Source organism: Natator depressus, chromosome 24 (assembly GCF_965152275.1).
Source record: "Natator depressus isolate rNatDep1 chromosome 24, rNatDep2.hap1, whole genome shotgun sequence".
Classification (NCBI taxonomy): domain Eukaryota; kingdom Metazoa; phylum Chordata; order Testudines; family Cheloniidae; genus Natator; species Natator depressus.
Window position 1 is genome coordinate 6,101,673 of NC_134257.1, and position 139,720 is coordinate 6,241,392.

The following is a 139,720-nucleotide window of genomic DNA, read 5'->3' on the forward strand; positions in this document are numbered from 1 at the left end:
CTGATTTATTTTATAATTACGTGGTAAAAAAAATGAGGAAGTCGGCAATTTTTCAGTACTATTGAGCTGTGACACTTTTGTGTTTTTATGTCTGATTTTGTAAGCAAGTCATTTTTAAGTAAGGTGGAACTTGGGAGTGTGCAAGACAAATCAGACTCCTGAAAGGGGTACAGTCGTCTGGAAAGGCTGAGAGTCATTGCTCCAGGGAACGGGGGATGCATGTTATGGTGAAGTAGTGCATTGGGGAAGCTTGTCCTGATGTTGCCTTGACTGTCCTTGATCTGTGGATGGTGGGGAGACCTCCGTATCTGAGCTGCTATTTTAGGGATTCTCCCTCTGGTGGAGGGAGGGGATGTGAATTTAGTGTCGGGTGCCCCTTGCCCCACCAACGATTTTATTGCAATTTTTGTTTTAAGTTGATGCTTTTTCTCAAAGCCCCACCTCCTGGAATCATGTGACCAGGGGACAATCTCCGCTTTCGTTTAAAAACAAACAAAAAAAATCACACTCTAAAAAGTAAGTTTCTAGCACACATGGCTACAGAAAGAAACTTGAAAATGTGACCTCCCCTCCTCCCCCCGGCTCAAAAAGGCAAGTAAAAAGAATGCCCACATTTATAATTTTAGAAAACCCCTCTCCTGATGTGTAAGGCAGATTGAATTAGTGCAGCATCTTAGCAATTATTTTTTAAGGCAATTTCATGATTTGTTGGCGGCCTAGCTCCTGATTTGTAATCAGGTGTGGATGGCAATACTGGAAAAGTGCCTGGAGATCGGCCAAGCAGGCTGGAGCTATGTGTTTTTTGTGATGCAGATGGTTGGAGAATATAAATAAGGTGGGGGTAGGAAGTTAGTGTCTCCCACTACTATCCCCCCCAGACCCTACCCCATAGAGCCCCAGGTGCTACCCCACTGGGGAGGGAGTATCAATTTCAAGCCAGGAGGGTGGGAAGAGTGACCCAAGTCCCAGGGCTAGGAGTGTGCGTGGAAACCTAGGGCCCAGTCTCAGGAGTGAAGGGGGATCCTGAGCCCCTGAAGGGGGGATGGGGTGCAGGATGCAACACGGGGGGTAGGGTTACCACCTGGCTGGTATTTGACCAGCCTGGCTGGGTTTTTTTATGGAGTTGTCAGTTGCCAGAAAAATAATTTAATCTGCCCGTTTCTTTAAGTGCGTCTAAAGATCTGCATTATCACAAAACAGTGGGATAATTATCCACTGTTAAAAGGTGGGGTGTCCAGCTAAAGACACTGCCCTTTTCCCACTTCCCCAGTTAAGCGACAGCCGATCACAACTCGTGAAAATACAGCAGCTGTCTGCCCGTCTCCGCACACTCGTGTGAGAGTCATGTGTGTGTGAGGAGAGGGGGATGCTATCAATCTTAGCAAAATGTGTTATCTTATTAGCTACTATAAGTGATGTTGGGGGGCGGGTGCAAGGGGGTGTGGTGGGCTTGCCGGGGGGGGGGGCCGAGGGAGTTAACATTTCAAAGGTGGTAACCCCAGTGGGGGTCGGTGGGAGGAGTGGAGTGGGGGAGAAGGAAGGACATTAGTCTCATGGGGCAGGGAGGAGAATCCCAAGGCCCAGCTGAGGAGCAGGGAGTTGGCTGGTTGCTCTGAGAAAGCAGCTGGCTGCAACTGGAGGTGGGGGGAACCTGCCGCCTGCCCTCCTCAAGAGGGCGACCACAGAGAGACTAGGCAGTATTGACCTTCTCAAGATGGCGGCCATCAGCACACTGGGGCGAGGGCACGTGACTCTATCAAGATGGTGGCCGCCAGCAGAGGAAAAACCGCTTGCCCTTCCCAAGATGGCGGCGCCCGCGCGATTCACCGAGGATTGGAGAGGCACTTCCGCCCCGCTTCCCGGCGTGCAGCGCGGTCCCGGCCCGGCCGCCTTCCCGTCGCCTCCTCAGCAGCAGCCGCGGCGCAGCCAGGCGCACAGGGGGCAAGATGGCGGACGTGCTGGATCTTCACGAGGCGGGGGGCGAGGACTTCGCCATGGACGAGGATGGGGACGGTAAGGGGGGCCTGGGCCGAGCCCCGCCCCACGGCCCCCTCCCCGCTGGGCCTTGTCCGGTTCCGGAGCCCTGGACCGGGCTGTTCTGGCCCGGCCTCCCCGCAGCCAGATGGGTCGGAGCCCAGAATTGCTGCCCCCGCCCGGCTCTGACCCCCCCGACCCGGGCTTAGTGCGGTTCTGACCCGGCCTCCCCCTGCGCCCGGCTCGCCCGGTCCCGCCCCCTGAGTCCGGTCCCCGCCCCCGACAGGTTCTGACCCGGCCTCCCCCTGCGCCCGGCTCGCCCGGTCCCGCCCCCCGAGTCCGGTCCCCGTCCCCGACAGGTTCTGACCCGGCTCCCCCTGTGCCCAGCTCACCCGGTCCCGCCCCCCGAGTCCGGTCCCCGCCCCCGACAGGTTCTGACCCGGCCTCCCCCTGCGCCCGGCTCGCCCGGTCCCGCCCCCCGAGTCCGGTCCCCGCCCCCGACAGGTTCTGACCTGGCCTCCTCCTGTGCCCGGCTCGCCCGGTCCCGCCCCCTAAGTCTGGTCCCCGCCCCCGACAGGTTCTGACCCGGCTCCCCCTGTGCCCGGCGCTCGGTCCCACCCCCCGAGTCCGGTCCCCGCCCCCGACAGGTTCTGACCCGGCCTCCCCCTGTGCCCGGCTCACCTGGTCCCACCCCCTGAGTCCGGTCCCCGCCCCCGACAGGTTCTGACCCGGCTCCCCCTGTGCCCGGCTCGTCCGGTCCCGGCCCCTGAGTCCGGTCCCCGCCCCCGATAGGTTCTCATAGAATCATAGAATATCAGGGTTGGAAGGGACCCCAGAAGGTCATCTAGTCCAACCCCCTGCTTGAAGCAGGACCAATTCCCAGTTAAATCATCCCCCTGTGCCCGGCTCGCCCGGTTCTGACCCTGAGTTCCTCCCTGCCCTGGGGTTGTTCTGAGGCTTGCACCATCTAGGTCGAGCCTCGTTCTGATCCGATAATGTTGCCCCCACCTCCCTTCTACCCCAAATGGCCTGCTTCAGACTTCCTTCCAGTTGAAATTAACACATTGAATTTCTCTGCAGAAAGCATCCACAAACTGAAGGAGAAAGCAAAGAAGAGGAAAGGCCGAGGATTTGGTTCAGGTGATAATCTTGTCGTGAATGATGGAGTTACCCTGTGTGTGAATCACGAGGGGTCTCCTGTGCCATGTAGCTAACTGGAATGGTCTGGCTACTTACTGGAGTCATCTGGCTGCTTCTAAACAGAAACTGTCCAATGGCTTACGCCGCAGGAGTGTGTTTTAGGATGGGAATCGGGACTCCGGGGTTCCATCCGGGATTCTGTCACTGACTTGCTCTGTCCTTTGGCCAGTCACTTCACCTCCCTTTGCCTCAGTTTCCCCAGTCTGTAAAATAGACCCCTCCAGCTTATATACATGGGTGACACAACTTGACCAAGGTCACCAGGAGTTTGATGCTTATCACTGTTTTAACTACTAGGCTTGTGTCACTCTACAGTATTTTATGTGCTGTAAAGCTTAAGTGCAGGGACATATGTGTGTGCCCAGGAGTGCTTAGAACAGCTAGAATACATGTTTAAGGGTATTTAGACCGGAAACCCTTCAGGACAGGAATTGTCTGCCACTGTGTATACAGTGCTTAGCACAATGGGGCTGCATTCTTGGCTGGTCCCTAAGCACTAGCATAATGTTTCGAGTCATCTCAAACAATCTTTGTCTCCCCCCACTGTGTGCCCAGAGGAAGGTTCGAGGGCCAGAGTACGTGAGGACTATGACAGCGTGGAACAAGATGGGGATGAACCTGGGCCTCAGAGATGTGAGTATCTGCTAGAGATGTTTGGTTTAGCATGTGTGGACACCCAGCCTTGGCTGCGTGGGGTTGCTTTAAAGATGGGGGGAAACCAATTCTATTCTGAGAGATCATGAGGTGTAGTGGATAGAGCACTGGACTGGGATTCAGGAGCCCTAGGTTCTATTTCCCAGCTCTGCCACTGGTCTGTGAGATGGCCTTGGGCAAGTCACTTCAACTCTTTGCATTTCAGTTTCCTCATCCGTAAAAATTTTTTGAGATCGACCGATGAAAAGCAACATATACGAGCTAGGGATTATCATTATAATGACATTTACACTGTGCCCAGACCATCCGCACTGTGTGGATAACAGAGCGACTGTCTTTGCTGTCAAGCTGCCTTTTTACCAGTGCTAGATTCAGTCCTCCATCCATTCCGTACCCGTTTTCACTTAGCCCCCTGCTGCCAATGGGTTCCAAGCTAAGCAGTGGGAGGATCCCTTTCCATCTTGCGTGTGTAGATGCAGGCGTTGTGTGTGGGCAGTGGGGTTTGCGTACCAAGCAGAGGAGCGCGTCCTGCCTTCTGTGTAACGAGCATTGTTTTTCCTTGCATGCCGTGGCTACAGCGGTGGAGGGCTGGATTCTCTTTGTCACCGGAGTTCATGAGGAGGCCACTGAAGAGGATATTCATGACAAGTTTGCAGAGTATGGCGAGATAAAGAACATCCACTTGAATCTAGACAGACGAACGGGCTACCTGAAGGTAGGACGGGGTGCATGGTCTAGTGGTTAGGGCATTCCCCTTTGGCTCAATTTCCTGCTCTGCTGCAGACTTGGTATGTGACCTTGGACAGGTCACTTAGGCTCAGATCCACAAAAGTATGTAGGCTCTTAACTCCCATTGGTTTCAATAGGCACAAGGCACCAGAACACCTTTGAGGATGTGAGCCTTAGTGTCTTTGTGCTTCATCTGCATAATGGGGATAGCAACACTGCCCTTCTTCGGGGTCGGGGGAGGGAAATGTGAGGATAAGTGCCTTACAGATTGCATGGTGCTCAGATACTGTGGTAATGGGGACCAGGTAAGCTAGGGAGCTATGCCGATGAAATTGCCCCCATGCAATTGGGAGAGGAAAAGAAACTGAGCACAGGACTGGGAGCCAGGAGCTCTGGGGTTGTGCTCCCAGCTTTGAGGGAGGCAGTGTAATCTATTGGTTAGAGCAGGAAGGGACTGGAGATGGGATTCTTGAATCCAGCCTGGACACTGAATTGCTGTGTGATCTGGGGTAGGTCACTTCAGCTCTCTGGGCCTCTGTCTCTAAATTGAGGAGAATACTGCTAACAAAGGCCTGTGAGGCTTTAATGAATCTGCTTAGTCTTAACTAATGTGCTTTGAGCTCGCCGGGGAGGCGAAGGGGTAGGGAACATCTCAGTGTAATAGTTAATGCCCCCTTCTCTCTTAAATCCTGTTAAAACTAACAGTTCAAGGCACGAGTTCAGGCAGCTTGTGTGTGTGTGTTTAATTGAAAATCTCTATTTATGGTAGGGCGCACTCTATTTACTCCACTTACTGCCAAGTCAGTATTTCTCCTGCCATTGTTGACAGCATTCTTGATGCCAACAGTGGAGCCGAGTGTACTGGCGGCTCTCGATGGTTTCTGTGATCTGCTCTCAAGGCTGGCCCAGCCTCTGTCGTGTTCGCTAAGCCCCCCACTGGGCCACTCGCTGGCTGAGGATTGTCTCCTTGCACCCCACAGGGATACACTCTAGTAGAATACGAAACGTACAAAGAAGCCCAGGCAGCGATGGAAGGTCTTAACGGACAGGATCTGATGGGACAGCCGATCAGCGTGGACTGGTGCTTTGTCAGGGGGCCTCCAAAAGGAAAGAGAAGGTAAGATGCTGCCAGGGTTGAGGGCTGCATCCCAGCTGACACCAGGTTGGTCCTCAGCTTGGCATCTCATCAGAGATGTTGAGGATTGAGTGAGTCATGGAGTCTGAGCTAGCCTCATGCTCTCTCACAAAGGGAGACCCTCCACAGCAGTGTGGAGAACACTTGCTTTCTAATGCTGGTGGAACGTGATGGATTGAGAGCCCTGAAGCCACTGAATAGTGAACAGGATTTTAAGTTAGACCAACTGGAAATTCTTTCCCATGGAGTGACTCTCTCCCTCTTGAGTTCCCGCATTCAGTCCATGTGCGTGTTCTAGGGGCTTTCACCTTAGCCTCTGTGCTTTTCATCCAGAGATGCTGGGAACTCCCAGAGGAAAATGGTCTTTGTCCTACAGACAAAGGAACTGCCTGAAGCAGGGCAGGAAATGTCACCGAGTCTGTGCCGCCTGCTTCCAGGAACAGCTCTCTGGAAAACACCCTGTAGTAAAACGATGCTTTAGAGCTCTTTTGTGGTTTAGGATCCTGATGTTTCTGCTGAGGGGGTGAAACTGAAGGCCTGACCTCTTGAGATCATGAGAAGTTCAAGAGCAGGAATGTTAACCCTGGGCTAAATTTCTAGTGGATCATGAATAATTCTCACCAGTTGGGAATGCTGTTGGATTGTGTTCTTCAGTTATTTAATGGTCTGAGCAGGAGGTTAGCAGTCAAGAGATCTTACTAGTCGGGACCCAGCCATTGACGCATGTAACTTTGGGCAAGTCATTTAAGGGCTCTGTGCCTCAGATTCTGTAAAACAGGGACCCGACATACCTAGCGTTAGTGAAGCGCACTGAGATCTGTGCATGAGCTTTAAGAGAATATTTTCCTGTTGCGCTGCATTTCTTTGGCAAGGAACGTGGTCCTTGTGCATAGAAGTCGTCGATAGCTTTCAAATCTTTCGAGATGTTAGCTCAGGCTAGCATATATATAACTCTGTCCCTGTCTGTCTTCCAGGGGCGGGCGTAGGCGGAGCAGGAGTCCGGACAGGAGACGACGCTGATCTCACATTTCTCCATTTCCTTTTGATGGTTCCTAGGTGTAAATTCTCCCTGCACAGCTCTGGAAGCAGGAAGTCTCTCGTAAGCTGGATGTGCAGACTCCTGCCTCCAATCTCTTTCTGGGTTTTTAATTGTGCTGTATTTTTACCTGTGAGTTTTTGGTCATATTTTTAACAGTATCTGTAAAGTTCTTGATTTGTGTTTAAGCTAGCATAAGACGCTGAATCTTCTTTTGACCTCCGACACCTCAAATGAGAGAACTCATCCAGTGGTGCTGTAGGGGACTCTCATTTTGAAGGAGAAATGTTGCCCATAAATACTGAATAAAAGTCTGCTTTTTTTTTTTTTTTTTTAATGTCTTCTGTTGACATTTGCCTGTATCTGTAAGGGAGACTGTGTGCTCCAGTGGAGGGGACATCAATGCCTGGGTTTTGTTCTCAAGCAGAGCTTAGTCTTTGGTCCAGCCTATGGGTAGAGCATATGGTTTTAGATTTTAACCAATAAGCACCCCCAATACAATCAAAATTGATGTTTATCTGGTAAACACTGGAAATGGTTTTCAGTATTGTCTGCACCCCTTGTCCAATGCAGTTTGTACAGGTAACATCCCTGCTCCCTGGCTTGTATCAAGGACTTGTCTAACAGAGCCGTAGTGTGGACTACAGCGAGTGTGATTTCCAAGGCACAGTAACGTGTTACAAATTAATTGGTGGCGATCTTGCTGGTGTGCACTAAAGGGTCCCTGATTTGCTTTAATTTAATGCTCTTTGAAACAGTACTTTATATACCTACAGAGCGAGAACCCTGAAAAATCTACGTAGAGCTCAAAAATTGCTAAAAAAAAAAAAAAATAACCCTCCAAAAATGAAATTAAGAAACCCCAAAAAAGAAAAGCCCAACCTATAGGACATGGAAACGTATAGGTTCTATCTAAGGTCCTTATCTGGCTTCTATCACTATAATATCTAAAAACCTTCAATATGTGTCTTTTCACAACCCTCCTGGGAGGTAGGCTATGGCTATTAGTTCCTATGTACAGAAGGGCTAAGTGAGCTGCACAAGCACACACAGGAAGTCTGTGGCAGAACAGGGATATGAATCCTAGTCTAGTGCCTTAACCACTAGACTATCCTGCCTGTCAGTTGCTGGGTTGCTCTGCCTGGGGCAAACAGTTTCTTTTCTACCATGAGCGCCCATCAGTTTCCTGCTGCATTAGACTTAAGGATGGGAAAAGATCGAGGCCGCACGGCCAGGGTACGTCTACACTACAGTGAAAGATGCATGCCACAGCTTGCGCGGGTCAGCTGACTTGGGCTCGCGGGGCTATAAAATTGCGGTGTAGACATCCATCTCTGTCACTAAGGGTGTCTAGAACCCAGGAGTCCTGTCATCCTACTGACCACTAGTTCACACTGACTGACGGGAGTTATTGGGTGGGGGAACCCCTTGGAAAAGTATCAAGACCCAAACCCACCTTCCCTGTTTCTGTTGGGGGAGCAGAGGCTTTCTGCACTCAGGGACCAACTGGTCTATTTGGTGGGGGACAGTATCATGGAAGTGCAAACTTGGGGATCCCTTCTGGAGAACAGGAGCCCAGGTTCCTTCGTGCGTGTTTGAGTGGGGAGGTGGATCTGGAAAATAACAATACTCCCTAGTTCTTGTCTTCAGTAGATCTGAAAGTACTTTCCAAAGGAGGTCAGGATCCTTCTCCCCATTTCACAGATGGAGAAACTGAGGCACAGAGAGGGCAAAGTGACCTGCTCAAGGTCACCCAGCAGCCTAGCTGGGAATAAACCCTGGCTCTCCTGAGTTAGGGCTCTGTCCACTAGGCCATACTGCTAGCAGACTTTTAGTGGCGACCTTTCCAAACAGCCGAGGCCCATGGCAGCCCGCTCTCTGCGTCCACCTCCACCCATGCTAGCTGGGGAGTGTGCAGCCTGGCGCAGCTCTGGGTAGTGAGAGACAGATGGGCACAAAGGGAGGAGATCAAGGAGAGGCCACTGGCTGAGAAAATACTTTGGATTTATTGGTGGGTGCTTGAGTGAAGGAACAACTGCCCAGTAGCCCCCACTGGACACATTATGGGGTTCCCACGGGGCTCTCCCCCTTGCTGGGAAGCGGAGGTGAGTCCAGGCATGGCAAAGGTCCACTCATATGAAACTCTCCACTATCTTCTTCCTGCACAGTTCGCACCTCCCAGCAGGCAGGGCCACGTTAGCCATCACCTCCAGTTCGTACTTGCCCGTGCCCCCCTGGTCCTCCCCGGCACTCCTGATGGGTGCAGCCGTGGTGGAGGCCCGGAAGGAGCCAATCAGCGCGGAGGCCTGCTCCTTCCTGCGGTGGGTGCAGCGGCAGACACACCGGATCTCCCTGTGGAAGTGCATGGTGAAGAGGCCGTAGATGAGGGGGTCCAGGCACGCGTTGAAGAGGCCGAAGAGGAAGAGGATGTGGCTGAGGGATGGAGGCACCTTCTTCCGGCTCAGCATCTCTGGGGAGAACCAGTACCAGAGGCCCAGGAGGTAGTAGGGGGTCCAGCACAGGACGAAGGTCAGCACGATGACAATGGACATCTTCAGGGTGCGCATCCTGGCCCTGGGGATGTTATTGTAGGAGCGGCGGAGGTGGACCTCCTTGGAGGAGACTGCAGGGCAGAAGGGGGAGAACAATGAGAGGGGAGGGGAGAGGGAAATTCTGCAGGGTGAAGCAGAGCGCTTGGAGGAGCATGAGGAAAGGGAGAGCAGGAGACTGAGAACAAGAAAGAAACTGAGCAGAGGGAGGAGGGGAAATAGAATGTGAAAGACAGGGGAAAAAAAGAGTGAGGGTCCCCATGTTCCAAGCCAGCGTGTATGTGAGCATTGGCACAGGTCCCCGCAGCCTTCCAGAGCTGAAGAAATGCCCATGGTGGAGGGCAGCTGGGGACTGGTTGCTGGCTGCCTGGGTTAATGGGCCGTGGCAAACCAGACATGGCAGCGGGTAGCACCCAGGGGGAGGCGGGGTGTTCTGCACGTGGCACCAAGCCAGGGCCTGCCACAGCCGGAGTGCGGGGGGACATGAAGCGGACGGTTCTCTGCAGCTAGGGGCTGGGATTGATTTTCCCTTCAGGAGAGGCAGAGGAGGAAGATGGATGGAAAGATGTGTGGGGATGGATGGATAGGTAGAGGTATGAAGAGAGAAAGAAGAGACACAGAGGAAGAAAAGGAAGGGGAGAGAGAGAGACCAAGGAAGGAAGGTGACAGAGTGGGAGAGAAATGGAGGGAAAAGAGTGCTGGTTGAGAGGAAGAAAGAGAGATTCAGGAGAAACAGAGAAAAAAAGGCAGAGAGGATGGAGAAAAAAAATCAAGGCAAGAAGGATGCAGAGAGAAAGGCAAAGGAGAGATACAAATGTGTGCACACATGCACACGCTCGCACCTATGTACACGCTTCCACGTACACACATGCTCCCATGTACACACCTGTATGTATATGCTTACATACAGATGCTCATACAGGTACATGCATGTGCTCCCACATACATGCGTGCTCACAGGCATGCATTCCCACATACACACACACACACACGTGCTTCCACATACACATGCTCTCACACATCCCACACAGACTGGTCCCCCCATGCAGACCCCCTGCTGCAGTGAATGGGAGGGGTGGGGTCCATGCACTCTGGGAGCTCACGGGTGAGGGCCGGGGGATGCAAGAGGCGGGCCGGGCTCACCGCAAGCTCTCTTCATCTTGCCAGAGATCTCGATGAGGATGCGGGAGTAGCACAGCACCATGATGAGCAGCGGCAGCAGGAAGAGGCAGGAGAAGGTGAACATGTTGTAGAGGGTCTCCTGCCAGTGGGCTTGGAAGCTGCCCACCGTGGCGCACTGGATGAAGTAGATGGGCTGGGAGCGGCTCACTGCGTGGAAGACAAACATCTGGAAGAGACACCCCCCACCCCCCCAGAGAAACAGTTAGATCTCTGCACCCCCACAGGAGCTACACCACGGACACAGCACTGGCCATCCAGCCTCATATTCCTACCCAGTGCTCCAGCATCCCTGCTTCCGACCCGTACCAGATCCATCTATCTAGGCCACTTCCAGTCCATGCTGTATCTGGCCACTGGTCCATCTAGCTCATCCTCTGCCCATCCCAGATCCATTGCCCGCAGGCTGGTGTCCTGGCTGTACAGCATCAAACCATTGGCTTGTCTCGTCTTGTATCCCTATAGCTGATCCATCTAGTTTAGTACCCCTGTATCCTGCTCATACTACGTCAGGTCATTGGCCCATCCAGTCTATTACCCCCACACCACAGTGCATCAGAGGCCTGTTCTACCTAAACTAGACCCTGGCAGTATCAGAAATGCCATGGCAAAAGGAGGCTGCACCATGGGAAGCCTGCCCCGGGGTCCATTCCACGGTCCATCCCTACCTGCACCATTGCCATGATGACTTACCTGAGGTAGTGCCAGAAGCACGCTCAGGGCCCAGGCCACGCACAGCATGGCCTTGTTCTTCTTCTTGGCGTCACCCATGCTCAGTGGGTGCAAGATGGCTGCCTGGCGGTCCAGGCTGATCACCACAGTGATGAAGGCTGAGGCATACATGGCCACCAGCTTGAGGAACATGAGGGCCCGGCAGGCCAGGTCACCCGCATACCACTGCACCGTGATGTTCCAGGCTGCGTCCAAGGGCATCACCACAAAGGTCACCAGCAGATCGGCCGCAGCCAGGTTAACAATGAGGATGCGGACATGCGGCCTCTTGCGGTACTTCTGGGTGACGGTCCACAGCACGGCGATGTTGAAGCAGGCCGAGGAGAGGAAGAGGACGAAGGTGATGGCCACCCGGACCTTGGCGGCGGTGGAGAACGTGGGCAGCAGGAAGACCTCCTCGCTAGGCAGACTGGCGTTTGCTCCACCACCAGGCGAGACCTCTACCTCCTCCCAGGGCTGCCCACGGCTCTGGTTGCCCACGGCGGGCGACTCTGGCTCGAGCAGCTCACTGACCTTCATGCGAAAAGTGGCGTTCATATCGGAGGCTTGGGTATTCCCACCCGGAATCTGCACAGCCTTACAGAGACGTGAGCAGCCGGGATCCAGGAGGCTGAATCCAGCTCGTTCCCGGGAAGCCAAGCTCCTCCTAGACTGTGGCAGGGCTCGGAGACCCTGAGCATGTTTTGCTGCTTGGATGGAGACTCCACTAAACTGGAGCTGCCCGGCTTCTGCTCTGGATTTAACGAGAACCAACTTCTTCTGGCTCAGGGAACTTTATTCCTTCTTTGCAGAACAGCAGTTAACTCCCTCGTGGCTTGTGCTGCTGAGACTAAATAGGGAAGGCTCCTCTGGTTCCACTAGCCCCAGAGGTGGGCCAGATTCACAGGCGTGAACAGGCACCTGTGAATCTCTGATTCGCTAATCAGGATTGGTTCTGACGAGGTAACGACTCTAGCTTGCATCTCATTGCCCGGCTCAATTTGGTGGCCGTCACCTCCCCAGATGGGAGAAGTCCTCCTGGAGTTGAATTCAGCTCTTAAGGACAATCCGTTGCTGGGGTGGGTGGAAGTTTAATACGGAGCCGCCAAGCTCTTCCGGGCCGTGCCTCCGAACGCAGGTGCTCTCTGGGGTGCAGATTAGGCCTTAGCCACGGCTGTTACAGGGTAAGAGTCCCCCCGAGCGCTTTTCACTCCCTGGCAGCCAGCAACATCTAAGGATACTGCCTCTCTTGCATAGTATCAGTGTCGTCTCGGGTGGATGCGCGTGGGTGAATTCCAGCCCACCCTGGCGCTTGCAGAGCAATGTGTAGACACACCTGTGCGGGGCGAGCTGTGCTTTACATGGTGTGCGTCAGTCTCTCGCTCCCACCCCTGGGATGCGACAGAACAGCCACCGGCCTGAAGATCTGGCCTCTGTTTCCAGGAATCTGTGAATGGACCAAAAGAGACCAGTGTGTTAGATAGCTGCTATTTTTCTACCTGCCACAAAGGGGCAAAAGTCCCCAAAGCCCATTCGATTGGGCCCTCTGCAGAGGGTGCCAACCACTGAGTCATAAGCTGGCCCCCAGGCAGTCAACGCTCCTGATGGGTACGGGGTCAGAGCATGAGCGCCCTGTGGCAGAGCTCTGTGCCTGGGACCAGCTCTCTGGGACTGTTGGGAACAGGGACCGGTGGTGGCTTTGGTGAGGTGGGAACTGGCGTGGGATCAGTGTCCCCAAGGCTGAGCAGCCCTGGGCTAGGGACTGGAGTGCCAGAGAGAACCACAGGGCCAGGCTGAGGACAGACCCTGCTCCGGTATGGGTCCATCTCAGCCCCGGCTTGTCTCTTTCTTACCCTGAGGGATACTTCAGGCACCTGGGCACAGGTCTGAGACCCACCAAACTCCTCTCACGCGGGCCGCCCGATGGGTTCATCCTCCAGCCACTGCTAACCTGGATGGGAATGGGTGCTCTAAGGACAAAAGGCTCCAGACCCTAGAGTGGTTTTCGGAGCATGGGCCTGTTCCCCGAGGACTGCTCTTCTGATGGCTGAGAAGTCACTAACCACCCTACCACGTCCAGATCTCGGCCATCTATAGGTGAGATCAATCCAGCATCCATCAGAGCCGAGGGACTGGCTCAGAGTGACAAAGATTCCTGTTATGCCCTGGCTGTTGCTGGCTCATTAATCAATTATTGCCCTGTGCTGGGGATCTTCTGTGGCTCCCAGGGAACACGGCTCCTCTAAGACTCTCGCTCTGTGCCCATCCACGGCTCCTCGTGCCTGCCAGCAGCACCCCAATATCTTGTGCCCCATCCTCTGCTCCTCGGCTGCCAGCAGCTCCCCATCTCTCATGGCCCAGTGTTCTCGCATGGGTGCAGCTCCTCAGAGATTGCCAAACAGATGGCACTGCTCAGTGTTGGCAGGAGGTGCCATCCTGAGCCTCGGAGACCGCGGGTCAGCCCGGGCAGCAGCAGGACAAGACATATCGTGTGGGAACAGTGCCCACGTGGACTGAGAATCGGACAAACCCTGAGCTACGCTAGCCATGCAAGCAGCAGTGTCGGGCCTGGCTGTCTCATGGGGCTTGAAGCCTGCCTCGCCCAGAGCTAGGGGAGCAGCAGCAGGGTCGATCCGAGCCCAGATGGGATGCCCGTCTCCTGGCAGATTCCAAGCCGGGCCCCGGTGCAGGCCCTGTGCATGCCAGCCTGCTTCCGAGCATGTCCCAATATGCCTACCACAGCCACCTCACCGTGACCTGTCCTAGCCACTTTATTTTTAGCTCAGCTGCTGGGAGGCTTTGCTGGCAGCTGATTTATTAGTTGCTGGCAGGGAAGAATAAAGAGGAGCCAGTGATAAGAGGCAGAGGGCTGCAGCTATTTCCAGCAGCCTGGAGAAGGGAATGCTGCTGCCTACCAGGGGCCTGGCACAGAGACCTGTCCCACATTCTCATGGCTGAGCTGTCGCCAGGGGGTTTCCCCAGTGGAATCCCCTGGGATTTCCCTTGAAATTAGAGCCACTAACTAGGGCATGTGTCAAGATGGGGGAGAGGGGCTGATTCTCCGTTACACTCAGGCCCCTTGGGATGATGCTGGAGTAGAGCGGGGGGGGGTGATATTTCTGATGCCAGGATGCCCCCCACCCCCCAAAATTTAGCTGGGCAGCTGGGTCCTCTCAGGGAGCCCAACCTGTGGTGGGGATTCAGGCTACGTTTCATCTGTAGATCTCAAAACGCTTGACAAAGCAGGGCAAGATTATTATCCCCATTTCACACATGGGGAAACTGAGGCACGGGGAGGGGAAATTACTTGCCCACGGTCATCCAGCAGGCCATGGGCAGGGCTGGGAATTAAACCGGGTCTCCTGAGTCCCACTTTGGTGCCCTATCTGCTAGGTTACACTGCCCCGCAGGGTGAGGGTGTAAACCACAACCCCATCCACCCCCTCAGCTTGTAGCATGCATTCACACTGATTTGCTGGTGTGCATCTTAGACCTGCTCTGTTTGAGGCAGCTGGGCCGGTAACCTACAATTGTTCCTTAAACCTGAGTCAGACCAGTGCAGGCCTCTCTCTGGATGCTCTTATTTCAAGTTAACAGTCGCTTATTTCAGTTTAGCTTCAACCTGTTCCTCAATCGAGTTAGCTAACCTGATACCATCCTGCACTGGGACCTCGGCAGATGCCACCCCACCGAGGACACCTGCCATGGTAGCTCTGCCCACCTAGTTCCTGCCTCCCCTGTGTCTCCTTCTGGTGTTTAGAAGAAGGAATTGCCATGGACTCACCGCTGCTCTGTTCAGCAGGCATCAGACTCCAGCAAAATTTATAGCCCCTTCCCAGGGCGGCCACCTGTCCGGGTTGTCTCAGGATCATCACTTGTTTGAGGTCGCTGTCCCAGGAAATCTGGAAGGTGGCCCGCTACCTTGCCAGCTGGCCCGTTTTATGGGCTCAGGGTCACCCCAGCTGCCCTGGGGGTCTTTTGTACCTCAGATGGAGCAGCTCTTGAGCCTCCTGATTGGGATTTGGTTCTCCTGGGAGCCCCCCACCTCCCCTGATGGGAGTGCAGCCGAGGCCCAGGAAAGCAGGGCAAGCATTCGGTTCCACCCTCCCAGCGGTTATACATCTAACACCCAGCTCCTCCCCCGTACCTCGCTACAGCCATTGAATAATGCTGGGATTAGGGGAAAACAGCTGCAATCTTGGAGGGAAGGCAGTGTTGCCTAGCGGAAAGCGCAGTGGTCTGGGTCTTGGGAGACCTGGGTTCTAGTCCTGACTTTGCTAGTGACCTTGGGGAAGCCACTGCCCCTCTCTGTGCCTCGGTTTCCCTTGTATATATAGACGGTAAGCTCTTTGGGGCAGGGGCTGTCTCCTGCTATGTGTACGTACAGCACCTAGCACCATGGGGCCCTGATCTTGGTATGAAGCTTCTAGGTGCCATTCCAATATAAATAATAGCAACCACGGACCAATTTGGGAGGCTAATACTTTAAGCCACTAGTCAGGTGCAAAATTGTCTGTAGCTTCTCTTTGGCTCTTGGTGTTGGCCCAGAGGGGCACAGCCCAGGAGGGCTGCTGAGTAATTCGGCTCCAAAGGGTGTTTGGGGTTGGTTTTATTTTTACTGGTACCTGGTGCATTTTTTTTTTTGCCTCATCCGGTCTTGGGAGGAGGAAAACATGACAGCTGGCAAACCTGGCTTTCTCAGAGCTGGACAAACTTCCCCTCCAGCCCCTGTCCTGCTCTGAACCTCCCGCTGCTTTACAGAGTGGGGGGGGGGGCCTGGGAGTGTGGGCTCTTGGAGCTTCTAGTCCAAGCTGTAGGAGAGGGGAGTGGGATCTCGAACAAGGGGGACTGGGGCATCAGGACTCCTGGGTTCTGTGCCCAGCCCTGGGAGGGGAGTGAGATGGACCGCACTGACTCCCCTCCCTTGGGCGGGGGCATGTCCTCAGCTCCCCCCGCCCCACTCTGCCCTGAGCCACGGCCCCCCTGTGGCACTTCAGGAGGGGAGCCCAATTCCTTGATTCCTGGGGGGCGGGGGCTGCCACTGAGAATAAGGGAAGCTGGGAGCTGGGGTTGGGGATCTGCCCTGGGTCCCCCCTCTCTGCTCCGGGAGGAAGGTACCAGCGGCAAAGCAAGGAAGTCATTAAACAGCGAGGGCGCCCAGCGGACAGCCGAGGGAGGTCCACCGTTTAACCTCTTCCCCTCCGGCAGCATCGCTGCACCCCCTTGCCTCTCCCCCCACCCCCAGGCCCAGATCTAGCCCTGTGGGTCACACCTGCTGGAGAACCCAGCCCGGACGTGGCAAGGCTAACGCACACTCGGCCACGGCCCCCGATCGCAGCCCGGGCCCCTCCATCCCACTGCCGTCCGTCTGTGTTACACGGGGAGGGGGTCAGACTAGGTGGCCCCCATGGGCCCGTCTGGCACTGGATTCAATAACCGCATGGATCCATTACCCCTGTCCCGTCTCCTGCCCCCCCCCCGGGGGATGACGGGCTCAATCCATCACAGAGGGAAAGGTGGGGTCTTTGCCGGAGAGGTCTCTGCACCCCCCCCCTTGCTGTCTTTCGCTGCCACACACTAACCCACGGCGAGCAGGACTGGCCGGTCCCAGGAGCTAGTCTGGGCCTGGCTTTAGCTGGCTTTTGGAAGACCCAAGGGCCATTTCCCAGGGGCCGAGTCTCTGCCATCTGGCACCTGAGGCGGTGGGTCAGGAGGGGGGGAGTTGGTCCCGTGCTGGCCTGGCCTGATGGTGTTTCACCCCCCCTTGCTGCGGTGATGTAGAGGAAGGCACAGGGCAAGCCAGAGGGGATCAGTCCCCAAGGGCTTGTCCTGGGCTAATCTGAAAAGTCCCATCAGGTGATGGGGGCTCTGACGGGGACATAAGGCCACATCTTAGGAAACAGATCTCTCCATTCAAATGTGCAGCTTGCCTCTAAACCCCCCCCCCCAAACACCTGCTCCCGCTTCCCCCGGCTCGGAGCACAGCGCGATCCATTTGTGCCTCCTTCCTTTTCCCGGCTTCCCTCCGCCCTGTCTCGGAGCCGCCCTGCACCCCCCGGCGCGGGTGGCGCTTCCCTTACCATCCCTGGGCGCTTGCCGCCCCTGCAGCCCCCGGCACGCCGCAGAAAGATCCTTCCAGCGGAGGCGGAGGAAGAGAGTTCCCCGCGCTGCTTGGCTCCTTCCCAGCGCCGCCCCCCGGCTCCTTGGCAAAGCCCTGCGCCGCGAGGCTGGACCTCCCCAGCGCTCCGGACCCGCTCCTCCGGCTCCTGGAGGTCACTGCGGTGCCTGGTTGTCTTCCGTCGCTGCTTCACCCCTCCCCTCCTCCACCTTCCCCTCTCCCGGCTATTTAAAGGTGCACGGCTCCCCAGCCGGCAACGCGGGGCGGGAGGCTGTTCCCCCCCGAGAGATGCCCGCTGAGCGGCGCTTGGGTGGATGGAAATCGCAGGGCCCGGCCCCGCTATAGAGGCTGAGCTGGAAAGCGGCGCTCGGGACGTTATTTATTGATGGGCTGGCAGGGCCCCGTGCAATGGGGACGTGCTTCTTGGCTCAAGGAGTCTGGAGCTAAGGGGGGCATCCAAGCACCATAGGAATTCCCAGACTGGACCCACTGCTTCAGAGGCAGGTGCAAGAAATGCCCCCGGGGGATAGTTATGGGGCAACAGCCCCTCGGTTAGTGAGTTATAAACGAGAGGGAATTCAGCAGGGCTCTAAATCCATCTACTTCAGGGAATAAACTAACCTCTAGGGTGGAGAGAACTAGGCTATGATTCAGGAGAGATGGGTTCTATTCCTGGCTCTGCTGCTGGGGTAAGTCACGTCCCTGTTCTGTGCCTCAGTTTCCCTATCTATAAAGTGGAGGTAAGAATGCTGCCCTCCTTTGTAAAGAGCTTTGACAAATGCTAGATAAGGGCTCTTCACTTCCTCCCAGAGAGATTTTTCTGCAACAGCTACATTTGTTGTGCAGGATCATTGTTAACGTTTGGACTTTTCCGTACATCCCCAGCTCCCGGAGTCATGTGATGATGCAAGACTGTGATGTGACGTGCGGCATGAGCTTTTGTTAAAACATAAACGTTTCTAGCTGTGAGAGTTGCAGAGAAACGCTTGCAAACCTGACCCCTAAATGCTCCAAATCCAGAAGGCGAATTAAAAAAAACCAAGAAGGTTAGTGATGATGAATGATATTTTTTTTAGGGGTCCTGAATCATGATGTTGGAATGTCTGAAGCTGGTGATGGGAGTGCAGCATTCTCTTCACCTGTCTCTGCTGGTCGAAAAATGGGTAATCTATTGCTGGGGGGAAGGTTTTGAAAATATCAAAATCTGCCTGTTGTTTTAAAAAAACAGAATTGTTCGTCTGGTGGAAATCTGGCACCAAAACTGCAGTTGACATTTCAGGCATATCTTTTTCTAGGACATTTTCAGTTTCAAAAAGGGGCGAGGAGGTTAGATTTTATTCTTTCCTGTCTCTCTGCCCTGCTCCATCCTGCACCTCCATTTTGGCTCTCAGAAATGAAGGCGGAGGAAGAAAAAAATGATTTTTTTTCTTTGTTCCGGGGATTTGTCCAAAAAAATTTGAGAAGTTAAAAAAAAAAGAAAGAAAGAAAAAAACCCAGCACAGTTTCACTTCTGTAAAAAGGCCATTTTTAAAAAATGAAAATTTGGTTTTGCTTGTAAAATTGCAACCAGCGCTCCTCAGAAGCAGCTGGCCCCAGGCCCCGGGTGTTGGGCCAGATGCACCATTGATCTGACAGCATCTCCCTTCCTAGTATTTCTGCCTTATTTTCCACTGGCTTTTTAAAAAGTGTTTTTATTATTAATATTGCAGTTGGGTGCTGCACAGCCACATAGGCAGGCGATTTTATTATTATTTATTATTTGTCTTACTGTAGCACCTAGGAGTCATGGGCTGGGCCCCTTTACGCTAGGTGCTGTACAGTCACGGAACAAAAAGATGGCCCCTGCTTAGGAGCTGCCAATTCTTGCACGGGGCGAGCCTGAGGCCATGCTAAGGGGTCATGTTAGTGGCTGACGCAGCAAGTTCGCTCCCTGTAGGCCCGATGCTGCCGGTCATGCTGGCTAATTCGTCGGCTGAGCGCCACCGCAGCCCAGGGAGGGGTTTGCAGAACAATTCAAGCTCAGAGGTGCTGTGTATTTGTCAGAGGGAGGGTAACTCGTGGCTGGATTCCCAAAAGACACGGTGGATGGGCCAGCACTTGGAGGCTTTAACTCAGGATCAGGTGACTGTCAGTAAGAAACCCGTGAGCCGGGGGGGGCTTGACGCAGGAATCGCTGGGCGAGGTTCTCAGGCAGCAGGTCAGATTGGATGATCTGCTGAGCCCGGCTGGCCTTAAAGCCAGAACGGTTCAAAGGGGACACAGCCAGCAGCAGCCTGCCTCCGAGCCCAGCTTGCCGGACTGGGGCTCCTGCTAAAAGCAGCTGCCTAGCCAGTGCTTTGAAGGTACAGCTCATGCTCCAAAGCAGGACCTCAAGCTGCAGCATCTGCATGGCCGCGTGAGCCCGTTGGCTTGCTGCCATGGGCTGAGGAGATGCACCCTTAGAGCTCAAGGTCTGAAGGGACTATTAGCTCACTTAGTCTGATCTGCATAGCACAGGCTTTGAATTGCACCCAGTTACCCCTCTGGGGAGCCCATCGGGAGGGTTAGACTGAAGCATTTCGGTCCTTGGGAGGCTAAACAGTCACATGCCCCAAAAATAATCTTTCGACTTCACCCGCATTTGAACCAGCAACCGACAGGATCCCAATCCCCTGAGCTACAAAACACAGCTCGCCATAGCCTGCTGCTCACCCTGGGTTCTCCCTGGTGGTGCTCAGTGCTGTCTTAATTAGCAGGATTGATATTTTTGGCTCAGCCCTTTGGCCCGTGTTTCTGGCAGATTAAACCTCCTGTGTTAGCATTGACAGCCAATCTTCCTGTCCACAAGCATCGTGGGACACGGGACGCTATCCGATCAGCTGTCGGGAAGGGGCCAGAGAACCTGCACGTGCTAAGACAAATGGTTCATGACTCTTTGCCCTTCAGTACAGCAGTCTCAAAGTACTTTACAAACACTGAGGAATTAAGCCTCATGGTCTGAGCATCATCCCTGTTCTTAAATCTGGGGAAACCGAGGCACAGAGAGGCGGCGTCCCGTTCACATAGCACATCAGTGGCAGATCTGAGACCAGAACTCAGGGCTCCTAGGCTCCTGCTCAAACCAGCTGATCTTATGCACTTGTGGTAAAACTCAGGACTCCTGGCTCCCAATCCAGCCTTTTTGCCCCTTTCCTAGAACCTGACCTTGGAGCATCAAAGCACTTAACAAAATGCTACGTAATCAGGACTCTCATCTCAGCCACCTGGTGAGGTGTGTAAGGGACAGCTTCACCCACCCCTGAAATGCAGCCACTTCTGGGGTGGGGTGTGGCAGCTATTTAATGTCACTCAGCAACACTACACAATCATTTAGGACTGAAAGGAAGAGGAAGGCTGTGTCCCGCTGAAAGGTGTAGGGAGGAGGAATGGCACGTGGCCAGGATAATGGGGGTTAACACCCCCTGTGACGATGTGACGCAGCAGGGAGGGGGGAGTGTTGACCTGGGAATGTGGCAGGGGAGTTTCACTGGGAATGGTTTCAGAGTAACAGCCGTGTTAGTCTGTATTCGCAAAAAGAAAAGGAGGACTTGTGGCACCTTAGAGACTAACCAATTTATTTGAGCATAAGCTTTCGTGAGCTACAGCTCACTTCATCGGATGCATACTGTGGAAACTGCAGAAGACATTATATACACAGAGACAACAGAACCACTAACCCAGGAACCTGTCCTTGCAACAAAGCCCGTTGCCAACTGTGCCCACATATCTATTCAGGGGACACCATCACAAGGCCTAATAACATCAGCCACACTATCAGAAGCTCGTTCACCTGCACATCCACCAATGTGATATGTGCCATCATGTGCCAGCAATGCCCCTCTGCCATGTACATTGGTCAAACTGGACAGTCTCTACGTAAAAGAATAAATGGACACAAATCAGATGTCAAGAATTATAACATTCATAAACCAGTCGGAGAACACTTCAATCTCTCTGGTCACGCAATTACAGACATGAAGGTCGCTATCTTACAACAAAAAAACTTCAAATCCAGACTCCAGCGAGAAACTGCTGAATTGGAATTCATTTGCAAATTGGATACTATTAATTTAGGCTTAAATAGAGACTGGGAGTGGCTAAGTCATTATGCAAGGTAACCTATTTCCCCTTGTTTTTTCCTACCCCCCCCCCCCCCAGACGTTCTGGTAAAACTTGGATTTATGCTGGAAATGGCCCACCTTGATTATCATACACATTGTAAGGAGAGTGGTCAGTTTGGATGAGCTATTACCAGCAGGAAAGTGAGTTTTTGTGTGTGTGGGGGTGAGAAAATCTGGATTTGTGCTGGAAATGGCCCACCTTGATTATCATGCACATTGTAGGGAGAGTGGTCACTTTGGATAAGCTATTACCAGCAGGAGAGTGAGTTTGTGTGTGTGTGTTTTGGGGGGGGGGGGGTGAGAAAACCTGGATTTGTGCTGGAAATGGCCCACCTTGATTTTCATACACATTGTAAGGAGAGCGGTCACTTTGGATAAGCTATTACCAGCAGGAGAGTGAGTTTGTGTGTGTGGTTTTTGGAAAAGGGCGGAGGGGTGGATGAGAAAACCTGGATTTGTGCTGGAAATGGCCCACCTTGATTCCTTGATTATCATACACATTGTAAAGGGAGGTTTCAGAGTAACAGCCGTGTTAGTCTGTATTCACAAAAAGAAAAGGAGTACTTGTGGCACCTTAGAGACTAACCAATTTATTTGAGCATGAGCTTTCGTGAGCTACAGCTCACTTCATCGGATGCAAAGGGAGTGGTCACTTTGGATGGGCTATTACCAGCAGGAGAGTGAGTTTGGGGGGGGGGGGGGGGGGAGAGGGTGAGAAAACCTGGATTTGTGCTGGAAATGGCCCAACTTGATTATCATACACATTGTAAGGAGAGTGATCACTTTAGATAAGCTATTACCAGCAGGAGAGTGGGGTGGGAGGAGGTATTGTTTCATGGTGTCTGTGTATATAATGTCTTCTGCAGTTTCCACAGTATGCATCCGATGAAGTGAGCTGTAGCTCACGAAAGCTTATGCTCAAATAAATTGGTTAGTCTCTAAGGTGCCACAAGTCCTCCTTTTCTTTTCACTGGGAATGGGAGACCTGAGAGCCTGTAACCTGAGCCAGGAGGGGTGGGGGAAGGTAACACCTCTGCCCGGGAATGTGGACAAAGGCTGCAGGAGAGAGCCTGCTGGGGGGGCGGGGGAAGGGGGGGGGTTAGTTTCAGTTTGGTGCTGGGTGGTGGAACGCAGGGAACCCCAGGGATGGGGTCTAAGCTCCCTGCTCCCCCAGAAGGACTTGACTGAGGGTTCCTGGTTGTACCCACAAGCTCTGGATTAGCCTGTGTTCCTGTTGTCCAATAAACCTTCTGTTTTACTGGCTGGCTGAGAGTCTCAGTGAATCCCAGGAAGAGGAATGCAGGGCCTGGACTCCCCCACACTCTGTGACACCCCCTATTGTGGGATGAGCTGTGGGAGCTTGAATAAGCAAGAACTTGGTGCACTGAAATGGACATCTCTTCCTCAGCTCTTCTCTGAAAGGATCCATAGAAGGGCAAAGTCTTTGTATTAGTTTGCATTGATTTGAAAGCCGGTGGCGTGACTGGCACAGACCCTGCAGCCATAATGAAATGAATCGGCCATTGATAGCACGTAAAACACTGCCAGTCGGTTCTAACTTGGCACTGGCATCTCCGGCGGCATTCTAGACAATGCATTCAGAGCCAGGGGGAAGGGAGATCGTATGGGTGGGTGCGTTGGGTCCTGCTCTCTGAGCTAGATTGCCTGGGTACTATTCCTAGCTCTGGGGCAAGTTCCTTTTTGTTTCCCCTGTGACTGTCTTCTTTGCTTAGATTGTAGGCACTTTGCGGCAGGGACTGTCTCTCGCCAGGTGGCTGTACAGGGCCTGGATCTCGATTGAGGCAGGGCTGTAATAATGTCTGGCGTGTGCCCCCTGCTAATGCACGGCACTCGTTCGTAACGTCGAAGGCCAGACGGGACTCTCCTGATCATCTCGTCTGACCTCCTGCTTAATCCAGGCCAGAGAACCTCCCCTGCTGATTCCTGCGCCAAGCCCATGGCGTCGGCTTCAAACGAGACGCCCAGTCGTGATTCAAAGACATGCCGTGACGGGAGAAGCTGCCACATCCCTTGCCGAGCCATCCGACGGTTAAATGTTAACCATTTGTAGGTGCCCCATGATCTCATAGCACTTTACAAAGCTGGCTGAATAGCATTACCCCCCTTGTCCAGATGGGGAAACTGAGGCATAGACTGGACACAGTCGGGCGCAGCTCACTAGTGTTGCGAGTTTGGTGGGTCTCTCTTGCCCAGTCCCACTTCTGCACATGCCCCAAACTGCTGCGCCTATCACTCCAGCTGTGCAATCTCTCCTCAGAGAGCCCAGGAGCGAAGGAGGCTGCAGGCTGGGAATGAGGCTGCATCAGCACAGTGAGGGGGTCAGGGGAGGAAATCCCAGGACTGGATTAAGAGAGAGACAGCAGGTCAGGAAAGCCTAGGAGCGAAAGACGGGGGCAGCTGTGAGTCAGGATTTGAGGAGCAGAGGCAGAGCTGTGTACAGGGGGATCCCAGGGCTGGAATAGCAGAGGGTGGGGACCCTCTGGGCCAGGACTGAGGGGTATCAACAGAGCTGTGTACGGAGGGAGTAAATGGGAGCTGGCCCCAGTACCGTCCCTTTACTATGGCGACAGCGCTTGGCCCAGCACAGGGGATGCCGCGGACAGACATGTGAGAGGAACGGCGCAGAACAGGTGCTGGGAGTGAGTTCTCCTCCCTGCCCCTGCCTCAGGGACCCCGAGCCACCTGGATCGGCAGCCAGCCGGGCCAGGCTCCATCAAGGCACAACAAGAGCATGGGCCCCGGGACTGGAGTCAGCATCAGCGCCTGGACTGAATGACCCGCCCTGGAGCCCCCGGCCCAGCCCGCCGTGGGCCTGGTACAATGCCAGGGTTGTGCTCTCCAGGGCCTGGCCTTCCTGTTGGATTAAAGTATGAAGGAAGCCACTTGACCATGATCACCTGGCGAACCAGCATCAGAACTGGGAATAGGACCCAGGAGTCCTGACTCCTGGTTCTTTGCAGCCAGTGCTAGACCATGCCGCTTCCTAGAGATACATGTAGAAGCCCCAAAGTCTTGCCTCCCAGTACCCCTCACTCTAACCACTGGACAACTCTGTCTCTTTCGCAGCACACTCCTCAGAGGAGGCAGAGTGACAGGGGGGTTGCAGGTGGCCGGCACTGGACCATAAGCGCTGGAGTCTGGATTCAGCCGTGATGGTAGCCAAGGGGCCGTCTGATCAGCAAGCCAGTGGAGGGTGGTTTTTTTGCAAAGAGCGAAGCTGAATGCAGGTTCCGCTGGGCAAGTGAAACGTTATTAAACCCCATGCGCTGCTCTGTCCATTGGGGTGAGCTGCTCCCAGCCTAACCCCCCGGCGTCCCCTGTTTTATTGATGGGCCAGCAATACCAGTCCCCTGATTCCATGCTCACTGATCAGGGGCATCATCAACCCTGTCCCCATCTCACCCTACTCTCTCCCAGCCCCGAACACCAGCCCAGCTGCAGAATAACGCCTCCCTGTAAGATCCGATTTACCGTGCGCTGCGGCCACCGGGCAGAGACACTGTGAGAAGAGAATCCCGTTCATTTCTCTGTCGCTTCTGGCTCGGGCTTGTCACAGGCCCATTGGGCTCAGCGCAGCACTGGGCTGCTGGTTGGATCAGCAGGTTGGGCTGGCTCTTGCATGGTCTATATCCAGTTTTGTGGGGGGGGGGTCACAGGGGCAGACAAGAGCAGACACTCGCTGCTTCTTTGACACATGCTGCTATTTATCTCCTGTGCGGATGCTCATCAGGCCTCACGAGCAGAGGACACACACGGTCCAGCCTGTTCAGGTGTTTCCCCACCTGCAGCCGCATGCTTTTGAAGTATGCTCCTGTTGAAGCAGCTGGGATGGTTTTCAAGACGGGTTGTTTTTCCTAAAAGCTCTGTTCCCCCCAAGAATGATTTCAGGGCATGTCTCTGGCCTGTGTTATCCAGGAGGTCAGACTAGATTACAGTGGTCCCTCCCGGCCAGGGAATCTACGACACTCCGAGGCCAGGGGGGAGGAGAATCAGGCCCCGGTGCAGTGAGAGAAAAAGCTGGATTTCTCCCCCTCACCCCAGCAGCGAAGGGTGCCAGAGCTCCGCCTGCTCGGCCCTGTGGCTCTGAAAAGAGAGAGCTGGGCTGGCGCAAAGGGAATTGCAGCCGTGTTCCCCAAACCGGTGAGTGGCGCTTTGGAAGATACAAGGTCGAGTGCAATGAGCATGGGATTGGGAGTCCACTCGCAGACCTGGACAGGATCTAGAGCCCAGCAGTGTGATCTAGAGCAGGGCACTGGGGACCAGGACTCCTGGGTTCTGCTGTTGGAGCTGGAAGGGAGTGTGATTACTAGCCACAGTGCTTACGAGCCCAGTCACAGACCAAGGCCCGACAGTGCTAGGTGCTGTATAGATGGAACAAAAAGCCCGTCCCTGCCCCCACAGAGCTTATAATTTCGGGTCAGAGCAGGGGACTGGGGTCCAGGACTCCTGGGTTCTATTCCCAGATCGGGCAGGGAGCGGAGCTGTGAGATAGCTGAGCGAAGGGTTCACGCCTCTGTCCCGGCAGCCGTTCCTGGGCGGGTTCCAGAACAGAACAGCTCAGGGAAAATGGCTTATGCGTGGAACATAAAGGAGGCTGGGAGTGCAGAGGTGAGGGCCACCCCTGCTGTCTCTGTGCTTTCCCCCCAGCTCCGTTCTGGCGCCTCCCCTGTTAGCAATGTCTGTAGCTTCACGGTGGATCACAGAGAGCCTGAATCTCGGGGCTGGGGTTGCCAGCTCTGCTCCGCAGGCCCCAGGGGGCTGGAACAATTTTTATAGTGGGCGGGGGGGAGGCTGAGAGCCATTGAACCAAACTGTAAATCCTCTATGTAGTGGAAACCATTTCAAGTCAGGGGGTGCTACAGCACCCCCGGCACCCCTAGTTCCGGCACCTCTGGCTGGCCCAGCAGGACTTTCTACTGGCAGGGGAAAGCTCTGTGTGGAAGATGGAGCTTTCCCAGGGGCCAGTCCCAGGCTGTGGGACGAACCCCTCTGGGGAAGAAAGATTGTTCCAAACCTCATCCCCTGGCTCCAACAGCCCCGGGGCACTCCTCAGACTGGCCTTTGCTAATATAAACACAGAGCAGTGCATTGAAAACAAGAGAGACCCTACCAAAACCACTCCACTGCATGCATCATTCTTCCCCTGCCTCAATTTCCCCAGGGATAATTCTCCCCTCCCTTCCTCTGTTTACACCAGACCATGGTCTATTGGCCCGAGCAGGGGGCTGGGAGCCAGGACCCCTCCTGGTTTTTATTCTGGCTCTGTCACAGACTCACTGTGTGGCCCTGGGGAAGCCCCCTCATTACTCTGGGACCGCAGAAGTGTTATCCCAGGGGTGGATTTAGCCTAAGAGGCCTCAGTTTCCCCATCTACAAAATGGGGGTGAAATTTAGCCACCTTCCCACACTACAGCAAAGTGTTGACTTCCAGGTATCGACGTCCAGGCACGCACATATTCGTTATGGAAACAGTCCCTCCAGATAAGCTAGGGCCAGCCTGGCGGCCGGTCCCCAATCTCCATAACAGGCAGAACTGAACCCCTGGATCCACGCAGCCCCCAGATGTGGGGAAGCTCCAATCTCAGCCCTCTGAGTCAGTCTCTGCCCCTGAACCAATTCATTCTGTGTCAGGTCATTCGTATGAGTCCCATTTCCTGCTGGATCCCACATCGATGGCTGTTCATAGTGAGGGTTAAAATCCCCTTCCATCTCCGAGCTGTGTCGACACCAGGTTCTTGGCAAGAGCTAACATACCGAGTCGGGGGGGAGGCGTTTGTGTGGCTGCTAAGCTGTATTGACGAGACGAAATAGCGGTGGATTTCAGTGTAACGTCAATATTCACATGAATGGATCCACCCCTAGGGACAACTTAGAGCAGGCCAGAGCCAGCGTCCTAGATTCGGACATCATGACCTACGGGAAAGCTCCGATCCCCATCTAAGCCCCAAGAACTTGTGACACTCCTTGGCAACTGACGTCCTTTCTGCCGCTGCTCAGCTGCTGTCTGCGAGCCCCTCTTCGTGGCCATGGCTGGTGGAGTCCCTCCCAAACGGGCCTGAATTCAAATAGCCGGGGGGGGGGGGGGGGGATGGGAAAATTTGAGATGCAAACAATAGGGTTGCATCGAAACCATGCCCAGTGTTCGGGATGTAGCAACCTCAGTTAGAGCCACCAGATGGCAGCATGACTCCAAGAGAGAGGAATGGCGTGTCCCATGCTGGAGGTGGCAGATAAGGGCCTTATTGGTCCTGGAAGGGACGTGCAGTGATGGGAGGGGTGGGTACGGATTTTAGTCATTATATGTGGGTGTGTTTGTCTCCCCGTTCCCACCCGAATCCTTTCTGGATAATGCAAAGAGCCAGTCAGGGCTTCCTGTAGGAGCCCCAGATGGACGGTACCAATCAATGCGGACTTTCGTGCGGTACCATCCGTTCCAAAGGGCTTGGCAGACACTGAAACGCAGCCACCTCTGGGGTGGAACGCTGCAGCTCTTTAACAGCCTCCCAGCCATGCGGCCCAGGGATCGCTCACCCAGTGTTGAAATGCAGCCGCCCCTGGGGTGGAATGCCTTAGGCGCTCAGTCGTGCTCACCAGCGAGAGGTGAGGATTTAGGGCAGAAAACGAAAAAGAATCCTGCATACAAATGAAACAGCAGGAGGGGCTTTTGAGAGTCCGAATGGAATTATTCAAGCTGGAATCAGGACAGGGCACCAGGCTTCCCAGTAACCTACCGCTCAGGAAATAGTGCCTTGGGTTTATTAGCCTCAGGCAATCCAGGCCTTAGCTTTGTGCCTCACCCCTAGGGGTATGTGCGACTATTTTACAGCTATGCTGCTGCCATGTCGACACTTCTTACATCCACAGAAGGGGGGTTCCTGTCGGTGTGGTTAATCCCCCTCTCCATGAGGCCGATAGATTCCTGGGTCTCCCAGCCAAGCACGAGAACCCCTGCCTAGCAGAGTGTAGTGGGGCAGCTGCCCCACTCCAGTAGAACAAGGGCTAAAAGCAGCCCTGGGGAGGGCTGCGGCTGTGAAAGGCTGATTGGGGAAGCAGCCACAGCTGGGGCCACGCGCCAATCGGGCCACAGCTGGCCCTATAAAAGGGCTGTGAGCCAGGAGCTGAGTCTCTCTCTAGCTTTGGAGAGAGGTGGACTTAGCTGCCTGAAGGAGCAAAGGGTACTGCAGACAGAGCTGTGCTGGGGAGCTCAGGCCTGGCAACCTCCCAGGCTGCAGCCTGACGGGAAGGCCCAGAGAGGTACTGGGTTGCAGGGAAAGGCAGTGGGTCCAAAACCCCCCTTGCCAGTGATGAGTGGTTTATAGACTGCAGTCTGTCCCAGTGAGCAGGGGCTAGATGATGACTGGCAGTAGCCACTGAGGCAAGGTGGGGATAGAGGGTTGGGGTTCCACTGGGAGGGGAGGCTCAGAGTGGGGGTACTGCGGAGGGCAGAACCCTGAGGAAAAGGGGCACCAGGGTCTGGGAGGGACGTGGGGGCCCGAGGCAGGCGAGCCACTGGCAGGAGTCGCTCCATCTGCTGGAAAGCTAATTCCCAGGATGACCAGCAGGAGGTGCCACACCAGTCAGGCTTCGCTTCACTACACAGAGGCAATGAGCTTGCAGCCCAAGGAGGTCCGGCTATAGGCCACCGCACGCAGGAATGCCTCTGCTAGGCAGGCGAAAGGGAGCGGGGATCCAGGCGGAGACAGAAGCCCTGGATTTTCCACTTCTTAGCATTCCCTTTCCTCTCTGCCTCTTGCTCCAGATGAGTGGGTTGAGCCGAGGATGAACAGCTGTGTGGGAGGGAAGCGGGACGAAGACGCTGGCCCAGCAATCGGGACACCCTGGTGGGGAGCGAAAGCAGCGTGGCAGGTGGGTTGCACGTTAGGGAGTAGCATCGCAGGCGTGGACGAGGCAAGAGAGGCGCTATTCCATCTACATCTCGCGTGGCAGGCCTCCTGCCAGGAGCGGAGACTTTCCCATGAAGGCTGGATCATTCTAGGACGGGGTTATTTTGGGGGGGGGGTTGTGTTTGTTTCCCAGAGCTGTGCTGTGCAGAGTTGCCCACGGTTGCTGCAGCATGTTGCAAAGGAGACGCGCACGCTGAGTTCTCCCCCTCACGCAGACGTTGGAGACCTAGTGCACAGGGATCCCACGTCTAGCCATGCCAGCTGTGCTAACGGCTTGGGGAACCAGTGTGCTTCAGGACCTAAGTAGGACACATGCTGGGGTCAGCCAGGATTTGCCTCTTATCCCCATGTATATAGCTATGTACGGTAGGCCCAGGGCAATTTAAACCTTCCTCTGAAACACTGGATATTGGCCGCTGCTGGAGCAGGGACCCTGGCCTGGATGCACCAGTGATGGGGGTCTGGCGTGGCAGGTGGAGGGATGCTTGACTAGAGGGAGCAGTGCTCTGATTTGGTGCAGCATGAGAGAGGATACGGGAATCAATGGACCAGTTATCTAAGCCAGCATAGGGAGGAGATCATAGAATCCTAGAATACCAGGGTTGGAAGGGACCTCAGGAGGTCATCTAGTCCAACCCCCTGCTCAAAGCAGGACCAATCCCCAATTTTTGCCCCAGATCCCTAAATGGCCCCCTCAAGGATTGAGCTCACAACCGTGGGTTTAGCAGGCCACTGCTCAAACCACTGAGCTACCCCTCCCCGCAGTGGGGTCTAAGGATTGGATGGGTTTGATCTGGTGCAGCGGGAGGAGGGATACAGGAAGAGATGGACCGGTTATCGTATCTGGCATAGGGAAGAAGCAGGAGGATACTGATGGACCAGTGGCCTTTCCCCAAGACCTTCTGTTCCAATGCAAGGCCACTAGGTGACAGAATAACCCCCACCCCAAGAACCCCAAGAAGATGCAGGTGCGAGTGCGAGCCAGGCTGAGCTATGTTGGGCTTTTATTCACTGCTATGTGAAGACCAAGAGATTCCGCTGACACCCCCGGCTGGGAGGATGGAATTATTTCCTCCCAACCGAGTTCTTCTCCGTTCCCGCCTCTCCTCCTCGCCCGCCACCCCCGAGTGGAGACAGGAGCACCCTGGCCAGCAGAAAGGCAGAGCTCGGCAGAGAGGGGTGTGGACCGGGGGTGGAGGGAGGAGATCAGACGCTGCCCAAGGCAGAGACAGCAGGTGGCCTCGCCAATACAAGTCTCGCCACCTTTGGGGTGGAATGGTGACCACACTCACAAACATGACTCACTTCGGCTCAGAGGGGTTCCACCCCCCCCATCCCCTCATTCGCTAAATTGGGGAGGGTCTTGTGATCTAGAGCAGAGCTGGTAGGTGTTCACACATTAGCTACTCAGTCCTATGGATGGGTCAGGGTCATTAGCCCTATGGTGCAGGTGGGGAAACTGAGGCACTGAGCAGGGCCGCAGCTCTCCAAAGGCTATGCAGTGAGTCAGTGGCAGAGCCAGGCGTCTTGACACCCAGTTCCCTGCTCTAGCCATTAGACAGCGCTCCCCTTGCGGCATTCGGATAATAACTTGGGCATCCTGATGCTGAGTTCCTCTGCTCTAACCATTAGACAGCATTCCCTTGTGGGATGGGGAGGTGGACCCAGGAATCCTGCCTAGCTCAGAGACGGGTCTGAGGTGCGAGGGAGCGGCAGAACATATGAATATGCACGGCGGAGCGTGTGAGTCCTCTGCCTGCCTTTGGCAATATTGTCCAGCGATCAGCTGATCAGAAGGCTGGACCATGCCCTAACCTAACACATGGCCCATCTCCGCTGCAGGGGCCTGTGCAAATACACCCAGCTCCATTTCTAACAGGGAGCACTCGCTCTACGCTTCGCCTATGGGCTTTCAGCCCACCGGGCCCCTGAAGCTCCTACACGAGCTCTATGCAGAGGAGTCACTTCCCCCAGCCCCAAAAGGGGACGCTGCACACGGGGAAAGCCTGACGCTGCAGGCCTGATTCCTGGTATTCATCAACGAGCCCCGGTCACTTTTGTCCTGCCCACCTTTTTGAGCTGCGTTGATCGCATGCTTCCTCTTTGCGTCCTGCCCTAAATGGCTGCGCAGTGGTGCTGCCGCGCTCCTCCCCAGAACTGGCAGCATTTCAGCCCTGGGCGGGATGGGGGAAGGGGATTCCTGTCTAGATCGCAAATAGTGTTGAGCTCTGGGGCACTGCATTATTTCCGATTGTCCCTTGCGCGGTGGGTCAGGAGCTCTGGTGGCGACTGCATAGCGTCTGCTGAGATAATAACCCCACATATCCTAGGGAGAGGGGTATTTTCAAAGGGCCTCCGTGCTGAGTTAGGGACCTAATTCCCCTTGAAAGCCAATGGGAATTAGGTGCCTTGTCAGGAACTTCTGGAAATCTCACCCTTAGTGGAAAGGATTTAAAGCTGCACTGAAATGTCTGTTTGGATCCAAGCTTCCCCCTGAGTCGGCGGCTGCCTGGATCCGTTTTTTTAGCTCCCCTCTGAAGAGGATGGAGACCGTGTGCCCGGATGCCTGCCTGGGGCTGGAATGGTCCCTGGAAGCAGCAGCTGGTGCCTGGACTCTCGCCCTGGTTGGTTTCTCTGGGCGTCACCAGCGCTTGGATGGAATGAGTGAGCTGCCTCGCCACCCCCAGCGGTGCTCTGAGGCCTGGCCTGCCCGACAGAATTCTCGGGCTAGCTCTGTACTTATAGGCCCCCATCACCACTGTGTCGGGGCAGCTGCAGAAACCAGCTTGCGTTAAGCAGGTTCTGATCCGCAACAGCACCCACGTTGCAGCTTCTCTCCCCTACCTGTGGCACAATGGGATTTCACTCTGGTCTCATGCCTCCCGCTCTAAGCACTGGAGCTGGGATGAGAACCCAGGCGTCCTGCCTCCTCTTCGTCGGCTCTAACCGTGAGCCTACATTTCCTCCTAGGACTGGGAATGGACCGCCCTGATTCCCAGCCTCCAGACATAGGGGAACAGAGCCCCTAGAGGACATGAAGGCAGAGGGCGACTCCTAGAATGGAGTTGGGTCAGTGCTCCCACAGAGACAGCTGGGAATCAGGAGGACTGGTGGGCACGGTTACACACATCTGTCTGTGGACTGCAAGGCCCTGGATGCCCCAAAGACAACCAGGGGAGGGTCACGACCTACCTGCCCTTCCCACATTGCTAAATGCAGAACCTGGCTACATAGATCTATGACCACCATCACCCTGGCATCTGGGCAGCCCCAGAACCAAGCCTGGGCTCCCCCTAGGGAAGGATATGTGTGGGGAGGGTCCTGCTATGGAGACGATTGAGAACCTCTGAGCTACAGCCTGGATTGTCAGGGAGGTTGCAGCTCAGAGACACATGCAGGGACTGGGTTACGTGAAGGAGGGAAACTGATCGCGTCACAATATGCATAGGGTGTAGAGACCTCCTGCTTGGCCACAGTGGATGAGATACCACCCAATGCTCAGGAATATTCCGCACTGGCTAATTGATAAAGGGGTAGAAGTTGTTTCAGTCAAATGTTCCCTTGTCCATCGGCTTTTGATTGAGCAAAACCCAAAGGGACTGGCTGCCTGGTTTCATCCAGAACTCTGCAGTTGGGGGAGCGAGCTGAGAAACTGACCCTCGTCTACTTCGTTATCTGCAACTGATTTAAAGCAAAACATTCCCTGTGGCTGCCTTTAATACACCCAAGGTGGGGATGGAAGGGTAATACACCCACCCGCCCACGCACGCAATATGCCCACGGTGGGGATGGAGGGGTAAAACACGCGCACGTAATATGCCCACAGTGGGGATGGAGGGGTCTCACACACACACACACACACATAGAGAAATCAGTTCCTTTTGTGCACGTTTTTTGTCCATGTAGCCCAGTGATGCTCAGACTGAGGCTTGGGAACCGCAAGTGGCTCTTTAATGTGTCTCTTGCAGCGCATGATAGTAAAACACTGGGTGATTTAATTATTAACCCATCATGGTGACCTTACATTGTCATTAACCAACTGTAGTCGATAAAATAAGAATACTTGGTCAGTCATTTTGCGGTGCGAATAAAATATATACAGTAAATGGATCAATGAATTCACACTCCTGTGGCTCTGTTGGGTGCTGCTGGTCGCTAATTTGGCTCCTGAACCCTGGAGGTCTGAGTATCACTGAGCTAGAACTTACGACAACCCCCTGGCGAGGAAACCACCGCCCAGCAGTTGGTGCATTTGGCCAGCAGGGGGCAGCGCTCTGCTTGTGCGGCCATAGGCACAGGGAGCCGGGTGTGGCACTGGCTGGGAGACCCTAGGGACTTCCAGAGCTAAAAGCAGGAGCAGCCTGGGCTAAAGATGACCCCTGGGGGTCTATAGCTGATGGGGATTTCCCATCCTCAGGGAAAACTTGCAGTTTCAAACTTTTCTTGTCCCAAATTGGAACCAAATCCCCAAATCTCAACAATTATTTGCAAACCCAGTTCTCCCTCCCCTTTTCCCCCCCCCGAAATCTTCTTGGTGGATATTTTGTTTTGGTAAATTTGAAACATTTCTTTTCAATGTTGACCTTTTAAATGTTAAAACTAGACAATAAGCTTAGTGGCCAAAGAAAACGTCCTTTTGAGCTGAAAGCCAGAAGCGTTCCGTTCTGAGGCTGGTGAAAAGGGGGCACTTTGACATTTTCAAAACGTTTTCATCTCCATTTTTTCTAAATGGAAAAATTCGGTGGACTTGACACCTTCCTGTGGGACGTTTCGGTTCTGACGAATCAACGCTCTCCGACGGCAAATCGTTTTGTGGAATAAGTCCCACCCAAGCTAGAACTTAGTTGGGGCAGTAGCAGACAGGTCCTCTGTGGATCAGACACAGATGGGGACCTGTAATGGAGGCTCACCAGTGGCTTCTAGCCACACATCTACTGGAGACAGACATGCTCAAAGCAGTTTTGATGGCCTCTGAAATCTCAATGTGACTTTGTTTCCAAATTTCACAGTTGAGCTCCATCCTTCTAACCTGCCGACTGAAAACCCCAGATCCAACCCCTGTATCTGGTGTCCCAGATACAGACTTGAAACCATGCTCACATGCTGTATGTTCTCTGACATACACAGGCAGAGAGGGCATTCGCCCTAGTCGAGAAAGGACCCATGTATCTGCAGCAAACTAGCCCCCAAATCCTGCAGCAAAAGGCCCTAAATCCTGCAGGAAACTGGAAATACACTGAAATAATAAGGTTTCTGTTAAACTAAACATGGCACAGGCTAACGCAATCAGCACAGGATAAAGTGTGCTAGCTAATCCTCTGGCCAATTTAATCAAATGCTGCCCCTATAATTTTAAGCCCAAATTCTCAGCTGACGTCAGTCAAGAGAGGCACCGATTTACACTAGCCAAGAATATGGCCCCTCATTTTCAGTGTGCTGCAGAATTTTGTAACAAAAAAGGCATAAGTGTTTAGCAGGAGCAATCGGGAGAGGGGGTGGCATGGGGTGGAGCATGTTAGCAGTTGAACTGGGGGCAGTTGGGGGCTTTTGGTATCTGAGGATTTAATTGGGAGTTGTGAGATACGCACATTACAATGCAACATTTCTGCTCAAATCAGCAGTGGAATAGTTAACAATGCTGTTGTCAGTTTAGTAGTCAGTAGGTTTCAGAGTCAACACCCAGTTGGCATCAACGGGTTCACATCTCATAGAATGATCACTGTAGGCTGTCTAAAGACTAGGTCAGGCCAATTGGCATCAGATACATGCCAATCGGGGAAGGTTGGCTTAGCTGCCACAAGGGCTACAAGCGTATTTCTGCAAACAGAAAAGGGAGCACAGCACGGGGGCGAGTTCTGCAGAGTAGCAGATACACGGGACCCTGATTACAGTCTCCTTGTGCTTATAGGGAGACCTGTGCAAATGTTAACTCCCTTAGTTAACTCAGACTTTGCAGCATCACTCAGGGAAGTGCGGGGAAACCTGAGCACTCTGCAGCATCATAGCTTCGTAACTAGGGGCCAGATCTTCCCACTGGGAGTCAGGCACCTAAATACCTTTGAGGACTTGGGCCTAAAGCCTTGTCTGCAACGGGGTTTGTTTGCACCACTGCAGTTAACGCTAGTGCAAACCTCTTGTGCTGACAATCCAGGCTGTACCGCACGGCCAAAGAAGCACAGCGCCCCCTGGTGGAAAAGCAGGGTAACCCATGCCAGTGCACTGGGTCTGCACTATGGGGTTGGCATTGGGTGTCTATTTGCCTATTTACACTGACTCAGTCCCCTCCCTCCCCCTGAAATGGTTTCCCTTCTCCATCGGTGACGCTCTGCTCAATCCCTCACTCTGTGCCTAAAGGGTTTATTCCAGCCCTCCCACCAGTGTTTGGGGGTAACTTCTTGTGTGTCCCCAGTCATATTGCTTTGTCTAGGGGGGCGGCTCTGCCAGAGACTGAATGCTAAATAAATAACAAATAGGATGTAGCATTTCTAGAGCTCCTCTGAGCCAGGGATCTCAAAGTGCTTTACAGACACAGGTCAGTATCATTCCCTCCATTTGACAGGTGGGGGAAACTGAGGCACGGAGCGGGAGCGTCACTAGGCCAGAGTCACCCAGTGAGTCAGTGGCAGAGACAGGTAGAGAACCCGAGCGTCGTTAGCACCCAGTCCTCTGACCACTAGACAACACTCCCCCTCCCGGAGCTGGGAAACAGTGCCCCGTGCCTAAAGTGCTTCCGTTTTTGAGTGCTCCAGCCTGAGATGCCTCAAAGGGGCCTGGTTTCCAGTAGGCGTGCGCTCAGCACAGTTGGGCATCCCAAATCTCTAGCCTTTTTGCAAATGCAGCCCTAGGTCTCCCTTTGCTGCGCGCGCCAAACAATGCTGCCCCCTCAGAGGTGGGGAGAGAACCCAGGAGTCCCGACGGCGTTCACGCTAATAAATAGGATATTGCAGGGAGCAGCAGGTGGGGTGCAAGGCCACCGGGGGTGGGGGGTGTCTGTCTCTAGGATCACTGCCGCTTCCTTCCAGGTCGGAGAGCCGTGCAAACTGAGCGAGGCTGCCTTTGGCTTTGAACCTGGATCAGGCACAAACTGCTGCTGGAAACTGGAAGAGGCTCCGGCTGGCCACGTTCCTGATCTTGAACCCAAATCGACCCTTTCATTCCCTTTTTCTTTCCGCTCCTCTGCATCTCCAGGCCGTGCCCGGCAGGACCCGGAGGGACGGGACCCACGTGCCTCCCCTCTGGATTCCTGACTGGCGTGTGGGAGCAGCCATTAGAAGCTATCATCGTCCCACTCCCAATGTAGGCCAGGTTTCCCAGCAGGCTCCGGGCGCTCTGTGGCCACAGGGCACAGTCATGGGCAGTGATGCTTGGGGGCATTCCTCTGCCCGGCTGTGGCCTCAGGGCCTCCACCGAAGGGGCACAGCGCCATCCCGAAGTTGGTCGCACGGGGATCCTGGCCCAACTGGGCCACGGCCCAGCACTGGGGTGCTCCTGTTCCGGTCACATTCCCTGCACCCTGGGCGTGGCCCGTGGCTAGGATAGATACACGAGTGCACAGCAGGGTGGGGGATACACAGCAACCCAGACACAATGGGCTCGCCACCCAGGATGGGGTTGGAGAGATGGGATGGGTGGGGGGGTGTCTCCAGCTCCTCCCCACTGCAGGAGCAGCAAATGGGATGGGGGATAGAATAAATCTAGGCCTCTTCTCCTCCTTTCCCTTGTTGGGGCTTCTGTCCCTTTAACTGGCCGAGTTGCCCTGGGCCAGCATGTTCTGGAAATTGACCAGCTGCTTGATCTGTTCCGTTTGCATAGAGTGCCGTCTGAACAGCTTCTTCTTTGCCTTGGGGGAGCTGGGGGCCATGGGGATGAGCCCCCTGTGCACGGGCGAGGGGGGCCGGCCGTTGGCCCGGATGTCAGGGATGGGAGGGTGGGGGTTGATGTTGAGCCGGGGCAGGAAGCCAGGCCGGGTGTGGGCAATGTGATCCAGGAGGAGGGTCCCCGATCCCCTCCTCTCCAGCAGCCCCGGGGAGCGGCGCCGTCCCGTCATGGGGGACACAGCGCTGGGGATGCTCTCTAGGGACTCCCGGGAAGAGCTGGCCGGCAGGGTCAGCGGGGAGGCGTTGTATTTCCTCCTCTCCAGGGAGAGGCGGCCTGAATCCGGGGAGCCGGGGATGGAGTCCGGGCAGAGGTGCGCGTCTGACTCGCAGTGCTCCATGCGGGCCAGCTTAGGGTGCGCCATGCCCCGCAGGCTGGGCGCTGGGGCCCCCCCACTCTCCTGGGCCTCGGGGGCCGTGTTGCGCCGCGACAGAGGCTGGTGGAGGTGGCTGAAATGAACCTTCTCGGCCCAGGGTGCCTCCAGGCCCGGGGCCTCTTCCCCAGAGCCCTGGGGGGCCACCGTCTTGAAACCGGGGGCCTCCTGGCCCTCGATGCTGTGCCTCCGTGACAGCACGGGCCTCTTGGTGATGCTCAAGCCGTTCATCTCGGCCGTGATCCTCTCCTCTGGCGTCCGGGCCTTCTCCAGATGGGAGGCGGCCAAGACGGAAGGCGCCACCAGCCCCCACGGCTCCGAGTTGAGTCTCTTGAGTTGCCTCGCCCGGCCCTTGGGTGGTGGGGCCGCCGGTGGCTGCTCCGCGGAGGCCTCGGCCTCCAGCCCCTTGGGAGGAGGCGGCGGGGGGCAGGTCAGCCGGGTGGCCATGGTGAAGTTGAAGACGTCCCTCGCCTCCTCCTTCTCGCTGGCCCCGGGTGACTGGGTGGTCTTGACTTCGATGTCGGAGGGCGACATACACAGGGCCGGTGACTTCTCCTCCAGACCCGGGGACGGGGGCGAGTTCAAGTACTGTTTGGTCTTCTTGGTGCCCAAGGGGGACGTGTCGGTGGTGATGATGATCACCTCCTTGCCCTTGGCCTTGCAGGCGTCCAGCAGCACCTGCAAGGTCTCCCGGTCGTCCCGGTTGATGGCATACACCAGGGCCGATGCCCCCGCGTAGTCCCGGGCGCTGGGGTCGGCCCCGTGCTCCAGCAAGACCGAAGCCACCGAGGGCCCGGCCCGCTCGGCGCAGGCGTGCATCAGGGCCGTCTTGCCTGTCTTGTCCGGGATGTTGGGGTCGGCGCCGTTCTCCAGCAGGTAGCGCACCATGCGGGGCTTGTTGTGCGGGTCGTCATAGCGGGCCAGGCAGGCGGCGATCAGCGGGGTCTCGCCCTGGGCGTTGCCCTCGTTGATATAGGCCCCGCCTTCCAGCAAGAGGCGGGTGAGGCGAAACTTGCCCTGCCACACAGCCTTCAGCAGGGCATTCCCCTCCGCGTGCGGCATGGCGGCTGGGTCGTTCATCGCCAGGCGGGGCCCGGGGCCGGGCGGTCTCGTGGGGGCAAGCCGGGGTTGTGGGAAGCGGGATGGGGCATTGCACAGGCAGAGCACCTCCCTGGACAGAGAAAGAGAGAGAGAGAGGGAGAGCACATCATGAAATCTTACACTGCTACGGCATCGTTCATCCCCAAGCAACCCCTTCACCACTGAGATGCCACCTCTGGGCTGCAGTGCAGCAGCTGGTTAATCGCCGCAGAGCTGGGCTTCACAGTGACCATGCAGCTGGTGCTGAAATGTAGCCTGCTCTGGGGTGGAACGTGGCAGCTGTTTAACAGCCACACAGCAATGCTGCAGAGAGATCACACTACCATTACTGACATAGCCCACAGCCACGCTGCAAAAGGATCACTCACCCAGCACTGAAATGCAGCCACCTCTGGAGTGGAAGAAGGCAGTTGTTTAACAGCTGCGTAGCGATGCTGCACAGGGAACACGCACCCAATACTGAAATGCAGCAAGTTCTGGGGTGCAGCATGGCAGCTGCTTAAAAGCCACAGCAACGCTTCACAGGGATTACTCACCCAGCACTGGAATGCAGCCACCTCTGAGTTGGAGGACAACCATAGCAGTGTTACACAGGGATCACTCACCCAGCACTGAAGCGCAGCCAATTCTGGGGCAGGGGAGCTGTTTAATGGTGTACCGCAAGGCTGCACACCACTTTAGGACAGGAAGTGAGGGCTCCAACAGGCGAAGCTAGGCAGACAGAATCTCCTTACTTGTACTGAAATTGGGCCTGGCTAAGAAGTGCCCTGGGATTTTTAAGGCCTCTGTGGGACATGGCCTCAGTTTCACACCCACGTGTCTGGCTGGCAGGACCCCTCCTTCCACATCACCTCTGCGCCCATATTCAGACTTCCCAGAGAACAAAGGCAAAACCAGTTGGGAATTCAGCAGCTCCTGCTGCAGAAAAACCCACCTTCGTCCCACTCTGTTGTCAACGATGGAGCAATCCAGACAAGATTAATCTCTAACTCTTCTCACTGGTGGGTCTCAAAGGAGGGGAGGCTTATTACCCCCATTTTACAGATGGGGAAACTGAGGCACAGGGCGTTGCCCAAGGTCACCCAGCGGCAGAGCTGGGGATAGAATCCAGGTTTGCCTGAGTCTCACTCACCCTGCATTCATGGCACATGGGACAGCTCCAGGGCATTATCCCACTCATCTCTGGTATAGCTTAATGCACTGTCCATGAAGCCAAACCAGGACCTAAGCAGGTGGTGGTGCTAGGTAATTTCTTCACACCATGCACAGCCAACCTGTGGAACTCATTGCCAGGGGATCGTGTGAAGGCCAAAACTAGAATGGGCTTCAAAATGCATTAGACACGTTCATGGAGGGAAAGGTCCATCGGTGGCTATTTGCCAAGGCAGACAAGGAGGTAACCCCATGGTTTGGGGGTCCCTAGCCTCTGACTGCCAGGAGCTCGGTGTGGACGACAGGGGACGGATCACTTGATGATTGCCTCTTCTGGGCATTTCCTCCGAAGCACCTGGCAGCGGAAGACAGGATGCCGAGCTAGGTGGACCATTGGTCTGACCCAGGATACCTGTTCTTATGCAGCACGGCCCTCCTCCCTTTCGCTTCACCGCAGCCCAGGGTAGGTTCTTGCCTACCATGAGGGATGCTCCCCACCAGCCGTTAGCAGGTCTCCAGAGAGTTAAACTCTCAACTCACATGCACGTGCCGTCACCGAGCGCTGGCAGATCCCCCTGGCTTCCCATCCCAGCCTGCCTGCCTGACTCAAAATCCTACCAGCTGGCGCCCGCGTGGAAAAGGGTAATTAATTCAATGTTGGAAAAAAACAAGTGAACTAATCAAAAGAAGTTTGGCTGGTGAGCGCGTTCCCCTTCCCCCCCCCCCCACCAGCCGCCCCCAGCCCCTTCTGCCCTGGCAGATGGTGAGCTGGTTGGCTGGAGGGGCATTGGAGAAGGGCTGCCGATCCTGCCTAATTCACCAGAAATATCTCGCTTGGGGGTATAGGTGACACCGTGTCTATTGGTGCCAGCTTGCGGAGTCTGATGCAAACAGGGCCAGCTTGCCCGAAGAGCTGCAGGCTGGATTCCCGAGGGCTCAGGACCCCCACCCCTCCGGCCCCAATCAGGGCAAGCGGCCAGTGTAGGCACCTGAATAAAATCCAGATTTCCCCAAAGGCCCCTATGTGGGTCCCGCTGGGACACAGATGGGCAGCAGCTTTTCAGAAGGGCCCAGCTTCTGGTGTGCACAGCTCTTTGGAAAAACCCGGCCACGTGTTCTGCCGGATTGATTCACGCTGCCTCCCACCTGGGCCCACGTTGGGAGGCAAAGGAGAGGCAAGAGGGGTGAAGCAGGGAATGGGGCGGGGAGGAGAGCATGGAAGAGTGCCGGAGAGGAAGAATGAGATAGATGGAAAGAATAAGTGGTGACGGAAGGTAAAGAAAGGGGGAAGGAACAAAAAGGCCAGGAGGAGGTGAAGAGGGAAGGAGTGATGGAGGAAAGGCAGGGGAGGAAGAGAGAAAAAGGGGCCTGGAAGATGGAAGGTGAATAGAGGGGATGCAGAGGAGAGCCGATGAGCAAAATAGAAGAGAATAAAAGAGGTGGGGAAAGAGAAGAGGAAGACAAGGAAAGCTAATTAGCAGGGCTAACGAGCAAGCAGCATCCTACAAATCATCAGAGGCTGGCGCCATCCACTGACCCGGTGCCCTGGGAACCAGGGCCTGATTGAATCACGGATGTTGAGCGCTGCGGATTAATGGCACCAAATGGGCCTGCTCAGAGCTCTTCCAGTAAGAGGCAGCAGGCTGCCTGTGGTTATAGTCCATGGCACTGGGTGGCAAGCTAAGCAGCGCTGGCTGGGCTTATGACTTAGATGAGAGACCTCTGCCCCCGGTGGTGTTGGTGACTCAATGGGGGGTGTCCTTCTCAGAAGGCCTCACCACATGTGGTCATTAGCAGGCCTCTTCTTGCTAAAGCTGGTGGCCTGATCGCAGCACGACCGGGGTAGTCACTGGCCACAATGATCTTTGCTTCCTATCCTAAAGCGCTCGGGAGTATTCTGTCCTGGAAGGAGTGTTGTCCAATGGTTAGAGCAGGAGACTGCGAGCCAGGACTCCTGGGTTCTGTGCACAGCGCTGGGAGAGAGGGGTTAGAGTAGCTACACTGGGAGCTTGGAAATCTGATCCAATGTGACAGAGCTGGGCACTGAATCCCTGTCTCCTGGGGGGTGAGAGGGGGTGAGAAGGCGCAGTGTGACCAAGCATAGGGCTGTGTGTAACGAATGAGCAAGGGAAAGAAGATGTGAACGTGTAACGTGGTGAGCGTTTGTGAATGTGTGAGAGGTGGAAGACGTTTCTGTAGGTACAGAAGCAAAAGATTTACTCTCAATATTTGTCTCCTGAGCCCACTTTTGGGCCGGGTCACATCCTGGGAGATGAACTGTCATTCTCATGTAGCCTTCTCAACCCTCCCCCAAAAGCGCAGCCCCACCCCGAAATAGCTCACCTCTCTCTGCAAGGATTGGACGGGTCATTAATTCTGCCCAGGATAATTAGTTTGTGCGGCTGGCTGGACCGGGAGAGAAGTTGGAGGAGGCCAGTTCAGGCTGGCAGCCCCAGCTGATGGAGGGGAAAAGGGGGAAGATTGAAAATAGATGGACTGGCGTTTTCTGTGGGATTTGGATGGTCAATTCCCAGTGAAACTAATAGGAACCGGGCATCCAAATACTCTCAGCAACTTGAAACATCTCAGCCTTCTTCTCTAATCTTCATCTCTATCTATCTACCTAATCTTCGTCTGCATCTCTCTCTCTCACTGCATCTCCAGATCTAGCTGTCGCATGAAACATTTCCTATAGTCCTTCAAATTAAGCATATTAGAAAGGCTTGCACGTCCCTCTGAGCCAGTGGAGCGTTCATTTTGAGAAAACACTGGATTAACTCGCAATGACTAGCTCTGTTAAAGTGTCATTTCAAAACCCATCCATGTGCTGCAATACAAAGCCGGGGGAGGGCCCTGGAATCATTTGTCATTTGTCAGACAACGACTGAGCTGCCAGCTAACCCACACTGAGTGACCTGCTTTATCTGTTTTGTTATTAGCACCCACTAATTTCCTCATTACTTCTAGATTTAACTCAGCTTTAGTCCCCAGAGCTTTCATTGGTGTGGAGAGAGGGAGGAAGGAATCTAGTGTGGTTTGAGCATGGGCCCGGGCATCAGTGTTCCTGGGCTTTATTACCAGCTTTCACAGGCAGTGCACACTAGTGGTTAAAGTGGGCAGAGGCGGTCTGATGATCAGAACTCCCTGAGGGTTTTTTGTTGTTGCTGTTTTGTTTTTTGTTTTTTTACTATCTGTAGCAGGGCATGTTGTATAGCAGTTGGGCTGGGAATCAGGACTCCTGGGTTCGATTGCCAGTTGTAGGAGAGAGTGCAGTCTAGTGGTTAAAGCAGGGGACTGGGAACTCCTGGGTTCTCTTCTTGGCTCTACCAAATCATGTCCTTGCTCTGTGCCTCGGTTTCCCCAGCTATAGACTGGGGCTCACAGCTACTCACCCACCTTTTTGAAAACACTTTTGAGATCTCTAGCGGGAGGCGAGGGATTTTCAAAGAAATCTAAAGGAGTTAGGTGCCCATTGAAAAGCCCAACTGAAAAGTGCCACATAAGGGCCCGATCCAAACTCCACTGAAGAAAGCAACAGCCTTTCTATTGATCCTAGCATGCTGCGGCTCAGAACTGAAGCGCAATGCACTATGATGAGGGTTTTATTTCTGACGGATTTTATCCTGAGCAGCCGCCCACATTTCAGTGACACCAAAAGGCACGCGGGAGAAAACGAGTCGATCGATAAGAGGCCACAAGCACTGTAATTTCTGCACATCTTCCCTTACAGAGAAGCATCCGGCCCCCAAGATGTCAGAGGAGATACTGACCAGCAAGACGCTTCAAAAATGAGGCATCGTCCTCATGCGTCAGTTTCTCTCCTCTGGACCTCACCGTCACAAGTCTGGAAGCAGGAGAATGCAGCAACTGTGGGATGCTTTTGCTCCTCTTTGGAACAACCCCCGCTCCCCCCACACCCCGTGTTGAGGCCTCCAGAAATAGACCCAGAGCTGTCAGTTTCACCATTTAAAGCTCAAATCTGCCCCTTTTTTCTCTTATTTTTTGTCTTATCGCTACTTTCTGGGGGCTTTTTCGAGGGGCTGGTGCTGGCAGGGCCTCTTGGGTGGTTGGTTGTTATTCTTTAGAAATAAAAGGAAGTGATTGTGTCAGATCCCCAGCTGGTGTAAATCAACATAGCTCTGTTGGAGTCAGTGGGTCAGATTCCCAACTGGTGTCACTGGGCCAGAGCTCTGTGGAAATCAATGGGCCGAAGGCTCAGCTGTTGTCAATTAGCATTGTTCAAGTGACTTTCCCAGAGCTGTGCTGATTTGCACCTGCTCAGGATCTGGCCCCTTGTGTCGCTAGCCTGGGATGTTCCCCCTGCCCCCCACCCTTTGCCAAAGGAAACCCAAACCGACCTTTGGGCCCAATCCTGCACAGCCTACCTGAGCCAACCCTGACGGGAGCTTGGCTCCCGCAAGGCAGGCAAAGTTGGGCTCTTACAGGCTGAACCTGCTACCCTTGATCCCACAAGTAATCCTTACTCACCTGAGTAGCCTCAGTCACTTCTATGGATTCACCCGGATCGCTCACCCGAGTGAGGATTGTGGCAGTGGGAGCCTTGGGCCTTGATCCAAAGGCAGGGCCTTTCGACTGACTTCACTGGGCTTGGGCCCACTTCAGTGTGAGTCTCCCCTTCTCCTCTGGGGTTAATGGAACTGTTCAGGGTTCATGGATTTTTAAGACCACAATGGGCCATTTACCATCACCATAGGATTGAACCCCTTCTGACTTAAACATCCTAAACAATGCCCCTCCCCTCTATCTATGTAGTTTGCCCTCATCAGCATCCCATCCGTGCTCTTCACAATCACAAATGGGTTTTATCCTCTCCTGGGGATTATCGCCGTTTTGTAGGTGGGAAACTAAAGGCCCAGGAGAGATGAAGCAACTTGACCAAGCTCACACAGAGAATCTGTAGCAGAGCCAGGAATTAAACCCAGATCGTCTGGGTCCTACTCAAGTTCCCTTCCTGTGAGACCATCACCCCTTCCACCCCATCTACTGTCTCAGTTTCAAGTCAGTGTTGATACATTGTCTTCCACACTGCTTGGGGAATGAATGAGAAATTACCTCTCTCATTCCTACGGATTCTTTCCTGAGCTCCACCATAGGAAATCTATGAGAGCCCTATATCATATCAGGAAAATCCATCTGTCATGCTGGGGTGTAATAAAGCAGGCAATTTCATCTCGGGAATCCTGTAAACCCTTCATCATTTATTGTCCAGGAATGCAGGCTAAATAAGCTACGGTCTGGTAAGATCTCACTCTGCTTGTCCCCATAGGACCTCTAAGTAGAAAAAGCCATTTTACCTTTGGAATCTTTCAAAGACAAGTCCTGTGCTTTTGGGTGAAAAAACCACAGCCTTTTCCAGATGAAGCAGCCCTTTTTTTCATTTAATAAAACCCAACCCAAATCCCTGCAGAGCAATAAGGCTTTAGGAAACAAAGGTTTAAAGCTCTGACAGCGACGTTGAATATCAAGGCATGCAATGGATGAAAAACAGAGAAAACAAAGAGGGAAAAGCCAGATAGATTCTTTGCCTCATCTTTGCATTTGTGGGTTGCAACTGGAAAAGGAAGAGATTCGGTTTTCGGCAAATTGCTACCGAGGTGAACTGGGAATGCCTGGTGGATTTCGGTGTAGAAATGGTCTGATGGAAATTTAATGGAATCAAAAGTCTTCCAGGGATCCTTTTTTCCATTTCAGAGGTAAAGGGATTTTCTTGGGGGTGATGAGAGAAACCTAAAGAAAATATTCTGGTCTAAATTAGCAAGAGCTTTCACCCACGTCTGCTTACATAACCACATAAGAATGAAGGCAACCTACTGAATGGAGTGAGAGAAATTATCTCTCTCTCTCCCTATCTCTCTCTCTATATATATCTGGAATTTAAAGGAACTTGTGATGCTGAATATTACAGTTCAGGGTGAGTACAGCCAGTGAAATACATTTAAATCAAAGGCTAATTCTATTCCTGTTCTAATTCTATTAAACAGGTGGATTTAAAGCAATATACCAGCTAGTGGCAATAAAAAGTTATTAGATTTTAATATAAACCAGATTTCTGGCTTGGTTTGGATCAGCAGAATAAAACACCGAAGGGACCAGACAGGTAAGAGCAGAAAGACACCTGCGTGGACATATAGCCACAGAGACATTCATGATTAGTCTGATGAAAAAGAAACACATTTAATAAGAATGACTAATTAATCATTCATTAAATAAGTGCAACCAAAGAATCCCAGAGTTCCAGTGCAAGCTGGGTTGTTCTGGAAACCAGCAGCCATTGAGGAATGGGATTTTAGGACAAACGGACAGTGCATGTGACAGACAAGATCTTCATACTGTCCAGGAGGCTTTCTCTCCCATCCCCGTCTGCGTTTTAGCCTAAGCGCAGGACCCATGCCCTGATCCCCGACCAGAAGCAACGGTGGTGCTTGCTCCTTTCAGCACCCGCTAGCTGCTCTATCATTCTTTTATAGCCCGCTCTCCAGAGGTGCTGGAACTAGGGGGGCTGCCGCACCCCCTGGCTTGAAGTGGTTTCCATCATATACAGGGTTTGCAGTTTGGTTCAATGGCTCTCAGCACCCCCACTACACACATTGTTCCAGCCCCCCCTGCTGCTCTCTTCTTTTTTAAAAGCGGGATCGTACCTGGCGTGGTTGGACCCTCTCCCGTCACCTGCTGCCGGCTCTTCTGGGCCACATGCTTCCTCCTCACCCCCGGGAAAGCGGAGCAGAAGCCTGCAGAGTTTTCATGTCTTGAGACCTTTGCTCCCCTTTTGTGCATTGGGTGCGTGCGGGTGTTTAAAGGAAATCGACCCCATTCAGCTTGAGACAGGGGGATAGACAAAGCGAAGCCAAATAATTCAGTCCATCAAAGCCCTTCTCTGCATTTTTTTAGCAGCATTTTCCCCCTCCCCACTCCGGTTGCAGCCCTGCCGATCGGTGACTGAGCGCCGGTGTTTTCCACTTACTGCCATAGCCTGACCGGCTCTTTGCAGAGACACAGCCGGGCTGCTATTTTTAGCTCCATTCCCATAGACCAGAAGTAGCTATTCCATTCAACTACACAGAGCGATCACACTGCACCAATATACATGGGAAAGGGGCCCGCCTCTTCCACTCCCCCCGCCCCCCCGCCAGTGCTTAGGAATTATGCTCAGCCCTGGTCTAATCCCTTGATCTCGCTCAGTAGCAATTTGGTGGCACTCTCCATGTGCACAGTGGGGGGTGATGAGAGCCACCGAACCAACCTGTAAACCCTGCACATGACGGAAACCACTTCGAGCCAGGGGGTGCGGCCGCACCCCTACTTCCAGCACCTATGGCACTGTCTCCTTAGGATGCTGGGGATGAGTCCAGTGCATGCTACTGTACTTTTAATACCACCCCCTGGCCACGGCAGTGCTGGGCGCGATGAACCCTCGATCCTTCGCTGCCCTGCTCCTTCGTGTTCCCACTGACACCCTCGCCAAGTCACCTCATTTTAGGAATATTAGGGACCTGCATGGTAGCACCGCCTCCAGGCCTCAGCGGGGATCAGGGCCCCATTCAGTGGCAGTGTTAGGGCCTCTGCAATGCCCAAGCAGCAAGGGGCCCCCACTCGCGTGGTGATTCAGTTACTTGGCCTTGGTGGCAAAGCAAAAGCCAAGGTGAAGCGCAACCCCTTCCCCCCAGTGTGATGATGCAGGGGTGCAAACCCTGTCTAGTGTGTTGGACAGCAACACCGGTAGCCCCCCCACAACTGAACTTTGCAGGGGGGCTGCTGGAAACCAGGGGTGCTGGAACGATGTGTGTAGTGGGGGTGCTGAGAGCCATTGGACCAAATTGTAAACCCTGTGTATGATGGAAACCACTTCAAGTCAGGAGGTGTTCCCGCACCCCCCCGCACCCTTAATTCCAGCACCTCTGGGATAAACGCCACCACTGGCCCCATTGTGCCGGGTGCTGCACTGACCCAGAGCGAGAGACGGTCTTTGCCCCATAGTGGCTTACAAACCAACTAGACCAGACAGACAATGGGAGAGAGGGGAAACTGAGGCACAGAGCGGGGAAGCGACTTGCTCAACATGACCCAAGCAGGGCAGCGGCAGAACCAAGAAAAGAGCCCTGGTTTCCCGCAGTCTCAGACCATTGCCCTACCCACTAGCCCACACTACCTCTCACGGGACAGGGCTGTAAATGCCTTCGCAAGTTGCAGAGCAAGGGAGGGGTAGATACTCAGGGTCCTCCCAGGGTCTGTCGCCACTGCATTGTAAAACTGGTTCTGTGGCATCTGGGCTTGTGGACTCGGTGTGTTCAAGCTCACGCTCGAGCATCCGTGGTGCATTGTCAACCTGGGCTAACAGTTGCTAGACCCATGACTCACAACTGTGGCGACGGCTCCATACTGCGCTACACAGACCTTCTGACTTGGGTCTGCAGCTTGAGTTGTGTCCACACTGCAAAATGATGGGGCTTGGACCCGAGTCTCAGTGGAACTTGAACTCAGACCCAGCCCTGCCAGGTGGGTCCTAGGCTTCAGCTCCTGAATGATTGCTGACCCATTCCATACAGTTTTGTGTGTAGACAGTATGGGGTGGCGGGAGGTTGGGCTCAAACCTGAGTGTAAGCCCAGGTTTACGGTTCAATGTGGACATACCCCCAGTTTCCCCACCCCCATCCTTGCCTCAAAGATTCATTTTGGATCCCATCAAGGATGGAGGTGGGAAGTATTGGCTAATGGTTAGAGCAGGGGACTGGAAAGCTGGACTTCTGGTTTCCACCTCCAGGTCGCCATGGGCTCCCCTACATGCTCTTGGGCTAGCCCATCCCTTTCTCCATGCCTCAGTTTCCCCATCTGTAAAATGGAGAGACTGGCATGGGCCCGCTTGCACAAAGCACTATGCGGCTGGAACATGCTACATGTCTGCATAGTGAACACAGTCTCGGGGATTTGCATGAGTGATAGCTCACAGCCACGGCCAGATTCTTGCTGCCTACGCCGGGAGATTCAATTGTGCTAAGGGAAGAGACGAAAAGCGGCCAAGGTCGGAGGCCACCAGGTATAATGGCCAGATGTGTGGGTGCGCGTGTATGGCTCTCCGTGGGGGGGCTGCGCCTTTAATAGGCACCTCTTCGGAAGCTTTTGTAATCCCTGGTGCCTGCCCTGCACTGTTGCCATGGTTACCGTGACTAATTGTATTCCTATCGCTCCCTGCCCGGTTCCGAATGCGCTCGGTGTTCGTGGGGAAAAGTCAGTTTCCTTCATAATTCTTCAGCCCCAGAAGACCTTTGACCTCAGCCAAACCCAGGCGGTGGATGGGTTAAAATTGAGTTGTTGGTGTTAGTGCAATAATGCCAACTAAGATCAGGGCACAGTTGAACTAGGCGCTGTACAGACATTCAAGCCGGGAATGCTAGGGGCTGGACAGGCACAGGCTTGGGCGTACACACAGATTTTGGACCGGTATAACTGTGTTGGCTACAGGAGTGATTCTTTACCAATATAGTTAGTACAGCCCCTACTGTGTCCACAATTATACTGTATAAAGGGGCCTTATATTGGTACAGGTTATTCCCCTTCCCAGACAGGAATAAGTGATATTCAGATTTGCAATTACTTGATTTTTATCGGTAAACGTCAATTTCACCGCGAACCCACAAAAAAGTCCTTCCATTGATGACTGAAATTCACAAAGTATGGAAAATGCTGCTTGAATGCTTCTTGGAGTTTGATTGAAGGATAGTTACTTGGCATATTTTGCAGGGGATGTTGGCAATTTGTGTTTTAACGGTCATAAAATTCTAACTTTTTGAATCTCAAGGTCAACTGTCATGAAATAATTATTGTCTGACGCCCGCTGTTGTCTGACCTCCCTGCCCAAAATTTCCTCCAACTGTAAAAATTTAAATCAATACAAATCAACCAAAAATGCTTAGAAACAAACGTTGATATTATCCATCAAAATTATAAGAACGGCCCTACTGGGTCAAACCAAGGGTCCATCTAGCCCGGTATCCTGTCTTCCGACAGTGGCCAATGCCAGGTGCCCCAAAGGGAATGAACAGAACAGGGAATCATCAAGTGATCCATCCCCTGTCGCCCATTCCCAGCTTCTGGCAAACAGAGGCTAGGGACACCATCCCTGCCCATCCTGGCTAATAGCCATTGATGGACCTATCCTCCATGAACTTATCTAGCTCTTTTTTGAACGCTGTTATAGTCTTGGCCTTCACAACATCCTCTGGCAAGGAGTTCCATAGGTTGACTGTACGTTGTGTGAAGAAATACTTCCTTTTATTTGTTTTAAAATAAGAAAAAATGAGTTCTGACCAGCCTAGCTATACTGGTGTAAGCAGATTTATACAGGTATAACTCCACCCACAGTCAGGGAATTGTACCGCTTTAACCGTACTGATACTGTATAGTTAAAGCACGACAACTCTGGTATGGAGAAGGCCTTTGATTATGGGTTTAAAACCAAGTTATTCTTATGGGAGTAGTGCCAGCAGAGATTAGAGCACCATTGTGCTAGCTGCTGTAGACACAGTGCCTGCCCTGCAGAATGTATAGTCACAGGAGAAGTGATTTGCCCAAGGTCACACAGCCAGTCAGTAGCAGAGCTAGGCATCAAACCCAGGTCTTCTGACTTCTGCTGTTGTCTCCAGCAAACAAGCCAATAGGCGGGCATTTGAGAAAGAGGAGGCCCTGACTTTATAGGCTCGCAGCTGGAAAACTCATTTCCCATCCATTTCTTGGCTTCATTCACCCTGCCTTTGCTGTGTGATCTGGCAGGTTTAGTCAGTGTTATTTGGTTCCTGTGGCTTGGTGCAGGATGGGCGGACACCCACATCAGTGACCATAGCCCTAAGCCTGTCTGCAAAGCGGAGTGACACTGTGGAACACATATGGCCAAGTTGGGCCAGCAGGACTTGCGCTAATGGGATGCTACGTATTAGCTGATTGCCCTGGTAAGTTACACAGGGGGGTAAGGAGAGCTGGCTTAGTGGAGAGTGGGATTCAGGAGATCTGAGCTCAAATCCCAGGGCTGCCACAGACCTCCTGTGTCATCAAGTCATCTTGCACCACCTGTAAAAAGGGCATAATCCTTCCCTGCCTCCCAGGGATGTTGTAAAACAGAAGCCTGTTAATGCCTGGGGGATGCTCAGCTGCCATGGCGAAGAGGGACACAGGAATGCCTCATGGACTTTTTCTGCCAGGCTGTACACCTGGAGCTCAGCCCCACGTCATCTAACTGCCAGCGTGGTCCAGAACTCAGCCACAACCCAGACCTGATCACCGGCGGCATAGGTAGCACTGCCTCTTGGCAAGTTTCCATTATAAGACTCTGTTTTCAGTGGCTCCTTATAACTTTGCCAAACTCTAACCATCTGGGCTGGAATTTCCCAGGCCCCAGTTTCTGCCTCCAGCTGATTCTGTGGTGAGAGACGTTACTGGCTAAGTTTCAGAGTAGCAGCCGTGTTAGTCTGTATTCAGAAAAAGAAAAGGAGGACTAGTGGCACCTTAGAGACTAACCAATTTATTTGAGCATAAGCTTTCGTGAGCTACAGCTCATTTCAGCTGCCTGGCTCTTTCAGGGAACAAGATTATTTACAGAATGTCTACACTGCTTTTTTTAGCCCCAGCACATGAACCCCAGGGGCCCGAGTCAGTTGATCCGGGCGCTGAGACTTGCTGCCCCGGGGGTATTTTTTTTGCAGTGTAGATGTCAAGGGCTGACCCCCACCCTTCTCGCTAACAGCGGATGGGCTCCGGAGCAATTTCCACGGGGGCGGATGGCATCGCGCTGGAGCGAGAGCAGCACGGGGGACTGCCAAGTCCGGCCTGGTGCCTACTCGTTATGAGAGCTAAGATCTAGTGTAAGTAGACCCTCGGCCTATGAAAGGCCACGATCAAGGGTCTCGATATGTTTGGTCTTTTGGCCTGAGACGAAAACCTCGTCTGTGTCTCTTGGACCGTGAAGTACAAACATTATCTCCTAAGCTAATATCTGTTATCAGTTTAGTATCTGATTTGTCCTTTATTTGAGGACTGTATATTAAATTGATTTTTGTGAGGACTTCCCAGTATCCGAACCCCCGAGCTGCCCCCACCCCCCAGCTCTTCCATGGCTATTTTCATAAGGATCCAGGTGCCTGCCTGCCAGTGAAATTCAATGGTGGTGAGGTTCCTAAGTCCCTTGGGCTCCTTTTGCAGCAGACATTCAGCCAGGTGGAGAGAGGAATGATTTGTTCCAGGACCATAGAAAGGAAATGAACTATGAAACTGGGACAGCTGGTCGGGGGAAGTTGACTCTCTTTCTAGATGTTGGTCGCTTCTTTCTTTCTTTCTTTCTTTCTTTCTTTCCCCTCATCTATCTTGGTTGCTAAGGCAACTTCACAGCTGGGCCTGCAGCGCACAGGCTCCCAGAGCCCCGCTTCTGCTGCGGATTGAGACTAGAATCCCGGCTCCCTGGGAGCAGGAGGCAGGAGCCAAGCGCATCTTCTCTCTGCTTCTCATCCCAGCACCAGCCAGGTGCTGGCAGTTATTTTGAGTTTCCCCCTCCCCCCTCGTTGCTATTTTCGGCCGCTCTGTCGGAATTGGGGTGGGGGGGGGGGGAGATGAGTCACCCCATCCGCAGCGCAGCCAAGGAGCTGCTCGGCAGAAAGCATCCTCCGGGTGGGGGGCTGGCGTCAGAGGTAGCGGGGATGCTTCATCATGCTGCAAAGAGCAGCGCGGCTGGGATCTTTCAAAGAGGTACCCGCACCCGGGCCTGGATCCTCCAGAGGAGTCAGCACACAGCAGCTCTCCCCGGGGCAGATTTTCCAGCCCGTGTACACACCGCTCTTTGGAAAATCCAGCAATTTAATTCAGTGTCCAAATGGGAGCCGAGCTCTTGTGAAAATTTGGTCCTAGAGCAGAGCTTTTAGAAAACCCTCCCATCTTAATATAATATTCCAGACACACACACACACACACTCTCACACGTGTGTGTGAATAGACGGTAGGCCAACGCTGTTGTGTGGGCTGGAATCAAGCTACATGGCTGGAGTCGGGAAGCCCTGATTTCATGCTCTAGTCTGTCACAGGCACCATGTCAGAAAAATTCAGGGGCGAGGGGAGTTGTGACAGCCTCTAGAATATTATATCAAGGTTGGAGGGGTTTCTAAAAGCTCTGCTCTAGGAATTATTTCAGGGCCAGTCTCTGACCTGTGCTCTACGGGAGGGTCAGACAAGAAGATCAAAGTGGCCTTGTAATCAATGAATATGTGATTATATGATAACCTGCAATGTTGGGGGTTGTGGGGGAACTGGAGAACACAATGGAGCATTTAGACCTATGAAAAGTCGGGGGGGAAGCAAGGTCTGGGGGCCTCCCTCATAGCAAATGACACCCCTATAGTCTAGGCAAGGCTGACAGATCACACAAGCACACATCTGTGTACACACACACATCTGTACACACACACACAGAGCTGTGTACACACAGAGCATCAGGAGAGTCTCAGCTCAGAGACCCCAATCAGCTTAGCTGTAAGGGGCTCCCCACCCAGGCCCCCGCCTCTGCTTCTCAGGACCCGTATAAAGGACGGAGCAGCCCTGGCCCAGGGGAAGGGAGATCTGGATCGTGTGGAGGTGTGAAAGCTTTAGTCAAGCAGTCGCGGTCCCTGCAGCTACCCTGCTCTGCGTGCCATCTGCCTTAGCTGCAAGGGGCTTGGTGGTGCGCTTGTCAGAGCAGCGATCCACAAGGGGTGGGTCTGGCTGGGGCGGAATGGGAGCAGCCAAAGGCTCCCGCAGCTCCCCCTCCAGCATGGAGCCCCCTTCCTTCATGCCGTGAAACCTTTAGCAGCAGCAGCCAAAGCGCCTTGCGCCTGGCGTGAGGAGGCCGCAGCGTGAGATGATTTGCTCCCTCCAGCAGCTTCCCTGTTGGGTCTGACATTTACCCCCCGGCCTCCCTTCCCCGCCCCCGGCTGCCTGGGGACAGAAGCTGCAGCAGAGAGAGTGGCTGGCGGGGGAGAACAGTGTATGTCTGCAAGCAGCAAGCCAAGGGGGGTTTAGCCTCTCCTTGATTCCCCAGAGAAAAACAGCTGCAACCTTTCTGGGCCGGCCCACTGGGGTTGCCAGCTGCACGGCCACCAGCCCATTAACCCTTCCTCGGAGTCAGCAGGACCCCCCAGGTGTAGCTGGAGCTTCCCGCTAAATGGACCCTGTTATTCCAGCCCTAGGCTCTCTCCCCCCCAGCTCTGCTAATCCCCCACAATCCTGACCCACGCCTCCCTGGCTAATCCATCCCAGGCTTCCCACTCCCCCAGAGCTCTACCAATGCACCTCCATCCTGACCTGCAGACGCCGTCCTAGTCCAGTTTAGCGTCGGCCCCTCTCCCCGGAGCCCCGCTTATGCCCCTCAATTCCAACCTCCATATTAATTCAGCCTTGGCCTCCCTCCCCCACCAGCTCTGCCAATGCACCTCAATCCTGACCCGCAGCCCCACCGTAGTCCAGCCCTGCCCTGGGATCCCCGCCCCACAGCACTTCTCAATCCCAACCTGCAGCCCCCTGCTCTCCCAGTCCTAGGCCCCCTCCCTAACCTCTTTCTCCTGATTTGGGAGCACTTTCCCAGTTCTGGTATATCCGAGTGCCAAGACCCACTACAGCAGAGACAGTTGATTTGTGTTATGTGGCTAAACGTCCCCAAAAGGTCAGCTAGAGAACCACATGATCTCATCCCAGCCTGCAACCTGAGCAGGATTTAAACCAACAGCAGCCATATGAAAGCACTAATCTCCTATTAGAAAATGGGTCCAGCCTGACTCGGCTGATGGTGTTGCAATAAACTCTATCTGAGATATTTATTCAGCCCCAATCATCGTAGTATCAGCACATCTCACAACCTTTAACACATTTATCCTCACAACTCTGCATGTGAGGCAGGGCAGCGCTGTTATCCCCACTATGCAGATGGGGAAACTGAGGCACGTAGCACCTAAATGACTTGCATAAGGCCAGAACTGAACCCAGGTCTTTTAAGTTGGAGGTCAGCCTCCTAACCATTGCTCCAGCCTTCCTCTACCAGCCTCAAAATCATTCTTTAAAAGTCAGAGAGATCAGTGGCCTGTTTATTGTGAGGGACTCATTTGCATGCAGAAGCAAAACAGCAAGGTGCTGAATAATCAGAGGAAGAGGGAGAGCGAAATTTCATCTTAGAACAAGGAGTACAGAAGAGCTAATCCTGAAAGCAGCCAGTTCTTTGCTATTTATATCTGTGCAACTTGGAGCAGATCTGATTCCTGAGATAAAGTAGAGGGGGAAAATCCTTTATAGAGCTCCGTATTGTCAGGAAACGGATGTTTTTGTTCCTGTTGTAGAGGCAACTTGAGGAAAGGCTGAAGAGGGGAGCAAGGGAAAGCAATGGAAGAGATGCATCTCAGATCCTACAAGGTTGGGTCTAACTAATGCTTGGATGGGAGATCTCCCATGGAGGCTTGTGCCAATGCTCCACACACTGGTATCTCTCTAGTTCTGACGACCTGTGTAGTTGGCAGTTTTGCAAGGCCCCATGACATCTACTGTAATAGTTATTTGTCCCCGTGGAAGGGGGCAGTAGCTGCCTTAGCTCTGAAGCCCTTTGTTTTACTGTCGGAGGTCATCACTGGGAACCGATGCCCTTGGATTCAACTCTGGCTGGCTGGGCAGTGGCCATGAGGCAGAGTTGAGGATCTAGGATACACAGGGAGCTTTGCATGAAGCTCAGCTGTTAAGGGTGACGAGCAGGGTAGAAATGCCTAGAGCGATGGCTCCAGGTCAGACCATGCTGTCAAACCTGCCACCACAGGGAACCCCAGTTCTAGAGGCCCAACCTCCCGGGGCAGGTTTAACAAGGACAGTAGTAACGTAACTCCCCTGCCAATAGGGAATCAGGCGGGTTCCCCACTTGTGGCAGTCCCAGCTAGGGTTACCAGATGTCCCGATTTTATGAGGACAGTCCCAATTTTTGGGTCTTTTTCTTATATAGGCTCCTATTATCCCCCACCCCGTCCCGATTTTTCACACTTGCTGTCTGGTCACCCTAGTCCCAGCCCAGCACAAGGTAGGTCCCTCCATCCACCCTAACCCTCTCCCCATGCACGTGTAACCCTATGCTCCCCCCTCTCCCCATGGGGTTACTGTGCCCCTGGGTGGCAGGGCAGAGCAGTGTGGGGGAAGAAGGCAGGGCAGAAAGAGTGCTGGGGGCTTGAAGACCCTCCTGGGCAGGGCTCCACCTTCCTCTGCCCCTTCCACACACTCCCTACACTTCTCTCTCTTTCTCCTTCATCCATCTTTTTCTTTCTTTCTTTCTTTCTTTCTCCTCCATCCATCCATCCTTCTTTCTTCCTTATCCATCTTTGTCGCTTTCTCTCGCCTCCAGCAAAAGTCTCGCCCCTTACGCCCTCCTCCTCCTTTGATTGGCCGCGGCGCGCACCAACGAGCGGCCGCCTTTGGGCCCCGCCCCTTCGGAACGTTGTGTATCCGATTCGCTTCCGGGCGGAACCCACGTGGAGTCGGCGGGAGCGGGCGGCGCGAGCCCGACTCAGTTGCGCGACCCGGGTAAAGCGCCGGTTCGGTTCGGTTCGGTCCGGTCCGCGGCGGCCCAGTGGGAGGCGGGGAGCGGCTGGCAGCGCCCCGCCACACCCCTTCCCCAGGGCCCGGCCCTGGCCCGGTGCGGCCTGGGCCTGGCGGCGCGCCCACGCCCTGGGGCCTGGCCCTGGGTCCTGCTGGGCACTGGGGCCTGCACTGCAGATCCTGCACCGTGCACTGTGCAGCCTGGGGCCTGGCACTGCACCCTGTGTCCTGCTCTGGATGCTGGGCATGGGGTCCTGCACTGTGCAGCCTGTGGCCTGGTACGGTGCACCATGGGACCCCGACCCTGCACCAGACACCCTCACTTCCCAGCCGGGTATCACGCTCTCTGGGCGCTGTGTTATTTACTGAGCCGCAGGAGCACTGGGCTTGCACTGTCCACTACGAGCCATTCGCCGTGTGTCATGCACCCTGGGTCTTGCACCCTCAGCTCTGAGCCGTGCACTGTGGGTCCAACACCCTCAGCTCTGAGCCATGCCCTATATACCATACGTGCTGATTTATAAATCCAGCTCCACCTACTCTGGTTCGTGCCCCATCCACCCTCAGCTCTGAGCCGTGCGCCCTCGGTCCTACATTGCGCACCCTTGTCCTCTTACATGTTTGGCTTATCGCATCAGGGCAACTTGCGTGGTTGGCTAATGCACAGGTTGGATGCTGTTTAACCCCCCTTAACGTGCTGCGAGATATTAAGAGGACGGCGGCAGTGGGTTGTAGGCCTACCCGCAAAAGGGTGAGTACACCGGACAAAATGGAAGGTGTGTTTCCCTGTTAGTGTTGGAAGGAGCACAGTGCAGTGGCTAGCTTACTAACCAAGGCTGCTGGAGATCTGGGTTTAAGGCTTTATTCCACAGTGGCTGTCTGTGTCTCCATCTGTTAGTCCCCAAGCTGGGGTCAAGCACTGTTCTAGGGGTGCAGAGAATAAATCAGTTGAAGATTTTTGAGGTGCTGAGATGAAACAGTAACTTTCTCCGAGCGAGGTGGCCCTCATGTTATTAAGTGCACGGGGTTCCTAGCATGGAGCTCCGTCTCACGGCTTTGCGGAAGATGCCATTCTCTAGATTTCTGAGGATCATAAAAGGCGCTCTCCTCCCCTGTGCAGACCTTGGCTGTGTTGGATCCCGGCTCTATGTCCGCCTCTCCTCCAAGAGCAAGCCATGGCTGGAAGAGGAGGCAGAGGGAGGGGTCGGAGCCAGATGACCTTCAACGTGGAAGCTGTGGGCATTGGGAAAGGCGACTCGCTGCCCCCATCTACCCTCCAGCCCTCGCCGCTCTTCCCTGTGAGTCCGTCACGTCGGGGTCCCCTTCTTAAACACACAGTCACTATGGCGTGGGTGAAAGGTGCTGGATTGGCCGCACTGGGGCGGGGAGGCCCCTGTGCACAGAGCAGGGAGAGCGGCGGGGCAAACATCCCCCACCCGCTGCCCTGCCAGTGCCCCTCCCTTGACCTGGGGGGAGTCTACGTGGCCTTTCGGCACCCCGCCAGCAAGGCGGCTGACTGGTGTCAAAGGGGGATGTGGAAGTGTGTCCTCTGAGAGCTGAGACCCACAAACTCATTGCACTCATGGCTCTTTCCAAGCCATCAGGAGGGAGCAGCTTCTGGGTGCTGCCAGCCTGGAATTTAAGTGAATCCAGACTGTAGATCAGGGGTTCTCAATCTTTTTCCTTCTGAGTCGTGTGTGTGTGTGTGTCGTCTCCTCCCCTCCCCCCCCCCCCCCCCCAACATGCTATACAAACTGCATGGCTCACAACTACTGTTTTTCTGCATATAAGAGCCAGGGCCAGCGTTGGGGGTAGCAAGCTGGGCAGTTGTCCAGGGCCCCACACCACAGGGGGTCCTGCGAAGCTAAGTTGCTCAGGCTTCAGGTGGCGGGCCTTGGGTCACCGGGCTTCAGCCCCATGCGGTGGGGCTTTGGCTTTCTGCCTTTGGCCCCAACCAGACTAATGCCAGCCATGCTTGGCTGGGCCCCTGAAACCTGCTTGCGGCCCCCCGGATTCCTGGCTGAGAACCACTGCTGTAGAGGACTCCATAATGCACTTTATAAAGTCTCCATAGCCCCATCCCCCTCACATCTATGGACACAAACACACACACATCTGTGCCTACACTCACATACAGACACACACACACCAATGCATGTGTATGTACACACCCATTCATACGTATGTACATATTCACACCCATGCTTGTGTGTACACACACGTGCACCCGCACCCGCACATGTGTACGTATATAGTTACCCATGCAGATGTATGTACATAAACACACCCATGCATACATCTCTATACACGTACATACACTTGTACATATGTACATACACACACACAAAGGTACATACACACCAGTGTGTTTATTCGGCAGAGCTGGGCTCAAACCAAAGCCCCGGATCCGAATTCCCTTCCCTAACTTTAGGGGGTTCGAAATCCAGGTCGATTTCACAGCTGAGCCCCCTTCTCTCTCATGATGCTGTACCCCTGCATACGTATCATCAGCTTGGCAGCCCCAGCTTTGAAGTTGATACTTGCTTTTCTCCCGTCCTGTCTCTGTAGCCCATGGAGTACAAGCCAGTCCCTCTGCAGACGGGTGAGGAGGTGGAATACATGCTGGCACTAAAACAAGAGCTGAGGGGAGCCATGAAGAATCTGCCATATTATGTCAAGCCGGCCGCCCCCAAGAAAGGTACCCGGGGCTGCTCCAGTTGATTTAGGACCAACATTTTAACTGTATTCCTCCCCCCCCCCCCCCCCCAAAAAAAAAAAAAAAAAAAAGGACTTTAGACAACTTAATGCAAATGAAAACACTGGGCCTGAATTCTCAGTGTTACTAAAGTCCTTTACACATGAGGCAGTGGGACCTAGTGGCTGGTGCACATCGCTAGGGCAAACGAGACCTGAGTTCTATTCCTGGCTCTGCCACTGACCTGCTGGGTTACCTTGGGCAACTCACTTCCCCGCCTCATGCGTCAGTTTCCCCATCTGTAAAATGGACTTACTGATGATAAGAGATAGGGTTTTTTATTATTATTATACCAGTCAGCAAGCATAAAGCAGCCTTAAATATAAGTTATACCCATTTTAAGGCCCCTTTACACTGCCAGACTGGTATAAAGGGGCTTTAACGTGGTCTGTGCTTAAAAATTGTATTGGTATAATTATGTTGGTCAGTGGTGAGATTTATTTATCAATATCGTTATACCAGTTCAACTCCTAGTGCGGACACAGTTTTATCGATGTAAAGGTGCCTTCTACTGGGCTAGCTTATTCTGGTATAGCTGTACTAGTCTAAGCATTTTTATACCCGAATGACTGCGTCCACACTACAGGGGTTGTATGGCTTAACTACACCGGGCTAGTTAAATGTGTAGACAAGGTCTGAGTTTGATTGAGAATTCAAGCCCATTTATATGCTGATTATAAAACTGCAGTTTTGACCCCTGTTTGTATGTTTCTTTTCAGATGTTGAGCGCTACTCAGATAAATATCAGATGTCCGGCCCCATTGATAATGCTATTGATTGGAACCCAGGTATGCATGGGAATATTTTACAGTCTAACCCTTGCTCACCTTTCTCTTCAGAGTTTTATTCTAGGAAGATTGATTCACAACTGTGGAGAATCGCAAAAGACGCAGCTAGATCTATTACCTTTATAATAACACCGGAGACACAACAATATGATAGGACAGGAGATCCGGTGAAACTGAAAGGCAACACATAGAGAAGTGGTGAAAGAATTTATTTTACATAGTCTATGGAACTCTTGTGCCACAGGATATTGCCAGAGTAAAAAGCATAAAGGATTTAAAAGAAGTTTAGACATGTGGATAAGAACATCCACAGTTACATTAGATAGATGGATAAATAAGAACAAATGATGATAGGTAGATAGATAAATGTATATGGGAATGGATAGATGAGTGCAGGTGGGGATGCAGAGATACATAGATTATAAACCCTCATGCTGCAGGGCACAAACCAATCACTAACTAGTAGGGGGTCAGGAAGAAACTTCTGTTATTCCATCATTGTCCACTCGAGGGTTTATTGCACCTTCTGAAATAGCTGGTTCTGGCCACTCTCAGAGATGGGCTACTGGAGTAGACGAACCAGGAGTCTGACTCAGTCTGGTGATTTTCTTATTTGTCTTTGCAGATTGGCGGCGCTTACCGCGGGAGCTAAAGATCCGAGTTCGAAAGCTCCGGAAGGAGAGTGAGTATTAAAGAAAATAATGATTAATGCAAGGTCACCCAGCAGAGCAGGGATTAGAACCACAGCTCCTGAGTGCCTGGCCAGTGCCTTATTTACTAGGCTACATAGATTTGATAGGGGCTGCATTTTATTCCTAACAGAAGAAAAGAAACATAATCTTTAGCCTGTGCTTGCTGTTCCCACAAGAGCTCGTATCTGGCTTCCTCCTACTCCCTTCTGGTCCTCTCATGCCCAGGATTGGAGGCAATGAGCCCCACCTGGTCTGGTTTCTAGCCTGAGTCAGCAGAATAGCCCTACCTCCTGCCAAAACCCAGCAGGGTTACCTAGCGTGTAACCCAGAAATGCAGCCCAATAATTAACGAGGTGTGTGTGCCAGCATCAGGCCAAGCCCTTATCCCAGCAACGCGAGCTTGGCCTGATGACATGTGGCAGGGCTTGGAGCATGTCAGTCGACTGCAGCTGGATCGTGATGCATGAAGGAAATGAAACCAGCTCTCCCACTGCCCATCGCATGGGGTCCCCCAGGAATGCCCCATTTTCTGGCTGTGTTCTGATCTTCTCTCTTCCTCTGGGATAGGAACCACCATTCTGATCCCCAAGCACAAACAGCGGCTCCCGGTGGACAAGGAGGAAGCTATTAAGAAACTGGAGGTAACGATGGTTTCCCTCTGATTTCCTGGGTGGGGAATCCTTCGGCTCCACGGCACGTCAGAAGGGTATTATTTCTATCCTGGATTGCTGAACTCCCCCTCTGGTCCCGTCCGCCCCCCAACCCCCATTCTGTGGCACACTCATTCAGGTAGCCATGTGGGGCAGCTACGCAAAGCGCGCTGCTTCGGGGATATCATGCATGCCATTACTCGCTGGGGCATGCGATACCCCAGGATATACCTTGCAGGTGGATGTGCGTGCCTGGCTGTGCTGTGGGTATTTGGCCAGAAGTGGCTGCATTACAGCGTGGGTTGCCGGGGAGCTGAAGTGGGAAGTGTCAGACTCTCAGCTGATGGCTCCGCAGGGTGGGACGGAGCCAGTGGGATGCCGGGGTGGTGTTTCTCTCCAACAGCCTGGCTTGACGCAGGGAACCGCACAGGAGCATCGCCGCTGCTTGATCGTCCTCTGGGCTTTTCTTTCTTATTAAACCCCAGACCCTTGAGAAGAAGGAGGAGGAAGTGACGTCGGAGGAAGAAGGGGAGAAAGAGGAGGAGGAAGAGGGCAAGGAGGAGGAGGAAGAGGAGTATGACGAGGAGGAACACGAAGAGGTAAGGTGCCTCCGGAGAGGCCGGCCAGCCGCGCTCTCTGCAGACCTGTTCTCAGTGGGAGCTTTGGCTGTGCAAGGCACTGCAGGATCGGGGCCTTTTATTCCCGTGGGAAGCAGCTGGCTGGTGGGTGGAGTTGAGCAGGTCTGATCCCAGTTCCCAGTGGGCGAGTGTCCATGTTGCAAACTTCACTGTCCCGGTTGGCCCCAGTCTCGGCAGAGAGGCTGAACGAGCTGCTTCTTGGCCCCTAGTGTGGGTCCCTCCAGGGCGGGGTGAGGCACAGGGGCAGCATGGGGAAGCCAGGGCCTGTTCTGTGGATGCACCAGTCTCGAGCATTGCACTGCAGCGCCTCAGCCAGACCAGCTAATTCCATCCTGACTCCCCACCCTCGTGGCTTCCATGGGACGTGCCCATCCCTTCCACTTCCTGTCCCAAACTGCAGCATTGCGGGGCGCTGTTAAACAGCCGCCCCCTTCCCACCCAGCAGTGGCTGCACTGCCATGCTGGGCACAGTGACCCAGCGCGTCAGCCCTTGGGCCCGGCAGGGCAGTTGACCAGCTGGGGCCGTCGACCTTTGCCCTCCCCAGAACTTAGCCTCCTTCTCCCTGCTGGTTCCCTAGGAGACGGATTACATCATGTCGTACTTCGACAACGGGGAGGAGTTTGGGGCCGACAGTGATGACAACATGGACGAGGCGATATACTGAGGGAAGCCGGGTTGCTCGGATACCAGACTGGCGCAGACGGTGCTCGGACGCCTGGGGCCCCGGATCCCAGCCATCTGCCCGCAGCAGGGACGGGCGTGCCACGTTGGTGACGGCCGATCCCTCAGGGAAGCGGGGGCCGTGTCTGGGCTCGCTGGGGACACCCCCATCCTTCCTCCAGCTCGGCCACCGTTTCTGTCGCCACAGTGGGAGGCCCGGCCCTTTGCTTCCTGCCTGGCTGCCACCCCTCTCCTAGTGGGCCAGCTGGGGGCGCTGATGGGTCCCCACCTTGGAACCCTCCAGAGGAAGATCTCTCGCTTCACCCCTAGGTGGTGCTCTTGATCCACTTTCCCAGCAGCTGCTTCTTGGAGGCGGAAGGAAAATTCTGCCAGGATGGAGAGAGAACTGAACTAAAGCTGACATAACCAGCATGTCCGAGCGACAGACATCCTCTGCCTTCGGACACCCATGCCCCCACCTCCCCCAGGCAGTCCTGCCTAGCTCAGCTGTGGGAGAAACTGACCAGAACACACCATCCTGGGATCTGCCCCAAAGGAGGAGGTGAAACCAGCATTGAAACACAGCAGGGAGTGGTGAGTGGCTCCCTCCCGCCCCCCAGCATCCAGTCCACTTCGCTCCCACCTGCCTCCCCCTGCGATCTGGAACTGAACTCTGGTCCAGCTGTTCGATCTGGGAACACAGAGTAGGTGTGTGTGTCAATTTCCGGGTTAGTCAACGGTTTTAATGGGAAACCCCATTGCACCAGCAGGCTCTTAGAGCTACAAGGGGGAACACGAATGGAGCTGTTCTCCAGTCCCATGCCCCTTCCCGGTCCTGGGCCTGATTCTCCAGGGCCTGACCCCTCGTGCAGCCAGCCGCTTTGCACCAATGTGAACGGCCTGGTGGGGTGCGAAGCAGGAGGTTGCACTGTTTTGCACGGGGGAAAACAACCGCACCAGATGTAGGGTCACGAAGAATCAAGTCCTTGGGGGGGTGGGGTGGGGTGGTTCACAGAGGATTTTAATCCCATTTCAGACCCCAGGCAGCCACCCGCTTCCCTGCCTCCCCTTGCCCCAAGGAGTCACCAGCTGACTTTGAGGGATCCCCCCAATCTTGGAGGTGCCCTATGCAGGTTTCCCGTGTGGCTGGTGCCCTGACATGCTCCTGAGGCTCGTCTCAGAATGGGATCCATCCTGTTTCACATCAGCCTGGCAGTGACTCGGATCTCACCAGTCTGCAAAGTTTTAATAAATGAGGGTGTTTTTACTGTCACTTTTAAATATTTTAGGGCGGGTGGATTAATAAATGAGGGAGTGTCTCCCTCCCCCAACAATGATTTTATGCTGCTCAGTGATTGATGGTTGTAATGTACTCTCCCCCGCCACATCCTGCCTAGCTTATAACCCCCATGCCCTGCAGCCCCCCCCCTTCCGGAACTGAGCCAGGCTGCAGGGGCTGGGTGTCTGGGGGAGGGGTGACTCCCTGGTTTGACCCCCTATTGAAAGAAACTGGTGAGTGCCCCCAAAATGTATTTGGATGAGTTTTAAAGAAAGATTCTGCACGCAGAAGTGTGTGTGTGTATCACGGGGTGTTTACACATGTGTTGTGTTTTGTTGTGTATGCAGGTATTGGTTGTGTGCTGCAGGTGTGTTTCTGCATGTGGTGCTTTTGCCTGTTTGTAAGGGTGGGTGTTTGTTGGAGGCAGAAGCTGTGTTGTGTGTGTCTGCGTAGGGTTTGCTCCATGGGTTTGCCTGTGGGTGTTTCTTTGTTGTGTTGGTGTATGCTGTGTGAACATGTTGTATGGGTTTGTACATGGTGTATGTTTTTGCATTTCTGCGTGTTGTGTTGTGTTGTGCATGTCTCTGTGTGTGTGTGCGCGTGCGTGCGTGCGTGCACGGGGATGTGTATTGGGTGTGTGTGGATGTGTATAGGGTGTGTATGGGGTGAGCGTGTCTGGTGCGTATGTGGCACGGGGGATGTGCGTGTCTGGTGCGTGTGTGTACAGGGATATGCATGGGTGTGCATGTCTGGTGTGTGTATGGTGTATGCGTGTCTCTGGTATGTGCATGCATGGGGGATGTGTGTACGTGTCTCTGGTGTGTGTGTGCGCATGGGGGATGTGCTCGGGTGTGTGCTTGTCTCTGGTATGGGTGTGGCACGGGGGATGTGCGTGTCTGCATGGGGGATGTGCAGGGATGTGTATGGTGCGCGGCCATTCCAGGTTTAGACCGAATCCCGGCAGGCCAGCCATTGTTCACCCTTGTTCCTTTCAGTGCCCTCACAGATGACACTCCCTGTGCATCTGATTCCACAGGGTGGGCCGGTGGCTTTAGGCTGGTCATTCCTGAAGGAGCCTGCAGCATATGGTCAATGCCTCCAACACTGAAGCCCTCACCAGGGGACATATGAGCTGCTCTCCACCTCACCTGCAGCACTCCTGCAATTGGGCCAGAGAAACTGGTTTTACTGGGAGCTTCGGAGCTAGGATCAGGCAGCGGGAGGCGCTCTATGTTTTATTATTTCCAGAGCCCTGAGATCCAGATTCTCCTTTCGGAGCCATCAATGCAAGTCCATTGAGTTGAAGTGAATAGAATTTGAACTGCAGGGTTAATTTGAGGGAAAGGGATGGGTATGGAATGGAAATGACATAAAATGAATGTACCTAGATTGGAAGTTCTTTGGGGCAGGGCCTATCTCTTTGTTCTGTGTTTGTCCAGCACCTGGCGCCATGGGGTCCTGGTCCATGACTCCAGGGCTCGTAGGCACTGTGCATTACAGATAGTAGAAATAACAGGGCCTGATTCTGAGCTTACTTATTCCGGTGTAAATCAGGAGTCAGTGAAGCCGCGTAGGTGTCAGTCTGGTGTGAGATCAGGTGTCAGTCCAGTGTGAAATCACAATCTAAATCTTGAAGAAAACAGAGTCCTCCAAGAGACTAAACTCTTGCCAAGTCTGATCTGAAGCCCTTTGAAGTCAATTGAAAGGTTACCACTGATTCCAATGGGCTTCAGATCGGGCCCCGGAACAGCAGAGCAGCTAGAGGTCGGAGGAAATCATTTGGATTCCTCTCTATGAATCTGTCATTGAGAAATTTGAAAGCAGGGCTGCTCCTTTGTGTTCTGAGCAGAGGGGGGTGTGTGTGTGAGAGAGAGAGAGAGAGAGAGAGAGAGACTGTTAGGTGTCGACAGAGTTGCAAAAGCAAAACCCACCTACGTCCACAACAAAACGAAATGCACCAGTTGGAAAAAAGCTTTTATGGTACAGGCTCTGCCGGGTGTTTTTAAAGAAGCAGCCTGTGTTGTCTACTCGGCCGGTAGGTGGTATCAGTTTGGTGGTCTTGTTGCAGCTTTTTAACATTCTCTTTTTAAACACGTCTGTTGGAATAAAAGGATTTGTCTGTTCCTAGCCCGTCTCGTTCTTTGCAGTCCGAGCTGGTGGGATCTTCCCCCAACCTCTACTGAGTGGGATTTGAATGATGCCTAATCCTATTCCTGGCTCGTGCTGCGGACCTTGGGCAACTTCCCTGGCTCTGTGCCTTGGTTTCCCCTTGCACCTTCAGTCTGTCTTGCTTTATGGGCGTGTCTCCACACAAAAGGTGTGCTGCTTTAACGAGTCTAGTTTAACGGGATAGTGAAAGCAGCCCAGTCCCCATCAGCGTGGGTCTAATTATACCAGTGTAAAGGTGCTCATACCATCCCGAAAAGGGGAGAAGCTATACTGGTGTAAGGCACCATGGGTGGTTGTGCCCCTTTAACTATCCCAGAATAGCTAAAGTGGGACAGTTTTGTGTGTAGTCCAGGCCCTAGACTGCGAGCGCTTCAGGACGGGGATTGTCTCAATCAATGTCTGCTTCTTCCGCAAGCCCATTCGCAAGGGTTTGACAGTGGAGCGTTCCTGATAGCGCTCCAGTCACAAACCCTAGCAGAGACCCAGCTTCGGCTCTTGCAGGTATTGCTCGTACCAACTCCTGGATCGAAAGCAGCTGCGTTTACACTGGGGCTTTGCCCAGTGCACCTACTTTGGTCTGGGGGGTGCGTGTGTGTGTGTATTTTTCACACTAACCAGCCGATCTATGCAGGCAAAACTTGTAAGTGTAGACTGGGTTTAGGAATAACTGTGTGTTCCTAACTTGTGGTAAAATGCTCAGGAAGACAAGGCAGTTTGCTGTTGTCACGTGGTTGGCGGGACGAGGGAAAACCTACATTCCTGTGTAGTCTTTAACTCGACCTGCTAACTGGTGGGACAGCTCCAAACTGCCTTGTCTTCCCTCGGGCTGTAACTGGCGTTGAGAGCGCATCTTTGTCGCTAGGGGATGTCTGCGTTCAGAGGGGGAATGTAATTTCCAGTGCTAGCTCAGCGTGGCCGCGGCAGCCTGACTACATACCGAGGGGCTCATGGCGGCTACACTGCTGTGGTTACCGTGCTAGCTGGATTCCAGCTCCGTGCGGGTACGTCTGCTCGAGCTGGAAAGACTGCGAAGCGCGGGGCGATTGACACCCACCCTGACCCTCCTGTGTCTGGCTCCTAGCCCCAAGGCTCGGCGGTGGGACCAAGCATGCGTGTGAAATTCATCCCAGGTTGTTTGTCTCCCTCTCTGAGAACAAGTCCCTGCAGCCAGGCCTGCGCTTGATGGACCGCCAACGGCTGGATTGTCTGGCTGCAGCAGTCGTGTGTGCGCGGGCTCTGGCAAGCCAGGAACCAGCTCTGGCCAGAGGTGGCAGGTGGGTGGGAAACGGGAGCTGTTTACTGTACAGAGCTGCGAATGCCTTTCTCCTGCAGCGCCCGCTGGAATGTCCTCACAGCCCTGTTTTCAGCTGCTCTCCAAGAACTTCTATATTTAGCCACTTCCAAGAAGAAGAGGGGACCAGCGCATTTTCCGGGACTTATTCCGCAGAGGAAAACCTGCTGGGACGGGCGTGGACGCAAACAGGATGAGGCGAGATTTCCATGGGGCACAGAAAGATTGCAGGGTTCCCTGCCTTTGCCCCAGAACCTCAGCTGGGGCTAGCACCAGTCACTGATCTACATCAACACAGGATCTGGGCCCATTTACCAGCTGGGAATTTTACCTGTTTCATCCTCTCTCTCCTCTTTTTCATTTTCTCTCTTCCTTTTTCTCCACCTTAATTTCTTTTGCTTCCCTGGTTTGGCGCGCGCTCTCTCTCTCTCTCTCTCTCTCTCTCTCTCTCTCAGGCCTTGCTGTACCCCTGCGGCTCTCCCAGGCTAGTTAAATCAGTATAACCCCTGGTGTGCCAGCCTTTCTAGTGGTAAGATGGGGCCTTAGAGCAGTGTAGTTTATTCCCATACAAGAAAGAGCATTGCATGGGGAAAGCCAGTGGGATTTAGGCACCTAAGTTACCTAAGCCCGTTTGAAAATGTCCCCCTCTGCCCACTGTGCACTGGGGTCGGCAGCTGCCCAAGGTGCGGGGCAATGGAAAACGAGGCCTGGATAGGGTGAACCTTGCACTGTGCTTTGGGTAATATTTATCTTGCCTTTTGGTAGCACCTTTTGTCTGAGGCTCTCAAAGCTTTCACAAACAGAAGGCTGGCATCACGTGTGTCACACCCATGTGACCCCACTGATGTCAATGGAGTTCCGCCAATTTTACCCCAGCATAGGTGAGAAAAGAATTAGGCCCATTACACCTCCAGGTCAGGTCAGTGTCATCCTCTCTGTTTTGTAGGTGGGGAAACTGGGGCACGGAGCAGGTCCGTGATTTGCCCACGGTCACAGAGCAAAGCTGGGCGTAGAACCCAGGCATCCTGGCTCTCTCCCGACTATCTAACATCCCCTTGTTGACACAGGTGTAAGATGTTGTCACTGCTCCTCTGTGAAGTCCTGTTTGGTTCATGCCTTTTTCCAGTGCCCTGTCCCTAAATCCAATGCAGTCCCTGCTCGTGTCGCTCCACGTCAAAGGCAAAGAGTCTCAAATGTTTTCCATGCAAAGGGCTTGAGGGCTCGTCAGGCGGCAGCTGGAAGGGGCAGGTGTGGGGCAAAGCATCAAGCTGGGATTTTCAGCAGCATGGAATTTTCCTTTGGCCTGCCGTGGCGGGAGAAGGGGGGTTGGGATGGCGTCCAGGGAGAATGGGCAGCTGTAGAATCTCTGTGCCTGGCACAGTCACTGGGTGAGTGTCTGCAGTGACCTGTGGCTATTTGGTGGGTTGATTTGGCCTCACCTGGAGATGCACAAACAAGCAGCGATAGGAGTAGGAAAGCAGGGTAGCTTGCAGTTAATTGGATTTAGGGCTGGTCTGACGCGAAACACAAAGTTGTAGCAGTTTAACTAAGACCTGGTGGAGTTGACACACAGATTTTTTTGTCCCAGTATAACTGTGTCAGGTAGCGGTGTGATTTTTACTGAGCGTTACACCAGTACAACCCCTGGTGTGGACACTATTGCTGGTATAAAGGTGACCTATAACATACCAGTATAGCTTATTCCTCTTCGAAGCATGTTTATACTCGCACTACTATACCAACACCGTGGAGGACGATACCGCTTTCCTCCTCCTGAGCTCGCTACACGCTTGTGTGTGTATAGAGCAGGCCTGTAGGTGTGATTCTAAACCCACTGAAGTGAAACCGATGCAGCCTTGTGCACAGATGTCTTGAATCAGTTTCAGTCTGGTTTGTTGCGGTTTAGCTCTCCTGGGTACGTTTACAGATGCAAGCTAAAGCTATGCTCTAGTTCAAAAAATAATTAATTCAGGGAAGGCCTGTGTTAATACAGGGCAGGCTAGATGATTACAGTTGCCCCCCCCCCCCCCGGGTTTGGTAGTCTGTGAATCTAAATTGTACTACGCTATATTGCTGTGTAGGCTTTTGGTCTATGCTCATCGCCGGAGTCTCTGAGCTCCTTCCAGGCGTGCATTACGCCACATGACTTCACATCTCCCATGTGTCATTTGTTCTCTCGTCCTCTCCCCAGAGACAGAGAAAGCAAGAGAATCTACAAAACGGAGAGAACGGAGTTGAAATGGAGTGAAATGGCCAGGCACAAATATGCATCCATCTAACTGCATTGGTTTTTACACGGATTTCAGTTAATTCAGTGCAACCTCTGTCTGTAGGAAATAACAAAGAGCCCCCTTTCTTTCTTTTTTTCTTTTTCTTTCGAAACATGGGCATTGTTTGTGCTCCAGTTAGAAGGTGCTGGATTCCCTGTGTTCGATTACTCCACAGGGCTGCTGCCTTCCCAGTATCACTCGTCTCTGCCCTTGCACGAGGAGAGGGGAGCTCCGCCTCCGTGCGCCATCCAAGAGGTGGCCAGCGAGGGAGGGCAGTTAGTGCTGAGGGTAGTGGTGGTTTTGGGGAAGTGGGAATCCAGCTGAGACGACCCCCCTAAACTCATCGCAGCTAAAGGGGACACAGCTTTAAAGCACCAGCTTCATTCCTCGCCTTATCTATCAAGCTGCTCACGAGACGGGGATCTGGCTGCACAGGGCAGACGTGCTGCCTTATTCACACAGCAGCTGGCCATGTTTATGTGCCCTTGTGCTTACAGCTCAGGAAACAGGGTGAACAGCAGGAGTGGCTGAGACTGGTCTAGGGTTCATGGAAAGCTGTCCCACCCTTCTGTTGTTTATCCCAGGCTGCTGAGACAGAGCCTACATGGAGGGTGTTGTCTCCCCGGGCGGAGCAATAGGGAGGGACTAGCGAGAACATGATCTCCTGGTTCACCGTGCATGGCACAGCCTGTGTGGGGTTTACAGATCGGAGCCGTCTACCCCGACCCTTGGGATCTCAGCCCCTGCCCACTGGGGCCAGCTGCTCACCTCCAGATCCCGCACCATCCCTGCCAGGTCACCTTGCCAAACTCCCGATCCCAACCGCTCCCAGAATTGGTTTGTTATTGTAAGGTCACGCGTGAGCACAGCCACGCAGTGGTTTGTTATTGTTGAGTCACTCATGAGCACTGATCAGCACACTCTGGCTGTTGTTGTAGGGTGGCTGATGCACGCTGACCTGCTCTCACCAATTTGTTGTAGTGTGAGACGTCATGACGCTTCCCAGCATGCTCCAGCCCAGCCATTCGCCCTGAAGAGACGCCGCTTTCCTTCCTTTTCCATCAATGCCCACAGACCCAGCCTGGTAATGACATCATCCCCATCCTGTTATCACGTCCCCGGTGGCAGGCAGTTTATGGGCGTTTGGAGCCCTCCCCGACGCCAGAAGCAGGCAGCCGGGGGGACGAACTCTGGGAACACAAAGGCCAGCGGTGTTGGTGCATTGGTGACACCGCCAACAATCACTTCCCACACAACAGGGACAGGAAAAGCCCAGTGACCTCGACCCCCGCGGAGCTGGCTGAGGCCAAGGGAGCACTGTTCGTGGCCTCTGCAGCCTGTCTCCCTGGGATGAAGCAGGGCGTTGGCCCTTCAGAACCTGCATGTGGGAGACCAGCTAGGAAAACCCCATGGAGGGGCAGGGAGTGGGGGTTGTAAGCTCAACAGGGGGTGCTCTCCCTTCTGGGCTAGTGCTGATCCGCAAGGGGTGCTGTGCAGTAGGATGGCTGGCTTGAGACACCCTTGCTCCATGAGTGCTGACCTCGGTTCCCCGGCTGGGTGTTAGACAGTTCTGCCTGACAGGTGGCGGCATGTCCCTATGGAAGGCCACAACCCTGCAGTGTCATGACCTTTGGCCTTCAGGCTCGCCCGGACCCACGTGCGATTGGAAACCACGTTGGGTCAGAGGCTCCGCTGGTGAAAACGGGAGGCGGGGGAGAGCTGCTGATTGACAGCAGCTGGGGATCCTGTCGTGTGGCTGAGGCTGTTTTCCAGGGTGCAGGGGGCACTGGGTGTGAATGTGAACGCTTTCACTTGCAACCACACCCTCAGCTTTGTCCTGGGCATCCCCCGGCCCTGGATGCTAGCGCTGCTCAGGGAGGCTGATCTGTGCATCACCCGCTCTGGGCGCTCCCTGTCCCAGCTGGACGTGACTCACGAGCGTCCAGGGACTGGAAGTTGCTGCCGATGGCAGACGTCCCTTTTGCTTAGGTACTTACTGGGCAGGTTGCCCTGCACACGCCCAGCCAGGCCAGTCCCACCTTGCTGGCACCTGTGGAGCTGACGCCAGCCCCAGGCTGCCTGCAGATCCTTACTGCTTGAGCGCTGGGCTGCTAGGAATGAAACCATGTAACAAGGATTATTATTGAAGGCTCTTGCTCCAGGGGCGGGGAGGGGGGAGTCAGCACGGAAAGGTGGCCGAGGCAATTGGAAAGTGTTTGCGCATGGATTCCCTTGCCTCCGCACGTGTGGTGCTGCACAGTCGGACAGGTGCACTGTGGGGTTGGCTTATTTCTGCCAATTAATGGAAGCATCAGGTGTTAACGGCTGCTGGAAGGCAGGTAACGGGACCACTGGGCTGATCTGATATAGGCAGGAAGCAGGGTACGCTGGACTGCATAGACTATGGGTTTGATCCAGCTGGCTAACCGCTGTTGAGTTTCTTTGTAGGCATCTTGGCAAAGACACTAGGCTCTTGGCCACCTCCTGGAAGCAGAGCCAGAGTGGGCTAAGAGGGGTAGCCACTGAGGATGAAGGGTCTGCCCCAGAGAGATGCCTTGACACTTGGCAATGCTCTGGCCTCTTTGGCCTATGGAGATATCTGAAGGCCTGTCTACAGACACGTAGGCCCTGTTCACACCAGCCCAGAGCCCTGCACTCGATCAATTCCTTGCCATTGCGGTGGCCTCGGGGGTTGGTTTAGTTTGGTCGCCCCCCTGTTCTTCGCCTATGGCACACAATAGTTGAATCTCCTGAGGGCTGTGATACTTTGGTCTCATCTGGGTAGTCGGGTTTGGGTGGTGTCTGGTGGCCCGTAACATGGAGGAGGTCAGACTGGACAATCTGACCGTAGACTCTCAGATGCTATGACTAGGGGCTGCCCGGGGACACGGCGGGAGGGAGGAGACGTGATGGGATAGGTACCGTTTCTCAGTGGTCCTTGTTATACCCAAACTGGCTTGCCCCTAGAAGAACTAATGGGGCAGCACCAGCTCAGTGCCACTTAGGCCAGGATATCCTGGCCCCTCGCTGTGGGACAGGGCTGCTTGTGGCCTTCTGGTGCTCCTGCAGCCTGTTTCAAGTCTCTGAGTCCCAGGCCATGAGGAACCTGATCTGGTTACAGCCCAGGGACGCTTCCCAGCTGGGATGGCCACAGAGGCAGATCCCACATGGGGCTTCCTGTTAGAGCTGGGCAAACATTTTAAAAAATCGGCGAAAAATCCCAACACGGTGACGCTGAAACGTTTCACAAATTCGCATCGGTTTAATTGAATTGTGCATGTAACCCCCCCCTCAAAAAAAACCCCAACAACAACAAAATCAACCCCCCCCCTAAATTCCGAAAGAGGCGGCCATTTTGATTTTCTTGACTTTCTGTTTTGAAATTGATTTCAGTTTTATTTTTCAAACATTAAAAAAGCCACTGGAGAGACTCCTAGATTCCGAGCCCAGAAGGGACCACTGTGATCATTTCGTCTGCCCGCCGGGATTACACAGGTCAGAGACCTGCCCCGAAAGAATTCCTAATAAACTGCTCTAAACTTTCAACAAGCACCATTTCATTTGGGGTTGTCCAAAATGCTTCGTTTGACCTGAAGCTATTTTCCCCCCGACTTTTCGATTTGCCAACAAAATTTGGGGGGGAAAAATCTCGTTTTCGCATTAACACCAAACAATTCCACCCCTACCTCACCCTTTTCAGAATTGCCCGTGAGCTGAAAAATCAGCTATGGACAGCAGCTCTTCTTCCAGGGCACCCTGGACCGTGATTATAGCTCAGTCCCACGATGGTGACGTCTCTGGTCGACTCCACCACAGAGCCGGCCCCATTTCTACATGTGTTGTTTGTGCGTGTGCTGCTAAGGTGCCACTTTGCACAGGAAAGAACATGTTGTTCTGGATGGCGCTTTTCTTAGCCTTCCGGAGGAAGCCAGCTCTGCAGCACAGACCAGAGACCAGCTTGTGGGCTGGTGATGCAAGGCACTGCGTGGGCAGGGAGATCTGGCAATTCAGATCGTTTGCACGGAGACCGGGCCAGAAGAACTCAGAGGGGAATATGGTGGGGAGGCAGAGTGGACAGAACCTGTTGCCGTCTTGGCAGGACTAACGCCCCTAGTGGTATAGCTACTTCAGTGATAGATGCCTTGGAATAAAATAGTATTTAGATATGGAGTTACAGTACTCTGATAGCTAGGTATCTTCTTAAGCATTCATTTGCCTGTCAGTCAGAAAAGTTTGAAGGGTTAACCCTTTGTTTCTGTGCTGGGGACTGACTGGATACCGATCCATTACTAAGATCTTAGCATCTGTGATATCTTGTAGCAGAGAGTTCCACAGGTTAACTGTGTAACTAAAGTCTTTCCTTTTATCAGTTTTAAGGGTATTGCTTTTTAGTTCCACAGCATGCCTCCTAGTGAGGATTCAAACCCGGGATCCAGATAAAGAGAAGCATGAATAGAGGGAGAGGGAGATCTTTTTTCTGGGCCACATCAGCCTGCTTCATTTGCCCTGTTTTATACCTCTCACCAGGCCTCTTCCTGGCAAAATATCCACAAGGACAGTGGCAGGACAAGCTTCGCCCACCAAACTTATTTCACACAGGTCACTTAATGGCCTTCAGGTGGGAATGAGGTTATCAGCCGCTTCCAGCCTGCTGGGGCAGATTAATTCCCACCATTACCAACCCAGGCTGGATTTGACCAGCAAGCTGAGGGGCCAGATCCCCAGCCAGTGTAAAACGGCCGTAGCTTCATGGAAGTCAGTGGGCATGATTTTTAGCTAGTGTTAATTGACATCACTCCATTGCAGATATGGTGAGTTAGATGCAACCTTGAAAAGTCTCTGCAACCCACTAGAAATGCCCGTAGGTGCTCTGGTCCTTCAGTGGCAAGGTCCACGTAAGGGTCCTGGCAGACAGCTCCTCCCCGCTCCCATCCATCACACATACCCCGAGAGCTCGGGTTGCACTTTGGGATGCTTCTCCCTTTAATCAGTTACATAATTGAATTGCAGCTCGCCTCCCTCATTAACTTTTGGGGCAACTCCCCCAATGCAGCAAGGCTGGGTGAAAGTAATGAGCAATTAGGAAAGTGAAGCAGGGAATGCACAGAAACCTCCACACTCCCTGCCCCGAGTCTGGCTGTGCATACCTGGGGCACCGACTGCTTGTTAACATCACTCAGTTGCGTGTAATTCGCAGGCACCTTTACGCCTCTCTAGCTGAGACAGAACGTCCTGTACTGTTTCACCCTCCCCCACAGCTACCTCCCCCAGGGCCAAGGAGCAGAGGAGGGGAGCTGGCATGGAGCACAGGGGCATTTACTCCTGGCAGCCCTTTATCTAAAGGAATGGGACAGGTTGGTGCTGGATTCACTCTGAATCAGACCTGGTGCTAGGCATAAGCAGACTCAGCAATTGCTTATAGCCCTGAGCAGTTCTATTAATTCTTAGTGTGTGTTCTATGGGGGAAACCCCCAAATATCCCTGCTTCAGCCCCCAAAGGACTAACACCGGCACTGCTCTGGATCCCTTGTATTTTATGATTTCGCTGTTCTTTCTTTCTTTCTTTCCCATTTGTGAATGCCCGTCAGAACCTCAGCATTCCAGTCAGCTAACCCTATTCCACCTTAGTTTCCAGAACGCAGATTCATCCTGCAGTGCTATGACAGGGCTGTCCATCGTCCAAGCCCTTTGCGAGCGGTACCTGGCAAAGCCACTCAGCCAGTGTGATCACGCGCTCAGTGCTTCTGCAGAGGATCTCGAAGTGCTGGAGGAACCTGCTTTAACTAGGCTTTGCAATGTGTCAGTGAGGTGCAGTAGAGGAGTTAATATTGTCCCTGACTTACCGGTGGGGAAATGGCAGAGATGCTGATATAAACATGCCCAAGTTCATGCCCGTGAGTCAATGGCAAAGCCAGGAAACAATTCCCCTGCTTCAGAGTAACAGCAGTGTTAGTCTGTATTCGCAAAAAGAAAAGGAGTACTTGTGGCACCTTAGAGACTAACCAATTTATTTGAGCACAAGCTTTCGTGAGCTACAGCTCACTTCATCGGATGCATACTGTGGAAAATACAGAAGATGTTTTTATACACACAAATCATGAAAAAATGGGTGTTTATCACTACAAAAGGTTTTCCCTCCCCTCACCCCACTCTCCTGCTGGTAATAGCTTATGTAAAGTGATCACTCTCCTTACAATGTGTATGAGAATCAAGGTGGGCCATTTCCAGCACAAATCCAGGTTTTCTCCCCCCCGACCCCCCCACCCCCCCCAAACAAACCCACTCTCCTGTTGTACTCAGACTATATTCCCTCCCAGAGACAGAAAGAGAACTGCCTAATCCTCTGTTCTAACCACTAGATCACACTGTTTCTTAGAGTTGTGACCTGAACCCGGGAGACCTGGCTTCCTAGCCTTTGCCCTCGGAACGAGTGGAGATGTCGTCTTGTCCACACCTAATCTCTCTCTCTATCTACCAGCAATAGGTCCAAAACCCGACCTGAGCTTTGGGATGTCTGAATCCAGCTCCTTGGAGGCTCCTCCGTACACCACCGGGGGGATCTGGTCCCACGTCACCAAACAGGTGCAAAGTCACAGGAAGCCTGCCTGTCCCCTAGTGCAATTCAGTGCCTGGAACTCAACCAGGAGGAGGGGTCCGGAGTAGCTGTTGGTTTGGGAAGGGATGTTTCCAAGACATCTTCTGAGCCAGCCCAGTAAATCAAAACCAGGTTATGAAACCTGGTGGAAACAATGCTGGCTCCCAGGGACTGCCCCCCTCTTCTGGTGCTATAGGGGAGTTCAGCTGGCATTTTCCATTTGCTCCCTGGCTTCTCTTTCCGCTGACATGGCCAAGAAGGGGGCCACCCTGGCAGTGCCAGCTATCTTCCCCCTCCGCCCCCACCCCTCCCGATCCATAGGCTGGCCCAGCCATTGCAGTGTTCCCATACTTCCCCCTGGCTGCCCCAGTGGTCCTGATCCTCAGCAGTGGGTCCCCGCCCAAGCTATCAGATGGGGAGAGATTCCAGTCGCTCCTGACCTACGTGCTGGCGACCTACAGGTCAAAGCCTCCATAACCCACGTCCAATTCTTTCAGCCATCCGGTTCCCCCCCACCCCAACAGAACATATTCCTTCCCTATGTGGCCCATCAAAGAGAGAAAAAAGCTAGAGGAGGACTAAACCCAGAGACAGAGCCACAATACCAAGACTGGATCTGAATCCAAAGGCTGGGGTGTTGTTTCTCAGAAAGGCCCAGCTCTTGGAGTCATGTGGGAATCTCATCATTTATTTAAAAACACAAAAGAGTTCCTAGCCCTTGCAGTTACAGACAGAAACTGGAAAAGCCCGAAGGCAAATAGAAAGAGCAATTGAAAACCTGGGCCTGAAAATCTGCCATCTAGGGGTTTCCTGCCCTTTCCCCAGCTGGTGTAAACTGACATAGTGCTATTGGGTTCATTGCCAGAGCCCCAGGGCTTCAGTGGAGCTACGTCAATTTACACGGGACAGCCAAGGATAAGAACATAAGAACGGCCATACTGGGTCAGAGCAAAGATCCATCTAGCCCAGTCTCCTGTCTTCTGACAGTGACCTATGCCTGGTGCCCCAGAGGGAATGAACAGAACAGGTAATCATCATGTGATCATTTCCTTGTCGTCCATTCCCAGCTTCTAACAAACAGAGGCTAGGGACACCATCTCTGCCCATCTTGGCTAATAGCCACTGATGGACCTATCCCCATGAATTTATCTAATTCTTTTTTGAACCCTGTTATATTCTTGGCCTTCACAACATCCTCTGGCAAGAAGTTCCACAGGTTGACTGTGTGTTGTGTGAAAAAATACTTCCTTTTTTTTGTTTTAAACCTGCTGCCTATTAATTTCATTTGGTGAGCCCTGGTTCTTGTGTTACGAGAAGGAGTAAATAACACTTCTCCACACCAGTCATGATTTTATAGACCTCTATCATATCCCCCCTCAGTCGTCTTTTTTCCAAGCTGAAAAGTCCCAGTCATATTAATCTCTCCTCATACAGAAGCCGTTCCATACCCCTTATCACATTTGTTGCCCTTTTCTGAACCTTTTCCAATTTCAGGCTGGATTCCAGGACTCGAGGCTGGATGGTAGTTCCTATGCACCTGAAATCTCCATCACGCTGCAGAGCCGAAATGGGCAGCGCACACGTGCGTGTGCATGCGTGCATGTGTGTGCACAGAAGCGTGTTTGTGCATGTGCACACCTGTGTCTATGTGTGTCTCTGTGTGTGTGTGTAGACGTGTGTGCATGTTTATGTGGGTACAGCATGTGTGCCTGCACATATGTGCGTACGTGCATGTGTGTGTGTGTGCGTGTGTGTGCACAGGAGCTTGTTTGTGCATGTGCACACCGGTGTCTGTGTGTGCATGTACACGTGTGTGCATGTTTATGTGGGTACAGCATGTGTGCCTGCTCATATGTGCGTACGTTCATGTGTGTGTGTGTGTGCATGTGTGCGTGTGTGTGCACAGGAGCATGTTTGTGCATGTGCACACCTGTGTCTGTGTGTGCATGTACACGTGTGTGCATGTTTACGTGGGTACAGTATGTGCGCGCGCACGTGTGTGTGTGTATGTGCGTGCAGGTGTACGTGCGTGCATGTGTAAGTGCGTGTGTGTGCGTGTGCACACGTCCGCAGGCCCCCATGTCATCAGCCTCCCAAGGGCCAAACAGCAAATGTTCCTTGCTGATAAGCACTCTCCCAGCCGCGCTAAGGAGACCGGGTGGCCGCAGTAGATGGAACCACTCCAGCGTGGCTGCAAATTCTCAAAGCCACCTGCCGGCCCTTTGTGGTGAGGGAGGCGAGGGAGTAATTGCCTGACAGAAATGATCAGGGACAGACACTTGGCTGAGCAGGAAGGCTGGGAAATTGTTCCTCTCCCCAGCGCTGCGTGGCCCACTTGTCATCAATCAGGCAGGCACTGTAATAACCTGCTGAGGGGGAAGCTCTCCACAGCCCTTCCCCACATCCACACCCTGTTGCTGGATTAACCCTCAGAGTGCTGGGCTCAGCAGCTTCCAGCCTGCTCTGAATCACACACTGGCTAGGGTGACCAGACAGCAAATGTGAACAATTGGGACAGGGGGTAGGTGGTAATAGGAGCCTTTGGAAAAAGACCCAAAAATCGGGACATCTGGTCACCCTACCCATGGCCCCCCGGGAGCAGAGAATTGTCGCAGCACATGTGCTCCGGCCACACCCTAATCCTAATCCTACACTGGGACTGGGGGGTGCAGGACCCTTATGCTAACGGCTCCACACCGGCTGGGGAGGCGCAGGGGGGATTCTCAGGGGGGCCGTTTTCACCCACTCTCAGGCAGCCCCTCACGCCGCCAGAGAAGCCAAGCAGGGCCTGGCTGTGTCTGAGAACGAGGCCCACCACGTAACCAGAGAACCAGGCCTGTGGTGTGACTCAGAATCGGGCCCCCTGTGTCTCCAGGGCTGTCCCCGTCACCAGCCTGCGTCTCCCTGCACAAAGAAAACGACAACGACGTCCCAGGTAGGCCGCTGGGGTCCCGCTCCCGCCCAGGCCCTGCTTGTTTACGTCCTGCCAGCTGCCCTCCCTCGGAGCCAGTTACATAACCACAGGGTTATTCGTTTCCCGCGCCGGCAACAGCATGGATTTCGCAACCCATGACTCGGTGTGAAAGGAAAACATTCCCTGGGCTTTCTCCGAAAGACCAACAGGCCGGATCCTGTCCCTTTTTCTCCTGCTCTCTTTGCCCACAACGGGGTTTTATTTTCGTTTCCCCTCTTATCGGCGCGGCTGTTCACCTGGGGGCTGGCGCTTGTGAAGCAGATCTGGGTGGGCACAGCCCAGTGCGGCCGGGTACGGGGCCATGCCGGGTGCCCACGTGGCTGACCCCCCTCAGCCCGGCAAGGACAGCCGGCGGCAGGGACGGTGACGGGGTTGGAACTGGTCAGTCTGTGGCGACTGAAACAGTCTGCATGCCGGCGTCCATTGCCGTGAAATTCTGCCGGAAAATGGACAGGTTTCTGATGGAGCCGGTTCCCTGTCTGCTCATCTGGCTGGGAACCTGGAGGCCCTGAGAGTACGTCTACACAGGATAAAAACCCCACAGCTGGCCTGCGAGGGCGCCACAACTCGGGCTTCCAGCCCAAGCCTGAATGTCTACACAGCAATTTTTAGCCCTGGACCCTGAGTCAGCTGACCCAGGCCAGACATGGGGGCTGTGCCATGGATCTTTTATCCCTGTGTAGATGCACCCATGTGAATCCTGGCTCCCAGCTCCTCAAAGTCCCAGACTCCAAAGGCTTCCAGTTACCCTGTCTCTGAGGACCCACCGTACGGACTGTCCCAGCTCTGTCAGATGGAAGGGCCCACCGCTAGCCGCTTACTTGCCAGCTTAACCACCAGTCTTAACGAGTGCAGCTGGGCCCAGTTAAGCCTCCAGATTGGCCCAGCTGCCTGACTGGCTGAGGGGTTAGCACACCTGCTCTTAAGAGCAGCAACAGCAGAGGGCTGGCTGTTTAAAATATTTGCCCATGGCCATACCAGCTTCTGTCTTTGGCCCAGCTGTGTTCCTACCTTCCCAGATTCCAGGTAACCTGGTTTGGACCCTCTCAGTTCTGATTTCTGGTTCTGGCTTGGCCTTAACCCTTGCTCCTGTTTCCCTGTTCTAGATGTCTGGTCTGACCACTAGGTGAGACACCCCCTTCCCCCCGCCCCCCAGTCCCTGGTTCCTTGTTGAAACGGGTGGAGAATTTTGAAATTTTTGGTGTTTGTTCCAAATTGGAATGAAATCAAGTTTTGAAATCTCAAAATCTGCCACAAAATGGAATTCCTGTTCTCTACCCAGCTCTAATTAATGTCAGTGAGGAGTGAGTTCCATAAATTAACCTCAATAATCCTCTGCCTCAGCTAGTTCCACAGGTTAATATCATTAATAGCATGGGGCTATGAGTTCCATGGGTTGTCTATGCTGTCTCCCCATATCCAGTTGTTGTTACTCTCCCCCTAGCAGCTGTCACTGCAGATTCTGTTCCTCTTCCTGTAACTCAGGATTAAAAAGAAGAGGCTGTCTAACCCTGTTGAACCCCTCGCTGTCATATTTTTAAACTGCTACTTAGCAGAAAGAGGCTGTTAAGTTTCCTCCTCCACTCTCTTCCGTGAGACCTGCTGAGCTAAGCGAAGCTGTAGAATTGCGGCTTCCAAGGGCTCCACAGAGGGCGCTTCAGTCTCGTGGTATGACAGGAACGCCCGGGAGACGGGAACGTGCTGTCCACAGCCTCGCAGGCCAAGGAAGCGGTGTGGTGGCTGGGGAACACGCGGCATTGGCTCCTTTGGCAAGGCAGGGGTGGGCGATGCTGGGTTATTTACACGGTTTTGGTGATGACCTTTACAGAGATGGACCTGAGACGGCGAGCAGGGAAGTTTAGAGACTAAAATTGCCTCACTCTTACGTAGTGTTTTCTCTCTGTACATTTCAAAGCGTCTTACAAAGGAGGGCGGTATCCTTATCCCCATTGTGCCCCAAGGGTCAGTCCTGGGGCCGGTTTTGTTCAATATCTTCATTAGTGATCTGGAGGATGGTGTGGACTGCACTCTCAGCAAGTTTGCAGATGACGCTAAACTAGGAGGAGAGGTAGATACGCTGGAGGGTAGGGATAGGATATAGAGGGACCTAGACAAATTAGAGGATTGGGCCAAAAGAAATCTGATGAGGTTCAACAAGGACAAGTGCAGAGTCCTGCACTTAGGATGGAAGAATCCCATGCACCGCTACAGACTAGGGACCGAGTGGCTAGGCAGCCCTTCTGCAGAAAAGGACCTAGGGGTTACAGTGGACGGGAAGCTGGATATGTGTCAACAGTGTGCCCTTGTTGCCAAGAAGGCTAATGACACTTTGGGCTGTATAAGTAGGGGCATTGCCAGCAGATTGAGGGACGTGATCGTTCCCCTCTATTCGGCATTGGTGAGGCCTGGAGTACCATGTCCAGTTTTGGGCCCCACGCTACAAGAAGGATGTGGAAAAATTGGAAAGAGTCCAGCAGAGGGCAACAAAAATGAGTAGGGGGCTGGAGCACATGATTTATGAGGGGAGGCTGAGGGAATTGGGATTACTTAGTCTGTAGAAAAGAATGAGGGGGGATTTGATAGTAGCCTTCAACTACCTGAAAGGGGGTTCCAAAGAGGATGGATCTAGGTTGTTCTCAGTGGTAGCAGATGACAGAACAAGGAGTAATGGTCTCAAGTTGCAGTGTGGGAGGTTTAGGTTGGATATTAGGAAAAAAATTTTCACTAGGAGGGTGGTGAAGCACTGGAATGGGTTACCTAGGGAGGTTGTGGAATCTCCTTCCTCAGGGGTTTTTAAGGTCAGGCTTGACAAGCCCTGGCTGGGATGACTTAGTTGGGGTTGGTCCTGCTTTGAGCAGGGGGTTGGACTAGATGACCTCCTGAGGTACCTTCTAACCCTAAGATTCTATGATTGTACAGATAGGGAAACTGAGGCATGGGGCAGGGACTTGGCCACAGTCACCCAGCAAGTCAGGGGTCTGAACTGCTACCCAGAGCCAAATACCTCGGGGGGGGGGGGAAGTTTTGTGTGTGAAAACATTACTGCCTTTGCCTTCCCTGCCCTCAGCCCATTTGTAGAGATGGCAGCCACTGTGTTCCCCCCCCCCAGGGTGGCTGCACCCCATTACCGAGCAGGCGCCTGCACCGTGCTCTTGCCTGGATACTTGACGTTGGTTCTTTCTTTTGTCCTTTTCCTTACACCAGGACAAAAGCCTCTCCCCTCCTTCTGGCCAGAGGCCTTGCTGGCTTCTTGCCTGTGGAAACACCAAGCACCTTCAGCCTCCTACAGACTGAATTAAGGGCAGGTTTTGTGTGGCTATCTGCAGAGCAGGAGTTTCCTGTCCTGTCATCCTCCCGCTTTCCTCTTCCTTTGTCCAAGGTTTGTTTCAATTCTAGGGAGGGGATTTTCCTCTGCTAGGTGGGGGCTGGGCTGAAATCACATCCTACCCAGCTTCCCCCGCTGGCCTGTTTTCTAAAGGATCATTAACCAGAAAGGAAATGTCTGCTCCTTTTCTAGAGACCTCAAGGACTATTTGGAAATGGATATGTTTCGGTGGGGAGGAGGGCGCTTTATTGTTAGCGCCTGTGGGAACAATGTTGGGTGGACAAAGCAAAGCGCACGAAGAAGCAGCATGGCCTAGCAGATAGCATGCCGTCCTGGGGCTCTGGTCTTGTGGGTTCTGTCTCTGCTGTGGTGGGTGACCTTGGGCAAGTCACTTCACTTCCCTGTGCTTCAGTTTCCCCATCTGTAAAATGGGACTGATGTCCTGTGTAAAGTGCTCTGAAATCTACTGATGAGAAGCACTGTATTATTTATCCATAGGGCAGTAGCAGGGTGAGCTCCCTTCTCCCCCTCTTCTCTTATCCCCCGCATCCCTACTCTTGGGCCTCACTTCTGCCTTGGAGAGAGAAGTCCAGTCTCCAATCAATCATTGGCCTCCCCGCTGAGGCTGCTGACCTGGGGGCCTGTCAGTACCATGGCAGTGTTGGGGTTTTTTTCATACTGACCCCGACCCACCTGGGTCAGGGCTTTGGGTGAGCTTGTACTTGTCAGTTGGAAGCTGGGCTGAGAGCACCGAACTTACTCGATAGAACAGCCAACAGCTGAGGCTGTTTGGAGAGAGGCAGGATTGCCTGGTGGTTATAGCGCTCGCCTGAGACTTAGGAATCAGGGGTTTCATTCCCTGAGTGTCAAGGGTTGTCTCTCTCTGCTTCTCTTCCCCCTCTGTAAATGGTGATCATATCCCTGGCCTACCTCGCCAGGGGGATTGAGGCTAAATCTGTGAAGATTGTTAGGGGCTCAGATAATTGGGGAGGAGCGAAGAACTGTCAATAAATAGACTTGCCTTTGAGCCAGTGACTAAGAGGTGAAAGGCTCCAGGGCCTGTTCTTACCAAGCTTAATGGTTTCCAAGAAAGCCATAAACACAAATCTCTAGCGGGAGTGGGTGTGTTTATGAGCAGTTGATTCCCTCAGTCAGGCATCCCATGCTTCTCCCGTGACTGATCTCTGCTCCCCTTGGCCTTAAGGAAGGGCATTTCTCTTCCCTTAGTGACCCCCTGCCTGCTCTGTGCGACAAAGCCTCACTGGTAAATCGTGCCTTCCCTCCACACTGCCTTGGATGCACCCACAATTCTCAGTCCTGGGGGTGCTGGGATGGCTCTGGGGCTGGAGACCCGGGGCGGGGAGCTCAGCAGTGCAGCGCGTCTTTTGCCAGTAGAACCTGTGGCGGCAAGGACACGCTGCAGCGGTGGCAGCAGCCCCGAATATGGGAGCGCTAGTGAGAGAACCATGGCGGGAGAAATTTGACCAGTAAAACTTTCTAGCATAGACATGACCTCAGCAGGCTGTGAGCGGGGGAGATTCCTCCGCACGATGGACAGCAGGGTTGTGTGTGCGCATCAGGATATCGAATTCCTGGGACAAGGACTCTGGTTACTTTGTATTTTAATTGCAAAGGAATATTCTGTCCCCACCCCGTCAGTTGCAGGGTTTTTGTTTTTTTTTACCTGCCCTCTTTGAGGTTTCTTAGCTGTGTGAGGCCCCGGCCACTCAGAATCAGAGGTGCAGTCCTGCTGCAAAATTCAGACCAAGACACTGAAAACCATGGCGCGTCCTAATCCAGAGTTTTGGTTCGGCTGATTAGGATGACAGAGGCTATTTGCTAAAAGCTCAGATCTGGGATCTAGCAGCAAACACCTCAAAGCTCCGAGGTGGGGCTGGATCCAGGGGGTTTGATTTGGGACCAGTCCTTTTGCAACCCATCTCTATTATAATTACAATGGCACATAGAGGCTCTGAGCAAATGGGGACCCTTTGTGTTTGTACAGCACTTAGCACACCGTAAGAGTAATTGGCTCTGAAGAGCTTGCAGTGTAAGTAGACAAGAGGCAAAGAGTGCGAGGGAAAGTGTTCAACACAAAGTCACCTACCAGCTCAGTGGCAGAGGGCAGTCTCCTGTCGCCCAGGCCAGTGTGCTAGCCACTAGACCATGCTGCCATCCTATCCTGGTTGCATGATATCCTGTTGTGACACTTAATTGTCCATAATTCTCTCTAGCTCCAGGACGTTGAGGCTCTTTAGGGGCTGATCGTGAGCTGTGGCTACACTTCTGCCCTCTGTCTGTGAGCTCTGAGGCTACAAATAAGTGCTATTTGTCACGGTGGTAAAAACATTGTGGGTACCTGTGACTTCTGTTTGTCTGCATCTCTTCTTTGTGTCCATAATGTATTTATTTATTTTTTTAATAAAATCACCTGCAGCAACAGCTCTTGGCCTGTGGGTCTGGCTCTGAATATTGCGACCTGGTGCAAGGGGTCGCAGCACCACCCTCATTACAACAGGGAAAGTGACTTTGCCAAGATCACCCAGCAGATTTCTGCAGGAAATGGCCCACCTTGATTATCATACACATTGTGAAGACAGTGGTCACTTTTGATGGGCTATTACCAGCAAGAGAGTGAGTTTGTCTGTGGGGGGGCGGAGGGTGAGAAAACCTGGATTTGTGCTGGAAATGGCCCAACTTGATGATCACTTTAGATAAGCTATTACCAGCAGGAGAGTGGGGTGGGAGGAGGTATTGTTTCATGGTGTCTGTGTATATAATGTCTTCTGCAATTTCCACAGTATGCATCCGATGAAGTGAGCTGTAGCTCACAAAAGCTCATGCTCAAATAAATTGGTTAGTCTCTAAGGTGCCACAAGTCCTCCTTTTCTTTTTAGAGATTTTTTTGATTTAAAAAAATGCTGACACAGATCTGCAACCCTGCCTGTGAGTAATTAGTTCTTGCTTCCCCATCCTGCTGTGCTCCTTTTTTCTCTTTCTGTTGCCTAATTATCCCCAGGCTATGCCAAGGCTAGGTCATAGCTCAACTCCCCTCTACTTTCAGATTCATAACAACACACCATGAGGCATAGGTCGCTCTCCAGTATGCTGCTGATTCATCAGGTATCTATAACATAAATCCTCCAGCTGCAGAAGTGACCTCCAATCCGCTGTTCCAGGAACAGCCTCTCTCCAGTGGGGAATTCCAGGTGATCTTGTTTGCCAAAGATTTTGCAAGATTTTTGCGACATTGATAAAGTGGTTTTTTGACGATCGCCCGCTTCATCGAAAGATCTCCAAAGAGCTCCTCATTAACGTAACTCCACACGTGCGGTAGTTATCATGATCTTTCGTTTACAGGTCGGGAAACTGAGGAACGGGGCAACTATGATTTGCCCCACATCTGTGGCAGAGCAGGGAATAAACCCCAGATCTCTCAGGAACTGCTGGACTGGATCAGACCTAAGGTGCCTCTAGCCTAGTGCCCCATCTCTGATACTTCAGAGGAAGGTCCAAGAGCTCTGTGGTAGCAGATGAGGGATAATCTCTTTCCCTCCTCTCCCTGCTCCCCCCCCTCCCCCGTATAGATCATATCCTGATCTCTAATAGAGATTGGCTTAAGCCCTGAAGCTCAACCTTTAATATCCCTTCCAAAAGTTGCTTCCAGGGAGGCAGCGTAGTCTAGTGGATAGAGCACTGCACTGGGACTGAGTGGGAGCTAGCTTCTCTTCCTGTCCCTGCCACTGGCCTGCTGGGTGACCTTGGGCAATTTGTGCCCCTGCTCTCTCCCTCAGATTCCCCATCTGTAAAATGGGATACAATGATACTGACCTCTTTGGTAAAGCACTGTGAGATTTACTGACGAAAAGTATTAGTGTGAGCTAGGAAGGGTTACTTTTTCAGCCCAGACAGCCAGGCCACTCTTGAAGGGAATGTCGCTGGAGGACTGATTATACCGGTAGAGATAACATGAGTCCACAGTGCCCCTGGTGCCAATGAGGCTGAAGTCCCACTGAAACAGGCAATTAGATTTTTCTTTGCAATCACAGGAATCTCAGGTTTCATTTTAAAAAGAAGTTCTCATGTCAAGTGACTCCAGGAGCTGGGGCTTTAACAGAAAACACAGAATAGTACAGCGCTTGGCTTGCAATAACATGGCAACAGCTGGTAGCACTGGAGGGTGTTTGCTTATATGTCATTGGTGCTCAGCTCATTAATACCTCAGGTGTCGAGGCTTTGGGGCAATTCTGAGGCTTTTTATTGTCGATATGCAGAAGACATGCCCTTTGCAGAACCTTTGTGTCCCTAATGGGCTCGGAGAAGTCAGTGTCATGGTGAACGAACTACATGAATCCTATAGGCACGCTGCAGGCCGTCCCTTTGGGTCATTATAACTCGGGTGTTATGCTGGTAGCATGGAGGAGGCTGCAGTATAAATCATTCCCCCTAAAAACCCTAGGAACTAATGAGCTGCACTGGATTCGAACGGCAACCCCCTTGAAGTACCAAGGATGGGTTAGAGCCAGGGGGCTGGGACTAGCTCAGCGCTATTTATATTTCAATGTTTTCTGCAGGCCCCAACTGAGATCAGGGCCCTGAGCTCTGCGCAGACAGTGAGAGACCGTGCCTGCTCTGAAGAGTTGGAGCTAAATAGGCAGAGAGTGGGAGGGGAAACTGAGGCACAGAGCAGGGGTGGGACTTGCCCAGGGTACCCAGCAGGTCAGTAGCAGGTGGATGGAAGCAGACTGAAAAGTAAGTGCCAACCTTCATGAAATGGCTTTTGACACTCTGCCCATGCAGCCACCAATGCATTCCTCTGTTTATTCCTGCACCTTAGTACAAGACCTCCTGAGGAGTCCTTAGAGGAAAATGTGCCATCTGATTGTACACCACAGTCCCATGGAGGCAGAGAGGAATTTTCTTCCTGACTCTTCCAAGACAATTCATTAATGCCCTGACATGAGGGGATGAATAGCCCTTGTACTAGTTACCCTATCTCCTGGCACTGCAGATGATACTCATGAATATCAATTTTTTGGTGTGAGCTCACTAAGGAATTTCCCCCTCTCCACCACATCCTTTAGCAGGGAGTTCCAGAAGTTACTCTCAATTATACCCTACAGTAGCTAGACCATAGGTTAACCTCAGTAATTTGCAGCAGTGTAAGCCACACCCACTCCATGTGGTGCTCTGTCCTTCTCCAGTGGGATCTGGGCCACCCATAAAGCTTGCTGCCACCTGGGGTAACAGAGGTTGCCTTTTTAATGCAGGAAGTAGCAGTTCATACTTTAAGATCCAGAGGGCCAAGGTTCAATCCCCACAGCTGATAACCCATCCAGGAGCACAGTGTGACAGCAACATATTCCATAGATTGCCTTTATTAATACCTCATAGCAGTAAATTCTGCTGGAGAACTTCAGGAATATGCTTCATCTAGAATACCCCATACATATGAATACCACATGACCTCAGTAATATCCTGCAGCTCTGAGTTCTGTGGGTTAACCTTGGTGATACCCAGTAGCGCTGAGTTCCACAGGTTATAGCCTGCAGCTGGGCATTCACCAGGTTGTTTGTAATCCTTGAATCCATCTAATGACTGGGGCCTCTCCTTTCAGCTCCCTTCCCCCCCCCCCCCCGTTTTTGTATTCTGCAGAAAGGGCAAGTGAGGGATTTTAATCACAAGTACACCTCATGTGTTTTGCAGGTTGCCTATCTCTGCTGGCACACGGCCAGAGTTCTGGTTGCTACGTGTGTGTTTCAGGGCTGTGGTTTTTTCTTCTTGCCCAATAACCCATAGATCATAGCCACGCAGCTAACATGGAAATAGGGAGGGGACCTTTCACTGGTGGCTTTTTTTAAAGTCAACAAGCAGCATGCGGCTGATGCGTGGCCGATCAGGTGAACAAAGGACCCCCTCCAATCGGAGAGCGGCTGGGCTGAGCCAGGCGGAGTGTATGTCGCATGTGCAGATGTTGGACAAAGATACTGAATTTTCTCTGTGCCCAAAATGTTCTGCTTGAGGTGTCCTGCTCTCTAGGGAACAACCCATTCAGCCTCGGTTCTGGAACCGCAGAGGGTGCGATCAGCAGATCTCCAAACCTAAACAGGGACAGGTGTGGTTAGTCCCCGAGTCAGAGAGAAACCAAGGTATTGCAGGACCTGTTGGTGACTCCGTAGTCAGTCTGGAATCGTTGCCCAGAAGGGGTCGGTGTGCTGCAGACACAGGGCTCAATGGGGGGTGCTCTTCCAACAGAGCCCCTCAAGCTTGACAGTCGCTATGGTCTACGAGCAGCTTTCTGAGCGTTTAGGGGCTACTGGGCCATCTTTCCGCTGAGGCATAACACTAAGATCTTAGTCCCTTAAAATCCCGTTGCCGCCTTATGCATCTGTAGCGCCGGTGTCCTGGCCAAATTCTAGTTAGGGTAACAACATTTTTGCCCCCTTAAATTTTCCCAGCATTTTCAGCTGGCTATATAGTATATTTCGCTTCCTGTCCGAGGCCATCGTCTATTGTTGCTTTTCCCTGTGTTAAACAGCTGCCATATCCCATCCCAGAAGTGGCTGCATTTCACAGGTAGGTAGCATGACCCCTGTATGGTTTGTGAAGTGCTTCAGGATCCTTTGGCACAAAATGTGCTGCACAGTTGTGGTGGTTGCATGTGTCAACAGGTGGCGCTGTTGTGCACCTTCCAAATTATTTTGCTTCGAGTGCGAACAAGTTTTTAAATCTTGGTTATAAAAAGTTCTGTATAGATGGCACAGTTGGCTCTGCCTTAGGCTCTGATTGGAGCTATTTCTGGAGGCAGGGCTGTTCTCTGGGACCAGGCTTTGGGGTTGGGCTGAGATTCTTGGAGGAATGACTAGCCCTCCAAGCTGTTTGACCACCTCTGTTCCAGGACTGGAGTGTGTATATAAATCAGTTACACTTAGGAAGTGTCTAGCATCTGCTCACTAATTTCTCCTCCACTGAGCAGGCGATGTGCAAGGCCCTCGATATTTGCTACCATTTGGCAGTGTGGCGATGCTAGTGCAAGAACGGGATGTTATGGTTGGGAAAAGGGGCTGATGATAGAACCAAGTCCAGGGCTTGCCAGGGGCTGAGGGCTACTGTCCAACACTCCCTAAATTCTCAGATAAAATGAGAAGCAGGTTCCCAGAGAAGGTCTTGCCGCAAGACGTAAAGGGTGATGGGGCTAGTTCTGCTCTCATTCTCCTTGTAGGGAGGGGAATTGCCTGCCCGGGGCTGGAGCGAAGAGCATATCGGGGGGTGTCTTAGATCGCACTGAGGCAGGGAATGAGCAGCCAGTGTCCCAGGCCTGGTTTTGTTACAGCAGTGCTCTCGGTGAGTCCACGACCTAGCTATGCAGAGGCTCCTACCTCAGGCTATTCGCTCAAGGGACAGTGGCTGACACCTAACTGACTCATCCTGGGGTTTGCGTATGTCTTAGCTTCGTGGAGCGAACAGAAACCGGTTGTGGAAATACTAGCGACTACTTGGAATTTCAGCATAGGGAACAATCTCTGTTCCTGCCCTGCCTTCCTTGCATATCTCAGGTTGGTGGTGGTATCCTCATTATACCCCTGATTGCACGAGGTGCTGAGCTTCCCTGGCCTTGTGGGGTACTTAGCACCTCTCTGAAAATCCAGTGCTTTCTCTGCCACCTTCCATGCCAGGGTCTCCAAGTGCTACCTAGACACTGATGATTTATGGATCCTAATTCTCTCTACAGCCAGTATCTCATTTGCCCAGAAGCAGAACTAGAAATCCAGGGGCCTGATTTTTCCATCCAGTGTCTTAGCCACATTTGCCTTGTGCCCAGAGCAGCCCTTACACTCAGGATCTAGCAGAGACTGGCTTTAGTTACTGTAGTAAACATCTACATCGAACACATCACCGGCCACCGACAGTACCAGGAGGTGTGAGCCGGTACGACATCATGCATCCACTATGGTAAAGGGACTAAGACTTTTCCCACTGGACCATATGAACTGGAACCATAAACCCACTGAACATTAGATCCCACCAAATGAGGGTAGATCTATTCCCATCATCGTATCCGCTCATTATACTCCACACCTGAACATAGCCATTACATGGACAACATACTCCCATATCTCAATGTCTGTACTTTGACCAGTTTAACTTTTACCCCCAATCAGGGAGATTGTAGATTATGTATTCCTTACATCAGCTCCTAAACTGAATTTTGCACCCCTTGATAATCTGTTCCTTATTCCCTGATAACCAGAAACTTCTATGCTTGAACTCTGTACCGTTTTCTTTAGGTATTGAGGTGCCTAACTCTCAGATAAAACAATGGGCATTAGACCCCCAAATACCTTTTAAGGATCTGGGTCTAAGTGATGTGCCTAAGGTCACACAGGGAATCTGTGACAGAGCGGAAATTGAAGCTGGGTTTCCCCCAGTCTCACATGAGAGCCCTACCCCCTGGACCATGCTATGGAGAGGCTGTGAATGGCTCCTGTGTGTGCCTCATCATCAGCTGCCCTATGCCCTGAGGCTCTGGCCAATGAAATTCCTGTCTGAAAACTTCAGGAAAAGTTCCCCTCTGCATGCAAACTTTGTGGCTCTCTCTCATTCTCACACTCTGTTTATAACTCAGGGCCCTTTTTGCAATCTCAAAGCCCCTTAAGCCCCTGAGTGGGTAGAAATACACCCCCATTTTCCAGAGGGGGGAAACTGAGGCACAGAACAGCAACGGTCACCCACTGAGTCAGTGACATAGCTGGGAAGAGAACCCAGGAGGCCGGTGCGGGTCCCGCAGCGTGGTGCCCTGAACCCATTGCACTTTTGCCACCAGGGACGGCTTCTTTTGCAGCAGCTGGGCCGCTCGCCAAGGCCTGGTTCCTCTCTTGTGTGCAGCTTTCCCAAGGGGTCTGGCAGGCACACGCCCACTCATCCTTTCCCACCGCCGGGCCGGGCTGGGCTGTTTTTGCTCCATTCACCAGGGCACGCAGCGCAAGAGGATGCCGATTGGCTGGTTGGTGGGATCAGGCGCCTGCTGATTGGCCAGGGCCCTCTTTCACATGGGTGCTCACACATCGGCCGCATGCTCTGGGCTGGTTCCTCCACCCACCCCCTCTAGCTTCTGCTCTTGATGCTTCCCATCCCTGCCATGAGTCACAACCCGGGGGGGGGGGGGGAATGCCTTGGAAATGCAGGCAGCTGGAGGAACTGGTGAAAGAAAAAGGGGGGGGGGGGAAAAAAGACACTTTACAGGGCAACTTCCAGCTCCTGATTCTGTGAATCCCTTCTCTGAAAAGCCCCATCTATGGGCTGATCATAAACAGAGCTGAAACCCTCCCCTCTGGCTAGGGGCTGCCTTTTGGTGGGCGTATTCCTGGCGGTTTCAACCAGTGACATAATCTTGAATTAAAGATTAATCTCGAATTGCTGGAGACTCCAGGACAATCCTGGTGGGTTGGCAAACTTTTATAGGGGGCTGGCGTTCGAATGCGGCGGCAGCAAACGCCCATTTCCCCCCCCCCCCCCTTGGGAGACCGTGTGGGTTAGGAAGCAAATGCTCCCATGCCTGACTCATGGCTTGGACCCCCTACTCCCAATCAAGCTCTGTGCCTCGGTTTCCCCATCCCTACAAAGGGTTTGAGATCTAGCGATTATAAGGGCCACCTCTTCTTAGGGCTTGTTTACCCTTGGAAATGGAGCAGAATAGCTATTCCGGCATAAATGTGGGGCTTGCACTGAAATAACTATTCTGGAAAAGCAATTTTTGGTCAATTTCCAAGTGTAGACAAGCCGTCCTGTTGCGCCCACTCGAACAGCGACCGGGAGCTGAACTCTGAATGAGGCCCGTAGAGAGGTGCAGGAGAGAAGTTGTGTAAAGCAAAGAGGAAGGGAGTGTTGTCTAGAGGGGACTCCTGGGTTCTGTTTCCCCACTTTGCCCATGACTGGCTGCGTGATCTTGGGCAGATCAAATTGCCGCTCTGTGCCTCAGTTTCCCCCTCTGTAAAAGGGGTGTAATACCACTCAGAAGCTTCATGGGAGGGGCAGGTGTAGTTATGAAGCTGCTGATTAAGGTGCTTCGAGGTCCATGCAAGAAGCGCCCCATGTTATAAAGGCAGGATTTCACCGAGAGAGAGAGCTGCAAAATTTGACTCCAGATTGGAACTTCCCTGAAGTTTTCAGAAATGAATTTTGTTGGTCTGCAGGAGTGTGTAAGCTCCACCTGCCTCTCTCCCAGCACCCACTGCCACACCCCTCCCCTGGAGGGGCAGAAGCTAGGGGTGAGAGGTCTCCACAGGCCTGTTCAGGCCTCGGACTGTCTGCTGAGAGATGCCAAGGACACGTTTCCCGCCACCCCGGCAGGAAAACAGACTGTGCTACCAGAGATTCCCTGCATAGCTGGCTCTGCTGGGGCAGCTCCCTTGGCAGGCGCTGCAAAGAGCAACTCCTAGGACTGTACAAATCCAGCTCCATTGGGCATCCTGCTGGGCAGGAGTGAAGGAAGGGAGCTGGGCTGGCTCAGATTCTGTTTGACACAAGCCAGGGAGGTAGGAGGAGAGGAGAATTCAATTAAACGGGGGCAGGCTGTATCTGCAGGGAAAAGGGTCTAAGGCCTGATCTACACCTAAAACTCAGGCCAACTGAGCTCCGTTGCTCAGGGGTGACCTGAGAGAGCCAACCTACGTCCCAGTATAGACACCGCAAGGTCAACGGAGGAATTCTTCTGTCAGCCTAGCCACCGTCTCTTCGAGAGGTAGGTTTGCTGCAGGTGCTGTCCGAAGTGTCTAGGCTGCACCGCTAAAGCTAAGGACTTCAAGAGGTGTTTGTCTGGAGGAAAGGATGAGCAAAGGGCGGCTGAATTTGGTCCAAAATAACTCCAAAGCTATGTGCTAATGATGATCGGGATCATTGTATTGTAGCCTCAGTGGCATGCTCGATGCTTTACAGCCCAGCCAGATTCCTGTCCCAAAGAGTTGACCGTCTAGGTCCACTGATCTAAGGACTTGTGGTGAATGCACTGGACTGGGCCTCAGGAGAACTGGGCTTAGTTCCTGGCTCTGCCACAAACTCCCTGGGTGACCTCGGGCAAGTCACTGAGGGTGGGATTTTCAGAAGGAGATAGGTGCCGCAATCACTGAGCCTAATCCCCTAGGCAACTTTGCAAATCTCACCTGCTCTGTGCCTCAGTTTCCCCATGTGTCAGAGGTGGATAATCCTTCCTTTGTCTATTTAGACTGTGAGCTTTTCAGGGCAGGGCCTGTCTCTCACTCACTGTCTGTGCAGCACCCGGCACAAGGGGGCACCGATCTCGGATGGGGGCCTCCCTGTGCTACAGTAATAGAAATAAGAAAAGGAGTACTTGTGGCACCTTAGAGACTAACCAATTTATTTGACCATAAGCTTTCGTGAGCTACAGCTCACTTCATCGGATGCATTCACGAAAGCTTATGCTCAAATAAATTGGTTGGTTTCTAAGGTGCCACAAGTACTCCTTTTCTTTTTGCGAATACAGACTAACATGGCTGCTACTCTGAAACCTGTCAGTAATAGAAATAGCACTTCAGAGTTTCTTGTACTTTCCCTCTGAAACATCTGGCACTGGACGCTGCTGGGGACAATGTGTTGGACGACTAGGGCAGGGTTTCTCAAGGGGTGGGTCCCAACCCCAATGGGACCAGGGGGCAAAATGTTGAAAAAATCAACAGCAAAGAAAATCTCATTCCCTGCACACCCTTCCTCTCCGAGGTCAAGCATCCACTGCCTATCCCTCCGGGCACACACATCAGTTAGAGCCCCTTATAGGGAAGTGGTGTGGCCTAACTGGTTAGCCACTGGAGTGGCTGGGGAGACAGGACACCTGCATTCTAGTCTTGGATGTGCTGCCGGGTGACCTGATGCAAGTCACTTTGGCTCTCTGTGCCTCAGTTTCCCCACCATAAAAGGTGGGTAATGATACTGACCTCCTTTGTAAAGCACTATGTGATCTATGCAGGAAAAGCACTAGGGATTATTGTTCTATATCTTTCAAAGCGAATGGCTGGAGGTCATGGAAAACAACTGATTTTTTTTTTTTTTTTCAAATTAAGGGGTTGCCAACCTGAAAAGGTGGAGCCACGCCAGCATAGACGGACTATGCTTTGGGTGCACTCTGGCAATTTCTCTATTTGTACAGTGCCTAGCACCGTGAGTCCTGGTCCGTGACTGGGGCTCCTCGTGCTACCATAATACAAACAATGAAAATTACCCCTACGCCCATGCACCAGGGGAAGTACCAAAACCCACAGGCGGCGAGAGCCGCTTAGCCTGTCTCGACAGTTTCACATTTTTACGCAGACTGTCCCTCTTTGTTGGTAGACTTCCGAATGTCTTTCGATCACATGGTGCTGAGAGGCAAAGCATTTGAACCACTCAGGGCTGGGGTTTGATCAATAAGCCCCTTGTTCTCCTGCCTCTGTGCTTCATGGCACAGGGGATGCCTGAAATGTTCCCTCCGCTCTGGGTTGCTGAGTGGTGCTGCGTCTGTTACTAAACAGGTGTCCAGGAATAAGCCTTGCTACCCGGTGACCCCATGGCCCAATGTGTGTTGACTGTGCTGTGAAGAGGCAGGGAAAACAGCCCCACACTTGCACACTGAGTCGGTTTTTGCTCTTGGAATTCTTTCAAGGGAAAAGTTTGCACGCTTGGCACCTCCCTGTGCTCCAGGCCCTGCTGTTGAGCAAGATGTCAAGGAGAGGACCTAGTTTTGAGCCAAACCACAAGGAGGAAGAAGCAAACTACTACTTAACACCCCCCCACCCCCGACGAGCATGCAGGCAGTGAGTGCTGTTCACATGCAAGGCAGCTTGCTCCAATCTCCTTGCAGCTGATCATCCGCCAGCCAATCCGGACAACTTCCCATCCCAGGAGCATGAGCTCAGACATAATAACTGTATCTAGCAGAAAGGGAGGAGGAATTCTGACTCATATGTAACTTTGCTTTTTTCTGTTTTTACCACCTGTCTCATTGTTTGTTTGTTCTTCACCAGTAAGATTCAGCATCAGCCCTAAAGAAGTAAGGGCCAGATCGTCAGCTAGAGTGAACTGGCTTATTGAAGTTAGCTGAGGATCTAGTCCTGTGTTTTCTTTTAAAAAAACATAGCAAAGCGGGGTGTGTGTGTGTGTGTATTTTTCAAGGACTGGGGGAGATTTGCTAGAAATTGATCGGGGTTTGACACTAGAGCTCCAGCTGTTCTCGGGGTTCATTTCCTTTTGTTTTTCTCAGCTGACTCGCACTCTGCTTTGCATCCAAATGCTCTCAATGTGGTGGAAGGAATAAGAGTCAGGACTCTTGATTCTGCCACTCTTCTGCTACAAATAACCCCCTGAAACTTGCCAAACCCCTCTCCCCCCCCCTCGCCCCCAATTTGTGTGTTAAGAATTTGGAGCAGGTTCTGACACCCTTATTGACATCAAACTGCACCAGTCAATCTGCTTGATTCCACTCAGTGGCCCCACAGACTATATGTGAGTGCTTAATATCCTTAAGGCTACCAGAATCAAGCCCTTCAGACTTTCAGAAAGGGGCTAGTGATTTTTGGGGGTCCAGCTTGTGATCTCTACAAGGGGCCTGATTTTCAGAGGGCAGGGGCTCAGCACTGGCTGAAAATCCGCCCCCTTTAAAGTGCCTCAAGCAAAGCCATTGAAATAACGAACGGCGTTTGAAAATCTTGATTGATTTTTTTGTATTTATGTTCTGATTACTTATCTCGTGTATCATGGTAGCACCTAGGAATTCTAGTCATGGACCAGAACCCGATGGTACATGGTGCTGTACAAACAAAGACAGCTGTGCCCCATATATCTAAGCATAAGGGGAGACGATAGGTGGATACAGACGGGAACATGAGAAAACATTGTCATGTCTTTCAAAGCTTTTTTTTCAATGCCCCAAGGACCAAAACAGGAGATTTGGCCTCCTTTTGACATTGGATGGTGACAATCCTGTAAATAGACCCGTTTCTCCACTATTTCAGTGCTAGAAATGGTTCCCCGGGGCATTAAAAGGAATCCCATGTGTACAGTCCACCCAGCCGTAAAACAGGGCTAATAAATATTTACCTCCTGCCTGGGGTGGCTGTGAGCTTTTATTAACCAATGACTGCAAAGAGCTTTGAGAGGCTCAGAGAAGGGCAAATCGTTATGATTATTATAAACATCGCTTGAAGCCCTTAAAATCTTCCTTTGCACTGCTCTTCTCTGTAGCATGATGCCCAGCCAGATGGTGCATAATGAGTGTCTTGTACAGTCAGAGCGTCTGATTTTTGCCTTATGTGGTTACAGGGTCTGATTTTCTTTTTTTTCCCCAGAAGGCTGAACACCTGCGGGTCTAGCTGAATCTGGCACCACCTAGCCTGGTGCAGTGGGTAGAGTGCTGAATTTGAAGTCAAGAGACCTGCCTTCTAATCTCAGGTCGTTCTGGGCAAACGATTATCCCCATCTGTGAAATGGATGATTCTAACACTTAGATGTAAAGCTGCTATGTATGAACTAAGAAAGATATTATGAATGCTTCATACCACCCAGTATCTTGCTTGCCTCTGGTTTCACCACTCCCGCTGTGCATGGTTGCATTGTGTCAATACCTCTCTGATGTCCTGTGATAGGAAAGATGCTATCTCCTGCTAGGAGGCCAGGACCGTGACAAAACACATCACATGGATGGAAAACTGCCTACCTTACATGTGAGCCTCAAGCATAAAGACAATGCACTTGCCTTTTACCCAAATTGGCTTCGTGCAGGGGCGATACAGCAAAACATCTAATATTAACTACTGTCCTGGCATGCAGCATTAGGTCTCATACCACGTTTCAATCCCTGGCCGGGGAGTGAGCCGCTGTTCGCTAAAAGCAGACAGGCTGCTTGAGAATGACCTTGTCTAGCTGGCAAAATCTGGGGAATTAGTGATGGGCATTAGAGGTTCCTGGATAAATTTAATTTGCCTTTTTAAAAATTATTTGTTCAAATGAAGCTAAAATTAAGAGTCGAGCAGATTCATTGCTAAATTAGTGCTAAAGGTTAGAAGGGATCATATCGTGTGTGTGTGTATTACAACCCCCCCCCTTCCAATCCTTATCCATTTTACTAACATTTTAGAAGGGCTTCTCACCCAGTTTATGATGCTTGTTTCTTTTTATTTTAAAATGGATGATGACACAAGATTAATCAGTTTCCTTTTGGAGTCCAGTCTGTTTCATTTTCTAGTAGGCAAGCACTACCACAAGGTTGCAGTGTTTGGGTTTCCAGCAGTGGCCCCACCCCCACCCCCAAGACTCAGTTTTCCTTGAATGACAAAAGAATTCATGAAACATTTCTGTTCACATTAGGTTTTGTAAGACTTTTTTGTGGGGGCAGTGACGTGAATTGCTGGGTTTAGCCTATCTAGACAGTGTGTTCCTTAGGAGACCAAAGTGATTAGGATTAAGTATGACCTCTGGTGCAATGTACAATAGAGGCCAGGAAAGATGGAAGGTGAGTGACTTGCACTTAGGTGGTAGATCAGACCTTAATTCTGCAAACACTGTACTGCAAAGATTAGATATTTATTGCTATGAGTAGCCCCACTGGCTTCAAACCTCCAGGGGACGGTAACCGTGGAGCAGCTAGTTAGAAGCCTCCCTCGTTCCACATAGGCAGGATTGGAATCGAGAGCCAATGTGACCCTTCAGTGCCACCCCCTGAAAGGAAAAATGGGTGAAATGAATCCATCCTAGTCTAGGAAAAAAATAATGCCATCAGAGTTTTGCCCAACCAAAATGTTGGCAAAATATCTCCTGCCACATAAGCCAAGAGGGTGCAAAATTATGCAGTTTCTCTGCTCTGGCCGTGTTCTACATCCCCGGTGCATGTGACCAAGCAAGGCACAGGGCAATGGAGAACTGGGCCCAGCTGGTTTAGGTCCTGCTGTGTGCATATGCTCCATAAAGCTCAGACTTCTGCACTTTGCTATATGGCATAGTCCCAGTGTCTTGATTTAAGGAGCTCTCTAAGTGGGGACACCACAGCTGGGAGGAGATAGGCTGTGGTGTACAGCAGCCTGAGTGTTTTTTTTCCACCAGGCTGTGGAGTTTGGCTGCATCTGGTCTCTCAATCCATCTCCTTTGGGAGGCCGTTCACTGCCCCATCTCCCCCACCCAGAGCCCTGCAAACCCCAAGGCAGTGCCTTGCTTAGATTTGCCTCAATTGCTTCTATCTCACAGCCCATCCTTTGGGTGGGGCAGCAGCCTGCAAAGCAGGGAGGACACCTCGTTGACTGTAAAAGGCAGCACGTGTGGGGAGTCTCTTTAACTCCCCATTGGCTGTAGCTCCCTGCATGGGGAGGGATAGCTCAGTGGTTTGAGCATTGGCCTGCTAAACCGAGGGTTGTGAGCTCAATCCTTGAGGGGGCCATTTAGGGATCTGGGGCAAAAATTGGGGATTGGTCCTGCTTTGAGCAGGGGGTTGGACTAGATGACCTCCTGAGGCCCCTTCCAACCCTGATATTCCATGATTCTATGACTCCCACAGCGGGAGAGAGTTGCTAGGCAGCTGTCCAGCCAATGCAATATGCAAGGTCACTGGGGTCTCGCCACCAGCGGAGACATGGACAGCCCGTTGTGGCGGAGGCTGGCAGCTGCCACTGCTTTGACGTCCCGGTCACGTTGGCCCCGGATCAGCTCTTGCAGGAGGAGCGAAGCAAGCGAAAACTAGATGAAAACCCCCTCCAGGAATAACACCTGGCAGCTAAACCCCAGGTTGGAAAAAACAAGTTCTGTTCCACATTGCACTGGCCAAGGGATTAACTCCTCCTGTGCTGGGGCAGTGAACACCCACTGCTATATCAAGGGCAACTGATTTTCTCTAATTTTTTCTAAAGTGAGTCCGGAACAGCTCCCACCAGGGTCAGTTTTGGCTTCCCTGTTGTTCAATATATATACACACGTACGACCTTCCTGCAATACTGGCTGAGAAGTCTGGGTATGCTGAGGACATCTGTATGGGTGATCAGGGAAACCAGTTCCACAGGAAGGAAGGGGATCTCAGCCCAGACATGGATACTTTGCCCCTTTTCTTCCAGCAATGAAGGTTTATGGCGGCATCTCCTGTCCATCTAAGCAATCGCCTTGCCAATCAACCAGTCTCGCTCCATGCCCAAGGACGCTCAGTGCTGTGTCCCCAACAGTGCCATTCCAGTCAGTTAAGAACATGAGAACGGCCAATCTGGGTCAGACCAAGGGTCCCTCTAGCCCAGTATCCTGTCTTCCGACAGCGGCCAATGCCAGGTGCCCCAGAGGGAATGAATAGAACAGGTCATCACTGAGTGATCCCCTGTTGTCCACTCCCAGCTTCTGGCAATCAGAGGTTAAATAACATATTATTGTCACATATTGGGAGTAAAACTTGGCCATCGCCTGACATATCAGCCTCGCCTGGAACACCTGCAAAGGAAAATCTCTTCCCCTACCCCCCTGATACAAAAGCTTTCCTGGGGAGCAGATCCCTCGGTCCTTCGTTCGTCTGTATTGGCCCTGGTGTTTGCCCAGCTCTGCCCATCACTCATGGCTGCTTGAATTATCCCGCAACCTCCAGTCTGTGCGTGCCAGTGCGCTTAGCTCCACCAGACCTTAGAGGAGAGGCCATTCCTGCGAAGTCTGCCTGGAGAGCTGTGACCCATGAAACCAACCTATTACGTCTCCGGCTGACTGATGCCCCATTCTCAGATCGGGAACAACACACTCCCCCACTCGAAGTCTGCTCGTATTCCAGACTCCCTGTTCCTGCAGGCTGGGATGTGCCCCCATGGTTGATCTCTCAACGCCCCTTTGCTATGGCAGCTCACGCACTCTTGGATGGGAGCGTTGCTGGCCCTTTACCATGCCCGGACCATCGGCACCGCCAGGAAGCCAAAAATTACGTCCGTACGGAGTGGAGAAGCATTGCTGGGAAAGAGTTGAACACGCTGAGTAAATTCAGGAGTCCCATCGCTGCATCTACTTCCTTGTCCACTTGGTTGTAGAGCTTGGTCCAGGCTTGGCAGGCTGCTCTCTGGCTCAACCAGAGTTGCCTCAACCATGCACTGGCTTGGCCTGGATTCCTCTCCACACTGTCTGTGACACTGCCCCGCAGTTACAGTCACCCAGGGGGTGGATGAGTGCCCAGTCCGACAACTGGAGGGTGGTCTACAATGCCTAGCCTCCCTTGATTCAGAGGCCAGTCTCTGGCTGGGGAACCTGGACATTGAGCTCTGACGTCTGCATACAGAAGAAGCTTTATTTGAAAGGGGACGGAGGTGTGTGTGTTTGTGTGTGGGGGGGGGGGGGGATCGCATCGCTCTATTCCTGCACTTGGGGCAGGGATGGAGAGGAGACTTTAGATCCCTTTGCTCTCCCTGTACTCTGGGGCTTTCCAAGGGCTTTCCTGGCCCCTAGTGTAAGTTAGAGCAGCCCTAAGGTGGCTCTAACTCATGCTCTGCTCCTTCTACCATAGTTCAGAGCACTTTGGCCATGCTTCACTCCACCCCCTATGCCAGGGGCTGGGATCGAGGGCTTATGCGGAGCCCTTACATGGGCTGGGGACACCCCCTGCCTGGGGGAAGGGGCATTCTCAGGGGGCTGTTTCTTTTGCATGGGGATCCACACATTCTCATTTCCCCACCTGGGCCAGCTGACTACAATGAGACCTAGTTAATCACCCTCCCTGGTAGAAAATTGTTGTGCCTTAGTCCTCATTTGAATGAGTCTGGCTGTAATGTCCAACCTTTAGTTCTTGTTCTATGTTTTTCCTATTCGATCACAGGTTCCTGTAGTACCTGGCTGGTTCTTGGCTCACTGATAAGTTGCCTCTCAAGCTGCACCCACTGAATTTCACAGGCAGCAGGTTTAAAAGAAACAGAAGGAAACACTTCTTCACCCAACGTACAGTCAACCTGTGGAACTCATCGCCAGGGGATGTTGTGAAGACCAACATTATAACGGGGTTCAAAAAAGAACTAAATAAGTTCATGGAGGACAGGTCTATCAATGGCTATTGGCCAGGGATGTGACCCCCCATGCTCTGGATGTCCCTAGCCTCTGTCATTGCCAGAAGCTGGGAGAAGATTACAGGGGATGGATCACACTACGACTGCCTGTTCTGTTCATTCCCTCTGAAGCACCTGGCTTTGGCCACTGTCGGAAGACAGGATATGGGGTTAGCTGGACCAGTGGTCTGGCCCAGTATGGCTGTTTCTTATGTTCTTTATGATAAACTAAACCGATGGAGAGACTTAAGGAGCTCTCTGCCAGGCATTTTCTCCAGCCCTCAAATAACTTTTATGGGTTTTTTTCTGTCCCCTCTTCAACTTTTCAACATCCTTTTAAAAAATGCAGATGCCAGAACTGGCTGCAGTATTCCGGTCTCCATCTCACCCATGCTGCATACAGAGGTAAAATCGCCTCCCTCCTCCTCTTACTCCTGTTTATACATCCAAGGATTGCATTGGCCCTGTGTAGTTACTGTGATTGATAGACAGATGATATCCCCTAAAACATTCATTTGACTGACCATCAGAAAAGCCCCAGTGTTTGAAGGGTTAACGTGAGCTGTTTCGAATGTCCCCTTGTTTTATCTGGGTTCAGGGGGGCCAGGATGCTGGCTATATCCACTTTCCCTGGAGTAGCTCAGGCTTGGACTGACAAACACCCTGATCTTAGCAGCAGAAATGTGCTGTCCACTTGCTCCTCTGCCTTTGGGGAACAAATTCATGGCCCAGTGTCACGTTGCCGTCGGTGGACCTGGCTCTAACTCCTTATAGGGAGCGGAGTTGCCCAGACTTGTTCCCCCATCTCGAGCCTCCCCTCTGGGGACGTAAACAGCTTCCTGGAAAAAAGCTGCATTCTCTCCTGGGTATCTTTAGAATTAAGCTGCCCAAGGACAGCTGCGCTGGTTGGAATGAGTAAACAGGCTGCTCTGGATAGCTGGACGGGGAGATGGTTGGTTGTTTTTGCTGATTGAACACCTTCAAAAATACCCTCTGTATCTGGGCCAGGGGCTGGATGGCTCTGGATGGCTCTGGGCTTCGTGTCAGGCTGTCCAGTTTGAATCCTGGCCTAAGGGACGCTCTGTGGAACTGGAAAGTACAGGGTCCTGGCCCGGGATGAGGGTTCTTAGGTTCTATGGTAATATACATAATAATTTAAAAGACTTAATTTGCACAGGTAACCTGTGGAACTCACTGTCACAAGATATCATGGAGGCTAAGATTTTAGTAGTGGACAGGTACCCAGTTGGGCCCCAGCAGAGGAGCCAAAGGTGAATGGGCCCAGGGACTCAGCCCCCATTTGCCCCTCTAGGTCATGGTAAGGCCATCAGCAGGTGGCATGGAAAGCTCCCACTGCAGCTGACCCTGCTCTGGGGGTTGGGTTCAGCCTCCTGGGCTGAGAAGCCCAGCACTCCATTCAGTGGGAGCTTGGGCGTATCTAATTTCCCGAAGCTCCCCACCCGCAGTTCTCTGCACCGGACACTGAGTTGCAGCAAGCTGACTGTGCCACGGAGCTGGCCCTGCCTCTCTCCAGATCTCTTATGTGCCAGTGACTGACATGCAAGGGCAAATTGGTATAACCAGGAGCCCCCTGAATCCGGATGAGCCAGGGGAGGTTCAAAACAGCTCACGTTCACCCCTTAAACTCTGGTGGCTTTTTTACTGTCAGGCAATCGAGCGGAGAATCGAAGATCTGTCTGTCTATCTCAGTAATGCCACATCGTTCTGTCCTTCTGGGAGATTCTGCTCAAGGAGGGTCTGTAACATCAAAGCTACTTAGTATCACTTATCTGGAACAAGGAGGGAGAGTGGTTTCTGTAAGCAGATGGATTAAGAGGCAGGACTCCTGGGTGCTCAGCCACAGATGACTTTCTCTCTCTGGTGGTGCTTATCTGTCCCCATCACGAATCCCAGCGCCTCCCACTCTTTAATGTATTTATCCTCACTTGCCCATGCCCTGGGAGGTAGGGAAGGGCTCCACAGACTGCTGGTAGGGAACTAGGGTAAAGAGACATTAAGGGGAACTTGTCTACACCAACAATTAAACCATGGCAAGCAGAGGTGTGAATCTACCCCCCCCCCCCCGCTAGCTTTCCCCCAGCACTGCTCCTGTGCACCCTGCTGATGCAGGTGAACGGCTCCTTGGAGCACTTTGATCTAGTCCTTTTTTGAAACTGGATTAGCTCAAAGCCATTAATAAACTGTTAATCCCCATCCTCAGGGTCTACACTAGCCCATGGCAGGCCAGCTTCACCCCCCAGCTCCTTGCAGTCTAATTGTGTAGACAAGGCCTAAGGTCACCCAGGGAATCTGCGGCAGAGCAGGGAATTGAACCCAGGTTTTGTGGGTGGGTGGGTGGCTTTAATCTCCTTGCCTGGCTCTGGCACTGTCCATTTGACATTTCTCTAGTCCAGAGGTTCTCAAACTGTGGTCCGCGAGCTCCACTCACGTGGTGCGCGGATAGTTCCCTCTAAGGTGCACGTCTGGGCGGCCGCACACAAAAATGAAGAGCCACCCACCCAATTAGTGGAGCCACACAGGCGAGGCTCCACTAATTAGGAGCCTGGACCCTGGAGAAGACACACATGTAAGGTGAGGTGGTGGCCTGGGGGAGACTAAGAGGTAGGTGGGAGGGGGCAGTGGGGTGAGAAGAAGGGGTGGGGGAATTTGGGACGTGCAGGGCTGCGGTAGCCAGAGAAAGAGGCAACTTTCCCCAGCTCCAGGGCTGCGGCTGCCGGGGAGAGACACCCCCACCCCACCCCACTTCTCAGCCCCAGCTCGGGGGCTGCTGCGGCAGGGGAGAGAGGGAGAGACCCCCCCCTCCTTCTCAGCCCCAGCTCGGGGGCTGCTGCAGCGGGGAAGAGAGGGCACGTCCGTCGCATTAGAAAGATAAGACTACTGGTATTAAAATATGAGTTGTCTGCTTTTATTTGTAGAACAAACAAACGTTAATGATTAAGTTGGGCTTTTTTTCTATAGCGCTTTTATCCAAAGCGCTTTGCAATGGTGAGCTAATGGGACAAATAGCATTTGGAAAAGATCGTTAAGTGGCCGGCCGAGACCCTCAGCAATTTTCAAGCGGTCCATGGAAAAAAGAGTTTGAGAGCCACTGGGCTAGTCTTTGTTGACTGCACCTGAATTTTATTTCGGCCATAACGTTTGGCAGGGTGGGGTGACCGGCTCACGTGGTGCAATAACAAATGCTGCTCTGCCAGGTGTGGTGATGCCCAGCTGCTCCCTGGACCTTGGCCTGTGCTGAGGATCATTCAAAGCGCCAGCTCCGGGGATTCCTTAACCAGAGATTTTGCTCTTTGTTGCCCCCTCGCTCCAGGGAGTTAAAACCTGTTTCCTGGCCGGAAGGTGTTTTCTTTGTTTGTCTGGGTCTGTTGGTTTGTTTATGGTAGGGCCTACCAGGTGCACTGGATTGTGCGTGCTGGTTTGTTACCTGTCATGCCCCAGCAGCCCAGGCCTTGAGATTCCCCCCTCCGTAGGTGTATGGATGCAAATCAGTCCTGACCTGCAGCCTCCCTGCTCAGTCAGTCCTGAGACGCACCCCCGCACCCCAACTCTGCCAATGCATCTCAGTCATTCGGCTCCCCTGGCTCGTCCTGCCCCTGCCACTCTGCCAATAAAACTCAAGTGCCTGCTGGCTGCTACTCCTGTTATTTCACTTGCCACTGCCCTCTTTCCTTGTCACCTGCAGCCCCTCCTACATATTTAACTCCTGCCTGCCACCCCCTCCCCCACCAATCTCAGCCAGTGTCCCTTAATCCCAACCTGGAGCACCCCCACATCTTCCATCCCTGCACTCCCACCGCACAGTTCTCTGTGCCCCTCATTCCTGACCTTCAGGACCCTGCCGTTCCAGTCCTGAGTTCCCTCTGTACCCTTCCACCCAGCTCTGCTGGTGCCCCTCAATCCTGAGCTGCAGCTCCCGCTATTCCAGTCCTGGGGGGCCCTTAGCCCTTCATTCCTGCAAGGCCTTAAATCCTTGAGCGTTGCCCACCACGCAACCATCTCGCCCAGCCATCTGCCGCAAGCCATGCCAGGGAAGACCAACGGTTCATCATTCATCTAGTCCACTAGCCAGCCCCTCTGGCCTGTCCCTGCCAGGCTCCTGAGCTGTTGATGTGGATCCACCTGGGCAGGCTCTAATTTCCTCTTACAGCTGCAGCAGGGTTACAAAGCCCAACTCAGCTCAAAAGAGAGCCATGGAACAACGAACAGCTCCCACCGAGTCAGCCCTTCATTCATGGGCCTGCTCTGATGAACGGGTGCCACTTACCTTGTCCTAGGGATGGAGGTGCACCACTGTTTTAGTAACTGTAGCTCATCTTCCTATGACTGATTTGCATTTCAATAGCCGTCCCCCTCTCTCGGGAAGGAGGCCCCTTTGGGCTGTCTCTCTAGGGGATTTATTGCAACATCTGAGCATCTCGCGTGCTTTAATATACTCCTATTCATAACAGCCCCGTGAGGCCAGGCAGTGCTCTTAGCCCCATTCTACAGAGGGGGAAACTGGGGCACGGATCCTCAAAGGTTTTTAAGCCCCTGCTTCCCATTGATTTCAATGGGCATTAAGATCAGATGCACCTCTGAGAATGGGAGCCAAAGGTCACAAAGGAGTTCTGTAGCAAAGGAGAGAATTGAACCAGGTTTCCACTAGACAAGGAATCCATTCAGGAGGTCACACTGGCTGATCAGAGCAGTTGATAATCTATGACCATGCAAGGTGCTCTGCAAATTCCTTCCAATTTTTTCAGTTGATGACGTTTCATGACCATTTTTGATATAATTTAATATAAAAGTTTAAACTGGAATGAACCGTTTTCATGCCAATCTAAACAAACCATTTTGGTCAACAAGAAACAAACAAATCTCCACAGTTTTGCTTTGTGGTGAACTCAGCGTTCTTTAAAAAAAGAAAAGGAGTACTTGTGGCACCTTAGAGACTAACCAATTTATTTGAGCATAAGCTTTCGTGAGCTACAGCTCACTTCATCGGATGCATACTGTGGAAAGTGTAGAAGATCTTTTACACACACAAAGCATGAAAAAATACCTCCCCCCACCCCACTCTCCTGCTGGCAATAGCTTATCTAAAGTGATCACTCTCCTTACAATGTGTATGATAATCAAGTTGGGCCATTTCCAGCACAAATCCAGGTTTTCTCAACCCCCCCCCCCCACACACACACACACAAGCTATTACCAGCAGGAGAGTGGGTTTATCTAAAGTGACCACTCTCCTTACAATGTGTATGATAATCAATGGGCCATTTCCAGCACAAATCCAGGGTTTAACAAGAACGTCTGGGGGGGTGGGGTGGTTAGGAAAAAACAAGGGCCTGTGATGGTGTCCCCTGAATAGATATGTGGGCACAGTTGGCAATGGGCTTTGTTGCAAGGATAGGTTCCTGGGTTAGTGGTTCTGTTGTGTGGTATGTGGTTGCTGGTGAGTATTTGCTTCAGGTTGGGGGGCTGTCTGTAGGCAAGGAGCCTTGCCTCACCAGCAATCACATACCACACAACAGAACCACTGACCCAGGAACCTATCCTTGCAACAAAGTCCGTTGCCAACTGTGCCCACATATCTATTCAGGGGACACCATCACAGGCCCTTGTTTTTTCCTAACCCCCCCCCCCCCCAGACGTTCTTGTTAAACCCTGGATTTGTGCTGGAAATGGCCCAACTTGATTATCATACACATTGTAAGGAGAGTGATCACTTTAGATAAGCTATTGCCAGCAGGAGAGTGGGGTGGGGGGAGGTATTTTTTCATGCTTTGTGTGTGTAAAAGATCTTCTACACTTTCCACAGTATGCATCCGATGAAGTGAGCTGTAGCTCACGAAAGCTTATGCTCAAATAAATTGGTTAGTCTCTAAGGTGCCACAAGTCCTCCTTTTCTTTTTGCGAATACAGACTAACACAGCTGTTACTCTGAAACTCAGCGTTCTTTGGCTTTCATTCCGTTCTGGAACAAGAAAGTGTTTCAAACTTGCAGGATTCCCTATGAAATGAAAACTCCAGTTCCGGCCCAGCTCTGTTAGACAACATTCCCCTTTAGTGGACACAGAAGGAGGCAATGAAGGTGGGACTAGAGAGTAATTCTCTTGGGCTGTGATCTTGCTATGGCCATGTCTACACAGTGAGAAAAGAGCCCAGGTGAACCGACTTGAGTTTCACAGGGATGAAAATGGCAGTGTAGACTTTCAGGCTTGGGCTGGATCCTGAGCTCTGAGATCCACCCCCCTCGTCGGGCATCAGAGCCCGGGCTGAGCCTGAATGTCAAACTGCTATTTTCAGCCCTGCAGCATGAGCCTTGCGAGCTCATCCATTGACCCAGGCTTTGAGACTTGCTGCCGTGCGTGTGTGTGTGTGTGTGTGTAGACGTAACCTCTATATCTGTGCATCACCCAGCAGAGTGCAGCCCTGATCTCAGCAGAGGCCTCTAGATACAGCCATAATACACCTAACACTGGGAAGATCATCCTCTTGTGGACTTTCTGTGAGTCATAGGAATACTCCCCAGAGACTTGTCTTTGCACTCAGTGCAAAGACTAATGGCACCTTGCACCTCTGCCAGGGGCAGGCACCAGGGTGACCAGGTGTTCCGATTTTATAGGGACAGTCCTGATTTTGGGGTCTTTTTCTTATACAAGCTCCTATTACCTGCCCCCCCCCCCCGATCCCGATTTTTCACACTTGCTGTCTGGTCACCCTAGCAGGCACAAATCACTGGCCCCTGCGTACCTTGCCCTTTTTCAGCCACTCTCTACTGTCACTGGACAGTATCTTATGTAGCTTTACCAGGGTCTCTTATCTAAGCTTGGCTCTGGGCTCAGCTGCTGGGCCAGCTGGCCTTGTGCATTGGTATTTAGAATGATGTGTGAGCTGGAGGCTTAGGTTGCAGGCATTGAGTTCAGGGCGGCAAAGCAAATAAGGAGCTGGGCTTGTAGCTGAAGCTATGAAGTGGGACTCAAGAGTCCTGGGTTCAACGTCTGTGTGTATGGATCCCTGCTGGAGAAAAGTTACAGGATTAGTGCAAAAGGCTCCAGGCTCTCCTCTCAGGTCAGCATGGCTGGATCCTGCTGTGGAGAGCCTTTTGCACCATCCCAGTCACGTGCTTGGGAGGGAGCTAACCTACAAACTGGGACACTAAGGTTCAAGTCCTTGCTCTGCCCAGCTTCCCTGGATGACCTTGGGCAAGTCACGTAGGATATGCCTATGCTGTAATTAAATGCCTGCATCAGCAGGCTCAGGCTCCGGAGCTGTAAAAGTGCAGGATAGCTATACAGGCTGGAGCCCGGGGCTCTGGGACCTTCTCTGCTGTGCATCTACTCCCTGTCTGTAGAATGGGGGTAATACCTCCTCTGTCTCATCGATAGAGACTGCAAACCTTTCGGGACAGGGACTGTCTCTCGCTATGTGCGTATGCAGCGCCATGTGTAGGGGCTTCTGGGGAGCTCTGTCTGTCCTATAAATTGCTGATGCATGTGAGCCAGGAACACAGCGATTCATGAGATGGACGGACAGATCCAGAATCGCTCTGGTTGTGTCAATGGGCTCTGAGACCCAGTCCACTGGGATGTGGGTGAGACCCAGCAACCTTGTTTCACATCGGCCACCAAACAGCTGCCCAGTGCAAATGGCCTTTGATTGCTGCTGGAGCCTGGATCCATCCAGATCCACGGGCTTGTGGGCAAACTCTCCTTTGTTCAGTACCGACCCACCCAGGAGCTCCCTAAGAGACCCTGGGTGGATCCCAGCTGCCACCCAACCAGACAGAGGGTAACCCGGTGATTAACTTTGCTTTCTGCCCATACTTGGCCACATCCCTGGGTTCACCTTTCCCCTGGTTGGCTGCTGCTGCACCTGTCTGAGGGGCTCAAGCAACCAGATTAGGACCGTTCTGCAACTGGCATGCCAATCAGGGAGGCGTGCCCGCCTGCCATTCATGGGCTGTGCAGAGATATCAGTTGCTATTCTTACCCCCTCAAAGCGTGTTGTACAAAATTCACAGCATCCTGCATTGCATCTGCTCTTGGATCTGCGGGTAACGTCCAGTGCTTTGCAGGTAACCTACGGTGCTCAAGCATTCATTCATTAAACCACGCGGCACCCCTGCGAGGCCGAGGGGAATCTAAGGTTGAGTGTGCCCAATGTCCTGCAGCAGCGGGAACAGAATCCAGGGGCCTGGAGCAAGCATCACACAAAGCATTGCTTGGAGCTGGTTGAAATGCCCAGGAGACGGTCCTTAGCTCAGATCTCATTGAACCAGGGCAGGCTACAGTGATCCTTCCCAGTGCCGTCAGTGTGGCTGCAGTGGGTTAGCCAGTCCTCTTCACGCCGTCCCGCCACACGCAGGGTCTTCTGTTTTAGAAATTACTCATAAGCCCCTGCTGTAAGCAATAAGGCTGGGTACATCAGCTATCTCAGAGTGCACGGGTGCAGCCTGTGGATGTATTGAAAGGGATAGTGCAGAAAGAGCATGGACGAGTCACACCCCCACGGAACTGTTGCAAGGCCAAATGATACAACCAGTTCATTGCATATGATCCAGGCCCGGACAATTTTTTCCTCACCTGGTGTAGATGGATCCCAGCAGTTCTGACCCCCAGTCCTTTTTCTGTCTACCTGTCGCGTCTATAAGGTGCCTGTCACCTTGGTATCTGAGCACGGCCTCTCCAGCTACAAGCTGTAGGCTGACGTGGCGGAGGGAATGGGACTGGCTGGCTCGTTGGGCAGGTGGATAACTGCGTCTGTGTGTGTAGATGTTACTAGAAGTCAGTGCCATCAAAGCCCATTTGGGGGCTCACATGCAAGCAGTGCAATGGTCTCTACCAGATGGTGAAAACGGCCACCATAACTGAGCATTGGACCCTGCAGTTAGACGGTGATAAAATTCTGGCGGTGATGCGCGAGTCAGACTAGAAACCAGCTCCCTTTGCCGTAGCCAGGAGGGTGCTGCAGGGCTAGACTCCGGCTTCGGACCCCCCAGGGCTAATCATAGCACCACCAGACTTCGTTCACTTCAGGATGCAGAGAAGAATCCGACTCACCCCTGAGAGTGGATCTGTTGAGGAAGCAGGTGCTATTTCTACAGAGTCTGTTTTCAGAACAGAACCAGCCCTGAATTGTTTGTGCAGCTGGCTGGGGAAGGATTATTTTTCCCATCTAGCCCCCCGCCCCTTTTTTTTTTTCTGCTTTCTGTGGACATTGTTGGTGAAAATGGATGATTTTTGTCTTTTGCAGCAGAAAGTTCATTTTTCATTGAAAGCGAAAATTCCCAACCAGCCCTAATAGTTTGCTCTTCCCCAAAGCCGGATCCAAAGCATTCATTAAAAGAAAATCCTTTTCGAAGCTCATTAGTGTATGATTTAAACCACATTTGGAGCCAGGTGACTGCAGAGGACTCGTGCAAGTAAGAACATCTTGCTCAGTAACCGAAACAACAACGCTTATCTTCTGTTGCACAGTCCATACCTATAGGCACCAGGCCAGCCCTGGCAGGAAGACAAGTGCATGATCTAATCCAAGAACAGCTAGAAATATGAGCGCTGCAATCACACAATCGTTATTGAGGGCAATAACCTGCAATCAGAGGGTGACAGAGGGAGCTGGCTCTGTGCTGGTTGGCGTTGGGGTTCACCTGGTTCCCACAGTGGTGTCGGCTGTGTCAGGAAGCTGATTTTTGAAGTCAGCACTGTGTGCAGCGGAGAGATAAAGAGAGCTTCCCAGAAAAGCTGCCTTTCCAGCTCTCCACTTGGCTCGTCGAAGACTTTGCATGTCTAGAGCACCCTTCCTTTTGCGTTACTTAATCAGACTCTCACAACCTGCAGCAGCCTGATTCTACAGATGGGGGGAAACTGAGGCACACAGCAGGGGGTGTACTTTGTCCATGACTTTGGAGTGAATCAGTGGCAGAACAGGGGATAGAACCGAGGCGTCCTGGCTCCCAGTCCCCTGCCCTAACCACTCAATACTACGCAATGGGTGTGAAGACTCCCAGAGCGACAAAAAGAACCCAGGAGTCCTGACACCTAGTCCCCTGTTCTGACACTGTGGTGATAAGTGTAAAGACTCTTTGCCTTTCGAGAAGCATTAAGACAGGTGTCGCGTGGTTAAGAGGCTGCCATTTTTTCTGCATTTGATTCTAAGTTGCTTATTTCGATTTGGCATCAACCTATTTCTGAGTAACTTAAGCTGAACTGAAATAAGCCTGGCTCACGCCCGACACAGCCATTCGCACTGGTTTAATGAAAGCGCTTGAAAACCTCACCTGGCTGCACATTGTCTGTAGGCCTTCATTTCCTTAACTAACACTGGTTGCCCAGTGGGTTTGCCTTGCTAATGAGCAACCTGGTGGTGGGGAATCAGGGGTGGGTAGGGTCAGGGAGGGGAAGGCAAAGAAACTGAAGCCTGAGCTCTTTGCCTCTGCAACCAAAACCATTTGCCAAGGTCACGGCCAACCTCTGAGCAGCATGTGTTGTTTTCCTTCCCCAGAGGTACCTGGGCCCTGTTTGTATCTAGAAAACCAGCCCTGCTGCAGGAAGCAATGCTGTCCGTTAACTTTCACCCACATCTCTGGCCAGGCATGAATGGAGGGTGAGCTCTCCCATGGGAACCTAAGGGGGCGAGGGGGACCTGGAGGAGCTAATCGGGAACGGTGTGGATATGGCAGGGGCCCCGTTGCTGTGTGGTAGCTCTCGGCAGGTCTCCGCCGCTGTTGAGGAACTGCGTGGCTGGTGGGGAGGCTGGCTCGGTGGACCACGCTGTGTCGCCTGGCGTCTCGCTGTGAGCAGGAACAAAAGGGTCTTCTCCTCCCCATGCCTGCCTTCTGATGCTGAGCCCTTTCCCCCCAGGGGCCGGCTTCCCAGGGCTCAGCGCCCTTCCCGCAACGCCCTTCCCGCAACCTCCCACGTCCACTACAGCTATGTGGGCCAGGTTTCCCGGTGGGCAGTGCCCTGGCCTGGGACTAGGGAAACCTGAGTTCTTTGCCGAGAGCCGCCAGTGACCTTGGGCAAGTCACTTCCCCTCTGTTTGTCCTCCCAGCTTTCCCTAGATTGTAAGCTCGGGGCGCGGGGACGGCCTCTCACTAGGTGTTTGTACAGCACGCTGTTGAGGCTTTTAGGTGCTAGTCTACAAACAGCAGTCGCTAACTCGTTCCCAGACCTGAAGACGCGCTCTGAGTAAGCTTGAAAGCGCGTCCCTTTGCAGGGGCACCAAAAGGGGGCGGAGGAGGGAGAGGAGCGAGTGAGGGATGAGGTCTTGGGGGAAGAGGTGGGGCGGGGGCTCAGGGAGAAGGGGCGGGGGGCAGAGTTTGGGTGCCGGTGGCCCCCTCCCCCACTCTGAGAGCTTCCACTGCTCCTGTTTCTTTTGCAGACAGAAGTTGACCTCACCGCCTTGTCTCTAATATCCAGCCCCAGGGTGAAATTACCTAGCGCATGGCGCGGTACGCTGCCAACTGGTAGCACCATGGGGGCCTGCAGTGGGACTATTTCCCCACCAAACGTTTTTAAAGCCAAGTTCGGTAGCTCAGGAAATAGAGTCCCCTGAGTACTGCGTCCAGAACAGAGATGCGCTATAGTTCAGTGAATTAACCATTGGACCTGTCTACCATGGAAAGTGGTGGCATCTCCATCTTTTGATGTCTTCTAAGCGTTTGGATGCCTTTCTGGAAGAGATGCTTTTGTCAAACACAAGTTATTGGGTTCAATACAGGAGGAACTGGATGAAATTCCCTGGCCTGTTAGCCTGACCTCCTGTATATGTGCTGTAATAGTCTCTTCTGGCCTTTAAATCTAATCTTTGAATGTAAAGTGTAAGTCATTCCTTCTTGTCCAGAGCTCTGGAATATTCAGCAAGAAGATCTGGTGATTTTTAGGCAGGGGTGAAGTTCCACTTAATTGATGCTTAAATCTTTTCAAGCTCATCTCTTTCTTGGCCCTAAATCATTTTGTATTGCCTCTTGCAGCTGTTTTATTCTTCTCTGCAGATAAGCTTTGCAGCATGGATTTCAAATAGACACTGGCTTGAGTGAGATTTTAAGCCCCTCCAGGCAAGGAGTTTCTGCACTGTTTTTGCTGAACACACTGTTGGGCACATGTCGCAAGCAGCCATGCAAGCAGGTAGTAAAAATTAAGTTGTGGGCAAAAATTGGTTGAAACATAAGTTTAATGTGGCACTTTCCATCCCAAAGTATTTGAAATGATGGGCCTGATCCTTCTCCTATTGATTGCTTTTCTACAGACTCTGATCCCTTATGTACACAGCACCAGTGATATACAATCACTTCTGGGCTAGCAGAAAAGCAGATGCCAGGGGTGAGACAGAGAATTTTTCTTTATCAAGGTTTCAGAGTAACAGCCGTGTTAGTCTGTATTCGTAAAAAGAAAAGGAGTACTTGTGGCTAAGGTGCCACAAGTACTCCTTTTCTTTTTTCTTTATCAAGGGTAATCAATTACTCTTAAGAGCAAGCTATGGGACTTTTAGTGGCCACATAAAATAGACATGACCTTGGAGGGTTAAAGTTTCCATTTTAAAATCTTTACATTTTCCATCACAAATTATTTGCTTAAAAGCAGGTGTTATTTTGAAGATGTCCTTAATACAGATTTTGCTGGGGAAGGGGGAAGGAGACTGTCAGTTTTACAAACCTTGCTCCTATTTGGGAAGGTTAGTTAAGCACTCAACTGATGAAAATAACATTCCTGCGATCATATATGTGTCTTCTCGTTATGTGAACTCTTAATTTGATGCCACCACTGTTGTAACAGGGTGTAGGTCTACACTTAAAATGCTGCACTGCTTTCATGAAGCCCCTACCTATGCTTTCTCCTGGCAGCATAGGTAATCCACCTCCCAGAGAGGTGATAGCTATGTCAACAGCAAGTCTCTCATTGACTTTACTGTCTACAGGTTAGGTTAGTTAAATGGTGTTGCTCACGGACGGTTGATTCTTACCACAGCCCTAAGCAATGTTGTTATACCAACCTAGTTTCCAAGTGGAGACCAGGCCAGTATGCAGTGAGTTAAGTTGGCTCTCTTCAGTACGGTCACCAATTTTGGTAAAGATCGCTAGCAAATCAAGTACATATCATCCTCTCCATCATCCTAGTATCTGAGCACCTCTGTTGCTAAGGGGTTTAGCCTCAGTGCTGAATTAAGGGAGTATTATAACAGATTATCTGCAGCTTTGGGCAAATCTCTTAGTCAGTTGCAGAACTGACTGTAGAGCTTCATTCAGACCCTGAACGACAAAAAAAAAAATACACCAGAAGGAACTACTAAATCATCTCATCTGAGCTCCTGGATAACTTGTATCCTCCCTCTCTGCTTGCGTGAGATTATTAGAGGACAAATGATCTGTGAAGGTGTTAGTCTCCATGTTAAAAAGCAGGGGGAAGAGGAAGCATAGAATCATGGTGACTTGCCCTAGGTCAAGCAGCTGGCTAGTGGACAGCTGGGAATAAAAAGGGTGGTCTCCTTAACCCTGGGACAGACAACACAGCACCCTTTCCATTGGATCCAGTAGTTTAGCACTTAAACAGCACTATTGACAAGGGAACTGGACACAGGCCCCACTGACTTCACTGGAAATTGGAGGTGCTTTGGCTGTTAAAAAATAATTAAGTCACTGATAAAAGGCAGGGACTGTCACAGGCACCTACAGTTGAAAGTTTTGGCCTTTGTGTTGCAGACTATTCAACGCAAGCGGTGGCTGCTGCTTCTCCTCCCCCTCCCCCCCCCCCCAGTGGAAATGGTAAGGTGGTAACGTAGTACAACATCCTAATCACACCCAGCTCTGAAGCTTCACATCTGTTTTACGATGCCCCCCATCCCACCCCACCCCCAGTAGAGAAGCTTCCACCCAAGAATGAGGGAGGCTTTGGTTATTTCAACTGTCTTTATTAAAAATGTCACCCCACAGGGGTGGTTCTAGCATCTTAAATTGTACAAATATAAAAATTTTGCCAAACAAATACAAAAACACAGTAGAAAAATTCAGTACACCCAATTCGTGTCATGATAGGCTGAGGCAGCTAAGGCTTACACATGGTTGGTTCTGCCAAATACAGATGAACACATACTTAGGACGTGTAGTGCTGGGTTAACGAATACACAAGAGTGAAGAAAAAAAGTGCTTTTTTCTGTGTAAGGACAGGACAAACCAGGGGGCGGGGGGTGAGAGGAAAAAAACAAACCCCCCCACAATCCCTCACACACCAGAAAACCTTCCCTGTCATTTTTTGGTTTAACGTTTGCCTAAATTCTGACAGCCTCCCTTCAGGCAGAGCGCCTTTTCCCCAGGTGTCTGGACGTTGCACAAGATAGTTTGACCAAAACTTCTTCAAATGGTGCCAGAGAGAGTGGGTTTGAGACTTGTGCTTGGATATGCAGGCAAAAGAAAGCATGAGAAAATTCTCAGGGTTTGCCTGGGCCCAGAGAGGTTTGTTATTTCTTGGGCTGTCCTCAAAGTGCAATCCCAGCCAGACTCCTCTGTGCACCTGCTGAGGCCAATTAAACCAAGTAGTGATGGCTGGGTTGGGGGGTTTGGGGTGCATTGGTTTATCTGCATAAAGGAAGATAAAACATTCAAAACGAAAGGACGGAGATAGTGATTCTTCTTAAAAGGATCATGGAGTTTAGCTTACACTGGTTTAGCAGATTCAGAAAACTCAAAGTCAAACAATAAATGCTACCAAAGACATAAGTCATATGACACCACTTTGAACTGATGGTATAAAATCTTGGCTTTTGAGACATTTGGACTGGATAATGTTTCATTTGCTTGTTAGAACAAAAAAAAAAAAGACAGACATGCATAAATATCCCTTTGCATATTAAAAAAAACCCCACCACTTAAGTTCTTCCCCTTGATGATTGCTATTTGATCTCTTCACTTCTACCTAGTGCCAAGGCACAGAAGTGTTTCCACCAACACCCAAAATCCTCAACAGGAGGGTTGTAAAAAGCTTTGAGATTTATGGTGCTTACAGAGCAATAAGTTTACAACCCTAAGCTAGCAGGTTTCATTGAAATCTTCAGACACTTACAAAAAAAAAAAACCAAAACACTGATCATGTGTTCAAACACGACTGATCATCAGTACAGCACAGTAACAGATTCAAGGCACGGTGATGGTAGTTTTTCTGGCATAGAAGCTTTTTTAAAGTCAGAATCTGCTGGCTTTACACCTCTCCCTAACAAATCAACTCTTAAGTGCTCCCCACAGAGCACACACCTTTTCCACCCCATGTACTCCCATTACAGTTTCCATACAAGCAACTATTTATTTTCCAGGGAGATTATGAAGGGCTCTGGAGTCCTTTTGAGCACCGGGACAAGGGCGAGCACTAGCTGGCCCACTGCTAAAAGCTCCTCCCCCTGAAGGCATCTGATCAACATGACATTTCGCTTTGTCACATCAAGTCTTCTTAGAAGAAAGACCTTTACACATTTGCCGCCTTCTGTGCTGGCTGTGATTTTTTCAGCCCGGTAGGAGCTGCCCTACCCCACACCTCTTGGGACATTTTTTTCCTGCATCAGGGCTTTGAAACCCCGTTCTGAACTTTGGCTAGGTATAATCACTGCAGATATAAAGTGAGTCCAGGAAAGTAGAAGAAACAGAGGAACAGCTGCTTCTTGGCCCTCACTGCACGTTGTTGTTACCATTGCAGGGATCCACCTGGGGAAGAAAAATAAGGAGGTCTTTAGACACTTGCTGAAGAGTACTAACATGTTAACCCCAACCAAGATATAGAGTCTCCCCTGACTAGAAAACTGTGGTCATGTGTTTAAGGAAACTGACTCGAGAAATACATTATAACTCAAAGCTACCCAGCTGAAGAAAGATGCATCATCCCCATTGGGCAGCTTTGCACAAGCAGATGTAGTGCGCTTTTAATGCATCCCTGGACAGATCTGCATCAGTATCACAAGGACAATTCATCTCTTCTAGTCTTGTCAGTTTCTGTCTTCCTGACAATACAGAGTAGGAGTCTAGCCATGTCTGAGCAGCCTTGATAGGGGTATGAATGCAAAGTTTCCCACCCCAACTAAATCCTAGTTTTCTGTTTTCCAGCTCTATTTCCTTTGTGGCTGAAACCAGCCAGCAAGAGTGTCACCAAATCTCACCTCTGTGTAAGTAGGAGGCGGCATGAACTTGAATTCTGGGGCGTACATGAAGATAGGGCTGTCGAAGGAACTGTCGAAGTCATCAAGAAGGGGAGTGTTGGGGCTCTCCAGGCGGTGATCTTCAGAGACGATGTCCAGGTAGCATGGAGGTGCTGTAAGAAGAGGAGGAGAAGCATGTGAGCCCTACAGGGTATTTGTGTAGGAGAGTGCTTTGTGATGCAATCCCAGTTTTAGTCCTGTTTTCAGGCCATTATGATGAAGCAATCCACTCTCCCTCTCTGCCCCCCCAGCATGTTTCCTAGCACAAAGCTAAGGGCTTGTCTACACTGGCACTTTACAGTGCTGCAACTTTCTAGCTCAGGGGTGTGAAAAAACACCCCCTAAGCACAGGAAGTTTCGACGCTGTAAAGCGCCAGTGGAAACAGTGTGCCAGCACTGCACCTCTCGTGGAGGTGGTTTTTGTAGAGTGCTGGGAGAGCTCTCGCCCAGCGCTCTGCCGTGACTACACTGGCGCTGCCACGGCAGTGCTTTAGCGTTGCCGCTGTAGACTAGCCTTAAGACGGAGTGTTGTTTCTGCATTTCAAGTGATGGCCTCAATCAATTTACTGGAAGGTTTCAGAGCAGACACCCACACTGCCCCCTTTGCTACAGACTAAAGCAAGTATCCCCGTAACAGCATAGCACTCAGCTCACCTTCTGGAGCATCAGGGATATTGAGGTCCACCCAGCTCATTTCAGAGCTAGTCTGGCTAGCCATGCTGGAGCTGCGGCTGGCAAACCCAGATCTGCTACCGATGACAAGAGGCAGCTCCAGAAGGATCTTCTTGGAGCCAGGGACGCTGGCGTAGATCTGTACGAACAAGACCAGGACAGAGTTGGTTACTAGATCATTACCCCGATACAAGTGTCTGTGTCACATTAGAATTCCTAGTGAAACTGCAGTGATGTGGGGAAAGAACTATCGTACAGATTAAGTGTAATCCATCCTTCACTGCTCAAAGTGACATGAGCTAGTGCATCATGTGCCTATGCTCCCATATTCAGCGAGACTATGGATGTAAGGACAACTATACATGTACAATTCCCTTAGAATGGCATCCCTCATGTTTACTACAGAAGTGGGCATCCTCTTAAAGCCGTATGGAGCTGGAATCCAAACAGCAGTTAGACTAAGCCGGGAATAAATGGCTGCTTTGATAGGGAGACCCTTACCTGCAAGAAGTACTCCACACGCAGGATATTGCAGCTCAGGATGGATGGTTTGATCTTCTTGACCCGGAGAGTTTTACCCCGCCAGCTCTCAGACATGCCCGAGATGATGGGGTTGCCTCGGACGCAGGAAAGTTTCTGGGTCAAAACCTTGGTCTGCCCGTTTGCCAAGTAGGTATGCTTGGAAACGATGGCTGCTTTGGGTACCACAATCCGGGAGCAGATGTTCTCAAAGTCTGCGTTTATGCAGATATCATCACCTGGAAAAAGATACAGAAAGCTTAGTTATGGAGAAGGCCTAAGGTCTTAGCCAGACCAGTGCTGTGCTGTGCCCTACAATGTATTCAGAGCTAATTTTTTACTAGTTAAACCAAGCAAGCTTCATTGAGTAGGAAGTTCCCCTGATTCCCAGTCTGCTTCCCTTCACTCAGTCACATTGCATTACATACTCCTACTTATACCCTTTGGGCCACATCCAGTTCCTTTCCCCTCTTGCATTTTCAGATTTCAAATCCTGGTCAGTTGTCTCATCCCTCAGGAGCATTGCTACCTTCATGCACTCTGCTTAGCCCTCCACACCCCCTCTTCCCTCACCATCCCACTCCCAAAGGAAAGAAACCAGATCTCACCTTCACAGAATCCTTTTCGGTCAATCCTGGCACTGACAGACACATGCCCATCAGGAATGAACATGCAGGACACCTTCTTGTCTTTCTTGGCAGCAACTGGCGACTGGAAGAGATTCACAGGGAGATTGTGTTACACAGACGATCAGTTTGTGTCCCCCTGCCCCTTCACCTACTCGGCTCCTCATTATTGGAAGTTCAGTGTCTGCCACCTGCCTGATCTTTGCCCTATCCTCATCAGTGTTTCAAACCTGCTGCAGTTTAATTTGTAACTCCAATTAAGCCCTAACATCCTGCATTATGGATAGTAGATGAGACTCACTGATGCCCAGATGGCTGCCCTCTAGACAGGCTGTCTCATGAAGCAGAGTACTAAAACAGCCCTCATGGGAAGTCTACACTCTGACCAATGTGGACCACAGCCCCAGAGATAAGTGTTTTAATCTGTGCTTTGCAATAAAGCCAGTTAAAGAGATTCCTCAGGACAGAGCTAACATCCTTTTCTAAGAACCTGAGTCACCACATAGCTCCAGCCACTAACACCCACATGCACAGATACAGCCACCTGATAATTACCATTAAGTCTGGAGTGTTGACATCAACAGGATCCATGACCTCAAAGTGCTGCTTTATCTCCTGAGTGTGACAGGATGGGCGATCCAAGAAAGCCTTAACCCAGTAATCCACACAGCCATACTTCCCTTTGAATGAGGTCCCCAGAGGCCTGCAATACAAGAAGGCAGAAGTGCCTGTTAGAGACACACAGGATAACTAGAAAGGAAGGACTTTTAACAAGAATACAATTTTTAGTAGCCACTTTTGGCCAATACCTACCCCTGGGGAAGCTCAAATCCAAATTTGTATTCATATTTGTTGCCAGGTCTCAAGATCACAGAGCCATCCTCATCTAGAAAGAGGAAAGAAAAAAGGAGTACATTAGAACACACTTCCAGACTGAGATTTTAAGGGGAGATTTTTGTCCTGTTTCACAATTGTAATAGTCAACGCAGCTGTTAGGAACAGTTAGAACTGCTAGCTAGGAACAACCGAACACTCTGCTGATGCCCTTTTGGAAGGGGCGTAATATTGCAGATCTAGGCTTGACGGTACTTTAACTTTGACAACTCTACCCCCTTACAACTTGCCTGCAGGATGGGTGGGGAATGTCCTGTTACAGAGATCCAGGAAATCGATCTAAACTTGCAGTTCCCTACGGTGACACCTATTCTGCCTACTGGACTTGCTTATCAAAACAGTCTGTACCCACAGCTCTTCCTAGGACTCAAGGGAAGCCAGCCATTGCGACTGAATCGAAGACTTAAAAAAAAAAAAAGACTACTCTATCATTCTGAGCTGCTCCTACAGTCTTGGAGGTTACTCTCCTACAGGCATATTAACATCTATAACTGTTCTCTACTGGCTAAAATATCCACAAGGCTTATAATTATACCCGCTTTTTTTCCTTGGCAATGTAGTGAGTATTAGTGGCTAGAGTTTTATTATTAAGTTGGAAATTTCAGCACTAGATTCTCAAACTTCAGTGAGATTCCCATGCAAGGCTACATTTTGGATCTTAGCCAGCTTAGGGCTACAAGGGCTCAAATGAATGACTAGCACTTCCTACTGCCTTCCTACGAGAGGACTCCAAGCAAAGACCAGGAAGATGCAAGTACTATTTGATTCTGCCTCTTTCCACCCAAAACCTATGTGGCTCTATAACTGTATCAAGAAACCTCCTTTAAAAAGCCAGCAATCCTCAGTTTACGTTAGGCCTTTAGTTTTAAAAGAAAGCTCTAGTGGGAAACCCACAAGACAGAAAGAAAAGGAGGACTTCTGGCACCTTAGAGACTAACAAATTTATCTAAGCATAAGCTTTCTACAGTTCACTTCACCGCGAGTGAAAGCTTATGCTCAAATAAATTTGTTAGTCTCTAAGGTGCCACAAGTCCTCCTGTTCTTTTTGCGGATACAGACTAACACGGCTGCTCCTCTGAAACCACAAGACAGAGGCACACACAACAAAACGACTCTGGAACCAAGGTTCTCACCAGTGGGCTGATCATCCAGAGTGAGGACATCTTCATAGCGCAGATACTCCATCTCTTGCTTGCACTGTTGGGGTCCCTTGATCCAGACCACCTTGGCCTCCCCACAAGCCAGCACTTTAACTGAGCTGACTCGGGTGACTTCGGTCACTTCCACCAGCACACGGCCGGCTACCTTCTCTCCGCTGCAGAAGACCTTCTCAGGCTCGCTGAAGACTATCTCAAAGGTCTTGATCTTCTTGAACACTACCATGATGAGTGGTTGCAACTAAGTTTTGTTTCTCCCCCCAAAAAAGAGATTTTGTTTTTGGGTTTTTTTTAAAAAAAAAAAAAAAACAAAACAACAAAAACCGGAAGTGGTTTTGAGACACGATCTAGAGGTTTTAGGCCCCTATGACTTTTTCTAAAGGTGTCGTTGCAAAACTTCAGAGAGCTTTTGCAAATAAATGCACCCTTTTTTGGGTTAAAAAAAAAATGACGGTTTAGGACAATTTTTTTTTTTTTTTTTTAATAGCTGCAATCCTGGAAGGAGAAACAATGGCAGGACGGGATTCTCCCGGTGGCCAACAGTTCAGCAGCACCAGACAAGCTCCCCTCTGCTGCACCCTGTAAGGCTTTGAGCCAAGGGAAAAGCCGGGCGCTGCTTTTATACTCCCTCTCCCCCTCCCTTCCCGTGTTGATCTCAGCGCTCCATGCTGAGGGCGCGTGGACAAGCGTGCTTGCCGCGTGATCAGCTCTCCCATTGGCCGCCGAGGCCTTGTTTACATCCCCACCGGCCAATCGCCGAGCCGACCGCGGAGCGTGGACACCGTGTGTAAGAGGTGCCGGCCTGGGTTGCGAGAGGGAGGAGTGGAGGAGAGAGCGACGGGGGAGCGGGCCAAGGAGAAGCAAGAAGGCGGGCGCCGCGAGCCAATCGGGGGCAAGAGGGCGGGATATAATGTTCCCAAGAAGCAGGGAAGGGCGGGGGTGTGAGGGGGTTTTTGTGACTGGGGTGTTGTCTTGCTCACAGGCAGATGTCAGTCCCCCCCCCGCACTGACCATACACAGCCCTGCCTGGCCTTCCCTGTTGGGGGGCTCCCCACCCCCCTGGATAAACTGTGCTGGGGCAGCTCTCAGCCCCCCAGCACTGCCCCCCCCGACCGTGGGGGCAGTTCCACAGCCCCCCCTCCCCTCCCACTGTCCATGGGGTGGGGGGGTCAATTCTACAGCCCTCCTACTTTTCACCCCACACTCACCGGGGGGGGGGGTGTCAATTCTACAGCCCTCCTACTCTTCACCCCACACTGACCACGGGGGGGGGTGTCAATTCCACAGCTTCCCCCTCCTCACCCCACACTACTGGGGGGGGTCAATTCTACAGCCCTCCTACTCTTCACCCCACACTGACCACGGGGGGGGGGGTGTCAATTCCACAGCTTCCCCCTCCTCACCCCACACTACTGGGGGGGGTCAATTCTACAGCCCTCCTACTCTTCACCCCACACTGACCACGGGGGGGGGTGTCAATTCCACAGCTTCCCCCTCCTCACCCCACACTACTGGGGGGGGTCAATTCTACAGCCCTCCTACTCTTCACCCCACACTGACCACGGGGGGGGGGTGTCAATTCCACAGCTTCCCCCTCCTCACCCCACACTACTGGGGGGGGTCAATTCTATAGCCCTCCTACTCTTCACCCCACACTGACCATGGGGGGGGGTCAATTCCACAGCCCCCCCCACTCCTCACCCCACACTGACCGGGGGTGTGTGTGTCAATTCTACAGCCCTCCTACTCTTCACCCCACACTGACTATGGGGGCGGGGGTCAATTCCACAGACTCCTCACCCCACACTGACCAGGGAGGCAGCGCCACAGGCTCCCCCCCAGCACTGCCCCCCCCAACCATGGGGGGGTCAATTACATAGCACCCCCCACACCTCATCCCACACTGACCAAGGGGTAAATTCTACAGCCCCACCCTTGTCACCCCACACTCAGCATGGGGGGGGCCGTTCTACAGCCCTCTCACAACTCCCCCTCACAGGACTATGGGGGCAGTTTCAAAGCTCCCCCACTGACCATGGGGGTGTTAATTCCACAGCCCCCTGACAACTCTCCCCCCCACATTGGCTATGGGGGTACTTCTACAGCCCCCCCACACCACTCCCAACACTGATCGGGGGGGGCAATTCCACCTCTACACCTCCCCTCACGCTGATGATAGAGGGTCAGTTCCACAGCCCCAGCACCTCCCCCACACTGATCACGGAGGGCAGTTCCACAGTCCCCCAATACCTCCTCTGACATGCTGACTATACAGCTTCATAGTCCCCCGCAAACCCATGTCACAGACCATAATTGGGGTGGGGCGGGGCGGGGAGAGATCTCAGCCTCTCCAAACCCTTCTATTGACTGTACTTGGGGGCTGCTCCTCTACCAAAGTCCCCCATTTCCCAAAGAGCCCTCCCAAGTTCCAAAATGTACTAGCCCCACAACCCCCACCTCACCCCCATTGATTATACTGGTGTCATCACTACGCACAGATTTCCCCTCAGGAAAAAAATCCCTCCTTTAGCCATATTGAGAATGTTGAAGGGTTGCACGAATTCCACCCCCGCCTCTGACTGTGTTAAAGGATATCACATGCAATGGGGCTGACCGCTTGTAATACAGGAAACAGGGTGACTGGGTGAAAAATAGGAAACAAAGCTGATTTTTCAGGGGCTCAGTATCACATCTTTTATTGCGGGTGACAAGCTGTGGGTTGGGATCATAGCACCTCATCCTTTGCAGATTTCAGAGTAGCAGCCATGTTAGTCTGTATCCTCAAAAAGAATAGGAGGACTTGTGGCACCTTAGAGACTAACAAATTTATCTGAGCATAAGCTTTTGTGGGCTACAGCTCACTTCATTGGGTGTAGAGTTGATGGTTGGAAAACAGGTTTATTATCTGATCAAGTGCTGGCTCCCTGAAGAATCTGGCTTCTGGGATATTAGACACCAAATAAGCAGCATCCCCACTCCTCATTTCCTTCTTGTTGACCACACTGGGGGGCAGCTTCGCACACCCCACCCTCCTGACTATTTGGGGAGCGGGGGGATCTTTGTACAAAGCCACTCACTGACTATTCTGGGTATATTTCTACACAGCAGCCCTCAAGTTTTCTTTTAGTCAACATGTTGTCAGGCATTCACCCCATCCCTGACCCACCGTGGTCCATTTTGGTATAGTTTAAAAGCTGTTTCTCTAGATCAGTGTTTCTCAACTGCCAGTCCGTGAACTGGTGCTGGTCCCTGAGATCTCCCTGACATAATTTAGGAAGGCAGCAAGCTGGTCCCTGGTATCAAAAAGGTTGAGAACCCTGCTCTAGATTAATACAATTTTCACACAGACAAAGCTGTAAATAATGTTGTTAACCAGCTAAAACAGGATTTTGTAAAGCACGGGGGAATAGGGAAATCAGAGACTCTTCCTTTTGCTTCTAAAACCTCTGCCCCACCCCCCCATGGAGAAAGGGATGTGTCCCCAGTATAGTCACTTCCCTTCACTGTCCTTCGCCCCTGAAATGGGGACTGGTATGTGTGTTTGTAGTAATTAAGCCCACATACATTCTCAGACTAGAATTTGGCTTGTGTATCCCATGCCCAAGTCAATTGTTCCTCACGAGGTAGGATATAAACTGATTATCTGCTGGATCGAAGAAGGAATTTCTTTGCTATGAGAGAGCAATGGGGAAGAGGAGTGCTGGCCGCCTAGGAGTGTAATGGAAGAGCTGCATCTTTTTCTGGAACATCTGCTATCAGCTAGAGTTTGATACAGGGTATTAGGTTAGTTACACCACTCATTGTTTTTGTGGATACGGACTAAAACGACTACCCCTCTGATACCACTAGTCTATTCCAAGGTGGTAAGCGGAGGGACACTGGGCTAAAGTGAGACATTGATTTGGTCTAATTTGGCAGGAGGTGGAATACCAGATTAGACGGACCACTTGTCTGTTCCAGTGTGGCAGAAGATGGGATACTGGATTAGCTGGACCATCGGTTTTGTTCTTTGTTCCTTATCAGAACATCTTGCATTCCTTTAGGAGGAGCATTACATCCTGCCTCTCTGATTCCCTTCAGTGCCTGTGTCTCCTGAAGGATTATATTCCCTCTAGCTGTACTGCTCTGGCCTGTTCGAAGCTGCAGCCCATTGCTGTTTTCTCTCAGCCAGTGATAACACACATTCCACGGATGTCTCAGAACATTTATGCCTGGGCCAGGCAGCCTGCCAGAGCTGTGGCCAAAGGCACATTCCAAAAATTGAATCCTCTCCAGTCCTTTCTCCCTGGCAGGCTGCTTTTGGCCTTTGCCTCCCTGACTTGCTGAAAATGCCTCACTTCCATCCTGCAGCGGGACAGATGTGTGTGATGTCCTCAAGAGGGGACTAGATTATAAATGCTTCCCCGTGGGGGGCATAGTAAAACTTCTGGGGCAACATGCCAGATTAGATGACAAAGGGGATTTGGAAATACTTGTTTTTGGTTTTTAAGTAGGGGCTTTTTGCTCATAAAACAAAATCTTTAGTTTGTTACATCACTTTCAAAGAGAAGATGCCAAAGAGATGAGCACCACTGAACTCTTGTCTCCATCTGCCTGACCACTTCAGCAGCTCTTGAAGGTCGTTCCTTACAGGCTTGCCTGCTCTGTGCTTTGCTACCTGAACTGGTTTCAAACACGGTTCAGGCTAACTCGCTCAAACACAGGGGGGCTGGTGACAAACTGTGTTTAAACCAAATTTACAAACTGTCTTCTAGTCTTGATCCCTTTTGCCCTTGGTGATCTGAATTTCCTCTGTACCAAAAATCTGATGTACCAGAGAGTGTTGCTAAGCATCTTTATATTTCCTGGCCTAAGTTCTTAACATGGATCAGGGTAACAAAATGTTATATCTCTGTCACATGGCAGGAATCACTCATTCCAGTGTGTCCTTTGTTGCCTGTTCATACATCCCACAATGGATGATAAAACTCCAGTCTCTGAACGGTGCTGGTTGGGGGCTGCTGTTGCCATGCGCACAACTCCAAGGGTTGTTTACACAAGATGTACTTTAGCCATATATGGTTTCCTCCAGAAAGTACAGAGACACAAACCGTTCACAGTGGCCATACCAAAAGGGACTTGACTGTCACGCAAAGGCTTGACTGTTATGCTGCCCACTCCTGCACTATTATTGCAAAAGCTGTTTCCGCTGGTGGGGGTGGGAGCTGATTAATGGAGGCAAGGAAGAAAGAACTGTATTTTCAGAGCCTAAGCAGGGGGCTGTGGTTTGAAAGTCCCACGCTGATTTCATGGCGTGCATTAACCTGTCTTTGCCACCTGAAGACTGAGGAAGCTACCAGTTCCTGAATGGCCACTCCTATCCCCTGCTTTGCTCCTTTCTGCTCATATCTGATCTGGGTTCTCTGTGTTCATCACCCAAATTCTGTAAGGATCAGTGGCCAATGGAAACAACACTCTTCTGCAACAATGGGGTAAAGCAGCACTGGCTGCCTACATTAAAAATTGAGCAGAGAATGGGGTGTTTAATTTTACCTTCCCAAAGGAAGTGAAACATTTCTAAATTAAAAAAATGGATGAAGATTTTAGAGATCAGGGACACTGGTAATGAGCTGTGGGACCTTACACCATGTAGGTCCCTATTTCAAATTCAGCCCAGGTTTGTAGTGACTGAAAAGGGTTGCCATCTGACAGATCTTCAGGGATCTATGTGACATGAGTTTGGTGGATCCCAGTTCAGTTCCTAGTGCAGGTTAGATGTCCTCATCACAGGTGTCCTCTGAAAGATTCCCATGGTGCTTATCAATATGGTGCATAGATTTCAACCTCTCTGCCACATAGCGGAACCTATCTCTCCCTGATTATCCCAGCAGCACAGGGTAAGCGCTTACATTGATCCAGCTTGGGGGTCCCAGATTGCAAGCTCTTGGTATGAATGCAATTCACAAACCCTTTCTAGCTGATGGATGCTTGAGTTAATTGGTGCTTCTTCTCCATATCCTTCCCAGATAGGGCTTTTATAATGAGTTGAGTAGGAGCCAGAGCTGGTTACACCCAAGTGGTCTGTGACTGGGATCTAATCCAACCATGTATACACAAAAATAGATGTAATTTTAGAGTTTGTGAAAGGTCACATCACCATTACCCATAACAAGCAGTGCGAACTAGCTCCCTACCCACGGAATGCCTTGTGGAGAGAGACGGCTGGATTTCATTTGTTTGGCTAGTACAGACTGACTTCTTCTGGACACATGCAGTATGGCACCACATGCTTCCAGCCTGGAAATTTGGTGCCTGTCTAGTTTGGTGTCATCCACCTGCCAGCTAGCAGTTGTGCCTTGCAATGTTATTGGGTTTTTTTTAATCTCATTGCCCAATTACTTTGTGAAACCAACCCACGGGGCCAGCTCTGCCTTTGACAACAGTTGGACTGCATACTATTATACTGCTACTATTACCGAATAAAGAAAAGGAGGACTTGTGGCACCTTAGAGACGAACAAATTGGTTAGTCTCTAAGGTGCCACAAGTCCTCCTTTTCTTTTTGAGGATACAGACTAACACGGCTGCTACTCTGAAACCTGTTATTACTGAATAATAAAAGAAAGAAGCTCTTATCTAGCAAAAGATTTACTGCCTGGCCAGAGCCATTTCCCCAGCGGCCATCCCTTCCCTCAGCGCTGGGTCTGCCATTTGTAAGACCCCAAACAAGAATGGGACCCCGTGTTGGTGGAGGCAGCAGGGAAGAGTTTACTCCATGTCTCCTCAGCAACCCAGGTTACTATGAGCACATTGAACCCCTCCTCCTTTCTCATTGGCTTCCGGTAGACTAGTGAGTCTAATTCAAGGTCGCAGTCCTTATCTTGGGGGGTGCTCAGTGGGCCCAGCATATTTAAAGGCGGCTGAAAGATCCGGGATGGGGGCTGTGGTTGATAACTCCACTTCTCAGGCCCAGTGGAACTTTCTATCATCAGGGTAAAACCCAGCTTTGCAGGAGACAGAGCTTCCTCAGGGGCTGGTCCTAGACTCTGGAATGAACTCCCATGGGGACTAAAGGCTGTCACAAAACTCCCCACCTTCTGCTCCAAGTGCACATGCACTTATTCAACCTGCCTTTGCTAATATAAACACAGAGCTGTGTTGATACAAAACCCCAATAACAGCTCCCTTTCCTGTTTCCCCCAAGAAAACCCGCAACCAAAAAGAAACCCTACCAAACCCACTCCACTGCGCATACAATCCTCCCAGAGGGCTGAAGATGAGAGAGAGAATGAATTACACAGGACAGATGTTAGTCACACCAGTTAATGCCTGACTGCAAGGTGCTCAGATACTACAGTGATGAGGGTGATGTAAGAACCCCTCCAGGATGGAATAGAGTCCATTGCCAGAGAGGACCATCAGGGTTGGGCTGTGAGTATCCAAGCTGCTTGGTCCTGCTTCCAGCGTGTGTGATGATTCCTCCCACCCTACTCTGACAGCTAGTAAAGGAGCCCAGGCCGCTCAGGCTCTGACTGTTCTAACCTCCTGGTGAAGCTGGTGATTGGGGTCAGATGAAGAGCTAGTTTCCCTCCTGGAGGAGGAACTGGGGATGAAATTTCCCCTCCTCTTCCCATGGGTATAATATTGCAGAAGTATTACAAAGCATCAAACTAGGTAGACTGGTCCTGTATGGTAGCCCTTCCTATCCGTAAATCTCAATGTGCTTTACAAAGATAGATGAGCAGCATTTTAGCCTCATTTTACAGAGGAGGAAACTGAGGCACAGAGAGGGGGCAGCAACTCAAGCTACATCACACAGCAAGTCACTGTCAGAGCTGGGACTAGAACCCACAGTTTCTTGGTTCTAGTTCTGTGCCCAGCAGTCACACAGCACAGCGTCTTGGTAGATGAGCTATTGATGGATTTGCATCATTGGGGTCTCTGAATTGTATTGGGGGTCACTGATCATGTGTCTATTCTTTTCCTCCCCCCAAACCATGGAGTTAATCAACAGAGAGGAGTATTTATCCATGGTGCTGCCTGTACTGCCTGCCACAGTGGGTGAGGGACACAGGTCAGGGATGCATTGTGCTCCTACCTTGAGGCTAAGGCATGAGAGTGAAAAGTGTATAGATCTTTGTGCAGGGATTTCATGATGCTTTTGGTAGGGAAATACATACCTTAGGCCAGTGGTTCTCAACCAGGGGTACGCGTACCCCTGGGGGTACGCAGAGGTCTTCCGGGGAGGGGGGAGTACATCAACTCATCTATGTATTTGCCTAGTTTTACAACAGGCTACATAAAAAGCACTAGCAAACTCAGTACAAACTAAAATTTCATACAGACAACGACTTGTTTATACTGCTCTCTATACTATACACTGACATATAAGAAAAAGATTTATATTCCAATCGATTTATTTTATAAGTATATGGTGAAAATGAGAAGGTCCGCAATTTGTCAGTAATAGTGTGCTTGGGACACTTTTGTATTTTTATGCCTGATTTTTGTAAACAAGTGGTTTTTAAGTGAGGTGAAACTTGGGGTACGCAAGACAAATCAGACTCCCGAAAAGGGTACGGTAGGTAGTCTTAGGAGCAAGGAGCAAGACTAGGTATCAGCCCAAATTCCTTTTGTGCTATTGACAGCTAGCACTTATTTCTGAGTGTGCACGGACATCTAGCGGCCTCTCCGGGAACAGCATGACAGCGCTGGGCCACGGAAATGATTCTCCACTCCTTTGCCTGTCTTGACTGGTGTCTCAGAAGTGATTTTGGACCCATACACAAAGGGTTCAAGACCATGCTAGCTACAGCACATTTAAACAGAGTTGGCATGAGCAAATTTCTAGCACACTGAGCCCTGTTGATAAGATTTATTTTTTAAGGTGTGCTAAAAGAAAAGGAGTACTTGTGGCACCTTAGAGACTAACCAATTTATTTGAGCATGAGCTTTCGTGAGCTACAGCTCACTTCATCAAATGCTGTAGCTCACGAAAGCTCATGCTCAAATAAATTCGTTAGTCTCTAAGGTGCCACAAGTACTCCTTTTCTTTTTGCGAATACAGACTAACACGGCTGTTACTCTGAAACCTGTCATTATGTAAGGTGTGCTAGGCTCTCAAACTCTGTGTTGAGTATTATGGGGTTCTAAGAAGGAGAAGGGAATGGCTTTAAGAAATTGTGCAAACCAGGTTCCAGAAGACGGTGCTATTTTTAGATGCAGTGTGGCCTAGAGGACTGGGAACGCAAGAAATCTGGATTCCATCTCCAGTTCCGCTACTTAGCCTGCTGGCGTGACCTTGGCCATGTCACTTCACCAGTCTCTGCCTTGACTCCCCACTCTGTAAAATGGAAATTATGACTGTGATGAGGTATCTGCTTCACACTGGCACTAAAGGGATTAATGAGAGCTTAATTAAAGCACTTGGAGCCTGGGCTAGGCCTGATTAAAGATGAGTCCCAGCTGGGAGAAGAGCTGAGTAGTTAGTTTGAAGAGAAGAAGTCTGGAGCAGAAGAGAGTGGGAAGAACTCAGCAGCCATTTTCTAGCAGATATGACAGCGAGACAGGCATGACCTGCTGGAGAAGTTTGATAGAACTGGCTAAAGCTGGGGAATCCTACTGGGTAGAAGGCTCAGGTGGGGCCCCAAGATAGAGGGGAAGAAGCTGAATCCAAGAGCAGGGGTCCTGGAACAATTTGTATAATAGGGGTGCTGAGAGCTATTGAACTAAACTGTTATCCCTGTATATAATGGAAACCACTTCAATCCAGGGGGTGCTGCAACACCCCTCGTTCCAACACCTATGCCTGGACGTGCTCAGCAGGGGGAGGACTCAAAGGCAGAGGGGCCTGGCATATGGAATGCTGCAGGGGGCCGGCTCACTGAAGCCCTGATGTGAGGGTCACTGGGGACACAGCCAAGGGCAGGACCTGGTTGTCTAGGTAGAAGCTCTGCGTGACTTTGCTCAGTACAAGAGCCTGGAAAGGGACTGGGGAGAAATGCTACTGTAGGAAGGAGTCCTGGGGAGGCAGCAGCAAGAAATTGGATGGAGCAGACCTTGGCTGTTGGTTAAAGACTCTGTGGGCTTGACCCAGTGTGGTGGTGCAGCCCAGGTCCCCTTACCAGCCATGGCAGAAAGTGGTGCAAAGCCTCCCTGAGGGAAAGGGATGAGGACAATTCTGAGCCTGCGGAGAAGGGTGTAAGGACTCCTGGGCCCAGGATCAGGGCCTGAAGACCTGTCAAGGTCTTGGAATTATTATTTGGACTTTGGTTTGTTGCCCCTTGTGTTACCCTGGAAGGGGTGGGACTAAATCACAACCTGGCAGGAAGGCTGAGTCAAGAGAAGTGGCAGATGGCCACTGGAGTGAAGCGACTGCCAGCAGGAGGTGCTGGAAGAGAGCCATCTAAACCAACCCCAGCTGGGAGAGGGGCGTGCCAGTGGTGAGTCCACCCTTTTAGAATGACATTTAGGTCCTTGCTGAAATACTGAGAGCTCTTCCTATGAAAAATGCTCAGATAAGAGCCAGGTATTTAATTTTTCAATAGACGACAGCAAAATACCTCAGCATTCAGTTTTATCCTGCATAGATTCTGTTTAGCTAATGTCACATGGTTATTGGTTTCCCATATATTTATAGAGCACATTTAATGTTGGATGCACCCCTCTGAACTCTGGATCTGAATTCTGTATCTTGGGGCCTGTCTCTAGTAAATAGCATATGCTGCAGCATTGGTTGCAGAACATATAACACACAGGCTTGCCTGACTTCATAGGTAGGTTCGGTGCGCCTTTAGCACCAGTGCCAAGCTTTTCACGATTGACTTCTGAGTTGGAGGGCTCTATTTTGGGGCATCTAGTTGGAGACACCTTGGCCCCAACTTTCATGGCCAAGTACATTGCATGTGAAGTCACTAGGAACTGGGGATAGTGAATACCTCTGAAAATCAGCCTCTTTGAAGTTGTATAATAGCGAATGCTAATGGAAATTCCAGAGGGGATGTTAAACTCCATGATACAGGATTTAAGACAATCTCTAATTTTTAGGGATCAGGAGGAGAATTGATGTAGGAGGACAGATTATCCGACTGTGGGGTTCTCTGAAGCATCTGTTGTTGACCATGGTTGGAGTTAGGAAATTGGACTAGATGGACCTTGGGTCCGATCATGTCTGCCAATTCCTATGTCTCAAGTCGGGCCTCCCAAAACAGAGGCTGCCCAGAGTTTGTGGCCACTTTAGAAAACATTGGCCCATGCTCCTGATGTCCTTTCATGTAACATAAGCTAGGAAACCAAGAGCTTGATCCAAAGCTCATTGACATCGATGGAAGGGCTCTCATTGATTTCAGTGGGTTTTGGATCAAGGCCTCGGTGCAGCTTCTGACTGCGGAGTGAAATCTTCTGGCAGTGGACAGGTCTCTTCTCCTCTGGTTACTGACTCCAACACGTCACTGCAGGAGCCTGGTGTTGCTTCCCTTGAAATCGGTGCGAGCACTGATATACGAGCAGGCCTGAAGAGTCCAGTCCATTGCTTCCCTCTCTCTTGGTAGGATTGTACTTTGCTATGTTCCTGCAGTATCCTCCCATCACCCCATTCCTCTCCTCCTTCTGTGTAAAATCCTGCTGCTGGAATTAGCTCCTTGACCCGGTCCGTTCCTTTCCCCCCTTGAACTGTCTCCCGAAGGCCCCGCAGGACAAGTGGGAGCTTATCAACCACAGCTGTTCCCCTGATGGAATGTTAAAAGGGGACAACCAAAACAAACACAATAATGAATGTAAGGTGGTCTTCACTGTGGCTATACTGGGCTTAGTACCTCAGGGCCCTGCTGCCTGACCTGGACCTCTGGGTGCTACTGTAATACAAATGAATACTAATAACTAACAAGATGCGTGTCCTTCATCACCACTCAGTCACTTGCTCCTGTGGCATCCCTACCCCTTTTGTTGGCCTGTTTAGATGGCTTTGGCATATGGAAAACACGTGGGTTTTTTTTTTGTTGTTGTTCAACTGCATACCGTATTTTGGTGATATGCAAATGATAACTTCCCAATCTTATGCTGCATTTGAGAGAGAGAATTTCTAATAGAGCAGGTGAATGAGGGTCAGGACTCCCAGAGTTCTGTCTTGTATGCTAGGAGAGATTGTGGTCTAGTGGGTAGATTAGTGGACCAGGACTCCTGGGTTCCATTACCTGCTGTGAGAGGCAGATTGTGACTGAGGGGTCAGGACTCCTGGCTTCAATTCTCAACAATACCACTAACTCCCTGGCTCGCTTTAGGCAGGTCACTTCACCTTGATTTTTACCTCTCTGTAGAATGGTGGTGAAATTTGCTCACCTCTAAGAGATGTGGGGTGAAAGGTTTAAATACCTGCTTTGGATAAATGATGCCATGTAAAGTGCACAATTAAGATGTGACAGGGCGAGGTGATGACCCCTAAGACCACCCCTCTGCCCCTCCCTGCTGAAGATCAGCTCTAAGCTGGGTGATAATTGGCAGCCATACTATATTTCAGAGTGTCTTTTAGTACTGTGATGGAAAGCTCATTGAAATCAAAGGAAACGCTCTTCCCCCACCCCTTCCCCCAATCAACTGCAGTAGCCTCTGAATGAGTGCTATTTCTTATCAAAGAGTGACCTCTGCTGGTAAAGTAACAGGGCAAAGATCAGGTCTCAGCTGGGTGAGAATTGGCCACAGGCAGGGCTGTATTTGAGTGTGACATAAACTAAACCAGATCAAGGCACTGGGCGCTGGTGGGCAAGTACTTTGTGCCATCTGGAAGTTTGATTGTTCTGTAGCTTGTATCTCTCAGGCAGGGAGGGAAAGGTTTAGCTACGCAGCATTGGCGCTGGATAGTACTTGGATGAGAGTTCACTGAGGAAAAGCCAGGGGGCTGCAGACAGCAGTAGCGGTTCAGTAGCTGGTGCATGGTACAGAGCGAATGCCACAGCGCAGTGCTAAGGGACACAGAGTGGGCCAGAGTCTATGGCACTACTCCCTTGCCATGCCCATATGCCAAGGGCAGCACAGGGTTGCCTCTGATGCTTCTGCATTGGTCGCCGTTCCCAGGGGGGCATTGTACCCCATTATGCCACTGGAGAGGTGCAAAGAGGCTAGAGCTGGGACCAGATTCCAGTAGGTCTGGAGGAGCCAAGATGTTAAACTGAGGACCTGATCACCTGGGGTCATTAAAAGAGCCATTGCCGTTTTTCCCAGTAATAGGTTCATTAGCTGCTGTATCCTAGCTCAAATTCTACTGGGTAATTATATTCTGCATCCCTAAAACTGCCTCTGGCACTTCACTCAGATATTGTGGTGTTCTTTGTTTCTTGGCAGTTTGGCAGCATTGCTGTGTGCTGTTAAACAGCTGCTGCGTTCCATTCCAGAGGTGGATGCATTTTAATAATGGGTGAAGTAAATTCCGTATCACTAGGGACCTAACTGGGCTGGGTCACAGTAGCCCAGTGAGCTGATACAAAATAGGAGCCATGATGAAAAGTGTTCCAGAATCTAAATTTTCATTTTAAATAAATAAAATAAGTTTCTGGCCCTTATATTTGCAGAGAGAACCTTGAAAATGCAAACGAAATGTCAACCAATGCAGGAGTGCCTGCCTGCATCTGCAGAGAGCCTGAAACAACAGCTCAGAGGTGCGAATTGCCCTCATTCATTTCTGAGGCCTGTTAACACTGGCGCCTCATTCTGATGGTGAGTGTTTTACTGAGCGCAAGGAAGAAGAACAATGATCACATTATGAAGATCCACACAATCTATTGCAAGTGTTGTCCCCATTTTGGTATCACAAGTGGGTGGAGCTTGATTGTAGGTGGAGTGTGAGAGTATCCACTGCTATTCCCTCCTACCCCCAATGCAGTGTGTGTATATTTAGATCATGAAGTGCTTTGGAATGAAAGGAGCGAAAGGGGTGGAATACAAGATATAATTATCTTCACCTGTTGCACGCCAACCAGGGAAATAAGAGACAGATGACAGGAAACGAGGACTTCAAAAATAGACACCTTTAATGTCAAACGTTCATGGCTCAACGATGCCAATGTACAAGAAACAGAGAAACTCTTATAGAAGACACCCCATGGGGGACGGTGCGTGAGGGAGAAGTACTTCAGAGGCTCCCTATACTATACCTTTTACTGTGACTTTGATCAGAGGAGCCAGGAAAAAGCAGGACTAGACAAATAAACCAAATATGGCTTGAAACATGAGCACTAAAAATGAACCTCGTTTTACGGTTTGATAAGCCTTCCCACACACTCTCTTTTAAAAATTCTTTCATGCAACAATGTTTGCAAATCCTACAAGACTCCCCCAATGACTGTTCTCTTCTGCAAATGCCATGTTTGTAGAATCAAAGCTCCGTGATTCCTCTCACAGTTCAGCAGGACAAGAATTGCAAAGTTGTTTAGCGGATGAATCCTGTTTTTTTTTTTTTAAAAAAAGTCTTCGTATCTGGAAAATATTTGTTAACAAATCGAACTTCACTTCTCTTAAAACCTCAAATATATTAAACATTTAACTTCAGCCTCACAGCAATATTTATGTACATTCCTTAATATTTTACCCAGTCACTGATGCAATCTGCTAGCTTTGGCCTTTGCTGCTTCTGGGGTTTACCACATTACTAACCTTACTCTTGAAGTCAAGCCAGTGTTCTTGGTTGGGTTTTTGTGGGACTATGGGAGACAGAATAACGGATAATGCTTGGGCTAAAAAAGGGGAACATTAGATGGATTTTTCTCGATACTGTATTGTTGAAACTCAGCAGTGGTCCAAAGTCTGGGATTTGCTATAGTCAGTCCTAGATTAGTGCCCAAAAGAGAGAAATGGCAATGCTTAGAGGACAATTTTAAAATGAAACTTCAGAGATTTGACATTTTGCAGACAGATGGCTACAAGTTAGCATTATACCAAGAGTCTAAACAATGGGAACACAGCAGAAAATATTTGTTCCTAGCCCAAGTGATTCAAGGAATCTCAAACCTTGAGCAAGACATTCTGGTTACACTCTTGCAGTTTTCTACTTCATTCCATGTGGTTTCTGCAGGGGCTCTCACAAGAATGTCTGAAGCTAGAAACCAACAAGTTTTGCCCCCCAAAAGCTTGGAATCCAGGCTGGGGTCAATCATTTCTAACTCTAGCAGGTTCCTGAGCAAGAGGCTGCTACAGCTATGTTGGAACTGAAGTGCATGTAGGGTAGAGAAAAAGCAAGAAGGTAATTTGCAGGACCCCTATCTTGTGTGCTACAACTAGCTTGGCAGAAGCTCAGAGGAGCCACACCCTGGGTTTCAGACACATGATCAGAAAAAAAGAGAGAAAATAGAAGATAAGTCCCTGTATGGTTTTTTCCCCATGTGGCAGCAGTTTCCCCACTTTTATTAACAAATAAAAATAAATCTGAACCCACGATGGGAAAATTTCACTATGATTCAGGAGCAGAACAAAACTCAACTAATCCGGTTCTCAGCATGTTTGAGAATAGGAAGCATGAGCTGCTATTTCCAGGCCTTTTCTCTAAGACCGGGGCCTTTCGCCGGTTTGGTTCCACCCCCATGATAGCGGATTCTGGATAGAGCACTGTTTCCTTTCAGCTGATGTCCACCTCACTCCAGGCCGTATGTCACAGTGCAGCTACAGGTTCTTGGCTCAGTGACACTCCTCTTGTGGCCCTGGTACCTGATGGACAAGGAGTGTTAAAAGCACAACTGAATAGCCAGGAGGTTAGAGATGACTATGACAAGGAGGAAGGGTAAAGAGATTAGACGACAGCCCGCCCCAGTCTGGAAGATGTGCAGTTTCTCAGCATCTGGGTGGAACATCTTTGCATCCTCCAGAGCACCATGTGCGGCCAGAGTGAAATTGGCATCGCCCGAGGTTACCACATCAAAGACGCACGACTGGAAGTAGACGTCCTCCACCGGCAGCTTCTCCTTGCACAGCAGTCGCGCCGTCTCAGCGGCAATCCCACTGTGGCGACACTCGCTGCGGGAGATGCGCTGGCTGGGCGGGCAGCCGCCAACGCAGAGTTGCAGATCCTGCTCTTCGGTGAAGGCCCGTGCCACCTCCTCGGCTGCCCGGATGGAGAAGGATAGCTGCCGGCCCGCCTGACGCACAGCGATGGTGGTGCCAATGTAGGCAGCCCGGATCTCCACGTGCTGCCCGGGCGTGCGTTCCTGGATGGTCAGGCTGCTCCCCCCCGGCCTCTCGCCACCGTTCACCGAGCCATCCTCAAAGGCAGCCGGCAGGTTGTTTATTTCGGCCTGGTAGACCTTCTGGTCGATGCATTCCTTCATGTTCTTAAATATGATTGTGAGCTGCAGGGCAAAAAAGAAAGCCAGAAGGCTGGATCAGAGGCCTTACAGTCTAGTTCTGGTTAACCGTGGTGGGGAGAGGGGAAAGAGGAAGGGATTGTGACCCTCCTGGATATCTGTCAGGAGATCACACAACCACCCTGCCCTTCCCATATTGATAGATGGGAGGCAGGTCAAGGTACAGAACTACTGGTCCAACATCCAGAGTACTGGACTGAGACTCGGGACTCCTGGGTTCTGTTCCTAGTTCTGCCACTCACCTGCTGCCGGACCTTGGGCAAACTGCTCCCCCTTCCACCCAGTGGCCGTCTGTCTTGGCTGTTGAGATTGTGAGCTCTTTGGGGGACTGGGAAACTCTCTGTCTGTGCAGCACCCAGCGCAGTAGGGCCCTGCCCTTGGCTGACGTTGTAATAAGAGATCAGGAAGTTACCATATGGCCCATCATCTTTCTCAGGACTCATAGCAGCAGGTCACTGTACCCCCAAAGACAGGGTTTCCACTATACCAGGCTGGACCCAGACCTGGAGCACCTCCTAGAGCAGAGTCTGGAGCCCCTCCCACTGTTCACCTGGCCACCACTGGAAGGATGGTCTCTTGAACCCAAGCATCATTCCCGTTCTTAATTGCACGAACCCCCCTGCCCCACCTTTAGGGCTGCCTACTATGCCGTATGTGGCAAGTAAAAAGTCCCATTAGGAAAGTACTTAATGTATTTTTCTTAACTTCTCTGAATGCAATTTAAGCAGCTGGGCATTAAGGAGCAGGGGCCAGCACCATGTGAGCAGCCAGGTGTAGCTGGACAACCAGCAAGTGGTCCATGGACCGCATCTATCCCCCCCCCTGCCCTAGCCCAGCAGCACCTGGAGAGCATTTCTGTCACTGCATAAATGGTTCTTACATTTGATTCTGAGCCTCCATCCCTCTCGCACCGTGAATGCAATGGCAGCTGCCCAAAGCCTGGGGAACCCCCACCAGCCCATCACAGGCTGGGACGTTACCTTGCCGGTGGCAGTCGCGTTGGAACTCTTTGCCACCGGGTAGCTAGTTGCCTGCACAAACAAGTAGTTATTGTCCAGAAGAGGCCAGGAGCCCTCCACTCGGCAGGTGTGGAACTCATCATGGAAGGTGCGGACGTGGGGGTCCCCAAAGGCCGCACAGTGCTGGTAGGTGGGGGGCTGGCCATGCTTGTAGAGGAAGTTCTTCTCGTAGTTGCAGATATCCAGGGACTCAAAGCCCTGGTGGTTGGGTGCCGGTGGGCGGGGCCGGGGCGGCGAGGTGGGGCCTTCTTTGGAGCAGTTGTGCTGGATCATGAGGTCCTCGATGCCGTGGACGGCAGAGTGGTAGACCAGGTCACCCCGGCAGGTCCGGGCCGTCTTGCGGGTGCAGTGGGAATAGGAGCGCAGGGCATTGCAGTAAGCCATGTCCTTGTTGGAGCCGCGCAGGTTGAGGGTGGCGGCCACGTAGTCAGCGTTGCAGCGCAGGATCTTGCACTGGCAGCAAGCTGGGTGGCGAGACAGAGCGTATGGCATCACGTCTGCTCTCAGTGTTACACCACTCCACCCATTCTGCTGAAAGGTGCTAATGGCTACCATCTAGCAGGCTTTGGAGGCCAGGACAGCCGCAGACCTCGTTAAAGTCAATGGCTGTGCCAAGCACACTCTCTTTGTGTTTCACTGGAAGGCGCAATTAAGCCTGTTTGTAATGACCGTGACGAACAGTGGAGGGACACCCCCACCCAAGGCACATGGCAGGTCAGAGCTAAGGGCTTGTCTCCACTTACAGCATCATTGTAGCATTAGTGAAGACGCTACCTACAC

General features: G+C 51.9%; 6 protein-coding genes across 11 annotated transcripts in view; 2 read left to right on the forward strand and 4 right to left on the reverse strand.

The window, feature by feature from the left end:
• Positions 1-1,832: 1,832 nt before the first annotated feature.
• Positions 1,833-7,041, forward strand: RBM8A (RNA binding motif protein 8A). The gene is made up of 6 exons (XM_074938421.1): positions 1,833-2,013; positions 3,055-3,114; positions 3,730-3,807; positions 4,407-4,543; positions 5,538-5,674; positions 6,667-7,041. The coding sequence occupies exons 1-6, from the start codon at positions 1,947-1,949 to the stop codon at positions 6,710-6,712; spliced, it is 525 nt and encodes a 174-aa protein (XP_074794522.1). The 5' UTR covers positions 1,833-1,946; the 3' UTR covers positions 6,713-7,041.
• Positions 7,042-8,717: 1,676 nt separating this feature from the next.
• LOC141977108 (gonadotropin-releasing hormone II receptor-like) lies at positions 8,718-17,414 on the reverse strand. 2 transcript variants are annotated; one of them, XM_074938419.1, is made up of 4 exons: positions 17,248-17,414; positions 11,150-12,614; positions 10,421-10,625; positions 8,718-9,351 (listed from the first exon to the last, which is right to left on the reverse strand). In XM_074938419.1, the coding sequence occupies exons 2-4, from the start codon at positions 11,723-11,725 to the stop codon at positions 8,861-8,863; spliced, it is 1,272 nt and encodes a 423-aa protein (XP_074794520.1). In that variant the 5' UTR covers positions 11,726-12,614; positions 17,248-17,414; the 3' UTR covers positions 8,718-8,860. The 2 variants fall into 2 exon arrangements, with proteins under 2 accessions (XP_074794520.1, XP_074794521.1); XM_074938420.1 differs by lacking the exon at positions 17,248-17,414 and adding an exon at positions 13,021-13,039.
• A 12,904-nt stretch (positions 17,415-30,318) lies between these two features.
• On the reverse strand, positions 30,319-46,973 carry ANKRD34A (ankyrin repeat domain 34A). The gene is made up of 2 exons (XM_074938205.1): positions 46,510-46,973; positions 30,319-38,768 (listed from the first exon to the last, which is right to left on the reverse strand). Exon 2 carries the CDS (start codon positions 38,675-38,677, stop codon positions 37,088-37,090), a length of 1,590 nt encoding a protein of 529 aa, XP_074794306.1. The 5' UTR covers positions 38,678-38,768; positions 46,510-46,973; the 3' UTR covers positions 30,319-37,087.
• A 9,351-nt stretch (positions 46,974-56,324) lies between these two features.
• Positions 56,325-66,010, forward strand: POLR3GL (RNA polymerase III subunit GL). Of its 5 annotated transcripts, none has more exons than XR_012636182.1 (9): positions 56,325-56,425; positions 57,561-57,738; positions 59,009-59,138; positions 59,915-59,983; positions 60,609-60,665; positions 61,243-61,316; positions 61,811-61,924; positions 62,542-63,332; positions 64,940-66,010. XR_012636182.1 is itself a non-coding variant. In XM_074938545.1 (8 exons), the coding sequence occupies exons 2-8, from the start codon at positions 57,616-57,618 to the stop codon at positions 62,626-62,628; spliced, it is 654 nt and encodes a 217-aa protein (XP_074794646.1). In that variant the 5' UTR covers positions 56,325-56,425; positions 57,561-57,615; the 3' UTR covers positions 62,629-66,010. The 5 variants fall into 5 exon arrangements, 2 of the variants coding, with proteins under 2 accessions (XP_074794646.1, XP_074794647.1); XR_012636183.1 differs by having other exon boundaries at positions 62,542-63,328; XR_012636184.1 differs by having other exon boundaries at positions 62,542-63,218.
• A 49,461-nt stretch (positions 66,011-115,471) lies between these two features.
• On the reverse strand, positions 115,472-122,179 carry TXNIP (thioredoxin interacting protein). Its single transcript, XM_074938203.1, has 8 exons — positions 121,577-122,179; positions 120,363-120,435; positions 120,105-120,252; positions 119,532-119,634; positions 118,906-119,162; positions 118,387-118,543; positions 117,694-117,845; positions 115,472-117,244 (listed from the first exon to the last, which is right to left on the reverse strand). The coding sequence occupies exons 1-8, from the start codon at positions 121,824-121,826 to the stop codon at positions 117,209-117,211; spliced, it is 1,176 nt and encodes a 391-aa protein (XP_074794304.1). The 5' UTR covers positions 121,827-122,179; the 3' UTR covers positions 115,472-117,208.
• A 14,697-nt stretch (positions 122,180-136,876) lies between these two features.
• HJV (hemojuvelin BMP co-receptor) overlaps positions 136,877-139,720 on the reverse strand; it is a 12,231-nt gene continuing 9,387 nt past the window's right edge. The window contains exons 3-4 of the mRNA XM_074938460.1: positions 138,902-139,404; positions 136,877-137,906 (exon numbers count right to left, since the gene is read on the reverse strand). Coding sequence (XP_074794561.1) covers positions 137,286-137,906; positions 138,902-139,404 — 1,124 coding nt within the window. The 3' untranslated portion in view covers positions 136,877-137,285. The remainder of the gene's footprint in view (positions 137,907-138,901; positions 139,405-139,720) is intronic.

Excerpts from the sequence above, each read along its gene's own strand:
- RBM8A (XM_074938421.1), top strand. The coding sequence starts at position 1,947 with ATGGCGGACGTGCTGGATCTTCACGAGGCGGGGGGCGAGGACTTCGCC. Across the intron at positions 2,014-3,054 it reads CATGGACGAGGATGGGGACG|AAAGCATCCACAAACTGAAG; the intron begins GTAAGGGGGGCC and ends ATTTCTCTGCAG. Across the intron at positions 5,675-6,666 it reads CCTCCAAAAGGAAAGAGAAG|GGGCGGGCGTAGGCGGAGCA; the intron begins GTAAGATGCTGC and ends TCTGTCTTCCAG.
- TXNIP (XM_074938203.1), bottom strand. The coding sequence starts at position 121,826 with ATGGTAGTGTTCAAGAAGATCAAGACCTTTGAGATAGTCTTCAGCGAG. Across the intron at positions 119,635-120,104 it reads TCAACACTCCAGACTTAATG|TCGCCAGTTGCTGCCAAGAA; the intron begins GTAATTATCAGG and ends AATCTCTTCCAG. Across the intron at positions 118,544-118,905 it reads GTGTGGAGTACTTCTTGCAG|ATCTACGCCAGCGTCCCTGG; the intron begins GTAAGGGTCTCC and ends TTGTTCGTACAG.
- ANKRD34A (XM_074938205.1), bottom strand. The coding sequence starts at position 38,677 with ATGAACGACCCAGCCGCCATGCCGCACGCGGAGGGGAATGCCCTGCTG.
- LOC141977108 (XM_074938419.1), bottom strand. The coding sequence starts at position 11,725 with ATGAACGCCACTTTTCGCATGAAGGTCAGTGAGCTGCTCGAGCCAGAG. Across the intron at positions 10,626-11,149 it reads TGCTTCTGGCACTACCTCAG|ATGTTTGTCTTCCACGCAGT; the intron begins GTAAGTCATCAT and ends TGTCTCTTCCAG. Across the intron at positions 9,352-10,420 it reads CAAGATGAAGAGAGCTTGCG|TCTCCTCCAAGGAGGTCCAC; the intron begins GTGAGCCCGGCC and ends TCTGCCCTGCAG.
- POLR3GL (XM_074938545.1), top strand. The coding sequence starts at position 57,616 with ATGGCTGGAAGAGGAGGCAGAGGGAGGGGTCGGAGCCAGATGACCTTC. Across the intron at positions 59,984-60,608 it reads TGCTATTGATTGGAACCCAG|ATTGGCGGCGCTTACCGCGG; the intron begins GTATGCATGGGA and ends TTGTCTTTGCAG. Across the intron at positions 61,317-61,810 it reads AAGCTATTAAGAAACTGGAG|ACCCTTGAGAAGAAGGAGGA; the intron begins GTAACGATGGTT and ends ATTAAACCCCAG.